General features: G+C 35.0%; 3 protein-coding genes across 3 annotated transcripts; 2 read left to right on the forward strand and 1 right to left on the reverse strand.

Moving 5' to 3' along the window:
- The first annotated feature begins 8220 nt into the window (after positions 1-8220).
- On the forward strand, positions 8221-87570 carry LOC123546456 (macrophage mannose receptor 1-like). The gene is made up of 29 exons (XM_053550398.1): positions 8221-8370; positions 12312-12487; positions 12764-12906; positions 14959-15083; positions 15825-16003; positions 16341-16465; positions 18443-18573; positions 19191-19351; positions 33244-33368; positions 34423-34550; positions 35426-35598; positions 38062-38189; positions 38547-38683; positions 39961-39980; positions 63115-63351; positions 71946-71964; positions 72581-72756; positions 73808-73950; positions 74425-74549; positions 75864-76042; positions 76648-76772; positions 79346-79476; positions 80133-80293; positions 80920-81044; positions 82228-82355; positions 83244-83416; positions 85225-85352; positions 85726-85862; positions 87116-87570. The coding sequence occupies exons 1-29, from the start codon at positions 8328-8330 to the stop codon at positions 87196-87198; spliced, it is 3864 nt and encodes a 1287-aa protein (XP_053406373.1). The 5' UTR covers positions 8221-8327; the 3' UTR covers positions 87199-87570.
- A 10918-nt stretch (positions 87571-98488) lies between these two features.
- On the reverse strand, positions 98489-112499 carry LOC123546454 (lymphocyte antigen 75-like). The gene is made up of 14 exons (XM_045332725.2): positions 112293-112499; positions 111484-111650; positions 110947-111077; positions 109627-109754; positions 109116-109306; positions 108012-108139; positions 107354-107481; positions 106716-106882; positions 106350-106468; positions 105871-105998; positions 104984-105150; positions 103982-104115; positions 101081-101214; positions 98489-98819 (listed from the first exon to the last, which is right to left on the reverse strand). Exons 1-14 carry the CDS (start codon positions 112405-112407, stop codon positions 98677-98679), a joined length of 1980 nt encoding a protein of 659 aa, XP_045188660.2. The 5' UTR covers positions 112408-112499; the 3' UTR covers positions 98489-98676.
- A 338-nt stretch (positions 112500-112837) lies between these two features.
- Positions 112838-131969, forward strand: LOC123546455 (macrophage mannose receptor 1-like). The gene is made up of 14 exons (XM_045332726.2): positions 112838-113002; positions 113434-113495; positions 115166-115353; positions 116204-116313; positions 116638-116765; positions 117491-117669; positions 118339-118475; positions 124089-124222; positions 124510-124661; positions 124858-124973; positions 125475-125605; positions 129782-130094; positions 130474-130598; positions 131526-131969. Exons 1-14 carry the CDS (start codon positions 112986-112988, stop codon positions 131606-131608), a joined length of 1875 nt encoding a protein of 624 aa, XP_045188661.2. The 5' UTR covers positions 112838-112985; the 3' UTR covers positions 131609-131969.
- Positions 131970-144179: the final 12210 nt, after the last annotated feature.

Raw genomic sequence — 144179 nt, forward strand, 5'->3', positions numbered from 1 at the left:
CAAAACTTTCAACTATTTAGGTATTGTTATGTCTAGTGGTGGATCATTCATGCCTGCGACAAACACATTGAAAGGTAAAGCACTGCGGGCAATGAGCTCATTGTTAAATGTAACCAAAGGGAAACAAGTCCCAATTGATATCATGTTCAATTTATTTGATGCATATGTTCTATCAATTCTTAATTATGGTTGTGAGATATGGGGTAGTATACAGGCGGACAATTTAGAAATCGTACAAAGAAAGTATTGTAAATGGTTACTTAATGTGAAAATGTCGACAAATACCTTATCATTGTACTCTGAAGTGGGCAGATTTCCACTATATATTTCAAGACAAGTAAGAATTATTAAATATTTCATAAAGTTATACCAAAATAAAAGCAGTAATTGTATACTAGATTACATTGTTAAAAGCCAGAGATTGGAGATAGATTCTAAACCAAATGCTGTAAATTGGTTGTCCAAAGTAAAATCACTTTTGCAAAGTGCGGGATTTAACGAGGTATGGATGTATCCAGAATCTATAAACTTAAATGTATTTATACCAGTGCTACATAATCGTTTAAGAGATATATATATATCACACATTGGAACTCTAGTGTAAGTCTTTGCTCTTCGTTACATTTGTAAAAACATATTAAGACAGAATTTAGCAGGTCTGGATACCTAAAAATTGTAGATAGTATGAAATTAAGAAACACATTGGCTAAACTCAGATTATCGTCACATAATTTATCTATAGAAACAGGAAGACACAATAATATTGATAGAAGTGAACGAAAATGTTGTATCTGTAACAAAAATGACATCGAAGATGAATACCACTTTATATTGATTTGCTCTTTGTATGATACAATAAGAAAACAGTATATATCTAATTATTTTGTAAGACACCCTAGCGTGTATAAATTCATAGAATTGCTTAATTCAGAAAGGAAGTCAGTGTTAATCAAATTAGCTGTGTATTGTAATAAAGCCTTCAAAATGAGATCGAATGCATTGAATGCCGGGTAATATTTCTTACCATCCTAGTTTTCATGTATTAGCTATCATGTATATAGTTATATAGATTTTGTTACATGTGTTGTATTGCACTCTCACAAATTTACTAGTATATGTTTATTATACTAGGTATTACCATTTTTTCGTATTCATGCATGTATATATTGTTGTATATGAAGATGAGCTGTATATGCTTAATTCAAATAAAATGTATGTTCTGTTCTGTTCTGTATATATAAACCAGTCAGCCCCTTAAAAACCAGATTTTTAAAGGTCCAACCCATATCCATCCTTCTGTTGTGGAATTTAATTTTTAGCTCGACTTTTCGAAGAAAAAGTAGAGCTATTGCACTCGCCCCGGCGTCGGCGGCGTCGGCGTCGGCGTCGCCGTTGGTTAAAGTTTTTGATAAAGTCAAATATCTCTGTTACTATCAAAGCTATTGATTTGAAACTTAAAACAGTTATTTACTATCAAAGTCTACACCAGGAGAAACAACCCACATAACTCTGATTTGAATTTTGACAGAATTATGCCCTTTTTAACTTAGAATTTTTGGTAAAAGTTTTTGATAAAGTCAAATATCTCTGTTACTATCAAAGCTATTGACTTGAAACTTAAAATACTTATTTACCATCAAAGTCTACACCAGAAAAAAACAATCCCCATAACCCTGATTTGAATTTTGACAGAATTATGCCCCTTTTTAACTTAGATTTCTTTTTAAGTTTGATAAAGTCAAATATCTCAGTTACTATTAAAGCTTTTGACTTGAAACTCAAAATAGTTATTTACCATCTAAGTCTACACCAGGAGAAACAATATCCATAACTCTGATTTGAATTTTGACAGAATTATGCCTCTTTTTATCTTAGAATTTCTTGTTAAAAGTCAAATATCTGTTACTGTTAAAGCTTTTGACTTGAAACTCAAAATAGTTATTTACTATCAAAGTCTACACCAGGAGAAACAATTCCCATAACTCTGATTTGAATTATGACAGAGTTATGTCCCTTTTTAACTTAAAATTATTTTTACTGACAAAGCTCTAATTCAGAGTCAAGCACTGAGAAAAGTCGAGCGCGCTGTCTTACGGTAGCTCTTGTTAAAAGTGAAATAATTCATGAGATGAACACTTTAATCACGTGAGATATTTTTTCTATTGATAAAACATCGACTTCACAAAATACTAGAATATTCAATTCTTTTAAACAGCTTACATACGACTGAATTGATGTAACTAAAATACTTGAGATAAAAAATCCCTAACAACTTAAACAGACAACTTATATTTTATTTTTTCAGAAATCACGTCTTTGAAAATCATATCAAACATGTACAGGGCAAAAGTACGTTTTGTGACATGCATTTAGCGGAAGTGTTACTGCATAAGGCGATGAATCTGGAAAGGCAGGTTGCAGTGTACCCGGATGCGAATTGTCCAGACTCTCGGAAAAATATTGTTTTAAATTGTGATTTCGCAACTGGTTTTGACCAATTCGGATACCCAGTTAAAAACGTAAACTTCGTGATGGCTTAATCACTGTCTACCCTATTTAATTAAGTTATGGATATATTATACATTGTGTGTTATCATGGTACCTGGTCACGTGGTTTCAACTATAGCGGTATCCCTGAAATAATGTCCAGTTAAATAATTACGTAATCCGTCTATTACCCAGCTTCCCGCCGCCACGCTGTCAATCAAAGAGGATGGCGGTGTCACGTTTCGTATATGATCCACGCTGACAATCAAACAGGATGTCGGTGTCACGTGATTTTGAAAATGAAAATAAATAGGAACTTATAAGCCCGTTAAAGACACTGGTTCTAGTATGCCTGGTATGTGGCCTATGGAGATTATAAGGTCTGCGTATTGGCGATATGGGCCAATACACAAGTCGGGACCATTGGTAGACTTGCTTCTGTTTATCATAATAAGCTACTGTATAGCTATTGTGCAGTAAATAAATTGCAGGTGATATTTCTCACCTTTATAGCAAATCAGTTCTCACCTTTATAACGAGTTTAGAAAGCTTGACTGAATTAGGGCTAAATAAACAAAGTGATAAGATACAAAAGTGTTTTTATCATATTTTTAATAAAGTAAGTTTTTTAACAATTACATCTCATTATTGCTGTTTTTATCGTCAAAAATATAAAAAAAATGCATTCAGGCACATAGCTTTTAAAAGTAATAAATTATTGTGTATTTTGAACAATGATATATCTTTATTGCTGGATTTTATTATACATAAAAGAAAGTTAACATTATATAGACACCACAAGAGGAATTAAGCATTTTTAATATATAACATCCTTCTGTCTATATACCTTCTTTATCTATTAAAAATGCAACTGAACGCTTCTTTAATTTCTAATAAAATCCAGCAATTATCTTTTTTTTTATCGTTTTTTTATTTTGTTACTTTTGATAAAAAGATCATAATCATTGAATAAACAATCTTGTAATTTCTCTTATTAAGTTTTGAATAATTATTTTATAGTGAGAATTGCTTTGCTATATGAGTTATAATTTAATGGGCCAAGACATTACTCAACATGACTGAGCACTCAAATTTAGTATCTTATCAATTAAAATAATTTTGTGTACATTCTAAAAAAAAAAAACCTAAAAAAAAACAACAACAACATTTCAATTAATAAAATGCAAAACACAGGAAATAACCAATTTACCTGTAGGCAATAAAATTTATGATTCTCTGACAATAATTAGGCTACATGTCAAGTCTACAGGGGTTTTATAGACCCTTATCAGAACTGGACAAGACAGGATCTTGTATATTGGGGATTAAGAAGTCTGGTATTTGTGGGGGGGGGGGGGGGGGGGGGGTCACTTATATAGGAGATTTTCTTTGCCTTTAAGGCATTCACTGTAAATACACGGAACAATTACAAAAGCTGAAGGAACGCTAAAATATAGTGTTTTTGCTAAAGTTTTGCATTTTGCTTGGATTGCTAGTAGATAGTGAGGGGACAGGGGAGAGATTTTGTGAATGTGCACAACACGGTGACATATTAAACTGTGGAAACCTGGAAAGAAGAACGCAGATTTTGGTTATACACGGATGTGACAATTCCGAGACCCTATATGGGAGAGGTGGTGATAGGAATAAAAGATTGGAGAGCAATACGCCTGGACAAAGTTACATTGTACCAAACAACAATGACGTGCGAACAAGTGTACCGGGCAGTTCCGACATTGAAAGCTATACTCAACGGAGATGAATGTCCAGATGCACCCGTATATGTTAAGGTAATTTTTTGTTTAGAATGTTTTTAATAATGTATAAATATCCGAGGTGGAGACATAGGAAACAAAGTATTTTAAACAGAGTGTATTAGATTCCTTCCTTGTGTCTCTGGCAAAATATCTTTAGCATACTGTATTTTTATTCTTGATTTTTTGTCACACGTAAATTAAAGTTCCATTAGCAATTAGGATGTTTCAATACAAGTAGGTCTTATTTCACCTAGAAAAATATCGTGAAAGTGGTCTTTATTTATACTGAAAACATTCTAAATTTTGCTTTTCAAATCACTAAGTTCATATAGAAATATAGCACTTTTCAATGATATTGCGAAAGCTAGAAATAGCATCTGGCAATACTTTTACGAGATCTAGCGAAAGAAAGGCATTATTGAAACAGTTTTTAGAGTAAACAGAAAATATCTTATACTATATTACGGCTAAATCTAATTTTCTGTATTTGTAAATTAAAAAAGCTACAGGGACTTTAACAGTAAGAGTTTTCATATGTTAAGTAAAGATACATGCATTAATTCGAACCATATAATATGATATATATATATATTTGCCTTCTATATATTCATCATTTAGACTACTATTAATTGCAATATCACGGAGTGAAACCTCCCAATTTCCATTGAATATAAAGTTCCCTGTCAAACTGCACTTTAAAATGAGACGCATTATTCTTTGGATACAGAGTTAAAGAGTCAAAACTTCTTAATTTCATAAAAAAAAATTCAAGACGGTCCTTGTCAAACATATTTTAGCTGCGTAAGTTACTGTCCTAGTATATTATGTCTGCATATATACATGCGCATACATAAACAGATTTATAAGTGTACCTAAAATAAGTAGCCTGAATGATAAGACGTGATCAGTAAGGTTTCCATCTACATTCCTGCCGATAACTAGATTTTGACATCCGCTTTTAGTTGTCGTCTGCTCGATACCGGAAGTCTGACTCCTTCTGTGTTGATAGCTGATGTACTTCGTCACCTAGAATTTGTCCATGTATGAAAGTGGATGGAACATTTATGTTGGTAAGGGCCGCAAGAAAAGCTTCATACCCTGCAGGTACTTGACTGCCGTTTTCTAGAATTCTAGAAGTTCTATAATGTTCGACCTGGGATCGATCACTTTACCTTTTACAATAACGTTTCCCGAAGAACTAACCCCGATTTCAATATTACCAAAGGTTAGAATGAATACGAACAATTTTTTGAGCATTTTTCTGATTTTATAAGAAAAACTGTACTCAATTACATGTAAAATTTTCCGATTGATATCTTCATCATCAGAGCACACAAAGTCATTATCGTTAGAAACACAGCTATAATTCGCCTTAGGGTCATAGTCTACAACGTCTTGTCTGTTATTCGTAAATTCGTTGTGGTCTGCCGACGTCATTTCCGTCGAACTCGTCGTCGTCGTCGTCTCCACCGTCTGAGGTGCCTGAACTGTCCGTGATTTCATATTCGAATTTTCCTTGTTTCGAATGAGCTGCTGGTATTGTGTATGGGGAATCACAACTAGTTTTTTGATACTTTCTTCCATTCTTTGTAAGGAGGGCAAATATTTAAAGAAAACAGCAAGCAGGTGTTTTAGACAGATGCTATGTTTAAGTAGGTGTCTTCTGTTTTCGCTGTTATGTACGCTTTTATCAGCAAGGTCCCTTAAAACGTTTCTGTGTCGCTCCCGTAGAGATAATTCCTGATCAGACAGATCAAATATTCCACTCAGAATATTTAGTAATATTTCAGAAAAAGTAGCTAATTGCTCCGAAGTTGCGGCTTCGATTATCCTTCTCCTTATTACACCGTTATCCGAACTGCTAAGGTATCTTAAGAGATGTAAATGTTTCTCCATGCTTATACTGACACGCGGCTATTGTCAATCATTTCATATACATTTGGTAACTCCCCGATTAATACCCTGGAGCGTAGTCTAAATTGTTTATTTTTTGACACCGGGCTATTGTCAATTATAAGCGGATTGCCGAGTTCGCCGTTGCCATTTTCAGCAACCATATCATATACTTTAACAAAATTCTTTTCACTGTTTTTATGACAAAATAACTGACTTCCGAGAACTGCTAATTGTTGTCTATTCCGCAGTGTAAACACTAATATGTAATGGAGATTTGTTTTTGAATAACGACAACTTGTAAATATATTGTGTGATGTAAATATACAAGATATACGCATATGATATGATAGCATAATTGTTAAGTCACATATAGACTTACTAGACGTGATCTCTTGGTATATGTCGTAAAATACATGTATTAACATCAGATGCCTTTCAGACGACGCCCAATTCTCAATCGTTTCGCGGACCAGAACACCTTGATAAAAGCTTATGTTTTACACTGTTCTGCCCATTTCTGTGAACAATTGTTGATAAATGTTATTATAATAGCAATATATGACTCTGCTTGGCGCCTTTGTAAAGACCCCGTCGGCTTGCTCAAGCAAGCTTTTTATGAACGTCGTCTTACCGCTTCCGCTCATACCTATGAGACTCATTGAGCATGGTGTAACAAATTTAATCAAAGATTCCTTATCGTACCATTCGGAAATGCTGCCTGACCTCGACGGAAAGTCCCCAGTAATACCCGCTGAAGCAGACGACTGAGTCGAAGAAGTATCATCCTCGTTTGTCGCTGGGTTTTCGTCTGCTTCGGCTTCGTTGTAGCTAGAGTGGGTACTGTTGGAATCAAACCCTTCGACAGAAGTACAAATTGAACTCATTTAAAGAGTATACATATACTTTTACATACAATATACAGTATAACAGTATAACTGATTCTGTCAGTTGCATGCTTGCATCGGAACATTATGCTTTGTAAACAAAGCTTGTTACATTTTTGCCATTGTGTATTAAATAGTTTCCTTTGTACCATCTTTGAAAGTAACAAATACTTTCGCTTTACAAATAGCGCGTGTTCAATCAGTTATCGTAATAATAATAATAGGCTTAAGCGTGATACATAATAATAATACACTTATAACACGTCTCCGCAATAACAGGAATGATAATAACAATAGGCTTATAACGCGTCTCACAATAGGCTTATTAGGGATGATAATAATAATAGGCTTATAACACGTCTCACAATAGGCTTATTAGCACCTAGCACCGACTCCTCTGCACTTGCACCAGCTCCTACTTACTCACCCCTTTAACCGGTTACTACTCATATTATTCGCTAAGACAGATTAATGTATCAGACTATTTTCGCGTGGGCGCTCAGTAAACAAAGGAAACAATTCGACTTTCCCACCTCCATCCCCTACACCACACTTTGAATACGTCGCTATTCCCATTTAATGTATTGTTTTAAGGTGATTATATCCGAATTGCAAGTTTGTACCCTCTTTATCTACTACTCCGTGATTTTCATACATCTTTTATACTTCTAGTCAAGTAATAATATACTTCGCACCATTTATCAGGAAATCGCATGTGTCTTATGTCGTTAATCTGGAACACTTTCATCTGATAATGTTTCATATACTTATACTTTCATACATTTTGTATTTCTAGTCACCTTTAATTCTGTTATGCAATTGCTAAAGAAACCGAAACTATATAGATTCTGATTTTTTTTTATCTTTTTACAACTAGTATTAGCTACTGTTTTTTGATAATTTTACACTTTTACATGCATTACATTTTGTATTTCTAGTCAACGTTATTTTGTTATGTTGTTATGCCATTTCTAAAGAAACCGCCACTCTTTGTTAGATTTTGACTATTTGATCTTTTGCCTATATTGTTTTGATAATTTTGTAATTCTGCAATTTATAAATCGTATCTTACTTTATCAACAAAGAAACAAGGTCATTTATATGACCTTATATGACCATTAATCACAACAGTATCTCATGTCTTGCTTTCTCCCATAGGGGTCATAAATAATCATTTTGTCACATGTTACCAGAGAGATACGATATTATCAATAAAATTTTGCAGATAAAGATTCAGCGGCTAGTACATAGTTTAGGTTTATCTAGTGTATAAATATGATTGTGACTTTTACATGAATCAAAAATGGCGAAATATTTAGATATATTTCTGACTACTTTTACCATCTGTAAGTACATTTTATCTTTTCAATCCCACCTTTTTATTTATACGTTTTAAAAAATCACGTCCTTTTCCATTAATGAAGGAGTGACAAAGCCAGCGCTAGTTGGATTTAAAAAGTGACTTATTTTAGTCATTAGGAGAATTAGAAAGTGTTTTGACAACGCGTTCTGTATTTCTTCCAAAATTCTATAAGAAAATAATTATTTACGTAGAAAGACTTTCTACACTCCTTAAGGTAGTAGAGGTGTAATAACAATGTTTACAAAATGGCATTTGCTTGGTATATTCTTAAAGATGACCATGTTTCGCACTGCTTTGCAATTTTTTAACAATATTTACCATGCCCTTTTTTCAAAATTTTGTATAACTTATGGTATCTCCTCTAGCTCAAGTAAAGACAAATTTCAAAGTGATGACCACTTTACAAAACGTTCGCAAAGAACTCATTTTACCATTAATTTTAATAAAAGAATCATCAAACTATTGGTAAACAATTATAAAACACAAATTAAAAATATGAATATCATTTTATCTAGGGTTCCTCAAGTACACGGACTTAATGATACAGAATTCTAACTTCAACATAGAAAAAATAAGGTCGAATCCTGTGTTTCTGTTTTGAATTTTGCTTACTTCATTCAAAAATGACCTTGGGACAGACGTAAAACCTACCTAAATTTCTTCCACAATATGTAATCTAAAGAGTGAAAGCAAAATAGAGAACTTTTACCACATGTAACTCAGTATTTTTAAAGATGTGTAACTCTACCCCTTCTGTTTAAGTAGTAAATTCAATTTGAACAGCAAGAAATCGCTTATCAAATTACTTTTTTTTCCATTTTTGTACAATAAATCAATCATAAGTCTTGAAAGAAGTAAAAACTTACCAGAAAAAATGGAAAATAAGAGAAAAAAAAAATTGGTCCCAGTAGGGCTTGAACCTACGCCCCCTGAGAATTGCAGTAAAAGTGGGTTTATGTTAGGAATTGAATACTCTTCAAAAAGGAGGTACTCTATTACACCTCTACTACCTTAATACACTACACTTCCGTCTCATTTTCACCCGTTATGTATTTGTCACTTTCAATCATTAGAAATGATTTTTCCCTTGTTTGCCTTCGGGTTGGTTCAAATCACTAAATGAAATATATTATTTCGATTCTAACACGTTACCAGCGACTTTAAAGTACATCCTTGGCAGCATTCATTAAATATTTGCCCGTGTTCAATCAATTCTTTTGCAGCGCGCCGCTATGCCGTTTGACGCCATGACGTAATGATTGTGACGTCAGAACAGTGAATTGTTGTATAATAATTCACTGTTTTCAGCCGTCTTTGTTAATTATAATAATAGGAAAATGAATCGGATCGTGTTAGAATGTTTGTTTATTTCTTAGTTATATCTCGTGGCAACGTGATAACATTTTTTGTTTTTCGTTTTTTTCTTAGTTATATATTGGGGCCACGACATAAATTAAAATAAGAAAAATCCGATGTCCCCTCCATGCCTCTGTAGAAACGCCAATATTTTTCCATATTAACGTTCAAAGTTCATATCATATCGGGTGTGTGAAGTCATTTGTGACGTCAGTTTTATGCATGTCGTCGCGTTTAAAAGTTCTTTACGTACGATATTTTCAATTTCACCCAGGCTTATTAACAAATTTGTATCATTTATACAATAATTTTAGATGTAGATGCGTATGTAATAAAAATTAGATGTGTACCGAGCAATATGCATGAGTTCTGCAGCGTAAATATTGCGTGACTTTAGGAGCGCAATATCATTCCGCGAAAGAACGAGTGTGGCACCGTTAAATGTCGCACCATCGTTAAATGTCGCAAAATCATCTGCCTTTTTTATATGTCGCATATTTCACGCTAAATGTCGCAAGAATTTGTCAACTGTGATATGTCGCAACACTAGCACTAAATGTCGCACTGCCTACTAAGACATTTATTAACATGAATCTTCTATTGTAAAGAAATGTCGTGTTAGCCTGAAGCCCGACGGAAGTCATGCTTATACATTCTTGTTTACTTTTTCGAGAGCAGCAGACTTAACATGTAAATGTTATACAATCTTTATACAAATTGCAGGTACACATTGAAACAAGAGAGCCGTGATAATCTTTGATCGCCCGTATGAGTTTAACAGCTTTTGAAGTTTCCACCAAATAAATACAGGTTGATATCGTGTGAGTTTGAGGTGGGAGGGGGTGTTAATGTGTGACAATGGGTATGAATGAGTGAGAGGGATAATTCCGCCCGGGGGATGATGGTATGATACTTTGAGACAATTTGAAGAAACTTAAAAGTAAAAATATATCAAGGTGCCCACTCGTGCCTGAAAAATGCACGGAGCGGCACATTGGATCTTCCTCTACCATTAAAGCTAGTTAGTTCCCTAATGACATTAACTGTAAAATTCCAATGAAATGAAACCAATGACCACTTAATAGGAAATCATTTGTTTACTACAGCAATTTTACGTCGCATATATCACAGATTTTCCTATTGCAAAAATATATCTTGTAGCAGCTTTTACTGAAATGAATCAGACTTGGCTGGGCTGGGCTAGTTTAGCCAATGACTGTGATAGAAGATCATTTTTATATTTAGCATTGTGTGGGGGTTTTTACGGTATCTATCTATTTATAAGTGATATATTTTAGTTGTATGACACCTACATAAATGTACAGTGCTATTGTTAAAACACGCTTAGTTTTTAAATGAATTATCTCGAGCGATCGAAATATGATGTCGTGCGCTCGAAATTATATGTCATGCTCTGGAGTTGTCGTGCTGCCGTCACAAAATGTCATTCTCTCGAGATAATGTGTCGAACACTCGAGATATGTTTTTCAATTTATAAGAGAGTTATGATGGTCCTAGATTGGTCACCTGAATTTCACAGTATCATTTGTCGGCTATGCTTCCGTACAAATCGTGTGAGCAGTCTAAGTTAAATGTGCACATGTCATGACACATTGTTCGTGACATTACAAAAATATAAGTCGCCAAATTGCAAAAGAACGAACTATATACATATTTTGTGAATGTTTGTGATTCCACTGTTCGATTTTTGGCCAGCATTATAATGACTTTTACTTCGTTAACTTGGAGTAATGAACCACACGTCATGCAGCAATTTGACGTCATAATTGATGTCATAAGTATGTCTTACCGGTACGCGCGTCAACCGTTATTTATTGCAAAATATACAGAGTCTGGACTTTTTCTTTGTTTAATTTGCAATCAAATCCAGCCATGTTAGAATTTTAGGTATTTAACGGTTATAAAGCATCAATCGTTTAAAATATATGCAATTTGTTTGAAGACAGAATGGGTAAACAACCCGACAAGATTTTGATAATTGTATCATATATCTGTCCTCAAAGTTTTAAATTCTTGGTTCGATGATCCTGGTTTGCTGATAGGATAAGGCCTGCTCACATGTGCGTTCAACTCACAGCCCTGTAACTCGATATCTGGCACACTTCTTGTTATGTCAGTCACACTTCTGGCTGCACAAAACATCTAGATTTTATACTTCCAGGATGTCAAGTATATACAAACTAACATCTGTAGTACAAAATAAAGCATGGTAAATTAACATAATTTCGCTATGGTTGAATAAAACTGGACCTTTAAGGCATGAATTGATAACAAATATTTGAAAGGAAATGACGTCAACGTCATCAGACCACGTTGACGTTCCCGCGCATTCCATTAATATTCAGTGACGCTGTTCAACAATAAATCTCGGTTGCACTTTAATAGTAGAGTGAAACATATGCAATAAGAAGGTTATAAAACAGGGCTAGTGTGCCTTAAGGCGATATTGGCATACTAGGAGAGATATTGGCCCGTGGGCTTTAACGTCAGTAACATATAGATCAGAATCACACTCTACGGCGAATAAAAGAGTTTTCTTGTATATAGTTGCAGCTAGGCCAGCGTACAGTGACAGCACGACTGGCTGTGACGATGGTTGGATACCCTACAATAATAACTGTTATATGATAAACACCTTAAAGAGTATTTCACGGTCCGCTGCTGCCCAGGAGTGTAACTACCAGGATTCCTCCTTAGTGCGTATAACATCACAAGATCAACTGGTAAGTTTATGTTATAATACCCTACGCTTACGAAATCATTTTATAAAGCTTCATTTTAAACTGCTCTATCTTACTGTAGTACGTCCATTTGCCGTTGTTATTAAGAAATAATATACAGCAGAACCATGCCTTAACAAATTGGAATAGTTTGATGAGGTTATTCGATTGCGGAAAGATAAAATTATACACGCGGCGTATTACCGATTCGTATTCAACGGTTTAGAAAGGTAACCTCATTACTTAAAGGTACCATTCTTTCCCAAAAACTTGTTTCAGACATGGCTCCTGCAGACGTTGAAGAAATACCCAAGCAGTGGTTACTGGACAGATCTCAATGATATACCTAAAGTTAAAGCAAACAGGTTTGGTACAGGAGTCTGGAAATGGGGGATGTCTGAATATGCCAACATGTCCCTTGTGTAAGAATATTTTTATTCGATAAACGTGTTTAAAATAGGGTATATGATTAATATCATACATTTATAACCTAGTCTAGTTTACCTTGCGCTTATGATCTAGTCCAGTTTATCTCGTTTATGTAGCCAAAAGTACACCTAGTAAGCTTCAGCGGGTTTGGACACGGTAGGGGATATTTGACACAATAGTTCAAATACCTCACTCGTGATTAAGTATTTGACGGTGAGTTAGATATATCCGTACCTACAGTAATATGTATGTTGACGGCATTCTAGATTTACCAAAAACATCATTTAGTTCATTTTCTTTATAATCATAGAAACATTTAGGCCATACCAAATTGATTTGTCGTTCGTCGGGACTACCGCATCAATGATTTCATTCCCGAGAAAAAGAAAAAAAAAATTCACCCGCCAGCACGTACATAAAAATCGCCGAAAAAAATATTTTTTTTCTGATTACGCGGTCCTGAATGATAACGGTAAACAGGTTTTATCGCTGTTTTAATGCGTCAAAGTGATATTGATCGGAATCCATGCGTTCGTAATACATGTAGCTGATGACACAAACTCAAAAAATCAGGAATTATGGTGTTGTTCATAATTTGTTTTAAATCTGAAGTGTCTGTTCTAGTGCCACACATGGCCTTCGATGTGCCGGTAGGTGATGAAGTAGGCACGTTCTACGATTGTTCAAATTATACAGTGAAAAGAACAAAGCCCGACTTGTAAGACGTGCACGGCCACGGGGATTCAAATTGAAAATATTTGGATTAAACATAGAAATATTGTTCAGATAAAGTTTTCAAACCATTTGTTATCAGTGTGTTTAGTTAAATATTTTAGATCTAGAGCCAAAGCCAGTGCTTTCTTGAAAAAAAAGTTTGTTCAAAGATCCTGACTGATCCATCACATTAATTGTCTCGGGCCCAAATCGTTTTGAACGTAACTTCTTTAGTACGGCAGTCAGATATTCTATCAAAATGCATATATTCGTTTTTAAAAAATGTTTAGCTTTTCAAATAAGTTGTGTCGATATAAAAAATAATTTCTGTCGTATTGTAACCCCAATTTTCCCTGTTTGTATATTAATTGGCTGTGAATTGATTGAAAGAAAGAATCTGAAAAAACAGACCTTCCCAACTCAAAATTTCTTGGTCAATCAAAGCACAACAAATAACACTTTTAAAGAGTGGCCATACTGGGATCATTTTTTGTCCATCTGTTATCATTTTTGACTGAAATGAACCTCTACCACAAAAACTTAAGCTAAGCTTATCTGTTAAGAAATTATTCCAATGGATTCGAGCAATGTCGAAGCATTTGTGTGCCCAACTCCGTTTGGTCTCATTGGTCAAGTGATTTATTACTTTCCCCTCACCTCTACCGTTTGGAGTTTCACTAGGGGCACAAAGTTGCTCATGTGTCGAAGCCATCTAACTGGGTTTCAGAAGATATTTTATTCCACTTGGGTGCCTGTTTTGTCTTAAATATTCCTCATCCTCTGCCGTTAAATGGGCACGCCTTCAGATTAATGTAGAACAATCAAAATTAAAAATCCCTCAGTAATTATAAATACAAAATAAAAACAAAGTGATTCAGCGAGTTTTAGCAAGAATTTATTTGCAAAACCATTCATGGAGTCTTTAAAAAGATACAGAAAAGCTATCTACTGTCTTATTCACACTTTAAATGTTTAAATTCTGTGTTATTCTTAAAGAAATGTTAACTTCATGTATAATCATAACTGCAAAAAAAAATACCCGCTCGCTCCATGTAAAAGCTACCCGCCTCTGAAAAAATCAAAATTGAGAAAAAAAAATAAATAAATAAAATTTCGCCCGCTCGCTCCCATTTTTTTTTTTTGGAAAATTTTCCAAAGAACTATTAATCAATTTGGTATGGCCTTACCTTTCACAGTTTTACAATAATGATTTAAGTTACTTTCTAATGACTTATCTCCTGTCTACAGACGCAGTTATATTTTTGTCATTTTACAGCCATACAGACAGGTACATGCTACCAAATCCACGCATATATGATTATACATTTTAGTCAATGGAACCAGTCCCCTGCAAATGATGGCCAGTCTAAATGCGGTGCTGTCAACATACAAGGCAAATTGGCAGATTTGAATTGTAAAGCTAAAGAAGGATACATTTGTCATTATCATTCTCCTGGTAAGTCATAAAAGTTTTTTTTACGTTAGCTTGGTTTCAACTACAGTTTTTAATGGTGTTGTTGTATAGTAGCGCAGCGAAAAACTGCTAACGTTAGTTCACATCTAAATAGGAGAAGGATTGAATCACTGTCCACACATATCATACTAAAACCCTTTAAAAGCACTGGTTTCAGAACTTGGTAGGTGTTTTCAAGTACTAATAGGTCTACTTCTCAAACGTTGAAAACTTCATGGATCAGTTCAAAGATTATTAAGTCTTCATGTAACTGGCTACACTTGGTTTAGAAGTGGTTACGGACGACTTGAAGTAAATTGTTCTCACGAACATACATCGATTTACTTATATATTTTCAATTATTAAAGGCTCATAATGCCTATGTTTATAACGTGGCAGCCACATTGTTTTGTTACCAGCATAAAATATGTCTATTTCTTGTTAAATCCTTTTTTCGATAATTGTTTTCTCATAATTTGCCAAAGATTTGAATACTGATTAACATTATTAAATCCATTGTTTATAACCTCACTTTATTGCTCTAACTGGGTAAGTTCATAATTAATATTGAAAGTAGTGATTTTCTAACCATGGAAGTATGCATAATATCTATCTGGGTAGCTGCTTGCAATAATCTGTTTCTAACATAAAATTAAAAGCCTTATGGAATTTTAATCTCACAAATCTCACTTTTTTTTCTGAACATTGTAATTGTTACTTCTTCAAGCAACATGTTTTTGACAGATGGCGGCTGCGTTCTCGGATGGTTACAAGGTGGCGATGGATCTTCCTGTTACTATGTGGGCAATACATCTGACCCGTCAGCTCTGAAGACATGGGACCAAGCAAAGGCTTTATGCGAGGGCATGGGTAATGGTGCACAGAACCCTAAAATGTTTGATATTGATGATCAAAATGATGTGGTTGGTGCATTTGATTAACATTCAATGAAAACGTTAATGTCTTCAAAATTTGGTTAAACATTTAATAAAATAGTTTCTCCATCGACGTTATTTGTGGTTTATTAGAAGTTGTTATTACACATTTAGAGTGATTTTTGACAACTTTCACAGTATAATTCGTAAAAACGTGCAGTGCTAACTTATTACATTACTCCATGTTAGCCTTGATTTACTTATAAGCTGACAGATGACTGAAAATAAAAGTCAGAGTAATTTTATTTCATCGATGGCTGATCATCCCATGTATGTTAAAAATACCGTCTTCAAAATAAAGATATTGCTCTTTTTTAATGCTCAGAATTTTCTTATTGGAGAAATACCCTACCTGTCGCAAACGACAAAAGTTCACTGGATTGGTCTTAGTCAAAATGCTGCTGGTTCCTGGGCATGGTACACTGGTAAAAGCGTGGATAAAACCCTTGCGTAAGTTATTTCCATCGGAGGTAATAGACTGACTGGACCAGTCCTCGCCCAGAAAAGGCATTAAAATTGCAATATTTTTATTGTAATACTATATATAAACTTCTTTGCCTCGTTAGTTCTACCCAGGCATTGCCCCATTAAGATGACCCAATTTATAGTAAACACTTACATCCGGGACTTTGAAAATCGGGCATAACACCACTATACTGTTTTCATCGTTTTTCCAGGTGGACAGGACCCATGCTCGCCTAGTGGTATATTTTTAAAAGAAAACCATTTATGTATTAAATGACATGATAAACATTTAGTCTAATCTATCAGTATTCTCAAAAACATATCCACAAAAAGCATGATAGTTATACAACAGAAGTTATCAAAACGTATTTACTGTAAAAACTAATGATGCAGCATTCTTGCCTAGAATTTATAGGTAGGATGCAGACGAATCACAAAATTGCATCAACAACATATTTTTAATTACATTTAAATAAACTAGATGTGAAAGATGACGGTAAAATTGTCTGTAATTGTTTTTGCCCTGGAAGCAGCATTTCGAAAACAATTTTGACAGCCCGGAGTCGACGAATATTTGCTGATATAAAATCATTATTTGGTCTGATAGTTTGAAAATAAACAGCATAAAAAGTTCATACTATGTGTAACCTTTAGTTTTGCAACAGCTTTTAACCAGTGTTTTTGAAAATATTTATTTTAAGTCCTGTTTCTTTTTGGCCACTTTCACTTTTGGTTTCACTTTCACTTTTATTTTCGTCTGCTATCGACCTTGACCGGAACCGGAAACTCATCAAAAGTGAGGACAGAAAGTGGGACACAATGGGTACAAAAAAAAAAACACATGTGATAAAAGTTTGCATCTTTATTACACAATCTGGCATCAAAATAAAAAGTGGGCGAGCATGTGCCTGGGCGAGCATAGGTCCAGTGACTCTACCAGCCAACACTGTGTTAGCTTTGCTCCTGTTCAACATTTTGTTTGATATTCTACCTGGTTGTCTCTTTTAACAGTATCTTTTTATAACATTTTCGAGTTATTCATAAGATTCCTTTTTCATTTGATCCGTCCATCAAGTATGTGCCTCATATTTCAAATATGTTTCAAAATTAAATATCTGTACAGTTTCGAGTAGCATTGAATATTTATAAACAAAATCTATTGCATGCTGATACAATCTGTACAGACTGTTACTGAAAGTGAATATTACTGAATTTGCCAAAAACTCTAGTCGCAGGGTTATATTTCAACGTTTAAGAAGACTTACTAATAGAAAAAATAAATATATGGGTTAAAATTATGAATAAAAAAATCTGCATGAAGATCATTTGGAAACATAGAATGTAAGCAAGCAAAATGATAGCAGACTCGGTGTGAGTTTGCTATTGCGCAAAAACATTTAAATTTAATAGTTTTATAGTAAAATCAAAACATATGTTGAATCAAAATTCAACCGTAGCTTACTTTATCAGCCGTTTAAAGTTTCGAACAGCAACCGGTTAAAGTTTCGAACAGCTTCGTCCTGATCCTCCATCAAAGCGAGAAAGAATCATCATATGCTGTAAGTCGTGTCATTGTGAAAAGATCTTCTAAACAAACGAATATAACTTTTTGTTATATACCTAAACAAATCAGTAAAACATACGGCATGTATTTCCCAACGAAATACAAGATGGCTGAAAAAAATCAACACTGTATCTTTTGTATTGCATCTTTCCGGATTACTTTCGTTTAATATGCATGACCTGACAAATTTCTGTAAATAGCGCACAGATGAACTACACTCAATGTTGAAGGTTTCGTTTGAAAACAAAACGAAATGCAAGAACGTGGAGGTATATAATAATTGGGCCATTATAACAGAAACTAGATCTGGGATTTTGTATTCAGCTTCACTACACAATATGATGACATAAATAGACGCCATGATATAAGAGCATACATTGATATGATTTAATTTGCAGACAATGGCAGAAGGAGCCGGATAACGTGGCTGGAATAGAAAACTGTGGTGTGTTGAGGATGACTGGAAAATTCAGCGACAGAGACTGTTCATCTAATGCAAACTTCATCTGCTATAAACCGCAGTATTATTGTATGTAGAACAATTTTATGAATAGTTATCCGAAAGAGAATTATTGTTTCTTTTAAGAAAATATGTTCATAAGTTCGTAACTTATTAGTACAATAAATATATCAACATATAAAAGTTTACTCCCAACAAACTAATTTTTAACTAAGCCAAATAAGTTCCACGTAATCCTTCCAAGACACATTATACGGCTGATCATTGTTTAAAAACTTTATTGCTAACGCACTGCTACCGCGCAATAAGTTTTGGATTTTACAAATGGATCGTAGAAAACAGCCCGAGAACAATATATAAATACTGATAATGTGAAAATTATATGTATTACAATGGTTATTATATGACTTCCATAGTGTGTGCTAATTACTGGTTTAATGCTCGACATTAAATTTTGCTGAGCTAAATTCAAAACTTGAAGAAAGAAATATGAAAAATTGGTTTCTGATGTCAAGTATTTCACTTAATGTATTTAAAAATGTGATTTTCTTTCTGAACTCGGGCAGTAGTTCTATTGCCCTACAAGTCATTCAGAGTTAATGGTGTGCTTCAAGCTAACACAGATGTCCTTTGATATAGTTATTTCTTTTTTCCCCGATGACTTTTTATGAATGCTTCTCATGTAGATTCACCAACTGATAATATTGGCTGTGGTCCCTGGATTAGGGCAGGGAAATTCTGTTACGGATTTATGGCTGGAAAACACAGAGACACCTGGCAAGGTGGAAGAAATTATTGTCAGTCGATGGGAGGGGACCTTATGAAAATTGATTCATTTGACAAAAAGGTATATTTCATATTTTATGCCAAGCTTTATATATAACTTATATACTTTTTTCATGATTAACACGTTAAACAAATTTGTTTTACATACAGCCATTCAAACATACAACGTAGCCACTCTGTGGCGTGAAAGGTATCTTTTGCTAGTGCAGAGCTATCAGAAAGTGGGGCAGAGCGAATTGAATTCCTCCAGAACACGTAGAGAAATTTAAGAAACAGGCATACCCAGCCAACTCAGCTTAGCTCTTTTCAATAGATATTCGGGTTCTGTATAGCTCCAATACTCGTGAAGCCTCTGTTCTTTGGGAGAAGCCAGTGCTGGTCTGAGTTGAGTGGGAAACCTCAAAATGATCCAGTGCTTAGATCGGTAATTGAACCCCGGACCTCTGAATTGACCGCTTAGTGTGTTACCACTATACCACCGAGTCCCCCGGGGCTGTAGAGCAGATCATTGGAATCACAAGCATAATACATTTTCTGACATTGTTCCCGATCAACAAATCTTCTTTTGATAATTCATCACATATTAGTTTGATAAAGAAAGCACAGCGACAATCATGTGTATGTACGCCTGTTCAAGACACCGTCTTCTCCTTCATATGTTTTAATGTCAAAGGAAATTAGTTTTGAATCCATTGGCGTATACTAGGCGAATTTGCATATATATTTCTTTTTTTTATTTTGTAAGACTAATAGGTTGCACAAATTTGCTGATTGTTCTGTATGCACTTTAAATATGGTCGTAATTGCACTCTTATCCATAAGCATACAAATGTTCTTTTTTGATTTTGCATAATCCTGTCGAAAAAAAAACATACATGTAATTACGAATATTACACTTATAAGAATACTGTAATGTGTAACTATTTGATGTTTTAAAACTTGAAAGATGTCCTTTGATTGTTAGACTTATAGATTTTCTGCTAAAAATATCAGGGGGACGAACGTGTTTGGGTCCGTTGAAATTTTAAGCGAGAGCAAAAGTTTAGTTAAGACAAGCTCAACTCAGGCTAAAACATTTTATTTCTATATGGCCACCGGCCCTGGTACAGGGACAAAATGGCGGATATAGGCGAAAGTGAATGTAGGTAAAGTTTTACCTATTTTATCACTAGTCTGCTAATCTAAAGAATAAAGTCGTCCGTACATCGTGTGACGACTACAAAAAAAGTTATTGAATGTTGTGTTTGTAAACAACAAGTGGACACGCCATCTGAAATCATGAAATATTACGGTTAAATGACACATAGGGATTATGATTTAGTGAAGAAATGGTGCAAATAAGCTATATGACATAATGAATTACATAAATTTGACACTCACGTGTGCATTATATCCAGTCTTATTTCAGTCACGCAAATGTGATATTTCTATTTAAGTACGATATAACGAATTTAAGTACTTGCTTATGTATATTTCTTATTTTTATACTTCATTTTCTGTAAAATTCAGAATTGTTGTGTTTTGATTTATGAAATAGTCATGCAAGGGTCTGATATAGATGAAAAAGTCAACATTAAAGACGCATAAAGGGCAAAAACAAGCATTTGAACTAACAGACTTAGCTAAGCTATTACTTAAGTTTTTTCGTGAAATTGGAGCCTGATGTAGAATTTACAAAAAAATATATATCTAGCTCCCGTAAGAAAAAGCTTAGATTAATATATATAAATATGATATAAAGACATTGTGTCTGAACTCATTCGTCCTCCACCTCTGACCCATGCGGATATGTTAACAGTAACGTGTAGAGAAAATGAAATACAGAATCCAGGAACACTGGTTAGGTTATCAGCCCGTCAACTGTTGCATATATTTATATAATTATATACTAATATGCAATCATATATCTTCTGTATATTTTATGTCCACACATTCTGGGGGATGGTAATTTTTGGTGGTGTGCATTTTGCAATCTTTATTTATATGATTACTCGCTTACCTTGAAATTGATAATGCAAATGTTAAATATAGGAGAGATCGCCGTGACGTCACATATTGACATCTTTTTATCTGGTGGTGGGCAAAACAAATGTTTTTACATTGTTTGTGTATGGAATCGGAATTTTTAATTTTAATGACCTTTTCACTCATTTATGGATTTTCAAAATTAATAAAGTTTTGAAATACTTACAATTTTCATATCTTCGTATTCAGATATCTTTTTAAAATGAAAACCCGTTTTAAATGGCATATTATTTTAATAGCGGCTTAGTGATGTTCAAAACTTTTAGAAAAACACTGCAAGTTAAGCGTTCATAATTAATCCATTATATTTCGAAATAATAATTAAAGGTCCAATACTAAGGAAAGTGAACATTTTAATTTCTTTTAAAAAGCACAGAAACTATTTCATTTTATTGGAAAATGAAAGTTGGTATGTAGAAATTCGAAATAAATCGCAGTATATGTACAATTATTTTTCTATGAAGTATGAAGAAAGTTAAAAAGAACTGGGGGGTCATTCTGTCGATTCATTGAAATTTCAACATAATACACATACATTTCTTTGAGTTCCAAAGACCTTCTGTAAATTTTGACCTGCCAATCTTCATTATTTAGTGTCTTGCAGAAGTCTATGCACTGGCTATGAAAAAAATTGCCAACTCACTTTCCCTTAGTAATGGACCTTTAAAAGCTATCAATAGATTGTTTGTTTTATAACCTTTCCATGGATAAAAAAAAATGATATAATTTGTGCTTTAAGAAAATCAAGACGGTTAGAAAAACATTACTGTTTGCAAGAAATATGGACGTTCGGCATCTGCTCACCCGATCACTGTCTTATCAGTCCTAAAAACAGAAAATACAACGGATTTGTATACAAACACGATCTCTCCTATTGTTGGTAAATTCAATGTTATCAATTCGTATGTAATTTTAAGGCCTTAATCGTATTGTCATTTGTATTTGGGTTCATTTTTATCCTCAAAGAACAGTTGGTTTTGGAAATATTGTTATCTACCTTTAACCCTTAGCCTACTAAATTTCTAAATTGGACTGGTCCATCATTCAGTTTGGACAATACCATTTATTATTCCAAGGGGTGTTCACTGAAAATTTACTGACTGAATAGCGAACAGTGCAGACTGTGATCAGCCTGCACTAGTCGCAAAGGCAGAATCGCTTGCTGCCAGCAGGCTAGAGGTTCAAGGTATACTAGATTCCAATTACATATCTGAAAATATGGAAAATCACTACATAATGTTTATGTAGTTTATATGTATTAACGTTGTTATGAATTAGGTTTAAAATAGTAGACACTAAAATATATATAGAAAAACAACCTAAGGATAAGTGTGCACAAAAACAGTGACAGATTTTTAACAATATACCATTTCTGCATTACATTTAATTATAGAGAGATGTATTACATGAGTGTCTTTTCATATTGAATTGTTTTAACGAGTTGAATAGAATAATAAAATGCGTAACCCTTCCGAGCAAGTTTAATAAATTCAATGATATTCTTTTATCAAATGTTAGTTTATTCCTGCCGAAAAAAAAACTTCTTTTTTTAGCTATTAAAAACAAGTCAGTTTGACCATTGTTTCCTATACTTTAAACGACGCCGACTGAAAGGTTTATTACGTTAGTGTATTATCATTTTTATGCTCCCCCATCGAAGAAAGAGGGGTATATTTTTTGCAGATGTTGGTCGGTCTGTCGGTCGGGATGTTGGTCGGTATGTAGACTAATCTGTTCCCGGATGATAACTCAGGAACACTTAAGCTTAGGACCATGAAAGCTGATAGGAAGGTTGATCATGACCAACAGATGACTCTTATTGATTTTGAGGGCAGTAAGTCAATGGTCAAGGTTGCAGTGACCCGGAACATTTAAACCGTTTCTGGACGATTACGTGAGAACGCTTGGGCCTAGGATCACATAATTTAATAGAGAGGTTGATCTATACCAGCAGATAACCCCTATTGATTTTACGGTCAGTAGGTCACATTGACCCAGAACAGTAGAACTTTGTTTGCCGAATAACTAGAGAATGCTTTGGTTTAAGATCATATCTAATAAGGAAGTCACTTATGACTGGTAAATGACACATAATTATTGATTTTAGGTCACTACGTCAAATACATTGTATCCAGTGCACAGTGACCAAATAATTTCTTTTCCTTGTACAGTTACTGAACGCATCAAGGGAGCGGTGGAATTTCGTGTTCTACGAAGTCTTGTTATGTAATGGCTTTATTACACTCCCGCCACGTCAAACATATGATAAAGTTCTATTATGACTAGCAACGCTTAAATAATCGCAACAATATTATATTGACGTCACGTCTATGTGATAGCACTCGTGCGGTTATACGTAGTTCGAAATACTTTCAATTCGGCTACGCCCAATTATTACACCCGGCTAATACCCACCCATCGTGTAAAAATAGTGTTCAAACAAGGTTGTGCACATTTGTTGAGGATTTTCAACATGTAAAGTTAATATCTTAATAGAAAAAAGCATACAAATTAAATTACAAATAAATTAAAAGGCAAAACTAAAACAGAATGGAATACATGTAACAAAGGAACATAATTAAACTGACTGTGATATCATTCAACTTCCAATTTTTGTTTTGAAATCCCCTGAGTCTCAACAAATATATATTCTCAATAAGAAAAATAAAGCCGGTAGTGCAAAATGTATGTACACAATTATTCTAAAACCAACCATTTTGAGCGTGCATTAAGTTAAACGAACGATTTTGCATTCGTACACCACATGTTTTGGCGATGCGGCTGCTTAATGCACCCATGACTTATAAAATAAGGTCATACGCTTCCAGTTAGGTATTTCATGATGTAAAATATAAAAAAAAGCAAAGATTACCTGACCAAAATAGATCCAGACTGATGGATTGATTTATAAACATTTCGTTGGCAAGAAAGCGAAAGTTGTCAGTTTACGCTGAATAACTTTTAACATACGACATACCGGTAGTTCTTCCTTGTAGAAACGGCATTACACATCTGAAACATTTGTCCACTCGATGTACAGTTTAAATAACCGCAATAATGTTGAAAAAACATATTTACAAAAAATACTGACCATTGTCATAAGCTGATAAGCACTGTGTAGGTATCATAACCCTGTTTCGCATTGTTACAAAATTATGTCCCTTTTCCGATTTTTGTATTCATTCAATTGACAAGGCTGTTGAATAGTCGAGCGTTACTGTCCTCCGACAGCTCTTGTTTTGTGTGGTATGCTTTACGATGGCTATATTATATGTGTATTGTTATAAACAATGAGGCGTCCTTTTAGATTCATTACTTGATATTAATGAGTGAATCAAAACTAGGTTTCTCAAACAATCACTTTGTTTCTTTAAATGCACAAGGGTTAAAATCCCATTATTTCTCTGAAATAGCATTATTTATCTTAAAAAGAAGATCCCGAAACATTGTCAGATTGTAGAGATTCCTAAATGGTACAGAAACAGCATACGTTGACACTTTATCCTTCGAAAAATAATCGCCGCAAAACGCCGTTTAGTATTTTGTATGGATGACAAAATACTGCCAGTGTTTACATATTTAATCGGCGGGTCTTTCCGATGACAGTTCGTAATAACTCGGAAGAAAGCATAATTGAATGACGTCGTTCGCACAAAAGGTCAAGATGAAAGCCCTGCACAAACCAAAAAAAAAAACGAATAACAACTTACTCCGTGCGTTTCAACACAAATTGCATGTCCAAGGAATACGAGAATAAATCCGAGCTTGATAGTGCGCACAGAATTTTGCCAACAGAGCCTGGACACAGACAATATCATCAGTGGTTATAATAAAAATACTCACTCTGAAAGTCAACTGCCGCTAAGGGGCTGGTTAAAAAAAAAACTCCGTTTTTGACAGGGCCGCGGATTCGCTCCCTGCTGAGGACATTTTTTTTTTTTTTTTTTTTTTTTTCAATCATTTTCTTATTCTTGAGATTATGTCGTTAAAAGAATATGAAAATAATTCAAAACTAAAAAACAAAGATTGTCTACTGCTGGGATCGAACACATAGCCCTGACAAAAAGTTTTCTGAACCAGCGCCTTGGCTCTCTCGGCCATCTTCTCCTTTTTTATCTTTATCCTCCCATATGAAAGAACCGTGAATTCACGTATTTATAAGCTATCAATAAAAAGATACACTAATTTCAATTAATTCAACACCAGAACCACGAATAAGCACAGCCATCCAATTTATACATGTATATAATTACTTGTTTCTATTCTCAGATAAAAAAAAACTAAAGGCTGTTTCTCACCGGAAGCTCGGATGTCAGAATACTTTCTTTAAAGTTTATTTAAAGCTGCATATTTCTATAGCGATTACTATGAAGGGCACAAACCAATCTCTTGCAATGGAATTCAAGATTTACAAGTTTTTCCAATTTCACACCAGATGTGTGCAATCAATAATAACTTGTAATCCAGATTGCACCGTTGTTGATTAAGTTGCAATGAGTCAAATTCAAATTCAATATCGCTGACAATAGGCTGACGAATGGATTGTAAATAACCACAGTGAAGTATAAAATGTTCCAAAGTTTCCGACTCTTTATTATACATGATGCAGACTAGATTAATCTGGTTAAACAAATGGTCTATTGCCTTGTAATATGTATGTTCCGGATGCCATCTTCAATATCACAGGAAATCTTGTGATATCGTGAGATGAACTTAAAGAAATTCTAAACAAAGGATAAGGTTTTCCAGGTTGAAATAAATCACAGTTTAAGAACTTCATACTTTTACTGTAACTTGCAAGAGAGATTATTTGGACTCTCCAGTAGTCATTCACAACCTTGTTAACAGTCTTTTTCCATGACAACTTTTGAATTGGATGATCAAGTAATTCATCTATATTTAGCAAGTCATATAGCCAGAAATGTTTCTTAACCTCAATGAACCAGCTATTACTTTCCATGGATTTAACACAAAGTTGTCTTCTAGCAATGGCTTTTTCAACTAACTGGTCATTATGTAAACAAATGTTACTAAACAGAACCTGGTCCAATGCTTTCTTAGCACCGAGAACAAGGCAAGCAGTGAAAATTGCAATCTAGGTTTGATTGAGTATGTTCATGAGCATTAATGGAAAATGCAACACTGCCTACGCCGCCTAGCACCGGCTTAAGCAGTATTCAATCTTCAAATCCAAATGAGTTGAAATAATGATCCCGAAGGAGCAGAAAATATAACAACACTGAGATGAAGTCGGGGTGACGTTTTACGGCCGTCAGAAGCCTCTTTTGATACAATTCCAACCGTTCCAAGTCTGTTTTCTTTAGAAGTATTACCTCCTCAAGACCATAGGTTAATACTGGATAACATATAACTGTATCAAATGTAACATTGAGTAAAGGTCCATACCATTATGACCGTGTAATCCAGACAGCATAAAACTGAACATTGTCCTACTAGCCTTTGAAAGTTTTTTTTTTTATCAACATAGTCAATACTGGTTGCACTAACTGTTTACTGACCTCTTGTTCCCCAGATGCGTAGAAGACGCTACATTCTTAATCTCATTGTCATAAACAGTTTTCCTGTTAAAAGACTGTTCTTCTGAGATTTACGGGGTGCACCCTTAAGGCTTCAGTTTTTTTTGGTTGAAGAGTATACATTTCCATGTATGGAAATTCTTCAGCTATGCTGGTTAAAACTTGTGTATGAGCAGTTTAACCAGGATTTAAAGTGATGTCATCAGCGCATGCACTGGCGTTACATCTCACAGTTCAATTGTTTGATTCAAATTCTGTTGTTGCTAAAGTTTTGAGCAAGGGGTTTAGACAAACCTTTTATAAGTCTGCACGTAAGACTCCTCCTTGTCTCACACCTTGTATAACACAGACGACATCTGTTAATTTAATATTTCATTTGACCAAACTAGAAGTTCCTTCATGAAGACTCTTCTAAAGTGTTCTATGTTTGTCTTGTATACCGATTTGATACATTCGACCTAGAAGATGATCATGGGATACAACATCAAATGCTTACTAGGCGTCCAGAAAGATAAAATCAGTAGCAATATTGTCGTCTTTGGAGTTCATGGCAATTTCCTCAACAATAATGGTTGCATGCAATGGAGTTTCTTTGTTAATCCGAGCTGGTAAAGACTCTAAAAAATCTCAGTCAATGGGGCTATACGCTGCATTATTATAGATTCTATAATTTTCACGACTACAGGTAGTAAATTTATTTCTCTACAGTTAGTCACATCATTCCAAGATCCTTTATTCTTGAAGACAGGAGATAAAACATCAATTTTCGGGATAGATGGAATGTTAGCCTTATCAAAACTATAGTTTAACTTAATAATCTGTAGCAGTATCACATGAAGATCATCGCCACCAAACTTAATACTTTCAATTGATAGATCATAAAAGTCTGTGGCCTTACCAACATTGATGGAAGTAATTGCATTTTTCAATACATTCATACTAACAGGATTGACTTTATTCCGCACCATTTACATGTAGCAAATCCATATCATCAGAGAATATATAGCCTGGCTCCCTGGCTGCATGGTTATTTTTTATATAAATACTGGAAACATTCTATAAGAAAATTTTAAGTCTCTAAAAAGCACAATTTTATCTGATGGCTGAACCATACTATGTTTGGAGCCAGGGGCAATAAAAATGACAATGTAGAAACAACCTTCTGGAGTTACTTCTCTCTTAATGAAGAACACTGATATATGTAAATAAGAACAAACATAGGGACGTGAGCCAGTCTAGAGGATTTACATTTCTGTTTATTTACCACTTTGTTAAATAACTTTGGATTTTTGAACCGAGTATTTAGAATTTCTTGCCCTCTCAGTTCTACATTTAGATCTAAATAATTTTTCATGTGATTTCATTGTACAATACCGTGGATCATTTGGTTCCCGTGGACTGCCTTCCGCGTTCCATGCAACAGTTTTAGTGCTTCAGATATATCCTGATTCCAGACTCTCAATTTCGGGTTAGAATTCAGTTTCATTGGTTTAGCTTTGAAATTCTTCATTGCTTTTGTAATGCCTTCCAAGACAGTTAGGACAAGCTTAGAAAAACTTTCAGGATTCTTACTATCCATGAATTTAAGACCATGTAGGTTTTGTGTAATCGTGGCTGCATATTGTGCTTTATTTACCTTATCCCATCTAATTCTTGGGGTATAGTATTTCACTTCTTTTTTACTTTAAGTTTTCGTAAATGAATATTTAACAAATATTGCTATTGGGTAATGGTCAGAACAGTTACTAACTATTTCTTTCAACACTATTTTTGTACCAAAAGAGTCATTTGCTAAAGGCTTAAAATAGTCTATGCATTCATCACCTCTTGGACATAACTAAGTTTTTCCACTAACATCGAATTCCAGTAACAGAGGTTCAATCAATTCAAGCATATAATTTTAGCGCTTATCTTTACAATAAATAATTGATAAATATACATTCAAGTCTCCACCAATCAATATACTGTGACTGTTCCTATATTTCAGACAAATACCACGCAGTAATTCTAAATTATCCTCAAAACTTAACTTAGAGTGGGAGGTTCCTCTTGCAGACATATAGACAGAGATCACCAAATTATGCGTGCCGGACTTAAATTCAATGCAAATAATCCTCTCTTTTCCATCAGAAAGCACAGTTACTGCCATTGCGGCAGCTGACTTTTAGAGTTTGTATTTTTATTATAACCACTGATGATAATAAGATCTGGAAAATAGATGTCAAACCCTTATGCGGCATGTTGCTAACATTGGTGCAAGAATGGTAAATAGCCATTGAACAGTAATTATATCATAAATCTTAGTTTTTCGTAAAAACACAACAAATTTGCAATAAATTTACTGAAGACATTTTCTTCTGTTTATAAGTGTTAACTACGTCATCAATAAGGGGTACGCACTTTTTATTTGCATAAATTAACGTTCGCGTCACGGAGGCAATCGGTACTTGACGGAAATCGGCTCTGTGAAAATACAGAATAAACAAGTTTGTATAAAACTACCAGAATATTTAGGTAGTAGGTAGTCAACCTATTGTTGCGCAGCTGAATAGGACTTCTAAAACCATCATGTACACACGACTGAACATTAATTTTATGCACTAAAAATTATTTTTGATTTTGGGAAATAATAGAACTTTAAACGATAGAAAAAATGTTTAGGCTGCTGGAATGGTTAATGCAACAAAAGGCACAAATAGTCTTTTTACAAGAAACACTTTTTCCTCCAAATATTACATAAGATATACTTTTACAAACCTCTGAATGGGACGTATTAATTAACACATTAATCATAAACTCATTGATGAATTCTATGATGCAGATGGTAGATACGTAATTTTAAATAGTGAACTGAATAATTACAGTCGTAAATATTTACATTCTTCAACAACTTAAGTGAACTAATTTCAGAGAGTTGTCAAGGACTTAAACTAATAGGTTGAGATTTTAATGATACTTTAACAACAAATGATAGCGTATGTAGATCTCAAAAAGAAAATACATTTGTGTAACATTACAAATGTAAGAATATTCGAGTCGAAAGTCTAACAAAATTGACTGAAGTTCATAGTTTAATAAATATATGGAGGCAAACAAATGGAATAATAGAACAATTTACTTGGCGTAGAAAAATAGCATTTAGAAGAGTAGAATAGACTTTGTTTATTTGATGAAAATATTGTACCACTTATGCTTTCAACTGATATTAGACCAGCCCAAATACAATACACTAATCATCTGGCAATCTCTTTGAAATTAAGAGTACCTAGCAAACGGGGGCCAGGTGTCTGGAAATTTAACAACTCCTTATTAGATGATGAAAATGATATCTTGTACATTTCAAAAGTAACCAATTCCGTATTAGCTTCAGTTATCAAAAATGCGCAAATAAAATGGGAAATTTGCAAGTTAGAAACTCGTGAATCTTCTATAAATTTTTCAAAAGAAAAGCATCACGGGAAAGACATAACCAGTTATTCAAACTAGAAAAGAAACTTAAAAAGTCGGTTTAAATACCAAATCCCGACATCAATAAAAAACAACAGGATACAAGAACTTGAAAAAGAAATTGAAAGAATATATCATCTCAAAACAACTGGAGCATAGGTTCGCTCTAGGGTATCCTTTCTGGAGAAAGGAGAAAGAAACTCTTAAATATATTTTTCAGTTTTCAGTTTTGAAAAGTCGCGAGATTGTAGAAAAGTAATAAACTCTCTTATTGTCAAAAATAAAATAATAACAGACAAAACTAAAATTTTAAATCAAGAAGTTGTATTTTATTGAAACAAGCAATATAAATTCACAGTCATACCTTGATGCTATTGACTTAGAAAATAAGTTAACAAACGAGCTTTCAAACAAGTGTGAAGGTTTATTAACACATGAAGAATGTACTCTACTATTAACGAAATGAAACTAAACAAAAGTCCGGGATAAGATGGTTTATCCGTTGAATTTTATGTTTGGTAAATTAGTAGTCAATGCCCTAAACGAAGGTTTTGAAAATGATGAAATGTGTAGAGCTCAAAAGAAAAGTGTTTTTACTTCATTTACAGAAAGGCAATACCGAAAATATTGATAATACCGATCTCGCTATTAAACATTAAATACAAAATAGCAGCTAGCTAAAAGACTTCAATATATCCTTTCAACAATAATTAGTCTTGACCAGCAAGGATACATAAAAAATCTATATATTGGTTATAACATTCGTCAGACTCAAGATGTTATTCATTACGCAGACCTTATTGAAATTAACGGTGCTATTCCATTTTAAGATTGTAAGATAGCTCTCGACACATTAAAATGGGCCTTCATGACTAATGTCTTAAACAAATTAGGCTTTCAAGGATCCTTCATCAATTGGGTAAAGACATCATTATATCCCAGTTTATTAATTAATAGTTGTTAATAATAGTTAATTAATTAATACTGAGTGGAAATCTGACTTCTTTAAAATCCCGCGAGGTATACGACAAGGATGTCCGTTATCAGCCTTACTCTTCATTGTTGTTGCCGAAATTATGGCAATTAAAATCCGTAAATGTGAAGATATAAATGGAATTGCAATTAATGATAAAGAAATTAGGCACTTAAAAATTACTCAACTAGCAGATGATACTACATTTTCCTTAAAAGATAAGTCAGAAATTCATTTTGCAATTCAAATTATCAATGCGTTCGGTGTATATTCTGGTCTTAAACTGAATAAATCAAAAACTGAAGGTTTATGGATTAGAAAACTGAAGAACAATGAAAGTACAAAAGAATTTGACATCAAATTTACGGATAAACATGTAAAAGCACTAGGTGTAATCTTTGGAAATAACAAACTGGAATGTGATAAAATTAACTGGGAAAATAAAATATTGCAATGTCACTCATACTTTAATAATTAGAGTAAAAGAAATCTGACAATCTATGGCACAATTCTTGTAATCAAGTCTCTAGCTTTACCAAAATTTACATATCTAATTCATAACTTAGAAACTCCAAAAGATTAATGCACTCTTCTTAAATTTCTTTGGAATGGTAAAAATGATAACATCAGGAGAAACATTACTATTGGGCATAAATGTGACGGGGGGCTCAACATGAGAGATATAAATAAATATATTCTCAAAAACAATGAAAAAAAAATGGGGTACACAATCGTTTATCACACGAAAACGCGAATTGGGAAGTTATACCACAGTTTTTCTTAAATCAATATGGGGTGAGTTTTCTGATCTTTTTCATAAATTTAGATTCCAGTAAGGCACTACCACGTACTAAATACACTATGCCTAACTTTTATAAAACACTTATAGATGTATGGATTGAATTCAATAGAAGCAAAATCAATACAACTGAATTTAATTTAGAATGTTTTCAAGAAATACGTTAACAAATACTCTGGGGCAAACGTTTCATAAAATATAGCGGCAAATGTCTTATATTTAAGTCATGGGTAGACTCCGAGATCATTTTCGTTAATGATATTATCCCAAATACTGGAGAAATTGATGTTACTAAAATATTAACTCTTCTCAGATCTAAGCATAACTGGATAGCTGAAACTCAAATCATTATGAAGGCAACGCCCAATTCATACTCAACAGTAAAGACAGAATTAGCTTTATTTATTGAACCTAATAAACCTTTCAAAGATACGACAAATAAAGTCATATATGATATAGTTCTAAAAAGAAACTTTGAACGCCCATATATCCATAAATACTGGGAACACCAGTTTGGTAAACAAATCATGTGGAGTGCCTTCTATTATGTTTTAAATAAAGTCAATTTAGACAACGAAATCAAACAATTTTAAAAATACAAACTTATACATCGTATTGTTGCTACAAATCTGAATTTATTTACTTGGAATATATTTGATAATTCGTTTTGTAAACAATGTATTGAGCATTTTTTTCTGAGACTGCAATTATCTGATATATTTCTGGACAATCATTTATAACGTCTTCACTAAAAGTGGTTTTCCGAAAGTATCGTCATTGGTTAAAAAATAGAGAAAGTAGCATTTCATATTGTATATATAAAACCTATTTTATTAGCGATAGAAGAACGAAATATTTAAACATTAGTAATGTCGAATACAGTGATATTTTTGTTCTAATAGACTACATGAATTTAGAAAAAAAGAAATATAAGACTACCTATTTTGAAAACCTTTTTGAAATACATGTAATGTAGCAAATGTTAAATCATATTTTGTCACACATTCTATTCATGTATATTTTCTTTTACACTGCTTTTTATATTGTATATGTTAATTTGAAAAATAAACGGGTCATCCTACAGTTGTAGGACGATTCCAAAAAGAAAAAGAAAGAAAACACAGCGATATTTTTTATTGAAACACTTATGTCTATACTGGTATGTATTTCAGACATGGTTAGAACAGCAAATGGTGGATCCACAAAATGAAAGATTTTTCTGGGTAGGGTTAAATGACCGTCAGAATGAAGGAACCTACGTTTGGGCCGATGGTACCTCAGTAAACCAAACATATATGTAAGTCAAATTTCTAACTGGTGAATATTGATGACTTCAAATCACTTGGTCCTCAACTCCAGTTTCGTATTCAAATATTATAATAAGAAAACTCCGTGCACATTTCCATTAAAACACAGAAATTTGACGTAACGTCGACATATTATTTGGTGCCAAAGAGTGCTACTGAATTTGACTGATCTGCTATAAATTCACACACATTGTATCGATTATCAGCCGCGTAGAATTACTCATTAGAGGTTTACTCATCCGTAAGTTATTCCACAGGTCGTGTAACTTCCGTTACTTCGACCTACTATATTTGGCGTCATACCTGCCATGAGATAGTGCATCCCTTTTCCATCTACTTGCTTACATTGCAGACATATTAGAATCGAGAACCATGTTTCAACATACAGCCAACCTGTCAATAAAGACCATCCTTGGGAGAGCCAAAATGAGGTCTTTATTGGGAGGTGGTCTTTATAAAAATACATTGTAAATGTTAAAATGAGAAACAACACATGTTTTCTTTAGAGCCTTTTGGTTTCTTTTCAGAGGTGGTCTTTAACACAGGTTTGACTGTATTTCAACCGTTGAACAGGAACCGGGTACACGCGGTGTGTACATGTATAAATTATTCCGCGGACGTTTAACCTCATCGTCATGTTTGGAGATGTTAAGACACGGTTCTGCTATATTAACATAAATCTATCATTTCATGGCTAACGCTGTTTTTTCTGGTGTGTGTGTCGGCCGCCCTGCCAGTAGGTTGTTGGTTCGAACCCTACTGCGGTCGAGTGTGACAACAGTGTCGTTTCTTCAGGTAGCGGACTAGAAACTGATAAATAAGCTTACAGTCATGCTAAGGAAAGCAAAGTCATATAAAGAATATACTTTCAATGTCATTCTGTGTCAAACTTCATTCAGTACGATAGTCCATTTTACATTGACAACACAAGTTCAGGTACATGTATTATTGTCTGTATAAACTTCTCTGAGAGAGAGAACTTCTATCATATCTGTTTCGTCCTTACGTTTTATATTTAGTTTTCATGTATAAATTAACTGTTAGAAAATGGAACCAAGAGCCTAATGACAACAAAGGGAATGAGGACTACGCAGTGATTTACTCAAATGGACAATATAACGATATAACAGGATACTATCATATGGCCGCAATATGCGAACTTGATAATCAAGGTGGGAAACGAAACTGCTCTATATAATACTTATTATATTATAATAAAAAATGTGGTTCTGCTTCTTTGAACATTGTATAAAGCACATTTTTGTACAGCTGATAATAATCTTTTTCAAAGTTATTTATAATGTTTCAATCTCTGAAATACATTCATTTAATATTATTTAATTAGATGAGGCTTAGAGACATCCACATTCATAGACTTTCATAAACGAGTTTTCTTATTTGTTAACGTATTTTTACGATTAACATATAATTTTTTGATTAGGTATTAGAGGCGTCTATCCCTACATATAGTGATCTAATTTATCGCAATTATGAATCGCCGCACCAGTCTATTTTCAGCTAGTATCTACTGTTAAATACCTAAGCGCTATTACATCAAAATATGACGTACAAATAGCACATTATTTTTAGTAGCCATATTATCATGTCAAAGTGTGGTGTTAATTTGTTGAAACAGTTCTTGTTATGTTAAAAGCCTATCTTTTTAAGTATCAATTAATCATTCATGTTATCAAAAAAAGTGCAGTGTAAATTATGCTAAAAGCTATGCTATCATGCCACAGTGTGACGATAGCTTCCCAAAAGAGTGTCAAGCCATATTATCCTGTCAAAATGAAGTGTTAAATTGTGAAAAAGTATCTTATTAAGTTAAAAGTCATGTAATCTTGTTAAAGTATTGACATTAAGGCAGCTGAGATGTTCCGTATCAATAAAATATGCAATGTATCATAGAAATAATATTATTATGAGGTCTGTTTATTTGATTTCGAGATTGCACGTGTGACATCATAATAATTCATAATTATCGTATTACCTATATGACTATTATTGTGAACTAAAAACATTCTTTCATAACATATTCTCTTAGCTTCGTGCTTTGCTGGCTGGAAGTCAAACGGTGGAAACTGTTACCTGTTCACACCATACAGAAACACATCATTACTCTTCGACCATAAAGAAGCTGCAGCCTACTGTGCAACATTTGCCACGAATGCAACAAATGTTGGCACGCTGTTGTCAGTGGACAATCAAGCAGAAAAGGTATATTCCTGACTTTTCTAGGGTATTCACATATACATTAAAAAAGCACGAGAAGTCTTTAGCAATCTTAAAACACAACTTGGCAGTTAAAGATTCATATAAGCGTATTTCCTTGAAGTCTTCGTGATTATTGTGATCTTATATGCATATGTTCTACCAACTGAAGGACGCATGACATTATGGAAATGTTTTTGTTTGACTTTTAAAATTACTAACAGAGCTCTACGTACTTTTTATCGCCTTCTTATTCAGGTCGCTGTTAGTTGACAGATAATAATGTATGATACATTGTATTTTAAAGTGAAGGACGCGCACACTGAAATTGATCAAAATGCATTTTCTTGGTTATTCCGTAAGACGAGGCTTCTTCTATCAAAGTCTAAGAATGTTTAACATAAACTCATATGATGATAAATGTCGTTTTCCTCTTTATTTGATAGGCTTAATCGACACCAGCACTAACTGGAAATTGAATTTCGCCCCTGGCAATTTGATCATGTATGGCCCTTGATAGGGGCAATAAAACTGTATACCACAAAAAGATAGATAATTCTGTATTTTTATATAGACCAATTTCATGAGATCAACGCCTTACTGAGCAGCTAAATAATTATTTAGTGGAGACAGAACGCATCTGCTACTGATAAGCACCTAGTGGTAAATTCATTAAACAAGTGGTTACTTTGCATGTGTTTAGAATAATTTGTATAAAATATAATAGTTTACAGCTGTTCAAAGTGCTATCAAAAATAGTGTATCTTATTAATATATATATTTCTTTGAGCTGTTGTACACATCGGTGTTTTAAAACTCAAAATAAACAGAAAGGGATAGCTTCGCACACATTTCCTAATTGCTCATGATATAAAATTGAATAAAAAATTCTATTACGTGAACTAAATTTTCTTCAGTACAAGGCACTGGCCTCCAGATCATTGGACAACATAAAAGAGAGATTTTTTAGGTATCTCGAAATTGATGCTATATTTCTTAAGAATGCTTTCAAACTTAATTACTGAAAGACTAAATGTTACTGAAACACGTGCGAATTATTGTTTTTACTACTTTTTACTATGAACATCAAAAAAGCGTTTGTAACGCTTTACTCCAGGTAAACTGCCTCGATTATAAATATGTATGTTTAATTAACGCACTATTGGTAACGACAGCGGAATAAATTTTTTTATTGCCGCGGCGGTTCGGGTTCGATTCACGACGCGGTCATCTTTTTTTCCTTCATTTGGCATTTATAAAATAGTTTAGAAACAAAAACTCATATTCTTATGTTCATAATTATGACTAAACTTTAATTTGAAAGAAAGATATGTTTAGCCAAAATCTGGAGGCCAGTGCCTTTAAACAAATAATACATCTTTACAATAGAATAATGCTAAAGAAAAAATTCTACTTCTAATTGCAGGGTAATTATTTCTTTTCATGTTTGTAGTAATTCAGATATTTTATTATTACTGAAATACAAAAAGAAATGTATTTAAATGCCGTTACTTACAATTCTCGCTTTGATTTATCAAGTTTATAATTCTTCAAATGAGGTTATTGATTACACCTCAATTTTATGATAGCTTTTTAAAAATAAAAAAGAAAGGGCACATTCATATTTCTTCCTTTCAATCATCTTTATATCAGTTTTATGAAAATGTCCTCAGGACATCAACATTATATTTATCAAATAGGTAATGAACGCATCTGTAATATCGGCCTCTCCGGCGAGTACTGTAACCATGACAACCTAAATTTTTATCGCAAAAACATGTATGGTTAGCGTAAAATCTCCAAAATGCTGTCGTATGATTTTAATATAAAATACATTCTTACGAAGCTGAATAAATTACCAATCTAAAGCCGTTGGAAGTAATTTTTATCTTGTTTAGCGGATAAATTGTTATTAATTGAAATTAAAAAGCGCACGTTTTCCTATATGTTTATTATGACATAGGATGATCCTGTTTAACCAAAAAAAGGACGAAATTATAATTATTTTATTTTTTAAAAGAATAGATAAAGGTTTAAAGTTTATTATCCCGCTGGAAGTAAAACGATATCATTTTTAGATTTTAATATATGACAATTTATGTTGTTTTTATCTCTCTTTATTTCTTATGGTAAAAATTATCGCTTACCAAATTATCGATGATGCGGAAGGTTGGACATGACATTTCTTGAGCAATGGTCATGAACCCTATATGGTCGCTTTAAGTGCTAGTCTTTCTCAATGAATCAGTCTAAAATGCAATATATTACGTTGTAAATGCAACATACACGTTTTACTTAAGGAATCTTCCAATAAATTCATTTGTTCTTAAATGGACAGTATTGCTCAAACGATGCAGGCACTATGGCCACTGAAGTAGTAAACGGTCCGTTGAAAGTGTTTGCTAAATTAATTGGTTCTTTGTTACATGGGTTCCTATGAACATGCAGTGAAATCTTGGCTTTTTTCAGGCATTCATCCTTTCGCATGTGAAGTCCATGTCAGACAACGTTAGAGGCTGGCACACGTCTTTGAATGACGTACAGACTGAGGGATTCTGGGCATTTAGTTCCGGTCCGTTGTTTGACCCGACTCTTGTGTAAGTTGTGCTCTGACTTTTTAGCTACTTCAACAAAATTGATACATGTACAGTGCCCTCGTTTCTTTCTAATTGTTTTTTAAATATGAATATGAAAGAGATTGGCCAGTCCAGTACTGTCGCGAGTTTTCTATACTTTATACAAGTTCAGTTAGTTAACGCGTATAAAGAAGCATGGCTGATGTAACAAATTCAGCAATACAGCTTGGTTTACTGATAAAAGTCAAAATTCATTTCAAATAATATACTTTGTAAATGCAGTCACATACAATTTGTATTAGTCATTTTCAAATAAAAACCAACTGTACAATCTCGCAACAATTCATTTATTTACAACGAAACAATATTATCTTTCAGTGACTGGGCCGGCGAACCAAGTACAAAGAAGGGAGACAACTGCGGAATGCTTAATTATGCTGCAACTATGCACCAACGTAACTGTAGTATCAAACTCTCGTACATATGTGAGAGATACGCTACCGGCTATAGTACAGGTAGTATTTGGGATTGATTATTCCCATATAAAATAACAAGCACGGAAAAGTCAACTGTTCTGTATTTGATTTTAATGCACACTATCCCTTTAAATTCATGGTATCCGCGAGACCTAGTTAACTTTCACAGAAAGTATATATAGCTTCTCTTGTCCCAATCAGTTAAAAAGACTAAAGTGTCACTGCTGATTTGTGAGACATGCTTTCAGAGATTTGATTGTAGATGCAAATGTTGAACCAGTACGAATGTGTAGTACAGTTCGGGTGTACATATAAAGCAGCATCGAAACTAAGCTTATTTGGGTTAGTGGACTTGTTGTGGCATCTGCTAATCACTTTGCCGTAATTGTTCTGGTGTATATATATTTCTCTTTATACCGAATACCATTGTAATATATCATTGAAATAATGTTTATATCAATTATTAACGAATACCTTTTTAACAGACAATTATAGTGTTTGGTTCATATTATATATTAATGAAATATGGTATCATTGGGTGTACATGTATGTTCTGTATGGGGATAGGTGTTTCTATTCGGTTTATCAGGGTACAACAAATACGTACAAAGTAGCTTACTTACTGAGTATTTAATTTTTCAAATCCTCGTGATGCCATTGTGTTTGATTTTTAGATAGCAGTTATAAGAAGAACTCAAAATGCTCTGAGCTTTATGGCTGCGGTCATACAACAAATCGTTTGGATTGGAATCATCATTATCGGATATGAAATGATTTAATTGAAAAACTAACTTATGTTTACTTCAGAACTAGGTCTTTCGAATGTTACTGCTGTCGGTACTAGTTAATAGACATTGGAATCATTTAGGGATAGCACTGTAGGCATTAAATTAAAGCTGATCTTTAACAACATTTGTTACGTACAGACAGATTTTAACACTGTCTATCTGTTTCATTTATAATAAAATATATGTGATAGAATGCAACGAAATAAGAAATAGCAAACTCAGTTTTATTGAATCTTTTCATGAGAGGCAATGGTGTATGCTAGACAATTCGCCTCACCCCCACCTTTCCCCACTACCCCCCACCACACACACGCACCCTTTGTTATAAAGTAAAGAATACAGAAAATATAATTACAACGACTCTTAAGACTTAAAAGTGTTTAACGGGCCGTAGGATATGTTTTTGAATTTATCGGATATGTAGCAACATGGCTATAAAGTACACTGTATCAAGTTCTTACCCTTATATTGTTGTAGAGCTTCTTATATATTAACTAAAACTACACATTTATCTTTTTTCTATTTCAGGTGTCAGTCTCGGAGGAAGTGTAGTTACAACTTTGATTCTTCTACTGACATCTAGGATCTTTTAACAATTTAGAATCATATGACCTTGTTGAAACATAAAATGAACGTTTTCTACTATTCTGTTCAGTAAGGAATATATGTCTAAAGTCTGTTCCATTCCAAAGGTTTACCCCAACTTTGGTGTCATATGACAAAACTACGACACTTACCGGCAAAGTAAACATGGTTTGATAAACTAAAAAAAAGTCACCCTCGAGAAATTTAACGATTTTTTCTGCTTTGCCAAATATCCAAATAAATGACAAATTTATATTTTCAACGGCAGTCTCCCATTGTAATTTCTTGTCGCCATTGGAGTTTGCTCTCTAAATTTAAGTATAACGGGAAAATTCACGTGAATTTAATCGGGAGCGACTCAAAACTCATTTCGTTTACAATTCCCTACATGTAAATGCATTGAGTGAACTGAAATTTTGTGTTTAAAAATATGTTATTTAGATTTAACAAAAATGTAAATTGACTCACTTTTAACCTATCAAAAGTGTAAACACTCCAAAAATCTTCCAAGTCCTCTGTAGCTCTATCCAGTCCTCAGTGAATCAATTGTAAACAAACAAGCTCTTTTACACATCGATGAAATTCAGGCATCAATCGCACCATGCCCTTGAAACGATGACTTGTTCAATTTAACATCATTTCCAAACGCATGGTTCAAAGATAACCTGTATTTTAGCATCCTTACTGAAGTATTAACAGTCCGCCACATATTCAATTTCTTTCACAATTTTCAGTTTTCAAAACACAATATTCGCCATATCGAGTCCCGGTTGTGTAATGCTTCTTTTTCTCCGAAAGAAACTTATGACGTATAAGATAAATGACGTAGTATTGCTGGCAATATGCAGATTTATTCGAGGCGCACTAGGGAAGAATTACACAGGTGTAGATACACAATCAGCCGATAGAAGATAGACATGTTGACGTACATTACGCTAGAATTAAACTTTACTTTTTGAAATATATGTTTAAAAAATGCTTAATTGCTTATCATTTCATCAACCTATCTGTTTTTTTTTAATTATAATTTTGCTGTTTAGGCCTATATGAAAGCATTTTTTTTAAAACCTGTGACTTACTTTTGATCCGAAGGCTGCTAATTTAGATTTCTTTAAAAGCGAAATCGGATCGCGAACACATTCTCTTTGTTTATTAAATTATTATTATCATCATTATTATTATAATTATTATGTCAGATTTATATTTGACTCAGAGAGAAGTCATAGAGCGTAGAATATTGTTATTTATAACCGCCGATTTCAGTTATGAAATATATCCCCGAACTATCATTTTATCAACTTTTATTGTCCACCGGAGCAACGATGTCCAGAAACAGATCTAAACATTCAAATACTATTTTCAAATCATTCATGAATGATTAACGGTAATGTGAGCTGAAACTTTTTTCCGTTAAAGTTTTACTTTAGTCTTACATTATTCTTGAAACTGCCAGTCAGGGTTTTTAACAAAGGTTTGATATTTTCACTTTGTTCATGTTCATTATTTTTATATATCGTACATTTCTGTCGTCGCAAGTGTTACGTCACTTCAGTTTTCTGCTGGATTAAACGAGCACAGATTAATTATTGTCTCTGGCACAAAGTCTTGTTGATAAAGTCCACGGAGACCGATTAATAATTCTTTTTTTTTTCGGCCTGTGCTCACACGTGTATCATAATTGGCACGTGACGAGGCGCGCGATCGAAGAAAATATAATAGAATGTCCAAAATGATAAGCAGAAAGTGTAACATAGGCGTAGAAGCAGCAGGACCTGAAGGACAACCACAAATATAGTGTACAGCATGTATTTTGTTTGCGCCCCCCCCCCCCCCCCCCCCGCCACCACTCCCCGTCGTTCCCCGCACTTATAATTTAAAAAACAAGAGGTTTTTCCATAGAAGTAACAGAAAAGTCCATTTGAGAGAGCATTTACATAAGAATTTGATGCAACGCAAATAGTCCAAAGATTTTAAAATCATACTGATCTAATGTAATGAACTTTGAGAGAGAGAGAGAGCTTTAACATAACTATGCATACCAAACCTGAACCTGAAAAAAAATAGAATGCTTTATAGCTGACGAAGGTTTTCATATATACGCCGAAACCTAAACCGAAATAAAAGCATGCACGTCGGGGGCCTAAATCGGGCTGAAGATGATTAAAAAGGACAGTTTTGCTCATGCAAAATGTATGTCAAATAATCATACAGGCTTTTTGCCGTGCAGTTCCCGGGAATTAATATCTCTATGTATATGTACTTGTTATGTGTTTTATGTTATCCGTTCCTAATTTTGGCGGGAAAACTGCACATGTTTATATTGCGCTCCTCCGGTTCATTAGCATAAAATTTCATGTTGCCGTCATGGTTTTTTATCAACAGAAACGATTCTGATTTTATTATAGAACGTAATCTTGAATTATTCTGTAAGTTTACCAAATGAAAATGTGCGATTCTGAGCGTGAATGAATTTCGTTTCTGTACGACGGTGACTATATGTTTATGAAAATTTTCTTGTGGAAATATTAATATTTTGATTATGCGTTAAACTTCAAAAAGGACGTCAAGTTGAATCACAAAAAGACTTTTCACTTATCCTGGCGGACAAAAAATTATTTGCCAGCAGAACAATGTTTGATATATCCCTGTACATCTCGTAGTCTTACAAGCTCATATACTCTCCGTTTTCGAGGACAAACATGTGCAAGATACGGATCGAAATGGATATGATTAACCAATGTTGCTATTAAATGTTATTTTAATAATAACAATACAAAACGTTAAATTGTTACCTTTGAAAAAGAGGTTATGGTCCGTTCTACATTTTTTATCCACAGTGGTGACTAAAGGATTTTACATGCAACATAATTATGGAGTCTTAAAGAAAAAAATATTTTTAAGTTATTATTTTTCTGTATGTTTTCCGAATACTCACTGGCCAGAGCTTAAAATTTGGTGTTTCAGTGGAACATTTACATAAACTGATATTTCTTTGTTAGATCTGGGTCCTAAATATAACTTAAAAATACAGAAATATTAACAAGATTATTTAGGAAAACCCAATATTTGTAATTCTAAACGGTCACGATGGTTTTTGTATGTATGAATTTATTTTAACGCAAATATTTCGAGTTGTAGACATCTAACCCTTTTTTGTTTAAAATAGTTTTTTTCCTTGCCCTGTCCGTTCAAATTCAGTAATGCTACGTGTTGAAAGGGAATATCCTGACGGACTCCGAAGTTTAGTTTTCACTTTTATTAATTAAATCCATAAAGATACTTCCGAGAGGTAATATCTATTTAGGTGACATCCACTGAAGTCAAGTTATATATAATTTTCTTTCAACGACAGAAAACATGATATAAGGAAAATGCCCATGTGTTACTAAAATATCGAGACGTTCGCACGCACATTTGTTTTTCTTTTTAGAATGTCCTTGTTCTTTTGTATTTATTTCTTTCTATTTTCTTATTTATTTATTTATTTATTTTCATGTTGAGGTGGCCTGACCTGAATTTCCCCAAGAATTAACATATTATGATAACAAAAACAGTCTTTTCAAATATTAACTCGGGCGTTTTAATTTTGAGTTGACCCCTAGTTTATTGCGCTACGGGCGCCGCCATATTGGAAAGTCGGCGTAACGTCATATAGCATTACGGTCTATGGGGAAAAAAGAAAAATCCAAGATTATATCTTTAAAATACACTTTATTGAAAAAATGAAAAAAGGTCTAGAGATATTGATGTATGGTATATAAATATGGTTTTTTGGACGATTTTACCGATACTGAAAATTCAGAAACGAGGTAAACGCAATAGGGGGAACAGACTTTAGTTTACTTGAAATGTGGCAGCATCGAGTAAAGTTGTATCCAGTATTCCGCTAGCAGATAACATCAACTCTTATAGATAATCATTGCCTTGTTCACAAATTATATAATTATAAACTCAAATCTGACTCGCTGTAAACAAACATAAAACTATCATTGTATATCTCATTTTCGTCATGGTGTACTAGTCCTTAAAATGTATATTCTGTTCTGGTGTGTTCTTAAAATGTAAGATATGCACTGTATATAAACTCTTAACGTCGCTTTAGCATTCATTATATTGGTTTCAAAGACATACATAAAACGTGTTGTATAGATCTCTGTTTTGTCCGAATCCTGCCCCAGGTCGGAATATAATTTCTTGATTCTTATTTTCCCGTAATTGTTTATTATTAGGTATCGTCATACAAGTACAGGTATTTGACATGAGACAGTATAAGTTATTTTATTATTCAACAGTGCAATATCGGACACAATGTTAGATAAATTGTGTATATCATATGAAACAGATTGATCCAATACCAGACTCAGCTGAGCCAGTATTAGAAAATCAGGGCCAGTATGAAAATTTACGCTTACTGTATTATATGCCCTCTGCCAGTTGTACTGGTATTCGACCTCTGGCCAATACCACCAGATTGAGACAAATAACAATGCGAATATTAACAACAATTTGAAAGTGTTTCTATAAAATAACAACGTCGAATACTATTTGCCGTGTATTAAAATCTAAGTTGTCTTAATCGATAACAGCACTTCTCATAAAACAAACACTACAAGAATGTATATATGGATGTGTACATAAGGCATATTTACACAAAACAGAGGATAAAACAACCATAATGTTCCAAAGAAGCAGGCAGTTGCAAATAAAATCTGTCCCCGTCAGATAAATCCCTGAAACAGGAAAGATGTGTAAATAAACCACAGTAATGCTCATATTCATGAAACAGCATGTATGATGTTATCTGCATTTTGCTTCTTATTCGGCTACAAATTTAACAATTTATACGTATAAAAATCATTAGATATTCTATATTTATATTACAAATATTTCGTGAAATCAGAAAAGTTCATTAATCACAACAATAACATCACCCGAAGGTATCATGCGACGTCAGCATCACCTGATTGTAAAAGCGATGTTATCATACTATCTGAGTGAATAGGCGATGTAGTGAGTGTTAAAGTGATGATAACGCATTGTCTGAGTGAATAGGTGATGTTAAGATCTCATCTGAATGTGTAGGCGATGTTAACATCATCTGAGTGTATAGGCGACGCTAACATCTCATCTGAGATAGGCGAAGTTAACATCATCTGTGTACAGGCGATGTTTACATCATCTGAATGTATAGGCGATGTTAACATCTCATCTGAGTGCATAGACGATGTTAACATGATCTTAGTGTATATATCGTCTGAGTGAATAGGCGATGCTAACATCATTCATCTGAGTGTATATACCATCTGAGTGTATAGCCGATGTTAACATCATCTGAGTGTATAGGCGATGTTTACATCATCTGAGTGTATAGGCGATGTTTACATCATCTGAGTGTATAGGCGATGTTAACATCTCATCTGAGTGAATAGGCGATGTTAACATGATCTGAGTATATATATCGTCTGAGTGAATAGGCGATGCTAACATCATTCATCTGAGTGTATATAACATCTGAAGGTATAGCCGATGTTAACATCATCTGAGTGTATAGGCGATGTTTAAATCATCTGAGTGTATAAGCGATGGTAACATCTCATCTGAGTGTACAGGCGATGTTTATATCATCTGAGTGCATAGGAGATGTTTATATCATCTGAGTGTATAGGCGATGTTTACATCATCTGAGTGTATATACCGTCTGAGTGAAAAGGCGATGCTAACATCATTCATCTGAGTGTATATAACATCTGAGTGTATAGCCGATGTTAACATCATCTGAGTGTATAGGCGATGTTTACATCATCTGAGTGTATAGGCGATGTTTACATCATCTGAGTGTATAGGCGATGTTACCATCATCTGTGTATTGGCGATGTTTACATCATCTGAATGTATAGGCGATGTTAACATCTCATCTGAGTGTATAGCCGATCTTAACATTGTCTGAGTGTATATAACATCTTAGTGTATAGCAGATGTTAACATCATCTGAGTGTATAGGCGATGTTTACATCATCTGAGTGTTTAGGCGATGTTTACATCATCTGAGTGTATAGGCTATGTTAACATCTCATCTGAGTGAATAGGCGTTGTTAACATGATCTGAGTGTATAAATCATCTGAATGAATTGGCGATGCTAACTTCATTTATCTGAGTGTATAGACTATGTTTTCATTATCTGAATATTAAGACGATGTCAATATATCATCCGAGTGTATAAGCGATGTTAACATATCATGTGAATGTATAAATGATGTTAACATAACATCTGAATGTATAGACGGTGTTTACATAATTAGCAGATTTCCTTGAATAATATTTCCAACTATATACTTTCCGAAAATTATATTGTACAAAAATCACTTGGGGAGGAATTTCAGGAAGGGAGGTTAACTACGGAAGCCCTGGAGGGACATTTTAGTTACTTCTTATGACCTATTTGTTATTACTTATTTGTTATTACTTATTTCTTGTTACTTATTTCTTATGACTTATTTGTTTATACTGTAAACGCGGGAATACCAACAAAATGGAGGAGTCCAGCTTTAGCGAAGATAAATCGGTACTTTTAACTTACAATATTCATTTTGACACCGTCAAAGTTTAAAGGGGGTATATTGGAGTCACCTTGTCCGCCCGTTCGTCTGTCTATCCGTCTGTCTGCCTGTCCACAATGCTTGTGAACACTACTCCCCCTATATTAACAGAAGGATTTTGATGAAACTTCACAGGCTTGTTGTACATCACCTGAAGATAATCCAGGTCTGTGGTTCCCAAGAGGAGATAATTCAACTTTAAAATTTTGCCATCATATTAAATAGGCCTAACCTTGTGAACACTACTTCTCCATATCTGACAGAAGGATTTTTTAAAAACTTTATAGACTTGTAGTAGGTCACATGACGTTGTGCAGGTAACAAGATAATTCAGGTCCGAGGTTCCCTAGTGGCACGATTAGGATCGTCGTACTTTGAACACCTACCACCAGCAAAATAGAATCTTTCGTACCATATTTCAGGGTTCAAGAGCTTTTTAAAACAAATCTAGATATGACTTTGTAATATGCAATCCTGCTGTCTTGCTTAAAGACGCTAAACTTCTCTGAGGACTTTTCCATATACAAATTTACAAATTGCATGTTCCATAGCAACTGAAGTAGTAGCACTTTCAGATCTTTTGTTTTTGTTTTTTTTTCATATTTAGCTATACGCATAATGCTGTCAATTGACAATAGCTTTCGGACTGTTAACAGTCGCTAAGCAGTAAAAAACACGTTTTTAAATAAGTGGTAGGACAGACTGTTAGCTTAAAATGTACCTTTGATCTTTTTTGTTGAAAATTTACATTTTCGTTGAAGTACAAAATGAACAACGAGTCCATAAAACATATGACCTGTGTATCTCAGAATACTTACACACTTATACAGGCATTCTATTGTCGTGAAGTCTTTCAGTACTAGATTCACAATTAACATTGCAGTGTAGATATGCAGCATACAGCTTACAGATGTAATTACACGTGTTTCATTTGCTATTTAGTAAACGTCTTTTCTTCTTCAAGGCCAAAGGTTATATTTTACCTACAGCGCTTAAAGGGTATGAAGTAGCAAACATTCAGTCAAGGAGCGATCTATCAAACAGTCAGAATCCTTCCCCATACACACGGTTAAGGTCCTGCCTGTAATATTGTGTATACATAATTTATCAGCTGTCAACTAATTCTTATGTTATATTGGAAATCAGTTTCAAGGACTATAGGATTGCGCTTTCCCGTCCGTCCAACCGTCTGCCCGTTCGTCCGTGATTCCGTCTGTCCGAGCAAACAAGAGAACATTTGTTGGGTACTGAGGACAATAGGTAACAGTGAATTCTATTTATTCCATACTGCTAATTGGGTACTTTTTGTTGTTCGTTGGGTTCTTTATAACAAAAGAAATACCCAGTAAAGGTCCGTTCGTAAAAATTTCCACCATTTCGTGTCCGGTTCATAACTTTGTCATTCATCAAGGGATTTTATAATTATTTGGCACAAATGTTCCCCATGCTGAGTCGACGTGTCATGTGTAAAATCCGGACCCCTAGCTTAGAGATGAAGGTCGTACTTTTAGGTCAAATGTCAACAGGGATTTTTCCTGTCCGGTCTGTAACTCAACAATCCTTAAAGGGATTTTAATATTACTTTGCACAAATGTACCTCATAATAAGACGACGTGTCGACACATACAGTCAACCTTGACCTTTTCATGTCTAGTCTGTGATATTGACAGAATCATATCAGATCATTATGCTTTACTGCATTAGAAAAAATTAGTTGCCTTCCAGTAAGAGACTATGTATTGCATCGCAATGCATGGCAGTACTTCATTCACTTGTTTTGTCATTGATCTTTTAGTAATGAATTGTCGTAAGGGATATAATTTTTGTGAATTTCGCAGTTACGCAATATTCGACTTTTTCCCAACGAACAAGCAATATTTCTATTAATTTTGTCTTCGAAATTTGAAGGCAACATATTGTAATTACAGTGAAATTTTTTTTTACCGAAACCATGAAATTTCTTACCAAGGAAATTAAATAATTTTACAGTATATTGCTTTTGCATTACAATTAATTTACACAATTCATAGTCCCCGCAAAATAATATTTTACCTTTACTTTTATAGGTGCGGTGTTTCAGAGCACAAGGAACTACGACGCCTCGTTTTATCTGGGGTTGGACTTTTCTTACTGGGAACGTTGTTACACTTTGAGTGTGCTTTTCTTGCCATGCATGAAAACCAAGGAAGAAGAAATTGTGATAATTTTGCCGGATGAACAGGAAATGGTAACCATGGTTCTTAGACCGGAACCGGAAAGACCGATTCGAATTGAACTGTGAACGGATTTTATCCTTGAAATAGAGACAAGGACACTATAATCAAAGCTTATACTGTTACACAAAAAGAAGAGAGATTACTCTGGTAGCAAAGATCTCTCTGTTAACATTTGTTTTCGCTATGACAAAGGGAGATAAACCCTTTGCTAGTCCATATAACATTACTGATGTTATCTGAAAATGTTATTAACATTATTTGTCTGTCAGTCAATTTGTGTATCTTTCGGTGCTTTATACTGAGAATTGTTTCTGTTTTTGAGTGTACTGATGTTGTATGACTAAACACTGATTTACACATACATACTTTAATCTTGTTAAAAGTTATATAATTTCGCTCATGTATATATTGCTCTTATATTGTTGTTATCGTATTTTTTAACAATTTAACCTGTGTCATTGACATCTTTTCAGTTCATATTAGATGTTTTCTTTAGAGAAATCTATAAAAGGTAAAGGTCTTGTTTATTATAGTGTCACCCCTATTGAAAGGGCCAGTTAATTTGGCTTATGAGACACCTTTATTGTGCGTACCAATTACCTACCAACTCCTATATTTATCTATTGAGGTAAATGTCTGTTTGAAACGAGCTGTACCAATTTTGTGATCAACGTAGACATTTTTATATGTTGGCGAAGAAAGAATAAATGAAATACAATAGGGTAATTTTTATGATAATAGTAGCTTGATCTGGGATGCTGTATTCGGCTCGAGTGGATTTTTGCCAGATCGGATCTGACCTTGCAATAGTCCACGAGAGCCGAATTGTGAAAATCCCAGATCTAGCTACTGTTATAATGACCCTTTTATTATATACCTCCACATTTTTTTTTGACGTTTGGTTATTGAACGAAATCTTTAATGTTTATCGATGCTAAAATAGAACTTAGTGCTGTTTTTATGGGCGCTGTTTATAGGACTGTGTCAGGTCATGCACTGTAATGAAAGTAGTCCGGTAACATACAATACAAAAGGTACAATACGGATTTTTTTTTGCCTGTTCATATTTACTTGTGAAATACAAGCTGAACTTTTCAAATATTTATACAGGATTATAATAAATTATAATTCTACACGTATAAATATATGCAGAAACAGATAAATTGCTGCAGAAATATTGTTTAAGGAAGGTTGTGTACCCGTAATAACATTCGGCAATTTCCGTGCTATCACGTATTGCAGAATGTTATTTCGGCATTCTTCGGCCTTCAACGTAACTCGAACGAGCACATGACTTCCTGTATGGATCGCAGAATGCCGAAACCTTATAATTAAAGGGAAGGAAGCATGAGTGAACGGTTATATAACATTGTCATTAAGGTGTCACTAATATCTACAAAAAGCACTTTGCTTTGTATTGTTTATGTGTTGACTCAGCTGGAAGGTTTATACGCGGTATGGCACATATTGTTTTTTTTATGCAGAGTATTAAATATATTTTATATGCGTTACTGTTTAAGTTCACAGGTGCAGTTTATTACAAACGTACGCATTGAGTAGTTATTACGTCGTCATTTACATGTTCATTATATTATTCACACAATACATGCATAAATCATCGTAATATACTGAATTTACTGTATTGTTCATTATGCAACTGTTAAGATATTTTGCCTGATCTCTACTCGAAACGAGGTTGCTTAAACATATTCGTCATTTTCCTCAGCTATTCATGGAATGCAGATTGTACACTGTTCAGTGGAGTAAGGATTTTCAGTTATAGGCTTCCTTTCGGCTAAACTCGTTTCTACTGACTTTTATTATCTGCACGGTCCGTAAAATGTCAAGACGGCTCGCCTCAGCGAGCGGGTATTACGTTATGAATTTAGTGAGAAAACAACATGAACACACGTACCTAGAACTCCGAACGTTCCGAAAATTAGGACCAACCTGGATTCCAGTTTCATCGTATCAATTAAACAAAAAAAAAAAGGAGACCAAATATTACGTTTTGCAACGTAACCAATAGAAATCGGGCCCACAAAACATAAATACCCCATAAGTATAGTAACGCAAATATGTCTTTGAAACGAAAAGAGACGTCATAAGATCAAAGCACTGAAGGTACTGATAGGGAGCCACATGCAACATAAAACTTTCTAATTTAGGACACAACTGATTTACTTTTCTAGATAAACATGACATAAGTAACATCACTAATGCCTGATCATGAGCCAATACGCGGTGCAGAACTGAGTAACTCGGGCTCTTTTCGTTTCGTTTCGAGTCTTTCGTGTTTTTAGACTAACTCGTTACACTGAAGTTTTCCGGGAAAAATTAGGCCCGACACGATCCAGAGAACTCAAGACAAATTGTTGAAACAACCAATATTAGTCAGATATTCATATTAATGCTTTGTCTTTCCTTATAAAGCATACACATACATATTCAGGTACCGATTTCTTCACAACGGTTTAGTGCATATGCTGTGTACATGTCCACCTCTTACCTAATAAAAAGAACGAACCGAGCTGCTTTCTAGCTTTTTTAAAAGCTAACATTGTCTCAACTTATTTCTGCCTAGCTTGTGCTCTACCAAATCACATACGAAATGTGCTGATTCCATCCGCCTTTTAAGATTACACATATACAAGGGCACAGAGTTGGAGAGTTCAGTGTTTTTCTAGTCTAAACAAAAAATGTCATATTTATTTAATTTTACTGCATTTGTCAGGTGTTTACGTTACATTCCGTCTCTTGTATCTTCCAATACAATTTAAGTTCCAATAGATACCTACCCTACCCTCTTATTTCTTTTACATATTTTTATTTTTGCCAAATAAATATGTATTATAATTCCGTTGTTATTTTTATTGTTTATTTCTTCAGTATACTTTTTCATTTTTACTATTATGAGGCCATTTGATTCATTCTTAAGTCCGATTCTTAAACTTGAAAACCTGGAGTTGTTTTACATATTACTTGGGCGTGATGCCGCCTCTCAGCGAGGATGGAAGCCGCAATGTATGAGTTATTGAAGTGTGTTTTATAATTATTAACCGTCTAATTAATACACCTCGCAAAATACAATCTTATGCATTAGATATGATTTACAGTGAATTGAGGTAGGCATAACTAACAGAGTAAGCCTCGGTTGACAAGTAAAACCAAACCTCATTTTCAGAGCAAATTCATATTCATAAAACATTTTATTTCGTATGTGTCAATTTTTTTTAAAATATCATAAATAGTATATGGATACCATTGCCTTACTCATTATTCATTCTTATTTTTATGAAAACTTTAGATAGTTTAGACAAAAGAATATTTTGGCCAGTCCGCGTCCTTAAACACTCTGAGGGAGGGGGGGGGAGGGGATGAGTGGGGGCTTCTGAATAATGTTTTGGCACGGAGTATATTGCAGGTGCGTCCTTTGGTTTACAAAAGCTGAGGCCCTAGTTCGTAAAGAGTTATTTGGCATGTTTCGGAGGAATTCCCCCAAAATGCTTCTATCCTCTGGTTGTATCAATTTAACCTAAAATACGGCTGCAAAAAATTCAGGAAACTGTTTTCTGTCCCCATGTCTGCTCGTAAAATTCGTGGAGCACATTGAACGTGATTTAAACAGTCCATATAGTACTTTGCAACAACAGATGGGCCATTATTACTGGGTGCAACTTCAAGCCACATGATTCTACGACTGTAAACCCCTGTTTATCAAGACTTTTGTATGCCATTAGTGTTTCGTAAATCGTCAAAAATGACTGCCAGCTAAAAGCTTAATTATCTCGGTTTAATCAAGAATCAGCTTTCATCAGTACGTCTGTACTGTTTAGACAAATTATGAAATGGTATGCCAAACTTAACTAATTTCTTTGTCAAAGAGGGCCATCACTGTCCTTGTAGTATTGCCTACATATGTAGACTATGCTTGTAAAACGTGGTAAAAAAATTTAAAGCCATATGACAAACAAGTTTGGCAAAATTTGGAATGGTGTGAAAACTTTAACTGATTTCCAATTCCAAAACTGGCCATAATGCAGCCAAATTAGTTGACAGAGCTATATAATATTGCCTACGTATGGAGATCATGACGATAAAAGAGTGTTTTGACAAAACGTTGACCTGTACGAAAATTGAGCAAATTTCCAGGTCCAAAAAGGGTCATAATCCAGCCAAAATACTTTACAGAGTTGTGTACTCTTGTCTACAGATGGAAATCATGATGATAAACAAGTGTTCAAAGTTTCAAAGCCACATGTCAAATAGTTTTGACAAAACCTGGGCTTGTACGAAAATTGTACCAATTTCCAAGTCCAAAAAGGCCATTATTAAAACAAAATAGTTGACAGAGCTATGTACTCTTGCCTACAAATAAAGACTGTTATAATAAACAAGTGATATAAGTTTCAAAGCCATATGTCAAACAGTTTACACATAATATGAACTGGTACGAAAAACTTTACCAAGATTTGTAAGTTAAAAGGGGCCATTATTCAGCCAAAATCCTTGGTGGAGTTGATGGAGTTATGTACTCATGCCTCAAACTGGACATGGTGATGGTACACAAGTGTTGGAAGTTTCAAAGCTTTATCTCAGAACGTTTTGTCAAAATGTGGACTGGTACGAGAAACTTAACCAAGGTGTGATTCCGACGCCGTGATGAGTAGGATAACTCTACTTATTCTTCAAATAGTCGAAAAAAATAATTTATTAGTAAATGGAATCATCAAATATGATATCAGCTGTAATGCAAGCTTAGCATTATGATACGTCAGTTTGTTTTTTGTTCCTGCTTCATAGAATTTTATGTGAATAATACTGGGCTTCTAAAAGAGGAATTTAGAATTACTGCAATTTTACTTAACATATTCATGTCAGCTAATACATTATGCTTTCAAGTGTTTATACTTTACAACTTCCAGTTTGACCAATTTCGAGTCACAACATGATTTGGCAATAAAACATAACATACCCTAAATTTTAATACTACACTATTTAAGCTTAAACAAGTGAATGAAGTATTGCCATGCAATACAAAGTCCCCTACTGGACGGCAACTAATTTTCTCCACTGCAGTATAACATAATGATCTAATATCTGTCAATGATGTATAAACAATATTGTACTATATATACAATATGTTATAACACAACACTTGGATTAAAATTTGCATATACAAAAATCTGTAGTAAGTATTGTTGATTGTTTCATGACATCAATAATTATAAATAATTGTTTAATTTCAATCTTGATAACATTTTACTTTGAAGTTGGTGGGAAAATATGAGAAAAAAATGTAAGAAATCATCATATAAAGGGAAGTAATTCTGACGAAAATACACCATTATTTTATTTGGGTCCATATTACACATGAGCTTATATAAAAATATTTTACAGACTGGACAGGAACAGATCGATGTTGACTTGACCTTCAGGTGTGACCTTGACCTTTACACTAGGGGTGTGGGTATTGCACATGACACATTGTCTAATTATGGTGAACATTTGAGTCAAGTAATATTAAAATCTCTTAATTGATGACATAGCTATTGACCAGAAAGTAAAAAATCATACTGACATTTGACCTCTGACAGCGACCTTGGCCTTTGAGGTAGGGATATAGAGTTGCGTAAGACAAGAAGTTGTCCCATTATGGAAAATATATGTGCTAAGTTATATTAAAATCCCTGGATGACAGAGTTATTGATCATACAGGGGGAAAAAACAATACTGACCTTTGACCTACAAGTGTGACACTGACCTTTGAGTTAGGGATCTGGGTTTACAAATGACACATCGCCTTATCATGGGGTACATTTGTGCCAAGTAATATTAAAATACATTTACTGATTGTTGAGTTACAGACCGGACAGGAAAAAAGCTCTTTGGCCTTTGACTTCTAAGTATTACCTAAACCTTTCAGCTACGGGTACGGGTTTTGCACATGACAATTTGCCTCATCCGGGGGAATATTTGTGCCATCTGATATTTAAATAAATTATGTTTTGCATGACAAAGTTATAGAGCGGACAGGAAAAAATCCCTATCGACATTTGATCTCCAACTGTGATCTTGACCTTTAAGTTAGGGTTTTGGTTGTTGCGCACGGCATGTCGTATTATCATGGGGAATATTTATGCCAAATAATCCCTTGATGAATGACAGAGTATGGACCTGACACGAAAAAGATCCTGTTCATGCAATGTTAACATTTGACTGCAAAGTGTGACCTTGACCTTTGAGCTAGGCATCTAAAGTTGTGCAAGACCACATTGTCTTATCATGGGTACATTTGTGCCAAGTAATATTAAAATCCCTTTATGGATGGCAGCACTATGAACCGGACAGGAAAATAAGCTGTTGACCTTTGACCTCCAATTGTGACCTTGACCTTTGAGCTAGGGCTCCGGGTTTTGCATATGACACGTTGTCTCATCATGGGAAACATTTGTGCCAAGTAATATTAAATCCCCTTGATGAATGACAGAGTTAATGGATCGGACACGAAATTGCGGACGGACGGACGGACGAAAAAGCGCAATCCTATAGTCACTGAAACACTGAATTTTCAACCAGTAGGGAACTTATAAAGTGGTGGTGAAACAGTATAAAATCTTCTAAATATAACTACACACTTCATTTTACTGTAAAGATATACAAGAGACTAGAAAAAATGTGTAAATAAAAAAGATTTCTTAAAGTTGCAGGTAGTATACACAGATGTTTACTTTAAACTTTTGGGCACTGAAAGATAAAAACAGTTGGTTGCAACGCAAAAATGACAACAAGAGAACTAAGAGGCACTTAGTTGCTCATCTGGACACGCATTATTTTATTTTTGAGCAGTACTTCCGGTAGTTACTAAAGTATACTACAGTCTACTGTAGAATACACTGTACTTTAGAATATTTCACGTCCTGAAGAATACCAAGAACCATCTCCTGGTGTTAGAAAGATGCTACAGACTCAGTTTGCACACAGTGCATACATTGGTTCCCAAGAAGAAGCTATTTAAATGTTTATCTATTTTTAGCAACACTGTTCCATGTGTGCAGTGGAACGAAATCATTTCCTGCTTTTTGAAAGAAGTCAATGTAAGGATGCCACAGACAAATTTTGGTGGATATCTGAGAAGAAGCCATCTAAATGAAATGTTGATGACGGACGATGCGTAATGTACGACGGACGATGGACGCCGGACAACCCACCGGTACTAATTGCTAAAAAGCAGCATTTAACTGTATGATTCCCTGAAATATTCCTAAATCCACTTATTTAGCTAAAATAGAAACAAAACCAATGAACAATTATGTATGAAAGAATGAAAATTCTCTCTGAGTTATCCAAACAGGAGCAACACTTTCTTCTATGTGTCTGTATATAAACTTGAATATGATTAAACACTAAATTAGTTCTTGTACATACGTAGCCATTAACACATTGACTAATGTAACAGAAAAACATTTTGACAGGCTCTATATAGTGTTACCAATTTAAAGTGTCACAGGTCCATACAAGTTCATAGCCAGTATATACTTTAAGAATGACGATAACATCATGCACTATCTGTAGCAAAAAGAAACATCCCAAGATCATAATTTCACTCAACATTATTTAACACAATGCATACTAAGTTCAAAAATGAGTGCTACTACCGATAAGTGGCATTGTTTTCTTGGGGTTATACGCCTGTTTCAACAGTAACTTTAATTTGGGTCATCAAACAATGAAAACAATCAACTATTTCAGGCGCCTGTGATCTATCGCTAGCACTGTAACTTAACCACTTATCCAAGTTGGTGTTGATTTTCCCCATAATATTCAACATCAGCAATGTTTGCAAGTAAATCTAAACCACCCGGTTTTGCCTTCAATTTCATTCTGTTTAATATGTACTGCACTTGTTCCTCTGAGGGGTTTCAGACAGGTACTTCCACCATCACTTCTAAAAAAGCACACACAAGGCTCCACACATGTTTGTTGTTGAATTTGAGCCGTTTCTTTGCAGCAACACCTCGGGTGCCTGGTAAGCAGGAGTGCCAGGCTGTGAGGACCCACCAGCCATAGTTTCATGACAGTATTCATGCACCTGAGCTTGCTCAAACCCATGTCACTAAACTTTACCGCATGGAAATTTTGTGAAACAAGTATGTTTTCCGGCTTTATATCCCTGTGAATGACTATTGGATCTTGTGAGTGCAAATATGCTATGGCTTGTGATACCTTTAATAAACAGTCAACTTCACGGACATAGTCATGGCATTTTCTTCATTACCGAAGAGACAGTCCTTCAGTAAGTTCAGACACAACGTATAGCTGGTAACTTGCTAAGGCATACGCCATCAGCAGTACAATAACTTAATATATACACAAAGTTAACGGGCAAAGAATGGTTTTGAAATTTTCATTCTCTTCATGACAATCTCCTTTATAGCAACTTAAGTCCCATTCCAACGCATACAGTACCAACTGCCCAATTTTCTATGTCTTTACTCATGCTAAAATCGTTTAAATGCACCCTACGTACACATGGGAAAGCCTGAATTTGTGACTGAGTGGTGGGTGCCTAAAGTTGGACTCTTCCGCAATTTTGTTGGTTTTCCCGCGTTTTAAGTACGTAACAAATAAGAAATAAGTTATAAGAAATAAGTAATAAGTAATAACAAATAAGTAATAACAAATAAGAAATAACTAAAATGTCCTTCCAGGGCTTCCGTAGTTAATTGATATCACAAGGTCTATTTTTGCACAACATTTTCTAACTGTTGTAAAGACGCAAGACACAATATTTTGTCCTTCTTTCAAAATATAAAACTATGTTTTTGTGCCAATAAAATTAAATATATGTCATAACCTTGTTATTCTCTTTAAATAATTATTATTTTGTCATTATCATTTTTATACATGTAGCGTAATCTTTAGCAGTAACGCCTGTCCGGCAAATAATCCTCCAAATCAAATTCATCATTGATTGAATCAAATATAATCATTTCTAGTGCCATCACGGCTATCACAGTCGGCTACAAAACCATTTTTTTTCAGCGTTAGCTGAATAACATGGATTTTTGACCTAGATTCTGTAGTAATCGGGACACGGAACAGGTGCGCGCTGAGAAGATAAACCATTTATTAAATCTTAAATGACATTGATTATCAAAAAGCACATATTAAATGGAACATATTTAGTACTTTTGTTACCCTAAACTAAAATGATATATTCTAATTTAAATTTTTTAGTAATTTATCACCGCTAGAGAAATCGAAAGTAAACTTCTTCCCCCGTTGCTACCTCGCTTATGGATGAATGAGTGGTGGCTGGTTGTAACTGTAGAATCAGTGTACCCGGTGTAGGACTGTACGCGGTTTCGCACACACGGCAAATCCATGCTCTTCGTGAAAATAAAGCAGAAAATTTAACAATTCTTTGTTATTATTTTTACGAAACTGAGTTATTCCCTACATAATTTGACACCAGGAGTCTTTTCCCACTGGAGCCTTGCTCTGGCAGGTGCAGACAAAAACAATAACAACACCAATGGAGGCCAGCAGGTCAGCTGAAATTCTTTCGGCATTAGCTGAATAACATGGGTTTTGACCTAGATTTTATAGTAATCGGGACACGGAACGGGTGCGTGCTGAGAAGATAAACCATTTATTAAGTCTTAAATAACATTGATTATCAGAAGGCACATATTAAATGGAACATATTTAGTAGTTTTGTTACCCTAAACTTAAATGGAAACCGAAAGTAAACTTCTTCCCCCGTTGCGTACCTCGCTTATGAATGAATGAGTGGTGGCTGGTTGTAAGTGTACCCGGTGTCGGACTGTACGCGGTTTCGCACACACAGCAAATTCATGTTCTTCGTGAAAATGAAGCAGAAAATTTAACAGTGCTTTGTTATTATTTCACGAAACTAAGTTATTCCCTACATAATTTGACACCAGGGGTCTTTCCCCACTGGAGCCTCGTTCTGGCAAGTGCAGACAAAAGCAACAACAACACCAATGGAGGCCAGTAGGTCAGCTGAATTGTTTTTAAATTCATGAAAATAATGACTATGCAAACAAAAACAATGTGCAAATTAAATTTAAAAATCACTATTCCATCATATATTATGTAAGTATTTACCAATAACTTTACCCAAATAAAAAAGATTTCAACATTTACTGAAGGTATCCCAATCTGCAAATGTCTGAAGTTTTGCTTTAAGGTTTTTTTTGTAACAGAACTTAATCAAGTAATTAGAGTTATGGGGGTCACTAGTGATTTAAAAGCTAGCATTTTATTTTCATGTCAACTGCTTTAGCCTTTTCCAGTCCAACTAATTGTACGCTGGTCGACATATTGTGCTAGTGGGCTACTTATGGGGGATTCTGACCCAACACGAAATTATTTCAGAATCAGCCCAGGACTTCAAATCCTTTTGACCTTCTATCACTAAAAGGATACCTCTTGATCATCTAAATTTGCTGCTTAATTGGAATATTTGCAAATGAATAATGTGTTCGTATATTCATATCCAAATATTTTCTGTCTGTACATTCTGTTTAATTCTGAATTTTTCATGCGTCAAACATTATTACCTCTACGCAGTTTGTCTTTTTAAAGACATTTCTCGTTTCTATAAAAATGAAAGTATTTAAGTTTATGTTAAAGTTTTCATATACAAATACTATTATTAAAGTCTCTTAATCTTCTTTTATTCAGTCAGTCCATTAACATTCAGGACAGAGCACTCAGTTCAACCTCCGCATACATCTAGTTCTCCTAGTCCGTGTCGTTAGAGATCCAAGCTCTCGGCCCATTGTTCCGCACCTCCTTTGTCTTCGGTACAATAATCACGGATGACAAACCAAGCACATATAAACATAACTGATTTTTAAAGAAAATATCGATTTGAAATTCGAATTCATCTTCTGCTAGTACAGACATAGAGCGATCAGATCAAAGGGACAGAGCGAAAGAAACCCCAGGGAAAAGCGAGAGTAAATTTCTTTTTAGATACAGACACATGCGGCTTACTTTGCATAACTCCTTTTGTAATGACAGTCTAATTCTTTAACATGCCCGGTATAGTGAATTACCAGTACTGGCTTCTTAAGTTGGGCGGTAGACACTCAAAATCATCTCAGAAATTTCCAGTGCCTGAACTGGATCTCGATCCCTAGACCTCTACATTTACAGGCAAGCATCTTCCAGCTAGACAACCGGCCCATTTTACTGACAATTTCAAAGTCTGAAATTCCTGAAATACAATTTTTCTGAGAGACTGAATCGCGGTTCGATATATGTCTTGAAGTGGACACATGAAGATTAAGTTTGCAATTCAAACTGCAAAATATTGTGCACTTTGCAGTTATTTTACAAAGCAGAAATGAGACGTTTTATGTCTGAAATGCACTAAAATACATTGTTTCATGAGCAATCAAATCGTTGTTCGATATATATATTTAACTATAATAAAAATCCAGTTTGCAATCCGAATCACAAATTGCGAAATATGTTGCAGCTTGCAATTTAAATCACAAATACAAACCAGTCTTAAAAGTAAAATCTTCAACTTTAAATGAAAAAAAAAGATCTATAATATGAATTGCCGGAAACTGATATTCTTTTGTTTTTACTTAGTGTAACATTTATATGGTGTGTTGCAATTGCTATTCGCATTGCAGACTGCAAAAGGTATATAAGCTTCATTATAGTCGTCACTGGTAGCCTATACGCAGTTAGTAGTTTTTAGTGGGTGGATAGTGCTACATACAAGAGATGCTCGAATTTCAGAAACTTCTCGAGTTCCTTAACGTGTCAGATGTAAAGCAATTTCCCAAAGCTAGTATTTCAGTTGGAGGGGTGGTAGCTCGAACTCACTATTACGGAATTTGCAGTAAGACAGCGTTACCGCTGGAGCACTTCGCTCTGAGAAACATTGCAAGCTGTATTTTTTATAAAAAAACAAGAATTATCTTTTAAAAAGATATTCCGCCTTGATGGGAATTTGATATGTTGAAAATGTTTGATAGCTCGCGCGTTGTTAACATAACTTCTTGACAAGAGGCCTCCGTGACTGAGTGGAATCACTTGCCCCTCACCGACGCCCCTTGCCGGCGGGGGTGTGTGGGGGGAGGGTAGAAAATGCCGGCTGCATCTCCATGCACAGGGCTACGACTCCCCCGAACATGGAGCCGCCCGTTTGCCGTGGGTGGCGGCCCGTAAGCCGGAGAGGAGGGTCCTGGATGTTGAGGTGCCCCATAGCACTCCGGGGAGGTGATGCATGCTTGTTTACATGTGTGCATCCCCTTTTCGGGGTGTGCGTGCCAACACAAACTTTTGGCCTCTAATTCGGTCTAAACGTTTTTGGCGGTCGTATTGGCCTGATACGATCAATCGGCTGGTCATGCAAGCCCTGGGAAATTGCACTTTAATTACTCTTACATCTTCTAATCCGTCATATCAAATTGCACCTGTTTTTGTCTTTCCTTTTGACAATGCACAATTATGTTCTTTTGGCAAATTAACGTAACACAAAATCAAATGTACTTTCCTTCTCTCGTCACATTTTACTGCTTTCAGCAACTTTCATAGTACGTTCACACAAAAGTATTGAACACGTCATGACAATATGTATTACAATTTCTATTTCCTAGAGGCGGTGGCTTAGGGTCAATTGGTTGGGTAAAGTAGCAATACCTTGAATCCCCTTATTGCATTTTTGCAATACAGCTGGTGATATAAACAAGATTGCAAAATACCTGGCCGAGTATATCACTACAGTATCCCTAACATGTTTGAGCTGGATATCCGCTCTGCTTACATGTTCCCTTGTTGGACTCCGCGGCGGTAGGGGGCTGCGAGTGACGAATCTTATCAAATTCAACATGGAAAATCAAATTAAAAACAAACGACTGCATACCGAAACAGACTCAGATGGCACGGAAGGTGAGAATCCCTCTCACCGACCATATACATCCAACATGGCATTTCCAAGATTTCTGTTAATTCAATCAACTGATGAAACTTTTAAAATGACAAGTCTTTCTCCATTCGTAATTTAAAAAACACTTCAAAGTGTAGCTGGTGTTCCGAAGTCCGTTAAAAAGTTACGCACAGGGGATCTGCTCGTTGAAGTAGAAAAAGCAGCACATGCTCAAAATTTACTTAAATTAACAGCATTCTTCAACCGGCCATGTAAGTGCATTGCACACCGCACTCTGAATTCCTTAAAGGGGGTCATCCGCTGTCCTGATCTTGCTGGAGTTTCGGAGTCGGAATTTGTGCACGGCCTTACTGATCAACATGTCACAGCTGTTAGACGAATCAAAATTAAACGATTAGGAAAGAAATTAACACAAACACTATTATTCTTACTTTCGGCATACCTTCCTTCCTTCAGTCATAAAAGTTGGATACCTCATGACAAAAGTTACGACCTATATTCCTAATCCACTTCAATGCTACTGCTGCTTTAAGTTCGGACACAACGAGAGAAACTGCAAAAGTGATCACATTTGCCCAAAGTGCTGCCGAGATGGCCATTCCCATGACGAAGACAAGTGCAATTATACAGTGCGTTGTGTTATATATGTGATATTAACATCTATATATTTTTTACATGTACATTTTGTATATTTTATAGAATTTTGGGTGGTCTCAAACTTCAAAGAGTTAAGGAAGGCCAAAGTGATTGACATTTGTCATTAGAACCTTGTTACCAAATCTCTCCATTCAGTTTATAATTAGTTCTTCAAAGTCTCTTATTTTCCATGTTGATTGACATGTATCATTAACACCTTACTGTAAAATCTTTTGATTCAATATGTTTGTTTCTTTGATATGTCATTAAATGCTGCCTTTGTAATTGCTTAAACAATTATATTTCTAAACCTCTGTATTTCTGTATCAGTTTGCTAGAATCTTTAGACCTGACAACATCTTAAATTTTATTCTGGATATATTATTTTGATAAACATCTAAAACCAGAGCCTTTTTGCTATTCCCCAACAACAAAACAACGTATCTATTACAGTTGTGTGAATTGCGGCGAGCCACATTCAGCCAGGTCTCGCGATTGCAAGACGTGGAAACTCGAAGGAAGTTCTTCATTTCAAGTTCACACAAGGCATTGGATTTCCAGAAGCCAGGCAAATTGCCAATGCTAGATTTACATTTCCATCACTCGCACAAACTTATTCATCAATCACTAAATCTGTCGCTAACAAAATAACACAGTGTATTGATGCTTTTAATCTAACAGATTCAGTGAACGTTTCTCAAAATCCAGCCCCAACTTCGGAACCCATATGAGTCAAACGGGTATGACCTATTCGACAGCGAGAAAGAACAATTTCCTCCTTGCGAACAGATATGTTCCCTTGGTGCCAGTGGACAATCAAATGTACAGAAAAATTCTCAAGGTAAAGCTCCAGCTGCAATACAAAACACCCCTAATTACAAGCCACAACAACAACGAACAAGCAATGTATCTAACAATTCACCAAGTACTTCATCATTGCCAAAGGTAAATAAAACACCTAGACAAAGAATTGAACTAAATACCGGTGGAGTGGGGAAGGGATCTAATGATACCATTAACCACTACAACCGGTTTGAACATCTAGCAGTAGATGTAGATATGGAGGACGAGGAGGATGGACGTTCGTCTAAGCCTCCTGCCATACCTCCTAAACCTTTAACGGAGAAAAAGATTACTAGGATGTCTTCTCCTGAGAAGACTGAATAGTGTGAATACCATGTTTCGTGATAGAACATATTTATGCCGAATAAAATAATCCAGTGGAACTGTCGTGGACATAAAGCTAATTATAATGAAATTCTCCTTCTTCTAACAAAATATAATCCCTCTTTGATGGGTTTAAGTGAAACCTTTTTGAAAGAAAGTGACAACATATCCTTTAAAAATTATTCAACGTATAACTTTATCAATAAAAGTTCAGAAAAGGCTTCTGGTGGCACATCAATTTTGATAAATAATGCACGTCCGCATAGAGAAATTGTTTTGAATACTACCATTCAGTCAGTTCCATTGCATGTAATTATGGATCGACCTATAACATTTTGTTCAATATATATACCTCCTAAATTTAAACTTAATATTGAAGACCTTGACAACCTGATCAATCAACTACCGCAACCGTTTATTCTGATGGGAGATTTCAATGGTCACCACGAATTCTGAGGTTGTTCTGATAGCAATGCTAGAGGTAAAATTATTGAAACCTTTATTGAAAGAAATGCTCTCTGCTTACTGAATGATAAATCCAAAATATACCTACATCCTGCTACAGGACAGTACTCTTCTCTTGATTTGTCAATTTGTCAACCAAGCCTTTTTCTTGACTTCGAATGGAGGGTGCTAGATGACTTACATGGGAGTGATCATTTCCTGATTATCTTATCAATTATTGTTCAGCAAACGCCAGCTGATTCCTCTTATTTTAAATTTAATAAAGCTGACTGGCAACAATATCAGTCTTTATGCAAAAATGATTTGTCTTTGGAGAATTTCGTCAACTTTTTTGACCCTATTGATCGGTTTTCTGTTATTTTATCAGACATATTGCAGACAAGTCCATTCCAAAAACTTCAAAAAAATGGTAAATCAAAAAATAAACCATGAAATAATGATGATTGTAAGACCGCTATTCGAAAACGTAGAGCGGCCGTTAAAAAAAATTAATATTCGACCGAAAAAGACAATTTGAAACTGCAATCAGTTAAGGTTCTTAGAGCAAAAGCTCGCAGAACTATAAAAAAAGCAAAGAAACACTCATGGCATTCATACGTTTCTAAACTTAATTCTAGGTCATCGGTTACGAAAGTGTGGGAAATGATTCGTAGAATAAGTGGAAAAGGATCTGACCAGACTACTGCATCTACCAAAGAAGACATTGCTAATTCTCTTGGTGAAGCTTTTTCAAAAAACTCTTCTTCACATAATTATGACCAAAGGTTTCAGAACATAAAGTTAACTAAAGAAAGCAAACCTCTGAATTTGGATTCAAATAATGAGGAAGATTATAATAAACCTTTTCCGATCACAGAGTTAATTGACTCTCTAGACAAATGTCATGATACTGCAGCTGGCCCAGATCAAATACATTATCAACTTTTAAAACACTTACCACAAGAATCATTAGACCTTCTCCTTGAAATCTACAATATTACATGGAAAACTGATATTTTTCCAAACTCTGGAGAGAAGCTATTGTTATTCCCATACAAAACCCGGAAAAGATAGCACGAACCCAAGTAATTATAGGCCGATAGCTCTTACTAGTTGTTTATGTAAAACTCTGGAACGTATGATTAATTCTAGACTAGTTTGGGACCTCGAATCGCAAGGTTTAATTACAAACGTTCAACTTTATTATCACAGCAGCGTTGTTTGTGCCGTGTGGCGGCCATAAAATGTCTCCCCGTACATTCAATCAGGGCTGTTATATTTCGATCTTCTCAGGTCGTTCAGCACGACTTTTATGTCGTGTTATTGGTACTGTTTACTTTCTCAACACGGCCATTTCGGCCTGGGTGGTTCCAATACTCCCGCTTTCGTAGCCTTCGGTATTGTTTAATCACCCTTTGGATATGATGACTGCTGTTTAATTTTGTCTTTTGACAGTAAGACTTTGTCATTTGTGTTCATGTTTGTGTATGGTGTGCAAGAGTTGTTCGTGTGTGTCTTTGGGGAGGCTGCGTTTTGTGAACGTGGCTTTCCCTGTTGGATATTCTTCCTTGTATTTTATAGGGCTTTAATAAGATCTAAGCTAGATTACGGTTGTATTGTTTATGGTTCCGCAGGAAAATCTTATTTACAATGTTAGATACCATCTATAATCAAGGTCTTCGTATTGCTCTTGATGCATTCCGAACATCGCCAGTTGAAAGTTTATATGCTGAAGCAAACGAACCATCTATTTACACACGCCGAGAAAATCTTCCATTGCAATATGCTTTAAGAGTGGCTGCCAACAAATCCAATCCTGCTCATAAAATTATTTTTAAACCAAAGTACTTTGATTCATATGAGGAAAAACCAAAACAAACCAAACCGTTTGGATTTCGCATAAAATCTTCTATGAATGAAACAGACTTTGAATTCAATAGTATTAAAGAAAATTCAATTCCAGATACACCACCATGGACCCTTCATACCCCTAAAGTTTTTTTCGATTTGAAAACTGCCTTTAGAAAGTCTGAAACAAACCCTGAAATATTCAAGTCCAAATATCATGAAATCAAATCAACTTACAAGAACTATTTTGCAATTTACACAGACGGTTAAAAAGATGAATCAAAGGTTGGCTGTGCTGCTGTCAGCTTCCTTCATCAATCAAAATTACGTTTGCCAAATAATGCAACAATATTTTTAGCCGAGGCCAAAGCTGTTGATTCAGCACTACATTTTATATAAAAAAATAGTGAAGAAAAATTTATTATCTTTTCCGACTCGCTTTCTGTTTTACAGTCAATTCATAACCGAAATATGGAAAATCCATTCATTTAAGGTATTCTTCTCAGGTTTCATGAACTATCTTTTAAAATGTTTATTACATTTTGTTGGATTCCTAGTTATGTTGGTATTCATGGAAACGAGGATGCTGATATTGCAGCAAAGAAATCCCTTTTATTATCACAATCTCATTTGAAATTACCACATACCGATTTTAGGCCTAATATAAAGAAATACATTTTTAAATATCTAAATGGCAATCGTCATGGAACAGTGCTTCATTCAATAAACTCCATGGTATCAAACCTACTCTAGGGGAATGGCACCAAGGGAACATATCTGTTCGCAAGGAGGAAATTGTTCTTTCTCGCTGTCGAATAGGTCATACCCGTTTGACTCATTCTTATCTTTCGAATAAAGAAGATCAACCCGAATGTGTACCATGTCAAACACTGCTAACTATTAAGGTTAAGGAGTATATCACCAAAACACAGAAATATTTTATGAACGAACAACACCGTTACCAATATTTTACCTGACCATTACATGTTCTGCCGTACTGTCCCGTACTGAAAATATTCTGAAAAAGTTGTCCCCCTTTGAAAATGAATGCCATTTGTAAAGAAATAAAAATAAACAATCGCTGAAAACTGTGTTCCACCTAGTTATGTGAAATTTCAACACTCGCACGCTATTACAAATGCATCAAAACAAACATGTGTAACAGTTCCTTGAAAACGGTGAGTTTTTAAAAGCGCTTGACTGTCTGGAAGTGGGGCCTGTTTAAACAGTTCTTTTTTCGGAATTCAATGCTTATATCAGTATACTGACACTTGTTTTGTAGAGTAATATAAGTAATATACACGCTATCATTACAAAAACAACAAAACAAGTGTCAGTATACTAAAATAAACATTGAATTCCGAAAAAAAAGACTTCCTAAATGGGACCCACTTCCAGGCAGTCAAATGCCTTCAAAAACTCACCATTTTCAAAGAACTGTTACACATGTTAGTTTTGATTCATTTGCAATCGCATGCGAGTGTTGAAATTTTACATAATTAAGTGGAACACAGTTTTCAGCAGTTGTTTATTTTTATTTCGTTACAAATGGCATTCATTTTCAAAGGGGGACAACTTTTTCAGAATATTTTCAGTACGGCAGAACATGTAATGGTTAAGTAAAATATTGGTAACAATGTTATTCGTTTATAAAATATTTCTGTGTTTTGATGATATACTCCTAAACCTTAAACATATTTTAATCGACTGTGAATATTTTGCTACACAGCTCAGTACATATTATGACGTTCAATCTTTGAAAGAGTTTTCAGTCGGAAATATTTTATCGTTTTTTAAGCAGATAGGAATATATCAAAAAATCTAACATTTCATATTTTTATTCACATCTTGCAATATTATTATATTTGCAGCTGATATTTTAACACACACGTATATACATTTTTACATAACTGTTTTTAAATATGCTTTATATTTTTACATGGATGTTTTTGGATGTGTTTTACATTACTCATAGTGTTCTTTACATTTTTACATGGATGTTTTTGGGTATGCTTTACATTTTTACATCAATGTTTCTGCTTTACAGTTGGCGTTTGCAATATGACTTCTTCTCGGCGATATATGACCATTTTGTGTCGGTTCGCCGTAAAACCCAACTCACTCACTCACTCACTGCCCCTCACCAATGCGGGTTCGAGCTTCACTCGGGGCATTGAATTCTTCATGCGTGTAAGCCATCCAGCTGGAAGGTTGGTGGTTCTACCTAAGTGCCCGCCCATAATGAAATGATGTTCGGATGTTCCTCCACCAGCAAAGCTGGAAAGTCGTCACATGAGCTATAATTGTGTCGGTGCGACGTTAAACCCAACAAAAAAAAAAAAAAAAAAAAAAAAAACTCACAAATTTCTTGTCAAAAAATGACGCTTTACAATTTAATTCGATACTTCAGACACTTTAAGGTAACAGATAGACGGCATTTAGTGATTCAAAGTCATATCAACTATTTGCAATTATTCATTTATTAATACTAGTTTAATCAAGCGGTGGGTACATTATCGAGGTTTACGGAGACAGCCGAGTTCACCATGACCGTCCACTACACTATACATGAATAGCTACACACATTTGGAGTACTAAACAGGTAACATACCTCCTGATAAACGTCATTAGAGACATTATAATTTTGTAATACTTTGTTGAAATGTAACGAAACTTTTTGTGAAACAGTACATTAATTCTCGCCATACATTTCTGTCCAGTGCCGCTATTATTATTGGTTGAAAAATTATAAATAATATGCAGCTTTTATTTGTGGTTTGATTAAATCAAAAGTTGGCTTAGACAGCTAGGACGAAAACAAATGCTGTTAACAGTTCGAATTTGCAAAATACAGACCAACTTGACGCATATATATTTAACTTGATAAAGGTATACTAAACTAGATGCTTCATATATAAATGCTTGGTCACATGTTATCAGGGAGTACGATATTATCAACAAAATTTTGAAGATAAAGATTTAGAGGATTGTACATAGATTAATAATAGATAATTTTGACTTTTATATATATTGAAAATGGCGGAATATTTAGATATAATTCTGACTATATTTACCATCTGTAAGTACACTTTATCTTTTCAAACCCACCTTTTTTATTTATACGTTTTATATATCCATTTTCATCAGCACAATTATTTTAGAAGTTGGTCCTCGAAAAATCCTCGAAAAAATCACGTCCAGTTCGATTAATGTAGGAGTGATAAAGCCAGCGATATTTGGCTTTATAAAGTGACTTATTTTAGTCATTAGGAGAATGGGGAATGCGGAATTAAGAAAGTGTTTTAAGAGCGTATTCTGAATTTCTTCCAATATTCTATCAGAAAATATTTACGTAAAAAGATTTTCTACACTCCTTAATACACTACACTTCCCTTTCACTTCCACCCGTGTATGTATTTGTCACTTTCAAATTCTAACAATCTTCATTAGAAATGATTCTTCCCTTGTTTGCCTTCGTGTTGGGTCAAGATTGGTGGAGGGAAAAGGGGCGTTTATCTATGTATGCTTATATATTACACGGGAAGGCTATTCATAACATAATACCTTTTTCTCTAAAAAATTCTGGTTGAAATATGATAGAGTTATGTAGTTGACATTTTCTCATAATACTAACCCTGGCACACATACACATTTTTAACGTGTATCAATTTTTGAATTCTTCATAACCATACTCCTTAGGTATCCCTGACATATCATGAAAAATGGTAATCCCAGCCACATTTATTGGGGACCCTTAATTTCAAACTTGGAAAAAGATAAAAAACAAAAAAAAAGAGTGTAAGAGGCCGGTGTTTAAAGGCACTCGCTACAGTTTTCCGGACGGGTCGACATTTACCCCAACACCGTTAGGGTAAGTATCACCATGGTTACAAAATATAAACATTTAAAGTACATTTAGTTCAAATTGCTTCAATCCGACATATACTGGAGTCTGTAATTTATACCAGAGTTCCAACTCTGCATTGAGTCACAGCTGTTTCCAATCCCGTACCGTACCCATACCGTACATCCGTATTCGTAAACTATAGGTTTTGTTCGGAGAAAGGCGGAAACTTTATCGTTCTATGACATCAAAATGCTTCAGAAACATCTTAAAATCCGCTTATTAAGAAATCTGCCGTTTGATAATTTGATATATCTCTAAGTCATTTGCTCAAACACTGAAAGCGTATTCGTAACAACCGGCGTTGTATAAATGCCCGCCACACCCCACCTCCTTGTAATTTGATTTAAGTGAAATCTAAAAGGGTGACCTATCAATTTTCTTTTTGTTTTAGATTAGATAGACATTACCAAAGACAAGTGCAGAGTTTGATTAAATTCTGTTATGTGAAACTCGATAAAATAGCAGAAGTACCAAATCAAAATTGCCAAAAATGCAAAAATAACCCTTGGGTCTGCTGAACAAGTATTCCTTTCTTTACAAAATCATTTTCATTTGATTTCCCTGAGCATGTTTCAGATAGATAAATTGTTTTCCGTTATAAAATTGCTTAGATATCAAATTTGTTCTGATTATTGTACTTTACTGAAATATATTTTAGGATTATAGAAATTTTGAAAAATGTTAAAAATAGTACCATATCTAGGGGCAAATTAAATTGAAACAAAGCTGGTGACCCAGTATTTTTATTTCATTTTTCAATACATCATAACATGATCTTTTAATACAAAACATTTCATCAAAATATATTGTTGAGAAAAAAATTACGAAACTGTAGCGAGCGTCCTTAATCTGAATAGATTGGATGCGATAGTACATTTATCCAATTTTCTTGCAAATATTTGATTTGCGGATGAGGGCGTTCACATATTGTTGGGACATGCGGGACAAGCTATTAGCAGGACAGTGTTTTAGAATCAGTTTTGGCTGGGCACAAATCGCTTAAACATACCTTCTTGCATAAAATTGATGTTCTTGTCACTTTTCGGAGAAAAAACCTGTGTTAACAGATAGATTCTCGCGTTCACGTGCTGTTAAAACACTTGTTTTTATATATTCGTGGTCCATGGCAAAGCGTAAATGCGTTACGGCTCCAAAAAGGGTAATTCAAAAGGAAATTACGTCTACGTGAAAAAAAACAAACAACGCAGACGTTCCCGCGCGTTTCATGGAAATTTAATAACTTTGAAGGATAATTTATTCGTTTTTATGATAGAATAACGTTTACGCATGTTCATATTGTGTTGTAACATCTTCAGAATCCCTCGGGAAACGTTGGCACCCTCGCCCTACCAGGCTCGCGCACCAACCAATCCCTCGGGATTCTGCAGATGTTATCACACGACAATTCTAAAATTGTCATTCAGTTAAAGGTATTTATCACCTCTTTATAAAATATACATGTTTTCTACGACTCATATATACTACGAAGTCAATAGCGACGAATGATACTGTTATTATATTTGTAATGTCTTAAAAACTGGTTGGGTGCGGATATAAAGTAAATCACATTTTATCATTAAACACCCTCTTATTTTATTCCCAAACATATATGCACATTTTCGTCATGTTTAGTTACATGAAGTTTAATTACGTATAACTAGGGCAGAATCATTTCAAGGTTTTTCCTGTCTCGGTCTGTAACAAACATTATCCGTTTAAAAATGTTAAGATTTCTGTCTCAATCGTTGAAGCATGTAACAGGTGTCGGACACTCCCGAAGAATCATGTTGTCCCGTAAGAATGAACTTGAACCCAGGTATTTGACAAATCGTTCCTACTGATCATAAACTACAAACGAAAGTTTAAATCATTGACCCTTTAGCCCTTACCCTGTTATATTTCTATAACGAACTTGTCCATCTTTCAGTTTGGACAGTACCATTATCTGTTAAAAGGGGTGCATACCAAAATGATACAGAATGAATGACGAACTGTGCAGGTCATGATCAGACTGCACAGATGCACAAGATATGAATTTTACTTGTTAACTATGGTTTTTTGACTTATTACAAAAATTCAATTTTTGAAACATTTTACCGACTGACGTGTATATATTCATACATGTGCTATTATCATGTATAGATTAAGAGATATCATTATTTAACATTAATAGTTTCTTGCACTGATTTCAGGTAAGTTGGCGACTTGTGTTTTTGTATTATTGCACATGTTACTAAATATAGTTACAGCTTTTAACTGATTTTTAGCGTATATGAGCACCGTAAGCCAATATTAGTGCTCATGTGAGCTGTTGTGACTGATATCGATATATGGCACACTTCCGGTTATATCAGTCACACTTCTGGCTGCGCAAAACATCCAGCTTTTATACTTCCAAGATGTCAAGTATATACAAACTAACATTTACATTACAAAATAAAGCATGGTAAATTAACATAATTTCGCTAGCTTCCTTTTCTGTCGTGATTGAATAAGGCTGGACCTTTAAGGCATGAATTGATAACAAATATTTGAAAGGAAATGACGTCAATATCATCAGACAACGTTGACGTTCCCGCGCATTACATGAACATTCAGTGACGCTGTGCAACATTAAATCTCGGTTTCACTTTAACAGTACAGTAAAACTTATGCAATAAGAAGGTTATAAAACAGGGCTGGTGTGCCTTGAGGCGATATTGGCATATTAGGAGAGGTATTGGCCCAAGGGCTTTAACTTCAGTAACATATAGATAGGAATCATGCTCTACGGAGAATATCTTTGTAAAAGAGTTTTCTTGTTTATAGTTGCAGCTAGGCCAGCGTACAGTGACAGCACGACTGGTTGTGACGATGGCTGGATACCCTACAATAATAACTGTTATATGATAAACACATTAAAGAGTGTTTCACGGTCCGCTGCTGCCCAGGAGTGTAACTACCAGGATTCCTCCTTAGTGCGTATAACATCACAAGATCAACTGGTAAGTTTATGTTATATAACCCAACGTCTATGAAATCATTTGTATAAAGCTTCATTTCAACCTGCTCTATCTTATTTTAGTACGTTGTTATTAAGAAATAATATATAGCAGAACCACGCCTTAACAAATCGGAATAGCATGATGAGGTTATACGCTTGCGGAATGAAAGAATTATACATACAGCGTATTACCGATTCGTATTGTTAAAACATGGTTCTTCGATATATCATTTCGATTCTAATATGTCTTTTATGTAAAGAAGTAGATAAAATATGAAACACTGTTTCACGGTGCATGTATGGCGCCAAGTAAAGTAGTAACGTGAGGTCAACGCATGGTCGTGTTTGATAAGTGTTAAACATGAATAAGTTAGAAGTGCGTAGATATCTAGTGAGTTATTTGGCGCGACTAATAATTCATACATTGTGTGTATATAATGCAACACCATTCTGTTACATCATTTCGATTCTGAAACGTATTTTATATAATATAGTAGATCAAACGTAATAACAGTCTCAAATAATACGTCGTCACGACGTGACGCCAGGTTTCTATGTTTTAATGGAAATGTGCATTGATTTTTCATATAAAGTAGTCTATCTCCAAAGTATAGCCCACGTATTAACTTTTCACTGAGCCACTTATAACAAGCGACGATAGTGCTATGTTCTGATTTAAAACCTTTTGTAATACAAAATGATAAAGACTTCTGAGTGTTCAGTGAAATATACAATATAGTAAAGCCAATACCTGTACATTTCCGTGGTTTTGTTTTTTTAACTGTCAATGACTTTAGAATCTTCTTGTGATTTTGTTCTAGGTTTAGAACTTACACAACGTTAGTATACTCTACAAATATATGTTTAAGCGTAAATAATGATATTAATTCTCCGTAGTTGGCCAGTAAAATGTTTCGAAGCATAACTTAACACATTATGTTTTGTAACTGTGCGCTATTTTTTTAGGACACTTCTTATATACATTTTAAGGAAAGGTTTACACTTGAAACCTCATTACTTAAAGGTACCATTCTTTCCCAAACTTGTTCCAGACATGGCTCCTACAGACGTTGAAGAAATACCCAAGCAGTGGTTATTGGACAGATCTCAATGATATACCTAAAGTTACAGCAAACAGGTTTGGTACAGGAGTCTGGAAATGGGGAATGTCTGAATATGCCAACATGTCCCTTATGTAAGAATGTTTTAATCGAATTAACGTGTTTAAAATAGGTTATATAATTATTATCATTCATTTATAGCTTAGTCTAGGTTATCTCGCTTATGTTCTAGTCCAGTTTATCTCGTTTATGTAGCTAAATATACAACTAGTAAGCTTCAGCGGGTTTTGACACGGTAGAGGATATTTGACGCAATAGTTCAAATACGTCACTCGTGATTAGGTATTTGACAGTGAGTTAGATATATCCATACGTACAGTAATATGTGTGTTGACGATATTCTAGATTTACAAAAAAAAAAAAATCATTTAGTCCATTTTCTTTATAATCATAGAAACATTTACCTTTCATAGTTTTACAATAATGATTTCAGTTACTTTCTTAGGACTTACCTCCTGTCTTCAGACGCAGTTACATATTTGTCATTTTACAGCCATACGGACAGGTACATGCTACCAAATCCACGCATATACGATTTTACATTTTAGCCAATGGAACCAGTCCCCTGCAAATGATGGTCAGTCTCAATGCGGTGCTGTCAACATACAAGGCAAATTGGCAGATTTGAATTGTAAAGCCAAAGAAGGATATATTTGTCATTATCATTCTCCTGGTATGTCATAAAAGTTTTATTACGTTTGCTTGGTTTTAACTGCAGTTTGTGGTGGAGCGCAGCGTGGAACTGCTTACGTTAGTTCAGATCTAAATAGTAGAAGGGTTGAATCACTGTCTACACATATCATACTAAAGCCCTTTAATAAGACTGGTTTCAGAACTTGGTAGGTGTTTTCAAGTATCATGTTCACTACAAACAATCATGAGCGATATACGTAGATGTGCTATGCCACTCGAATGCCTGTGAAGCGAAATTTATTCTCAGTACGAAAAAATGTATATTGCATATTGAAGAAGCCGTCTCGGTAAGTTCCGTTTCTAATAACGTTCAAATATTCATTATTGTTATTTTGTCTACCATAGTTTTATCATTAGTCCGTGCAATGAAACTTTGCACACATGAGTTTTCTGACAGCTGGGTAGAATTTAATTTCAATACAAAAACTTTCTACATACAAAGATATCGTTGTTGGAAAATTTCGTGTTTCTAAGGCGATAGATACTGCGTTTTTATTGTGTTTTAAAGTGCAAACAATGAAATCCATGTAAAATGTATCCGATGTAAACACATTCCTCGTTGGCCGAGAGGTAACGGGCTCCGTTTTCTATATTTTCATCATAAGTTCTATTCCTAGACCCGTATATTTTATTTCTATTTTTTTAAAATGTATCTATTTTCTCATTTTTCAATAAGAGGTACAATAGAGACATCTGAAGTTAGTTAAAGTTCCAAATTTTTCACTATCTGAAACTTGCCATTATGAGCATTTAATTATGTTTAAATACCCTTTGCGTTAAATATGACATAATGCTTTTAAAGTCCTATTGTGATCTTTTAAAAATCAACGGGGTTGTTCTATAAATTTTATGACAATATTAAACTTCACTTTAAATAGCATTGACCGGGAATTATTTCGGTATTGATCTACTGGAAGATACTTCCGATGTTATATGAAAATAAGAAGAAGAGAATGAAAATCAGGAACCGGCAAAAAACAAATGTACACAAAATATGCAACCGTTGAAAGTATCACTACATTATAATCACATAGCTATCCGCTCATCTATGCCAACAGGCAACTATCAATTTACCATCGTATATGTTTTCAATGAGAAAGCTATCGACTGTATATTTAGATGCCGTTAACACCGTGCTACTTACGTTGAACACTTCATGGGTCAGTGGTTAAGGAGTAGTCACGGACGACTTGAAGTAAATTGTCGTCACCAAGATGCATCGATTTTCCTGTCTCACAAAGACTTTTTCTGAACATTGTAATTGTTACTTCTTCAAACAACATGTTTTTGACAGCCGGCGGCTGCGTTATCGGATGGTTACAAGGTGGCGATGGATCTTCCTGTTACTACGTGGGCAATACATCTGACCCGTCAGCTCTGAAGACATGGGACCAAGCAAAGGCTTACTGCGAGGGCATGGGCAATGGTGCACAGAACCCTAAAATGTTTGATATTGATGATCAAAATGATGTGGTTGGTGCATTTGATTAATATTCAATGAAAACGTTAATGTTTTCAAAACTCGGTTAAACATTTAATAAAATAGTTTCTCGATCGACGTTATTTGTGGTTTATCAAAGGCTGTTATTACAAATTTAGAGTAATTTTTGACAAATTTCACAGTATAATTCGTAAAATCCTGCAGTTAGTCAAAGGATAAGGTCATTGATTTACTTACAAGCTGACAGATGACAGAAAATAAAGGTCAGAGTAATTTTATTTCCTTGAATGCTGACCATCACATATATATGTTAAAAGGGCCTCCGTGGCCGAGTGGTTAAGGTCGCTGACTTCAAATCTCTTGCCCGTCTTCGATGTGGGTTCAAGCCTCACTCGGGGCGTTGAATTTTTTATGTGAGGAAGCCATCCAGCTGGCTTACGGAAGGTCGGTGGTTCTACCCGGGTGCACGTGCCCGCTCGTGATGAAATAATGCACGGAGGGGCACCTGGGGTCTTCCTCCACCATTAAAAGCTGGAAAGTCGCCATATGACTTATCATGTGTCGGTGCGACGTTAAATTCAAAAAAAAAAAATATAATCTTAAAAATAATTATATTGATCTTTTTTGTAATGCTCAGAATTTTCTTATCGGAGAAATACCCTACCTGTCGCAGACGACAAAAGTTCACTGGGTTGGTCTTCATCAATCTGCTGCTGGTTCCTGGGCATGGTACACTGGTAAAAGCGTGGATACAACCCTTGCGTAAGTTGTTTTCATCGTACGTAATACCAGCCAACACTGTGTTAGCTTTGCACTTGTTCAAAAGTTTGTTTGCGATTCTACCTGGTTGTCTGTTTTATAGGGGTGTAACGATACATCGAACTATCGATGCATTGCGATACTAAGTGTCCCGATAGCATGCATCGATAGAAAAGTCACGATCCAATAACAATCGCCGATAGTTCCTTCAACAATCGATAGTTTCGATAGTTTTGAAATTTTTGTAAATACAGAAATAATTTATATTTATAAACCAAGAAACAGAGCCAGCTTTCATTTGCGCCTCGGAAAATGTTTACGACTCCATTACAATAATTACCCTCACGGAATTAAACTACCATAAAGGACTGAGAAGTCTGTGAGATAATTAATAAATTTAGTTTCTTAGAAGCTTTGATTAAATATATTTAAATAACCTGTTAATTTTAGATGAGAAAATGTACTATGGACATGGAGAAAGAAGGCTATATACTTGTATTATACAGCAAACTGTTCGGTAGGGCCCTTCATTTAGTGCTGGTACACCTTAATCCGATCTGTTAATTTTCGTCTTTTTTGATGATTTGGGTTATTAAACAGGTTGACATTCGGAACAAAATGGCCGATTCGTTTGAGTATACCTTGCATAGGTTTACTGTTTTACTTATTTTTCCAAAGCCAAGGAAGGCAAGAAATATTTAATGTTAGAATTATTTCTGTCCGTTTTAGTTATACAAACATCTCAATGTGTGTTAACAGCAATTAATATGAAAAAGGCAAAGCCTCTGAGCGAGCGTAGCTTAAACGGCAAAGAAACTATTCACTGATTAAAACAATTCCGAGAACCTATTCACTTGAAAAGAAACAAAAATTTAGTGTCATTATACCTGTAACAGCGAATATCATACGTTGCAAAATTTATGGAAAGCCGGTGTCACGGTGACGTCATTACCTGTTTGTGGCGTTCTTATTGCTTTATGCTTTTTTATGATATTCTATCCCATTTTCTGGCCAAAGCTTGATCTTTTAAAAGAAAATCATATTTTTTTCTACCAATTGGAAATCTTTCTTGCATTATTTTTGAGTGATGGATAATACTCAGCAATCAAATGAAGTTCTGTATTCACTGCCAACAAAGCATTTCCTGTGAGCACCTGTCGTCTAGGGACACGCACTTTGTAAAATAAAAGCAAAATTGAAATTATTTCCATAACATAACTTTTTTAAAAATAAAGACACCTAATGAACATAGAGATTGTAACTTAAATATAAAATTAAAAATAACCAAACAATTTTCCCGACTTTGACGGAAGTAGAACAAAATGGCGGCACCCAAAATGGCGGCGCCCAGACGAGAGGAAAATTTTTCAGCTACATCACTTTGCCCCATTCGGCACACCTTTGTTATATTCGCCTACACATTGCCGTAAGGCGAGCTACGCGCTCGCAATTGCGCTTCGCGCAATTGCTCGCGAGCTACGCTCGCTATAAACAGTGCCGTCTCTTACACTGTGTAACAATGCCAGTTGGTAGCTTTACTGTATAAAATATGATGGCCGATAACTATTGCAATAGTATCGCAATAGTAACCTACAATAGAATAGTATCGCAATAGTTTTTAAGCAATATCAATAGTATTGCAATAGTCAAAATTGGCCTCAATAGTCACCCCTACTGTTTTAACAGTATCTTTTTATACCATTTTCTAGTTATTCATAAGATTCCTTTTTAATTTGACTCGTCCATCAAGTATGTGCACCATATTTCAAATATAACTTGAATATCTATACAATTTCGAGTAGCATTGAATATTTATAAACAAAATCTATTGCATGCTGATACAATCTGTACAGACTATTACTGAATTTGAATATTACTGAATTTGCCGTTTCGGAATACAAAATAAAGCTCTAGTCGTAGGGTTATATTTCGACGATTAAGAAGACTTAGAAAAAAATAAATTTATGAGTTAAAATTATGAATAATAAAATCTGCATGGAGATCACTTGGAAACATAGAATGCAAGCACGCAAGATGATAGCAGACTCGGTTTGAGTTTGCTAATTAAAGAAACACACTTAAAAGTTTTATAGCAAAATCAAAACATATTTTGAATCAAAATTCAATCGTAGGTTACTTTATCAGCCGTTTAAAGTTTCGAACAGCAACCGGTTAAAGTTTCGAACAGCTGCGTTCTGATCCTCCTTCAACGCTAAAAAGAATCAGCATATGCTGTAAGTCGTGTCATTCTGAAAAACCTTCTAATTAAACAAATATAATTTTTTATTATTTTTATTATATACATATAAAATCTGTAAAAGATACGGCATGTATTTCACAAGGAAATATGAGTTGGTAGAAAAACAAATTCGCATTGTACGTTTTGTACTGCATGTTGCCGGACTACTTTCATTTAATATGCATGTCCTGAAAAAGTTTTTAACTACACTAATAAAAGGGTCATACTTATAACAGAAGCTAGATCTGGGATTCTGTTATCAGCTTCACTGCACAGCATGGTAACATGAATAGACACATTGATGTAAGAGCATAAACTGATATGTATTAATTTGCAGACAATGGCAGAAGGAGCCGGATAACGTGGCTGGAATAGAAAACTGTGGTGTGTTGAGGATGACTGGAAAATTCAGCGACAGAGACTGTTCATCTAATGCAAACTTCATCTGCTATAAACCGCAGTATTATTGTATGTAGAACAATTTTATAAATAGTTACACCGAAAGAGAAAGAAAATCCATAGTCCATAAGTTCGTAACTAAGTGGTGCAATAAATATATCTACATATAAAAGATTTCTCTCAGCAAACTGATTTTGAACTTAAGCAAAAAAGTTTCACGTAATCCTTCCAAGGTACGGCTGACCATTGTTTCAAAACTGTAGTGACCATTTGATGGTACTAATGTAGTGCTACCGCGCATTCATTTTGGGATTTGACAAATAGATCGTAGAAAACAGTCCGATAACAATACATAACAATAATGATAATATCAAAATTCTATGTATTATAAATGACTATTACATGGCTCCTTGAGTAAATCGCCGTTCCATAATTTGTGCTAATGACCAGTTTAATGTTCTAAATTAAATTCTGCTGAAGCTGAAGAAAGAAATATGAAAATGTGTTTTTGATGTCACTTATTTTCACTTTGATGTATTTAAGAAATGTGATTTTCTTTCGAACCTCGGGCAATAGTTCTATTGCTCTGCAAGCCATTCAGAAATGATATAATTTTGAACATTTACTGAGTTAATGGCGTGCTTCAGGCTAACTCTGATATCCTTTAATATAGTTATTTCATAACCCTTTTTTCGATGTCTTTTTTACGAATGTCTCTCATGTAGATTCTCCAACTGATAATATTGGTTGTGGTCCCTGGATAAGAGCAGGGAAATTCTGTTACGGACTTATGGCTGGAAAACACAGAGACACCTGGCAAGGCGGAAGAAATTATTGTCAATCGATGGGAGGGGATCTTATGAAAATTGATTCATTTGACAAAAAGGTATATTTTGTTTATTATGCCAAACCTATATATAACTTATATATTTTTCATGATAAATATGTTCAACAAGTGTGTTTTACATACAGACACTCAAACAAACAAGCATAGCCACTCGATGGAGTGAAAGGTATCTTTTATTAGAGCAGAGCGATCTGACCAGAGGGACAGAGCGAAAGGAGTTCCTCCAGAATAGAGAGAGAAATTTAAGAACAGGCATGTCCAGCCAGCTTAGCCTAGCTCTTTCTAATAGACATTCTGGTTCTTTAAAGTACCCGATGTAGAACTCCAGTACTCGTGAAGCCCTCATTCTTTGGGAGAAGCCAGTGCAGGTATGAGTTGAGTGGGAAACACTCAGGAGCATCTCAAAATTATCCAGTGCTTCGATCGGTATTTGAACCCCGGACCTTTGAATTGACCGCTTAGTGTGTTACCACTTACCACCGAGTCATCCGAGGCTGTAGAACTAATCATTTGCATCACAAGCGTTATACATTTTCTGAGATTGCTCCCATCTACAAATATTCTTTTGATATTTCATCACATATTAGTTTGGTTTTTTTTTACAAAGAATGCACGGCGATAACTTTTATTGAAACACTAATGTCTATATTGGCCTGTTATTTCAGACATGGTTAGAACAGCAAATGTTGGATCCAGAAAATGAAAGAATTTTCTGGGTAGGATTAAATGACCGTCAGAATGAAGGGACCTACGTTTGGGCCGATGGTACCCCAATAAACCAAACATATGTGTAAGTTACATTTCTAACTGGTAAATATTGTTGACTTCAAATCTCCAGTTTTGTTTTCAAATGAAGAAAAACTGTATCATATTCTTATAAGAAAAATCCGTGCAAATTTCCATTAAAAACACGGAAATTTGACGTAACGTCGACTTATTATTTGGCGCCAAAGAGTGCTTCCGCATTTGACTGATCTATTATTTTGAATAAGAGAAGTTTTAGAATCCAAATGATGTAAAAGAACGGTGTTGCAATTAAATTCACACACATTGTATCGATTATCAGCCGCGTAGAATTATCCACTAGAGGCTTCACTCGTAAGTTATTCCACAGGTCGTGTAACTTCCCATATATTAACACTTTTAATTTACGGTACGCGTTGACGTCACTTCGATCTACTATATTTGGCGTCATACATGCGCCTTGAGATAGTGCATCCCTATTACATCTACTTGCTTACATGACAGACATATTAGAGTCGAAATTATATATAGCAGAACCATGTTTTAACATATCTCAACAACACCAATCGGTTATAGTGCGTATTTTCTGACCTGGCGAAGATATTTTTAGTACAGGCTTTACCATTAAAATCAATAGGTAACTTGGTGCTTATCGGATTTATCCGACGTAATAAAACGAAATCTAATGATATAACCGATTACCCTAAACTCAATGATAGAATGGCCCATTTATGACCTTTCTATAAATATCTCCGCCAGGTCAGAAAATATGCACTATACACGCGGCGTGTATAAATTATTCCGCGGATGTTTAACATCATCGTCATGTTTCTAGATGTTAAAACACGGTTCTGCTATATTAACATTAATCTATTATTTTATGGCTAACGCTGTTTTTTCTGGTTTGTGTGTCGGCCGCTCAACCCTGAGGTCGTGGGTTCGAACCCTACTGAGGTCGCGTGTGACAACAGTGCCGTTTCTACAGGAAGCGGACTAGAAACTGATATAAATAAGCTTACAGTCATGCTAAAGAAATTAAAGTCATATAAAGAATATACTTTCAATGTCATCTGTATCATTCAGTACGATAGTCTATTTTACCATGACAACAAAAGTTCAGGAACATGTATTATTGCCTATGTAAATTTTTCGAGAGAGAGAACTTCTATCGTATCCCTTTCATCCTTAAGTTTTAAATTTAGTATTTTTTTGTTTTAATTATTTGATAGAAAATGGAACCAAGAGCCTAATGACTACAAAGGGAATGAGGACTGCGCATTGATATACACAACCGGACAATACAACGATATAACATGCAGCTTTCATGCCGCCGCAATATGTGAACTTGATAATCAAGGTGAGAAATGAAACTGCTCTATATAATGCTTATCATATTTAATACAAAATGTGGTTCTGCTTCTTTGAAAATTGTATAATACACATTTTTGTACAGTTGATAATAGTCTTTTCGGAGTTATTTGTAATTTTTTAATCTCTGAAATACATTCATTTAAATAATCTATTATAAAATATGAAGAGGCTAAGAGACAACCTCATTCATAAACTTAAGAGTCTTTGTTACTTATTAACGTATTTTTACGATGAACACAGATTTGTTTGATTAGGCATTAGAGGCGTTTACCCCTACATATAGAGATCAATTTATACTATCAAATTTCTCGCAATCATGGAACGCCGCACCAGTCTTATGTCGGATCATTTCATGTTGTCAGATATTTCAGCTAGTATCTAATGTTAAATACCTAAGCACTATTACATCAAAATATGATGTGCAAATAGTGTTTCATTATTTTAAGTAGCCACAGTATCATGTCAAAGTGTGGTGTTAACTTGTTAAAACATTTCTTATCATGTTGAAAACCTATCTAATTAAGTGTCAATTAATCATTCATGTCATCAAAAAGTGCGGTGATAATTATGCTAAAAGCTATGCGATCATCTCACAGTGTGACGTTAACTTCTTAATTCAGTGTCAAGTCAGTGTAGTGTTAAATTATGAAAAAGTATCTTATTGAGTTAAAAAGTCATGTTATCTTGTTAAAGTATTGACATTAAGGCAGTTGAAATCTTTGGTATCAATTAAATATATAATGTATCATAAAAATAATATCTAAATTTTATTTATGAGATTGCGCATGTGACATCATAGTAATTCATAATTATGGTATTACCCATATGACTATAATTGTAAACTAAAACATTCTTTCATAACATATTCTCTTAGCTTCGTGCTTTGCTGGCTGGAAGTCAAACGGTGGAAATTGTTATCTATTCACAAAATATAATAATTCATCTTTACTCTACAACCAGAACGAGGCTGCAACCTACTGTGCAACATTTGCCACGAATAAAACAAATGTTGGCACTCTGTTGTCAGTGGACAACCAAGCAGAAAAGGTATATCCCTGACTTTCCTAGGGTTTTCACATGCACATTAAAAAAGCAAAAAAAAAAGGCATGAAATTACGGTAATGTTCATCGTTTGACTGTTGAAATTACTAACAGAGCTCTACGTACATTTTATCCCCTGCCAAAGATGGAGGGATATAGATTTGGCGTTGTCCGTCCGGCTGTTCGTCAATGCGAGCGTGCGTGCGTTCGTCCGAAATTAAAAATGCTCAACATTCAAAGCGTAGTTTAGCGGAATAACCAAATTTTGTATAATTGTTATTCTAACACGACCAGCTAGTAACCTATATACTTGTAAAGCAAAATCTATCTCGGGTTATTCTGCAATAAACCGACCTCTAACTATGCTGCTCGCGCACCGTGTTTTGGCTATTGCTTAAAGCTGCGGCGAAACACGCAGTTGTAATTTACGTTTGATGAAAATACTCCTCTGATTCTCGTCTAACGTTATTTGAAGTAAGTCGTGTTAGAATCAAAATAATAAGTATCTAAATAAGGTTTATCGTAGAGTAACCCTCGTTTGTCGTTCTTTTGCGTAGAATATTCACGAAGGTCTTCGGCCTTCGTGATATATTCATACGCATAAGAACTCTAAACTCGGGTAATTCTACGATAAACTTAATTTTGATACTTATTATTTCTTAATGACCTTTGCTCACATATAATATTATCACACTTGACCAAGTAAAAGTAGATTTGCCTTGATATGTTAAAGAGTAAGGGTTTTTACTGTATCTACATCACTTATTGCTGGATCTTAATGAAAATTCACACAAAATAGATCACTATAGGACAGTGGTGCACGCGCAACTTTCTCCAGCTTTAGACACTAGACAATAGGCATTAAATAGGTGAAAATATTTCATATTGTTTACGCATTTGAAACCATATTTTATCTTTTGGGGGCCTCCGTGGCGGAGTAGTTAATGTCGCTGACATCAAATCGCTGGCCCCTCAATGAGGGTTCGAGCCTCACCCGCCCGGGGTGTAGAATTCTTCATGTGAGGAAGCCATCCAGCTGGCTTACGGAAGGTCGGTGGGTCTACCCAGGTGCCCGCTTGTGATGAAACCTGAGGTCTTCCTCCAGTATCAAAGCTGGAAAGTCGCCATATGACCTATATTTGTGTCGGTGCGCCGTTTAACCCAACAAAATTGAATGAAACCATATTTAATGAGCAGTGTTCATAAAACATACACAGACAAAAAGAGAAATGTCTTCTCGAACAAGCTTGATAATTTGAAAGCCATTTCCGGTAACAACATAGTCTTAGCTATTGAACTGGTCAAAGTTGTCAAATCAAACACTGATAACCATTTACAAATGTTGTAGCAAACTTTCTTTGCGAAACTCACAGAGAATATGTTTAGCCTCACAACCTGTTACCAGTTTGATAGTGGGCAGTAATGTTATATCAACACTTGGGTTATGACCTTTGACTCTCTAGTAGTTAAATTTGCCGCATTTCACATTGTAAACACAGAGGCCACATTTCCGGAGCAATGGTCATGAACATTATATGGTCGCATGCAAGCATGGGAATGGGTTTTAAGTGCAAGCCTTTCTCAATGAATCAGTCTAAAATGCAATATATTACATTGTAAATGCAACAGACACGTTTTACTTAAGGACTCTTCCAATAAATTCATTTGTTCTTAAATGGACAGTATTGCTCAAACCATGCAGGCGATATGGCCACTGAAGTAGTAAACAGTCAACTGAAAGTGTTTGCTAAATTAATTGGTTCTTTGTTACATGGGTTCCTATGAACATGCAGTGAAATCTTGGCTTTTTTCAGGCATTCATCCTTTCGCAAGTGAAGTCCATGTCAGACAACGTTTATGGCTGGTACACGTCTTTGAATGACAAACAGACTGAAGGATTCTGGGCATTTAGTTCCGGTCCGTTGTTTGACCCGTCTCTTGTGTAAGTTGTGCTCAGACTTTTTGACTACTTCAACAAAATTGATACATGTACAATTTAACAGCCCTTGTTTCTTTCTTTTTTTTTTAACATGAATATGAAAGAGATTGGCCAGTCTAGTACTGTCGCGAGTTTTCTACACTTTATACAAGTTCAGTTAGTTAACGGGTATAAAAAAGCATGGCTGATGTAACAAATGCAGCATTACAGTTTGGTTTACTGATAAATGTCAAAATTCATTTCATTGACAAATGATATACTTTGTAAAATTAATGCAGTCACATATGTACAATTTGTATAAGTCATTTTCAAATAAAGACCAGCTGTACCATCACGCAACAATTTATTTTTACAACGAAGAAATGTCTTCTTTCAGTGACTGGGCCGGCGAACCAAGTACAAACAAGGGAGACAACTGCGGAATGACTAATTATGCTGCAACTCTACACGAACGTAACTGTAGTATAAAAATCCCGTACATATGTGAGAGATACGCTACCGGCTACAGTACAGGTAGTGTTTGCGTATAAAATATCAAACATGGGAAAGTCAACTGTTCTGAATATGGTTATCTCTTAATTAATACACACTATCTCTTTAAATTCATGGTATCCGCGATATCCAATTAAATTTCAGAAAAAGAATATATAGCTTCTCTTGTCCCAATCAGTTAAAAAGACTAAAGTGTCACTGCTGATTTGCGAGACATGCTTTCAGAGATTTGATTATAAATGCAAATGTTGAACCAGTACGAATGTGTAGTACAATTTGTGTGTACATATAAAGCAGCATCGAAACTAAACTTATTTGGGTTAGTGGACTTGTTCTGGCAGATGCAAACTCATTTGTACTGCTAGGCGCTTTCCCGTAATTGTTCCGGTGTGCATATAAGTCTCTTTATACAGAATACTATTGTAATATATCATTTAAATAATGTTTATATCAACTATTAATGAATAACTTTTTACAGACAATTATAGTGTTTGGTTCATATTATATATTAATGAAATATGGTATCATTAAGTGTACATGTATGTTCTGTATGGGGATAGGTGTTTCTATTCGATTTATCCGTGACAGGGTACAACAAATACGTACAGAGTAGCTTACTTATTGAGTATTTAATTTTTCAAATCCTCGTGATGTCATTGTGTTTGATTTTTAGATAGCAGTTATAAAAGAAACTCAAAATGCTCCGACTTTTATGGCTGCGGTCATACAACAAATCTTTTGGATTGGAATCATCATCACCGGATAAGAAATGATCTAATTGAAAAACTGACTTATGTTTACTTCAGAACTAGGTCTTTCGAATGTTACTGCTGTCGGTACTAGTTAATAGATATTGGAATCATTTAGGGATAACACTGTGTGCATTGTATTAAAGCTAATCTTTAACAACATTTGTTACGCACAGATTTTAACACTGTCTATCTGTTTCATTTATAATAAAATATATGAGATAGAATGCAACGAAATAAGAAATAGCAAACTAAGTTTTATTGAGTCTTTTCATGAGAGGCAATGGTGTATGCTAGACAATTCGCCTCCCCCCCCCCCTCCCCCACCCCACTTTGTTATAAAGTAAAGAATACAGAAAATATAATTACACCCAGTTTTACGGGTCGTAGGATATGTTTTTGAATTTATCGGATATGTAGCGACATAGTTATAAGCTACAGTATACCAAGCTCTTACCCTTATAGAGGTTGTTGTAGAGCTTTTGTATTAACTAAAACTACAAATTTATCTGTTTTCTATTTCAGGTGTCAGTCTCAGAGGAGGTGTAGTTACAACTTTTATTCTTCTACTGGCATCTAGGATCTTTAAACAATTTAGAATCATATGACCTTGTTGAAACATAAAATGAACGTTTTCTACTATTCTGTTCAGTAAGGAATATATGTCTAGTTTACTTGAAATGTGGCAGCATCGAGTAAAGTTGTATCCAGTATTCCGCTAGCAGATAACATCAAATCTTATAGATAATCATTTCCTTGTTCACAAATTATATAATTATAAACTCAAATCTGACTCGCTGTAAACAAACATAAAATTATCATTGTATATCTCATTTTCGTCATGGTGTACTAGTCCTTAAATTATATATTCTGTTCTGGTGTGTTCTTAAAAGGTAAGATATGCACTGTACACAAACTATTAACGTCGCTTTAGCATTCATTATATTGGTTTCAAAGACATACATAAAACGTGTTGTATAGATCTTTGTTTTGTCCGAAATCCTGCCCCAAGTCGGAATATAATTTCTTGGTAACTGTTTATTATTAGGTATCGTCATACAAGTACATGAAATAGTATAAGTTTTTTTATTATTCAACAGTGCAATATCGGACACAATGTTAGATAAATTGTGTATATCACATGAAACCGATTGATCCAATACCAGACTCAGCTGAGCCAGTATTAGAAAGTCAGTGCCAGTATGAAAATATCAAAGGCAATACATTAGTCAATATGGAATTCAAGCATTTTAATTGATTAACTTGACGGGGTAAATGTAGATTTAAAAAATACAATTATAATTACTAGGTAATTTTACGCTTGCTAAATTATTTGCCCTCTGCTAGTTGTACTGGCATTCGACCTCCGGCCAATACGACCAGACTGAGACAAATAACAATGCCAATATTAACAACATTTTGATAGTGCTTCTATAAAATAATAACGTGGAATATATGCAGTCATGGCGATGTGAATAAACATAATGAATTAAAAACTAAGTTGTCGTAATCCATAACAGCAGTTCCCATAAAACAAACACTACAAGAATGTATATATGGATGTGTACATAACGCATATTTACACAAAACGGAGGATAAAAAAACCATAATGTTCCAAAGAAACAGGCAGTTGCAAATAAAATCTGTCCCCGTCAGATAAATCTCTGAAACAGGAAAGATGTGTAAATAAACCACAGTAATGCTCATATTCATGTTACAGCGTGTATGATGTAATCTGCGTGGCTACAAATATAACAATTTATATGTATAAAAATCATTAGATATTCTTTATTTATATTACTCATTTTTCGTGAAATCAGTAATTTTCATTAATCACAATTGTAACATCACCCGAAGGTTTAATGCGACGTCAGCAACACCTGATTGTAAAAGCGATGTTATCATACCATCCGAGTGTAAAGGCAATGTAATGACTGTAAAAGTGATGTCAATGCGTCGTCTGAGTGTATAGGTGATGTTCATATCTCATCTGAGTGAATAGGTGATGCTAACATCTCATCTGAGTGTATAGGCGACGTTTACATCTCATCTGAGTGTATAGGTGATGTTAACATCTCATCTTAGTGTACAGGCGATGTTTACGTCATCTTAGAGTATAAGCGATGTTAACATCTCATCTGAGTATATAGGCGATGTTAACATGATTTGAGTGTATATATCGTCTGAGTGAATAGGCGATGTTAACATCATTCATCTGAGTGATATAACATCTGGGTGTCTAGCCGATGTTAACATCATCTGAGTGTATAGGCGATGATTACATCATTTGAGTGTATAAGCGATGTTAACATATTATCTGAGTGTATAGGCGATGTTAGCGTCATCTGATTATATAGGCCGGATGTTTACATCATCTGAGTGTATAGACAATGGTAACATATTATCTGAGTGAATAAGTGACGTTGACATCTCATCTGAGTGTATAGTCGATGTTTATATCATCTGAGTATATAGAAAAACGATGTTATCATACCATCTGACTGTATAGGCAATGTAGTGTATGCAAAAGTGATGTTAACGCGTCGTCAGAGTGTATAGGTGATGTTAATATCTCATCTAAGTGAATAGGCGATGCTAACATCTCATCTGAGTGTAAAGGCGATGTTAAGATCTCATCTGAGTGTACAGGCGATGTTTACATCTCATCTGAGTGTACAGGCGATGTTAACATCTTATCTTAGTGTTTAGGCGATGTTTACATCATCTTATTGTACAGGCGATGTTAACATCTCATCTGAGTGTATAGGCGATGTTAACGTGATCTGGGTGTATATATCGTCTGAGTGAATAGGCGATGTTAACATCATTCATCTGTGTGTATATAACATCTGAGTGTATAGCCGATGTTAACATCATCTGAGTGTTTAGGCGATGTTTACATCATCTGAGTGTATAAGCCATGTTAACATATTATCTGATTTTATAGGCGATGTTAACATCATCTGATTGTATAGGCCGGATGTTTACATCATCTGAGTACATAGACGATGCTAAGTATATAAACGATGTTTACATCATCTGAGTGTAAAGACTATGTTTACATCATCTGAATGTTAAGACGATGTTAACAAATCTTCCGAGTGTATAAGCGATATTAACATATCGTCTGAATGTACAGACGATGTTTACATATCATCTGAGTGTATAGACGATGTTTACATCATCTGAATGTATAGGCTGTATAGGCGATGTTTACAGCATCTGAGTGTATAGACGACATTTACATCATCTGTGTGTTTAGACAATGTTTACATCATCTGAATGTATAGATGATGTTTACATATCATCTGAGTGTATAGACGATGTTAACATATCATCAGAGTATATAGACGATGTTTACATCATCTGATTGTGATGGCTGTATAGGCGATGTTTACATCATCTGAGTGTATAGACGATATTGACATCATCTGAGTGTTTAGACGATGTTTACATATCATTTGAGTGTATAGACGCTGTTTACATCATCTCTGGAAGTATAGGCTGTATAAGTGATTTTTACATCATCTGAGTGTATAGACGATATTTACATCATCTGAGTGTTTAGACGATGTTTACATCATCTGAATGTATAGACGATGTTTACATATCATCTGAGTGTATAGACGATGTTTACATCATCTGAATGTATAGGCTGTATAGGCGATGTTTACATCATCTGAGTGTATAGACGACATTTACATCATCTGAGTGTTTAGACAATGTTTACATCATCTGAATGTATAGATGATGTTTACATATCATCTGAGTGTATAGACGATGTTAACATATCATCTGAGTATATAGACGATGTTTACATCATATGAATGTAATGGCTGTATAGGCGATGTTTACATCATCTGAGTGTATAGACGATATTGACATCATCTGAGTGTTTAGACGATGTTTACATATCATCTGAGTGTATAGACGCTGTTTACATCATCTCTGGAAGTATAGGCTGTATAAGTGATTTTTACATCATCTGAGTGTATAGACGATATTTACATCATCTGTGTGTTTAGACGATGTTTACATAATCTGAATGTATAGACGATGTTTACATATCATCTGAATGTAAAGACGATGTTTACATCATCTGAATCTAAAGAGGATGTTTATATCATTTGAGTGTATAGACGATGTTTACATCATCTGAATGTATAGACGATGTTTACATCATCTGAGGGTATGAACGATATTTACATCATCTGAGTGTATAGACGATATTTACATCATCTGAATGTATAGACGATGTTTTCATATCATCTGAGTGTATAGACGATGTTTACATCATGTGAATGTATAGACGATGTTTACATATCATCTGAGTGTATAGGCGATGTTTACATCATCTAAATGTATAGACGATGTTTACATTATCTGAGTGTATAGATGATGTTTACATCATCTGAGTGTATAGGCGGTGTTAACATATCATCTGAGTGTATCGACGATGTTTACATCATCTGAGTGTATAGACGATGTTTACATCATCTGAGTGTACAGACGATGTTTACATCATCTGAGTGTATAGACGATGCTTACATCATCTGTGTAAACAGGCGATGTTAAAATCTCATCTGAGTGTATAGGCGATGTAAACATCACCCGAGGGTGTAAGCGATGTCAAAATCACGCGAGGCTATTAGCAATGTTAACATACCACCCTGAATGTACAAAACGATTTTAACCTCACTTGAGTCTCTCTTTTATAATGTTAACGATCATCAAGGATAGAAAATGTATTCTTTCGGTGAATAGACATGCTGTATGTTGTGAAACCATTCAGTTAAAACAATGAAAGATGTTCTTTTCAACGAATCAACCTTTACAGGATACGGATTTACGATACCTCGTTACACCCACTTCTGTCCAAGTCTTAACATTGTCATTCATACTTCAAGTTAATGCGATTTCAACATGTTTAGTATCTGCAACTATTTCAACGTATGTAAAAACGGATGTGCTGAATTTAAGAGTTATTACATCAGCGAAAATCCGGAGATATCGCAGCAGACCTCACATATCTAACAATGGAAGATTTTCTTTCTCTGTATTTCCTTTCACAATAATAAAAATAAATAAAAGAATAAAAGTAAAGATAATGGCCTAATATACAGATTTCCTTAACTGCATTTTATAGCTATTTTTGTTTCAATCGTCTTTTTCGTAGAAACATCTTAAAAATGTTGAAAAAAATCATTTTAGCTAAAAATTATTTTTCTTATATCATTAAGACGACGGACACCTTCAGCTTCTTCCGAAAGGAAGTAAAGAAAATGAAAGTAAACAGGCCAAACTTGAAAATGAAAGTCGCATTTGCATTGGTCTATAGTCAAGAGTCAAGCGCTCGGGTCATCCCCTCTAAATGTATGCGCGTAAACTTCATTTTTTTTTTTTTTTTTGCTAACGGAGAGTCATTTTTCAGCAGTTTCTAACGATTTGAAAATACATGAGCTTTAGCACGACATGTCAGTTTTTCATCTATGAAAAAAATTAGAACCTGGAATAAACACAATAGGATATCAAATATACTTTACAAGCGTTTAAAAGGTGTATTGTTCTTTTGACACCCCAGCAGTATATCATTCATACATAACTAGATTCTTTTTTTTTTTTCAGTTAGCTTTCCCGATTTATCCTAGAATGGCGTTAATGTATGTCATTGTTCGTTTGGTATTATTCTAAGGAGAATTCACGTTTTTTGTATATTAACGTCTGCAAAAGCTCGCAAAAATGTTTGTGATCGGCAACGGTCACAAACATAATTCAAGCGCTTCTGCAGACTCAATGCACAAAACAAATGTGTATTGTCGCTATTCTTGCATAAAAACAATTCGTTTTCATATGTGATGACTTTACGATTCCGGTACATTTTTAATTACCATTTCGTTGTTCTAGAAATTAGTAACATGTTTTAAATATCCATAACCAGAGCCCAGATGTCAACACTTCCAAAAGCATGTACCGAAGGATTTTTAAACGATTTTTTATTTCTCGTTATTACAAACATGATATAGAGATGGTACCTGAAAAATTCAAATTCATCTTTATAGGGTTTTTTCAGAGTGAAATGATAGCTAAGTGCACCAATTTGCTAAATATATTTATGGTTTTCCTCTTCTCTCTGTCAAAAATAGAAATATTTGATATCTAAAAAATGACTTTCTCAAAATATCTGAAGCAGAATGGACAACTCCTGTATTAACCGTTTTTCAAAGATTTTAGACTTCTCCAATTATAGTCTATATCAAAAGCTCCCACAGCTAAATAAATTCAATAGAGTATAAGGTAAGTTTACTCTACTTTCAACATTTTGAAAGAGCCTATACTGAACTTCCTTTTGTCTTTTAATAAAGTCAAATTCCAAGACTAGCCAAGAGTCTAAAACGCTTGAAAAAAATTCTGAGTGAAAGAGAATGACATGCTCTTTATTATAAGCTTACCAAAACCATACCACAAATGTACCTTAAAGAAGTTATTAAAGATTTTATATTGTAAACAAACACCTACACCATTTTACCATCAATATCTTCCACTCATGAATGCACTCAATTCAGGTGATAATTGTTGATATATTTGTAAATGAGAGGCCCCAACAAAACCCTTTTTTCAAATTGTGTAAACAGTATAAGTTTTAAATTAATGTTGATATCTGAAATTATCCGATTACTTTGTTTTCAACAATAAATAAAACACCGTTTAGTTTGTTTACTATGGTAGTCGACCTGTAACGAAAATCATCAAATAGAGTAATCTCCATATGCTTTTTCAGCATTTATTCATTTTTCAAGGAAAGCAAATGATCGTGCTAGTTCCCTCCAGAGAATGTTTAAATTGAGAATTGCTTAAAATACATTACATAGAGTCATTACCTGTCAGCTACCTTAACATGTAGTAATTACAACCACTACCTTAAAATATTGTAATTATATTTGACGACAATGAATTATTGTGTTACCAGTTTAACTTTTTTTGTTATTTCTCATTGTTGGATATATACATTTTACATTTTGATATATAAATGTTGTGTAAACCAATGTATCACCATTGAGAACAATAAATAAACAACTTTGGCTAAAAGATCAAAACTTAATAACGTTTCTTAATGTCGTTAATTTTTCTATGTAATCTTCATGCATTAATAAACTTCCTATCAGGGCCTCACTACAACTTACAAAATAACTGTCCGTGTAAGTCATGAGAAAAGCGTGCATATTGTATATTGAATACAAAGGGATTTAAACAAATGTAAGTCATATTTTGTCTGCCTGATAAGTTGTTTGAAAAAGGACCTATCTGATTTTTCTTTCACTTTGGTTGGCTTCAGTTTATTGATCAATTTAGAGTTGTCCCCCTTTGATTTATTTGGGTAGGTACCATCTCTAAATAGTGTAATTTGCAAGCTAGGCGCTCATTGAAAGAGCTGGTGAGATGGGGGGCGGGGGTGAAGAGAATGTGTACATTTATTTAAACAAAAGACACAGCATGGTTTCCACGATATTCAAATGAAGGTGAAATTAACAGACGCGCAATATCATGTCTATTTTAGAAATGAAATCCAAGCTTGTAAAAAAAGAAGAAAAAAAATTGGCGTGCTTTCCATGAGTTTGCACGGCAGGATTATCTCTTTAGTAAGACCTACATTTTTGTCACAGCTTTGTTCGTGGAAAGCATGCAAAATAGCCACCTTTACAGCTAAAGGCTTTAGTAAACACGATAAATTTGATTTCATGATTGAATTGTATAGTATGTACAGACACATATCTGAATAGTATATTTGATTCATGTATATCATTGATTATACAAGTATAGTGGACGCAACTTGACCCCGATGGTTGACCTTTGTATTATAATACATAATAAGGCACAACCTATTATTGGAAAGGAGTGTACGTAAAACACGATCTGCACGAGAAAAGGAAAATATAATTTTGTGTAAAAATAAATTAGTGTATTGGAAAGTTTTAACTGATCAAATGTAATTTTATAAACTTTGATACTGCACTGTATACAAACTTATTCAATATAAATATACATGGCTACCCTAAGCACCCTTGATTTCTACAATGAAATAATCGATATGAATATTCAGCCTAAGGTCAACCATCGCGGTCAAGTTGCGACTACTATAACTTATACACTATAAATAAGTAGACTGGGTGAATCAGAGCTAATTGTTTAAAAAATGAGTCCGAACCTCTATGATATATCAATGCTGATTGATAAGAAGAATCAGAAACTTTATTCATAATTAAATATATTCTTTCTTTCTTTCTTTGATTTCTATGGAAAACCTTGGATCAAGGCCAGTTAATAAAACATGTATGTACGTGTTTTAGTAACATGTATGTTTTTAAGGTTTGTTAAAATGCTCGGGTTTTTCTTTGCCATTGCCTGTCAAATACAGTATTGCTTAGTTTATTACTTTATTTTATCATGTTTTCGAGTAAACTTCTAGGCATGAAAGTTAAACAAAAGTACCGTTACATGGACAAGAACAATCAGACAAAATGGGAATACATGTATCTTCACACAAGTTTCGTTTTTCTCGAGGAAAACTAGTATACATGTTTTTGTGGGAAAGCTCGTTTATGAAATAATTATCGGATTTCAGTGTTTAGCGGGATTCAAAGTGTCAAAAGAAAAGAAAAGAAATTTATTTAAATGTTTTCATTTTCTGTTACAAGACAACACGCATTTTACAATATCATAAGCTAACATAATGTTTTTTTTTAGAGAAATGTTTTATATCTTTACGAGAATAATATTTCTATATGAATTTATAAAACAACATGATTTATACCAAAAACTGGCTACTTGTTGCTGTCTATGGAGTAACTTGCGAGCTTAATTTCTGTGTAATATTGTACTATTTAATTGACCTGTCAAAACATTTTCCCGGCTTTCATGTTAATCTTATATAGGCTCGATCAGAATATAATGAAAGCCAGGTCCATATTTTGACAGGTCAAATAAATTGGACAATACCGAAAGCAAAAATTTAGATCAATGCAAAATCCATGACAAAGAATATGAATGACACGACCTTAACTAATGTAAGGGAGGCAATCCAATTTGAAGGGAATTGCTTTAACAAGTCAATAATTAAGGGAGAGAATTCTTGCAAATTCTCGTTAAAAGCTGACCATGTATGCGATCCAAGATATTCATTGAACGGCCACTCGGTTTCTCAAAGTGACAACTGACAATGCATTATCTTTGCTAAATAATGAGTTATCAAGTTTCTTCTCTACGGCATGTAACACCATCACCAGACAGAAATCCAGTCTCCCGTTCTCTGTCAAAGACTAAACATTAATAAGCGGAAGTTCTAGTATTAGTTTGAGAGCCCACATACCCCTAGCTGCCTAACACATAACTTTGCTAGAAGGCATAACTCTAAATCATAACGCTGACCGTTATCATATAAATAAGCATAATATACCATACAAGTACGGAGAATAATCACCATTACACGGATGACAAACCAACTAAACTTTAGTGAATTACCAGTACTGGCTTCTTAAGTTGGATGGTAGACACTCAAAAGCATCTCAGAAATTTCCAGCGCCTGAACTGGATCTCGATCTCTAGACCTCTGCATTTACAGGCAAACATCTTCCAGCTGGACAAGCGGCTCATTTAATTGACAATTTTAAAGTCTGAACCTAAATCGCGGTTCAATATTTGTCTTGAAGTGGAAAAATAAAGATTAAGTTAGCAATTCAAATTGCAAAATGCAAAATATTTTGCACTTTGCAGTTCTTTTACAAAGCGGAAATGAGACTTTTATGTCTGAAATGCACTAATAGAATACTTTTTTTTATGAGCAATCGAAAAGTTGTTCGATATATATATTGAATTACAATAAAAATCAAGTTTGCAATTCGAATCACAAACTGCGAAATATGTTGCAGCACAAATACAAACCAGTCTTAAGGTAAAATCTTCAACTTTAAATGAAATAAAATGTCTATAATATGAATTGCTGGGAACTGATGTTTTTCCCTAAGCGTTACATTTATGTGATAAGTTGCAATTGATATTCGTATTGCGGACTGCAAACTGAAACCCATGATTGGTATGAAAGCTTCTTTATAGTCGAAACTGGTAGCCTACAAACAGACTGTTAGTAATATTTAGTGGGTGGACAGTGCTACATACAAGATATGTTCAAATTTTAGAAACTTCTCGAGTTCTTTAACGTGTCAGATGTAAAGCCTTTTCCCAAAGCTAGCAATTTTAGTCTCGACATAAACTTCTTAGAGACAAACATTTTAAGGTTTTATGATGATCAAGGAGAAAATGTGATGTTTTCAGTGTTAACAAGGTTGTTCTTTGGTTTGACCTATTTTTTTTACCCCAGAGTCACTTTATTCAAGCAATCATTCTGACTAAGTGCCAGAATAGTTAACAGTACAATTGTTGATAAACGGTGTCGGTTAATGTGCGATTATAATAGCTCATCTGGAGTACGTGTGCTCAAGTGAGTTTAAAACGTCAATTATGTCCGTGCAGTTTACCTTTATTCTAAGTCTCGTTCACATCTCTTCAAAAAATTTGTAGTTATGCTCAAGACAAGGAAAAGTTATTCAAAACTAGTTTGGTCGAGTGCAATCCCAAACATAACACCAGGTGCACAACTTCACATGTTTTATAACATTCCCACTCTGAGTCAAACACTTCTTGAGATACATGCGACACAAACTTGAATCACTTCTATGCATATTTTTGACAATCAATGGCCATACCCCTGGTCAGAACAAAATCGCAGGGTTTACGTGCTGAATAATATTCATGAAGTTTCATGACACTAGGTCAAATACTTTTCGTAAATGACATGGCAGGTGTTGTAAATAACAAACTTTTATTGTATACAGATGACTCTGCCATTTTAGTGTCTGGCAAATGTTAAATAGAAATTGAGAGTTAAACTTTGTTAACCCAGGATCTTGAACGAGTTTGTAACTGGTTAGTTGACAACAAATCGTCATTGCACATATTAATTCCTTTCTATGGTAGAGTTGGTCTAATTATCATTGCACTTATTCGACCGGAAAGTAATGTAAATAAGTGAAAGTAGTTATAAATTGAAACTTTCGCAAACTGAAATTGAAACTTTATCATTGTTATTCAGTTGTGTAAGGTAGACTAGGAGATGAGGTGAATATGGTAAAAAAGGAACAAATTTGTTTGATTTGGTATGGGTCATGATGTCACGCAAGGGACAAAAGGAATTTAGAATACCATCAAATATGTCCCCGTCATGTGTCAAATTTTTTAGTTGCCCCTATGTAGCTCTGGACACGCAGGAAGATTAGTTTATTGGTTTCGTATGCAAGATACTCGTCGATGTTTTGAGTAACCTGGAGCCTATTCTTCAGACTCTGAGAAATGCCATATTACTATACAGAGCAGGCATAGTCAAAGTGACATTGGATCAAGGACATGACTAACATTTTCTTAGTGTACAATGATAGAATCTTTCGCTTTCTGTACAGAAACCTAAGTCTTGCATTTGCTTTTTTAATGATTGATGTGTCCATGGTCTCTTAACTCAAACATTGATCCAGTATAGAACCCAAATATTTAACAGAGTTGGTGTGCTTAATCACCGTACCATTACATACTGTATGAAGATTAGCACTCTTTTTAAACCTGGACTTTGAGCCAAATAGAATTTATTCTGCTTTCCCTAGTAGCAATGACAATTTGTTGTCAACTAACCAGTTACTAACTCGTTCAAGATCCTGGGTTAACAAACGCTCAATTTCTATTTTACATTTGCCAGACACTAAAATGGCAGAGTCATCGTTTACTTCTATTTTCTGCTTTAAAGAGTCCAAACTTCGATTCGCGAATTATACCATAAGGAAAAACACAGAGCAACCATCAAGGTATTGGATTTTTATAAAAATTTTCATAACATGTATATTATCAATTACATCATGAGAGTCGTCATCTTACATAGAATGTCAGACGGTTATTGCCGGCAATAATAGTGTAAAATCACCAGAAACGCCAGTCCAATGTGCAACAAACGACAGTTCGGCGTGCAAGAAATACAATATATGCATTTATTATGCAAATGCTGGAAACAGAACATATGTAAGATGTAAAAGGTAATGAAGAATCAGAGCGTAGACGACGAAATACATTCCAAGAATGAACACCGATGACACAGAGTATTTGCTGAGAAACACTTTTGATCCGGCGCTTGAACCTGGAATAAAAAAGTAAAATAATATATGTATTAGTACATTAATTGTGTCAAAATGCTTTCCCTGATATGAGTATGATATTAGAAATATGGCTTTGGAAAATATTCTTGAAAGTCAGTCAGACTGGGTTATGATAATCTGTTAACTTTTGTAACTTCAGATGGGAATTTCTTGCATACCAGACGGGGATTTCCGGTATTTTTACCGGTGCTGGAAAAATCCATCTTACACCCCGGGGTGTAAGATGACTCTCGTGCTTTAAATGACGTATTACGAACTACATATATGTAGAAGATTTATGTAGTTATTTATATTTTATTTCGAAAAACGGAATAAAAATCCAGTACCTTGACAGTTCCTCTTTATTCCTGATAGTATATTTCTCGATTCAAAACACGTTATTTTATCAAAAATCCATAACGTTACTCTGCAACAGATCAAACAAAACCAGAACTAAACATTGTTATTTGTCTTTGAAACGTCATGACGTCTTTCCTGTTTACGGACGTTGCTTTCCCGCGCTTTGTTAAAATACGCTGCTATAAGAAATAGTTCTAAAAAGAAAGCCGTTCGACTGATTTTATTTTTATTATTATTTCTTGATATCGGTATGCAAGAAAAAGATTCTGTCACTGGTTATAGGTGCAGATGGGAATATCCGGCTCTCGGGTAACTGTTTAGGCGGTAACTCGGTAGGAACCTCGTTACCGCCTAAACAGTTACCCTCGAGGCCGGAAATTCCCATCTGCACCTACAACCAGTGAAAGAATCTTATAATCCTGTTCCAGGGTAACTGTTTCGGCGGAACCGGGGCTCTGTGGAGTTACCGCTGAAACAGTTACTCAAGGAAAGGATATTCTGAAAAGGATCTTTTAAAGACAGACAAAAATCTTAAAACTTGTAATCTACGCAACCAAAATACTTTAGGTTGCGATTTCCATTATCTCTTTAATTACTTTACAGTTGAAAGAAGAAAATATTTAAAGGAGTGGTATTTTGAAATCAAAATGCTGTCAAATTTTACCCATTTTATTGTGTGTGGATTTTTTTTTCAGGTGAAAATACTGGATATATTTCATTCTAATAGTTCGATAATTCACTGAAAATCATGTAACAATTAATATTTCATGCTACCACACTTTAATATAATAACATCATTGTCAATTTTTGCCATTTTTATTATTTTGTTGTTGCTTATGTTGTTGTTGACATATGCTCTTAAAGGGCGTTGACTTTTATCCATAAACTAAATTAAGGTAAAAAGATAAAGCTTAAACCATTCCCTCAAAACATTCACCCTTCACAGAATCGCACTTTTTTCCACCCGAGCTATCTATGACCCGAAAGCCGCAGAGTATTTGCCCTTGTTATACTAGGCAGACACTGACACACTGCACTACCAAGGGCGCTTCTGGAATTGTAGAAATGCCCAAACAGCATTCTTTTCAGTAAATGAAAGATAACAAACACAGGGACTTAGGCCGGGCGGCGAATATGCATGGAAGGTGCTTGACCTGCTGTACAATATTGCTCTTGTGTACAGATGTATTGTTATGACTATGCATTGTTATGAATAAGGCAGCTGCTCCGTAAATCAGTGTGTGAGCGACGTATAACGTATTTTTTCAGTAAATGATTTGGCGGGTGCACTGTGTTTGCACAACAGGGCCGTTGGATTGAAGACAACTGTGTAAAGCAGCCGTTTGCAACTTTTAGTTCTTTTTGCAATAACTGGTCGGTCTTGCCCTTTCCTAAGCCACTGTCTATTTTTTTATCCGCCTTTGAGGTTCGAAATAATGTACTTATGTCTCATCCTCTGTCAGAAGTACATTAAGCCTCGCTTCATCCGCATATTTATAGATCTTAGAAGTTAATTTGCAGCGTAGCACCCTTTGTACTTCTTGCTCTTTGGTCAAAAGATGGGAAACATACATAGCACACATCTTCAATAATTTCAAGTACTTAATTAGAATTTGATGAATATTTCTCGATAAAATGCCCACCGGTGCAGGCGATACTGCTGGAATGTGTACCAATTTTAGTATATCATCCAGAACTGAACACTAGTTGAGTTATCAGCCGAACCCGGAATCAAACCCGAATGACTGGTGTTGGACAAATCTATACTAACAACTTGTAAAGTCTTGGAGTTAAAACACTTTAGTAAACCTACTTGCAAATTACACCCCACACGTGAATGACATTAATTTACCTACTTCATTATTCTACAGTATGGAATGTTTGTGGAATACAAGGTACTTACTGACACCGTATGCGGGTCTCTCACAAATGTAAGGCCGCTTGTCTGAGCACACGGTGTTAATGTACACAGCACCAAATATAATAACAACACAATTTTCATTGCCATTCACAAATTTTGGCATTGTCGTCCAGGGACTGAAAAAAACCATTGTGAAACATATTTAGTTGTGTTTTTATTCCAGATAAAGATGAAACTTAAGAGGTTCTGTTTTACCCATCTATTCCGAAGCATTATTTGAGCTACACTTAAAAAGTGTGATGAAAGAATTGATATTATACATCATTTTAAATTAAAAGTAATAGAGATCATTTATTTCAAAGTATTTTGATATAAATAATCTAGAGAAGAAACAGAGCATTCAAATGATTCGTCTTTGATTTGTCGTTAGAGTATACAAAAAATTTGCAATCCCTTCATCCAGTCGGTTAACATCAACGCTCGCTTAAGACCAGCCGGCTTAAGATTCACAGCTCAGCTTAAGATTCCCACGCCAGACTTACATCCGCTCAGCTATAAAGTTCCACGTAAGCTAATATCCACGCTCATCTTAAAATCCACGCTCGCTTAACATCCCACGCTCAGGCTTAAGATCCACACTCCACTAAACATCCCACGCTCCGGCTTAAGATCCCACGCTCAGGCTTAACATCCCATGCTTAGGCTTAAGATCCTACACTCAGGCTTAAGATCCCACGCTCCAGCTAAACATCCCACGCTCTGGCTTAACATCCCACGCCCCGGCTTAAGAGAACGTTATCATTTATAATCAAGGTTCATTAATAGTGTGTTTTTTCGGGTTTATCGTTTTTTATTAAGTCATATAAACTATAGTGTCTACTTGTAGCACTGAGCCTAACTTGATAGTGCTGCATCATTTGAATATATTGCCAGCTTGCTTAGCTCAGTAGGGAGAGCGCAGATCTTCAGATCGCGGAATCGCCAGTTCGATCCCCGGGCGAGACGCATGTTCCAGTTGACGATTTGATAAAAGACATTGTGTCTGAAATCATTTGTCCTCCACCTTTGATTGATATGGGGAAGTTGGCAGTTTTTTCGCAGAACAGGTTTGTACTGATAAAGAATCCAGGAACACTGGTTTGGTTTTACCCGCCGTTTCATAACAGAAAAGCTAACCCCCCTCCCCGACCCCCGACAAACAAGAGGACCATGATGGTCCTGAATCGCTCACCTGTTCCCACATGACCCAGTTTTGAGTATGACGTCGTTTTTTCTATTATTTGACATAGTGACCTAGTTTTACAGCTCATGTAATCCAGTTTTGAACTTGACCTAGATATCATCAAAATGAAAATTCTGACCAATTTTCATGAAGATCCATTGAAAAATATGGCCTCTAGAGAGGTCACAAGGTTTTTCTATTATCTGACTTATTGACCTAGTTTTTGAAGGTACGTGACCCTGTTTTGAATTTGACCTAGATATCATCAAGATGAACATTCTCACTAATTTTCATGAAGATCTCATGAAAAATATGGCCTCTAGAGAGGTCACAAGGTTTTTCTATTTTTATATCTACTGGCCTAGTTTTTGATCGCACGTGACCCAGTTTCACAACAGATTTAGATATCATCAAGGTGAACATTCAGACCAATTTTCATGAAGATCCATTGAAAAATATGGCCTCTAGAGAGGTCAAAAGATTTTTCTAATTTTAGACCTACTGACCTAGTTTTTGACCGCAGTTGACCCAGTTTCAAACTTGACCTAGATATCATCAAGATGAACATTTAGACCTAATTTCATACAAGTCCCATGAAAAGTATGGCCTCTAGAGAGGTCACAAGGTTTTTTAATATTATTTGACCTACTGACCTAGTTTTTAATGGCACGTAACCCAGTTTCAAACTTGACCTAGATATCATCAAGGTGAACATTCTGACCAATTTTTATGAAGACCCATTTAAGGGTATGAACTAGAGAGGTCACAAGGTTTTTCTATGTTAAGACCTATTGACCTAGTTTTTGATTGCAGTTAACCCAGTTTCAAACTTGACCTATATATCATCAAGATAAACATTCAGACCATCTTTCATACAGATCCCATGAAAAATATGGCCTCTAGAGAGGTCACAAGGTTTTTTCATTATTTGGCCTATTGACCTACTTTTTGATAGCACGTGACCCACTTTCAAACTTGGCCTAGATATCATCAAGATGAACATTCTGACCAATTTTCATGCAGATCCCATAAAAAATACGGCCTCTACAGAGGTCACAAGGTTTTTCTATTATTTGACCTACTGACCTAGTTTTGGAATGGACGTAAGTCAGTTTCAAACTTGAAATAGATATCATCAAGATGAACATTCTGACTAATTTTTATGCAGATCCCATGAAAAATATGACCTCTAGAGAGGTCACAAGGATTTTCTATTATTTGACCTACCGACCTAGTTTTTGACCGCAGTTGACCCACTTTTAAATTTTAACTAGATATTATCAAGGTAAACATTTTACCCAACTTTCATGAAGATCCATTGAAAAGTATGGCCTCTAGAGCGGTCACAAGGTTTTATTATTTTTAGACCAACTGACCTAGTTTTTATCGGCACGTGACCCAGTTTCAAACTTGACCTAGATATCATCAAGGTAAACATTCTGACCAACTTTCATAAAGATCCCATGAAAAATGTGACCTCTAGAGTGGTCACAAGCAAAGTTTACGGACGGACGCACGCACGGGCGGACGACGGACGCACGCACGTACGGACGACGGACGCCGCGCGATCACAAAAGCTCACCTTGTCACTTTGTGACAGGTGAGCTAAAACAATGTTGATATATTACGCCCTTGACACATGACATGATACCCCATCCAGTCAAATCACAGTATCAGGTTAATGTGAAGACCACGTGTATGTTAACATAAAGTTTACGTACATGATTCCGCTTGGCGGAGGTGCATTCCAGCTTGTGTCGAACCCCCAGAATCCCTCATGTCCTTCGTCTGTCAACCCAGTATACCATTCTGTAATGTTTGATGTTTGTTTTTGAAGCTGGGCGAGTGTCCAGTTCTACGTGAAGATATAAAGTTAAAATTAATATATATTATGTGTGGCAATTGGTCTGCTGATGCGTCAAGTGTGGTGTGCTGTGTGTTGTGTGCTTGTCACCTTCCGCTTTCAGCCTCCACCGCTGGCTAACCTTCTGGTGAAAAAGGAGCCGAGTGCATAAGTCTTCCCTGCCAGTACATAGCCTCTCTGCAGACAAGCCCTTTTGCAGTGCCTCCGAGTTGGCGCCACAGAGCACCTTGCGGCCTCAGGCAGAACTGCAGGGGACTCGGAGGAGGTCTACCCCGAGACATGTGGCATGTCAGGCCCACCGGTGTGTGGACACGCCCTGATGCCTATGAACAGACCCCCAGCTATGGGACAAATAGCTCCTGTGTTCCCAGGATAGGGTTTTAACTCGGAACTAAGGGTGAAGTAACCCCGAAAGAAACCTAGAGAGTTGAAGACAGAGGTGCTGGGCCATTGGCACTCTCTTAACGAACCACAGCACCATGCAATATCGCTATGACTACGCGAACGAAAAGAAGAAGAATATATATTATTATTATTAGAAACAATAAAAGGTTTACGTGGACGATGTCCAACGCATTGATGCACTCCGCATTTACATAAATACCTAATCAAAATTCTTTGTTTCGTATGCAGTCGCACAGAAATCATACGGCTGGATAAAATTATATGACCAGCAGCGCTTAAGAGTACTATTTGCGATCTAAGGGAGACAACGTGTGTTATTGACATTTCCATAAATTAAAAAGTTATTTACCATTATGCAGTAATGTTGTCATTTACAGTAAACCAACAACAAAAGTCAATATAAAGTGTTTTACAACAACTGAAATAACCTAAGCGAATTGAAAAATAGCCCTACTAATTCTGAAAGGCCACCAAACGCCATAAGATATGACGTTCTCGGGAAACTGAGCTGGTTGCATTTTGAATGAGCCTCATCGAATGTTGCCATGGTTTTGCTGAAATAATAGCAGTTCGTCTGGTCACCAGCATTGCGACTAATCCATCCTGTTGGGCAAGGTGCGTCTGTAAACATAGTTTCTCATTGGCAATATAGGCATGGTATAAACAGCTTTTCTTCGTGAAACACTCTTTCTATTGCTGTTTTACGAAAGTTGTTTAAAAACATTTATCTAATAACTTCTGCCTTTCCTTTAATATAAAACAAACTTGTCTTTAAATGATAAATATTTCATCAAAAAACCTTTAATAGGAAAAAACTATGGTTTCAACTATATCAGTAACAATACACATTCAGACTGAGCTTGGTATTTTGTTTTTTGTGTACGTGTTTATGGAGTAAAAGTTAATTAAATTCGAAGAAAGTTCTATCAAAGACGATGTTTTTGCGTTTTCCGTGAATTATCGTTCTGAAAACAGGGACAAGTTACGTTTGTAAAAACATATTGTTTGTTTGTTTGTTTGTTTTGGGTTTAACGCCATTTTTCAACAGTATTTCAGTCATGTAACGGCGGGCAGTTAACCTAACCAGTGTTCCTGGATTCTGTACCAGTACAAACCTGTTCTCCGCAAGTAACTGCCAACTTCCCCATATGAATGATCAGAGGTCGAGGACTAATGATTTCAGACACAATGTCGTTTATCAAATAGTCACGGAGAACATAAGCCCTGCCCAAGGATCGAACTCGCGACCCCGCGATCCGTAGACCAAAGCTTTTACCTACTGAGCTAAGCGGGCGGACAAAAAAAAAACACACACAAAAAAAAGAAAAACATATTGTATACCTTCTGTATTAAGTTCACATATGAAGCCCGCTTTTATGAGACAACTGACGTCGTTAAAGGTTCCAGATTTAATAGCAACTGCGCATGCCTCGTTGCCTTTGTAATTGTTTGGCTCCATGTTCCATTTACTGTTGCGACAAACAAAAACAAACATTAAATTTTAGTGCTGATATATACTGGTCCTCTTTGCAAAGTGTCTTATACAGAAAGGAAAGCGGAGTGTATAATTTATTATGAGGTTTACTGGCTCGAGTCAGTCGGATTTTTATCTTTTACTTATAGATATTATAATAGTTTATGACTCATTTCCATTCGATAAATACTTTAAAAATACTTGCTGCATTATACACGTACATTTTATTGTCTTTTTCCTACTTTAAAATTCCATTAAGGACTCGGCGACCATAAGTAGAAACGTATTTGCATGTTGAAATTCGCATTTTGAAAACTAATTCCACCTACTAATCGCTTCTACTCACACTAAATTCAGGTCAGCCGAGGACCCATCAGCCCAGTGCCAAGTATTGCTCTGGAAATTGAGTCCAGTCCAAAACCACAAGCCGCTTTCAAATATGCTGTTTTGTGTTTCTATCCATGTCTGATCAAAACAGTAAAAGATATATATTTCATTGTCGAAAATACACAAAAAAATGCTACAAACCCTATAAGAAATCAGACGTTTACCTAATGCAATACGGATTTTGATTTCGTATTTATTTGTAACAGATAAACCTTAGATTTTACAGATTCTTCACAAGTATATAATAAAGGATGTCACTTACTATTGTGCAATAAAATTCTTTTAATCATGAATATATCCTGACAATGCAACGATAAACTGAAACCTTTTTGTCAAGTGAATCTATCTTTATTAGGCTTGAGCCGGCCTGCCCACAAGCACCCTGGGCGTCTGACCAGGTTTTCTTCTGGTAGGTCTCAATTAGGTAGCAGAATTGACCAGCTCTTGTCCAGGCACTGGGGCAACCTAATCCCAGTAAAACGTTTTTACTCACTGAAGATAAAAACTCACTTTGCTTTACATAAAGATGACATGTTGTAGCCGATCATTGGCGTATGATTTGAACAATCCATGCAAAACACTCAGTCCTGATTAGTTCAATTAGTTAATACAAGCACAATGGGAAATATCTGCATAATTAAACGAACTTGAAATACAATTCAGAAATTAAAACCAATTGATAGAGAGAAAGAGACAATCACTCTTGCAAACACCATGAAAGTACATGCTTTCACTGGAAGTGGGCGAAAAGAAAGGGGTTATCAGTTTCCGTCTCATTGTGACGTACTGGCATCACTAATTAATTGAACACATTTGTCCGAGTGTCAAGCGTTTCCAATTTTTATACCAAGTTAGAAAAGCTAACCAATACCAGAATGATAAATAAGTACAAACGAACCAATACAGTTTTCACATTTATGGGACTGATAAAATTACGCTACCAATATCTACAACAAAACTTACTATCATTTTCTTTCATGCATATATAGCTTTCTTTGTTGGTACAGTTAAGGTCTGCCAAAGAACCGTTGCTATTCGTAAAAACACATTTTTCCTGACCTCCCAAATTGTTTGGCTCCTCTGCCCAAAACCTTAAAAATGCAATTTCTGTTTAATATTTAAATATTCCACTATCTTAGCAATTCAAGCGAACGGTACATATTTCCTCTTGTGTTGTCTGAATATCTTTGTTTATTTGGTTCGGGTTTAACGCCGTTTTTCAAAGAATTTCCCCACATGAATCATAGGTGGAGGACGAATGACTTAAGACACCAGGTCTTTTATCAAATCTGAAGATCTGCGCCCTCCCTCTTATGTTATGCAGGCGGGCAACTCATTTATTTTAATAAAAAAAAATAGAAAAGGCTGTGCGTGTCGCTAAAATATACATTTAATCAATTTAAATTAACTTGATACACGCTTTTCAACTGAACGCAAAAGTGTAACTTCAATGTGTATGTGTTCATAGTAGTTCCGCTAAAGCCGGTGCTACGGTACGTGAGGAATGTTGTACATTTCATTACTTTTCAGGAACAGAAACAATCAAACCAAACTTGCTACTGCTTTGTTTCTTTCTTTCTAAGCTTCCAGTGGTTCTAATTATAGATTTTAATATTCTTACACTAGACTTTTATCAACAGCATTTCCATCTATCCATTTGTATTGACCTTCTGTCTGTTTGTCGGTCAGTCCAATCCACCATGACTGCGAAGTCAACGAGATTAAAGGTAACTGGTGTCTGATATATTGCTGAAAATGGAATATTTCATGATTAAATACAATATCAAAATTATCAAATAATGTTATAAACTGATTAATATAAGTAACAAGACTCAGAAATACATTTTACTACCAAATAATTAACTAGACTAAACATCATAACTTAAAATCACTTTTTCTGTTTTATATCTTCCCTTAATCAGTATACATGTATAAAAAGAATCGCCATCTCATATCAACACAGACATATTTAATATCCATCCCTATATTTGCTATTAAACGATTAACACATCAAAATTCAACTCTTCCGATTCGAACAGCTATTTTCAAGGAATAAATTCCGTGTACCTGTTACAACTATTCTTGCAAAGTTTTTCTAATTTGTAATACAAATAAAGTAGGAAGATACATGTATATCAAATAGTTATACGATTTGCCTGTTTTATCAACATGTGGGTACCGGTCTTGCTACATTTCCCTATATTTTTGTGAATTTTGTCATTACTCTTGCTACCCAGTCTTACAACGAGATAAACCCGCCCGCTTAGCTCAAAAGGGAGAGCGCAGATCTACGGGTCTCTGGGTCGTGAGTTCGATCCCCGGGCGCGGCGGATGTTCTCCGTGACGATTTGATAAAAAACATTGTGTCTGAAATCATTCGTCCTCCACCTCTGATTCATATTGGAAAGTTGGAAGGTATTTGCGGAAAACAGGTTTGTACTGGTACAGAATTCACGAACACTGATTAGGTTAACTGCCCGCCGTTACATAACTGAAATACTGTTGAAAACGGCGTTAAACCCAAAACAAACAAAAACACAATGAGATAAGTAATTTCTTTACATCGACGGAGCAAACATGCGCATCGAACCCTCTATTAATATTGACCGACAGTAAGTTTAAAACAATAACATGTACTCTTCGAACAGCTGCATATGTGAGTTCCTTCAAAGCGGTTGTTTTGTTCTTGACAAAATACATATGTGATAGAAACATTTTCTGTTACCAGTTCGTTTTGAGATTCTATATATAGGAGATGAGATAGTTGTGACGCCGCAGTTGTGCCCTTTAGAAGGGTGGAACATTTCTGTTTAGCATCATTCCAAGTGAGCATGTTAAATGGATCTTCTAAGCCGGACGGGAAATGATAACATCCAGTACTATAGTTGAACCATCCATCGAGGCATGATCCACCAGCTGAGAAGAGAAGTATAACCAATTTACTAGAAGATATACGCAAATCAACAAACGTTACTGCAATAAGAAAAATAATGTGTATATAAGTGTCAATAATAATTTATATACATACACCAGTTTATGTTTTTCACGTATCTATTTAAACCATGCAGGTCAACATCAACTTTGTTAATTCTACAAATTTCTGAATAACTGTTTTTATAATATTTTCCTCAATTTCCTCAATATTAAGACTTATTTATATATGCTCATTAAAGCCATTCTCTTTTACTATTTGAATGAGTCTCGTCTGTTGCAAAATGCGACTCCCGCATACTCACCATTGTTTAGGTATTCACAAATGTATCCCTTTTTATCCCCGCAACGCTCGTCACTTACACTACCCTGGATGTTTAAAGCTCCACAATTCTGAAGATGCTGTGTATCGTCTGGTTCGTGTATCCAATGTCTAGAGAAAGGAAACATGTAAAAGCTATTTTTATTTATTTTAAATTCATATCTCATTCTAAAGTTTATTATAATCAAACTTTACGCGAGGGTATTAATTACTTCTCAAACAATAAAAAAAAAACAACATACAAAACCAAACACTTTGAACCGTAATATGCCCAAATCAATACCTCTCAGAGTCTAGGAGTTTAATGGCATTTTAAATCTTTGAATACGCAAGTCTTCTGAGCTTATTAACGCAAAACTCATTGTAACGCCAACTGATCAACAATATCAAAGGTGGCCTATCCCAGTAGGGATATTCAAAGTAACAAACGCGTTAAAGTTTTTTTCTGTTGATTTTAAGAATGATAACTCTTTTTAGATCTTAAAGTTGGTTCAGGTAATTCCTAGGCTCAAAACTTTTGAGTTGATTGTTTACACTTTAATGTGTTTACTGAGTGCATATAACATGTAAGATTGTTAATTACAGGATTTATTTTTAACAGTTGATTTTCCTATCCTGGTTGCTCAACCAAGATTGAGTATATCAACTTAATAAATATACCTTGCCTAACGAATTAAACGAATAGAAGAACTCTTGTATTGTATTTATCAAATACAGGCATTATCAAATTTAACTTTTAGCCTAAGTTCATTGGAAACGCATGCTTGTAAAATTATAATGAGTTCCCTTTGCCTATCTTTGTGCACAGCCAAGATATCTTTGTGCGCAGTCAAGACAGATTGGAAATAAATACTTAAGTTACGCATTGATTCAGATTGTTTAAATATCACAATAACTATTAAATGCAAATGTAAAACTAGAAATTCTATTGAAATAAAAAAGGTCGCCTTTTATATATTTGTATGTTTAAGGATACGTAAGCAAGTTACCAAACATTTTATACAATGATAAAAGCCATGTGATGCATTTCTATTATCCAACTCTACGTAATGGTCTTTATGTTTATTTGATCAATGTTTAAGATAATGTATGGAAAAAAAAGAAGAAAAATGTCATAAATATTGCTTACATGTGACTAATCACCTTACATTCCTAGCGCCCGAAAACAGCCGTAGTCTTAATTTAGTCTAAACGTCAAGTGCATTTACCGTGCTCATACAGCCAAGCTGAGGAGAGAATCCATGACACGGTTGCATTCTATGTCCCGGAATTATATCGATTTTCAATTGTATAATATACTTACATGATACTAATGTCAGCACTGACGGCGTACGAGCCTCGATCATACACCCATACATTCGGATCAGCTAGATCATTTAGATCTGTCCACCATCTTGTGTCCTGGCTATTCTTAGTAATACTCTGGACATCACTCTGAAATATTTTTGAATACAAATTATGTCGGTCATTTCTTTTGAAGTTCAATCATTTGTTTGCGTAGCAACAATTGTTGTTTAAACAGATAAAATTTGTGAATAAATTTCCTCATTACATTGGAAATCTTTGTGCAAAGTATTCTATATTGACAAAATATTTTATAGGAGAAAAGGGAAAAAATGTTATATTTTTTGGACTGGTGTTTATTTCTATAGAGGTCTATTATGTTGGTTATGTTTTAACAGTCGTCATGGACCAGCGTTTCAGTGTTTTGTTCCTACCAGCAATAACAGGCTCAAGAATCACTGGAAACTGTATTGTGTCATTCTAACACGGTAACCTTTACTAAACACACACCTGCAGTTACAATAAACTGAAACATATCACAGTTTCAGACACATACCATCATAGATTGATCGTACAACCTAACTAAAGTGGAGTCCATTTTCTTGCATTCTTTGTCTGCATTGTACCAGGACATTCTGACATTGCTCACTCTATAGCAGTACTTGTCTCCAACAATTTGCCAGTCTGGACCGCATCCAGGATCACCAGCGTAACTGCTTACAACTGAAACACAATGACGGTAAAAGTATTAACGCTTCTGTAAATATTATATTACATGTACTGTAATGCCTGGTAGGTCTTAATAAACTACTAAGTTGTAATAGGTTGATTTTCGCTGGAAGATGTTTGAAAACAGAAATGTTACAGTAAAAGTTCGTGTTACTTACATGGTGCAACTGTACCATGTCATGAAAATGTTTTAACAAGGTGTTTATAGTGTACATGTCCCTGAAAGTTTATGGTAGTTTGAGTGTACTCGCTGACTGGAAACATAAAATGTAAACTACTTTAACCGCAGAAGGAGGATGGTTCATGGAGTATTTAAAAATTCGACCCTTTCATAATTAATTAATAAAAAATAGTCCAAACCTATTTTCGATTTGTTTTGGTTTCCATATATTTCTGCTTCGTACTGAAATTGACTCAGTCGTGTTTATTTGCTTTTATGTTTTGACATAATATAATTTTATGTTATTCTAAGTGTGCTTCTTTGGGACTTAAAGAGTTTTTGGTAAGTTATTTACTTTCTGTTTCATACTGTAGCTATGAAAAACTGGTTAATGAGATACACATTAGACTGAAACCAATAAATATTTCAAGATTGATGTTCAAACACAGTGTACTAGTATAATAATGTGTACTTACAACATAGAATTACAGTAATAAGAGTCCCTCGTGAAAGATGCGACATTGTTCCAGTCATACCTCTGAAGACTAGTAAATAACAAATATTTGTCACACTGCTGATGCAACTGAACATATACTAATGAGATATATTTTCACCCTTAAATAAATTTGTGCAGATATATTCATATTGTAAAAATATATCGGCTGTTATCTTCAGTTACTTGGATGGGGATACGTTGAATATATCAAGTGTATTCAATTGTTCCTATCTACCATTGTGATAAGATAACAAATAATCTACTCATTAACTTTGTTCTACACATTCTACATTTCGCGACACACGTTCATTACAAATGTAGTCCAAAACATACATCATTTCCTTATTAAAACGCTCTAGGTTATTAAATATAAAAGACAAAGTATGTTTATATAGGCTTTAATATCTGCGGCTGCTGTGAATGATATTAAGTATGATCAGTTTAATTTTGTACCATACTGTCCCTTCCCTTTACATCAATGATATGACTGATGTTGATAACAAAACTATGTCAGCAAGAGTGCGCAGATAAATTTCATATGTGTGGTTAAGGGGAGCATAATACATTGCATTTAACGTACTTCATATGTAAAAAGGATTACAGCAACTATACTTGACGAAATTTTGACAAACGGTGTCTTTAACAGACTGTTGCTGCTTGTTGAATCTCAAGAATGGAATATTTCCGGCAGTAAGTACATTCTGTAACGTGCAAAGCCTGTCCGGATTGAAGGTTATCAATGGTTTAATAAGGAGGATAGTTTGCTGATATCAGCGCGAAATGTTAGATCTAATGTTAACGAATTCACTATGAGCACATTCTATGCTGATTTTTTTGAAAGATTAATAAAAACAATTGTAGCCTAGTTGCATGCCAGTGTCCAAAACTACTTGCACCAGACTAGAATAAAATACCACTCTACATGTTTTTCTTCTTCTTTCTCGTCTGGTGCCAGTGCCGGGAACGTATTTCTATGGTTGCGAAGCTACACTTAATATTACCATAAAAGTATTGTTGTCACTAACAATTGCTATTATAATATTAAACAAAAAAAAAAACGAATTTAGATCCAATATGCAAGATTTACGTTTTTCTGTAATAAAAAACAAACTTTTTTTCAGGTCATTGTCGAACTTGAATATTGTACCACTTGCAGTTGGTGTTGTGGTGCTCGTTACCGCATGTACGTATGCTTCTAACACGCTTTTATTTTTTGTCAGTTAAATAAAAAAAGGAATGCAAACGTTGTTAATTCTGCGATAAACAACTGTTGACACGTGGACATTTCAGATAATTTTATGACGACAAATCGGCACAGGACACCTGATTCATTTCTATTGTGGTGAATAAAGCAAATTTAGCTCTAAAATACATTCTACCATTATATTTCAATGAGCAAACTTTGAACGAAAATAAACAATAAATACCTTCATGTTGTCAGTTTATCACATATATACACAGGTACTTTGATATTCATTTAGATATCTAGATCTGCTCCGGCTATCACACTCATGGTTCATTTCCTTTATAAAGTGGATCTGGCCTCCGAGGCTTAGCGCCGCCGACAAAGTTCTAGCAAGGTGTCCACTCATGCCTGAAATATTGCTCGGAGGCAGCTGGAAATGTTGCATATTACTTATTGTGTCGGCGTGACTCTCAACCAAGCGAAAAATTCGATTCCTACGCATCTGAAACATGAACCGTTGTAACTTCGACGATAGGCAAACCTCGCAAAGTCCTTGATTATTTGTTAATATACTGTATGAAATACATAACATAACTGAGAGCGATCATGTCCATCAATCTGTTTTAATATATTCATTGTAGAATCTACATCAGTTGTATAAACATCTGACCTGTTAGAAATGTAGATTACGGTTACAGACTTATAGTAGGCGATTTATTATATCATTACTGTAACAACTGCAACTGTAAGAAAGCTTGTCTGAGAAAAGCAGCCTTTCTCAGGTCAGCACTTTTCACTGTGTAAACCTATGATGAAGTCCAAGGACAACAGACTGTAAGAGACCCTGTCTACTTTATTGCCGGACTGCTTTCGCAATGGTAGCAAATGGCGCGAAAAAAAGATCGCATTATTGCGGATTCAAATAATCCTCAGGTTTTATTTTGCTCTGTAGAGGTATTTCCTTATTTTCTTTGCATTTTTTTTTTGCTGAAATCACATGACAGATATATGCTTGTTATATAGGTAGCATTTTCATAACGAAATAGTAACAGGACAGAATGTCACGGAAACTTGGATCATACACTGCCGCCACAATTTGGGGTCTCATGTTTAGCTGATTTGACAGTTTGTGTGTTTTACTGAAAATAATTTTCTTGCATCAAACATGACCCACACTTTTCTTTTGATTTTTATTCAGCACTGATAATATTCTTCAAGAAAATGTAAGTTACAGACATTTAAAATGGGTCCTGATGTGTGTTGCAACAATTGGAAATATGTCAATTTTATATAGTATAAAGAAGAACAGCTATTTAGTGTGTTGTAACCTATAGCATTGCAAAAGTTAAACAAAAACAAATGAATGAAAATAAAACATATTAAATGTCATGATAAATAGAATAACAGGTTACTGTCCTTTGAGACAGAGATTTCTAAGAAATTGCTAAATATAGCCCGGAAGGGCATATCTAGCCCTCGGACCGGACCATATCTAGCCTTGTCTGAGAAACCTTTTCTCAAAAGACAGAAAATTCACTATTTACATGTTGACGATATATTTTTTTATTCTTTGCTCAATAATTCTGTTTCGGTAGAGAAGTATCTACATTTGATAAACATGAATATGTTTTGTAAGAGTTTGAATGGGTTATATTTTGTACTTTTAGCTGTTCCCCTAGCTGTACAGTCACAAGGTATATATGTTATGAACATCACCTGTCCAGCCGGCTGGCAGTTAGCATTAAACAACTGTTATCTGTTTAATGTCAAGGACCAGCTGAGTTGGAGTGAAGCAAGAACAGAATGTGCATTACTGAACTCAGATTTGATGATCATAGGCTCTCAGCAGGAAAAGGTGATTGTACCAGTTCATGTTTCCACCACATGAGATCATGTATTCAGACGTTTGTTACATAACTACTTAGATTGTTTATTTGGAATTTAAAAGTAGGAGGCAATCAGATAAATTAATTAAAATTAAATTCTTTTTTACGCCGAAATACTATTACACATGACGGTCCTTACTCAGATGTAACAAAAAGCTAAATCTGGGCAAAACAATATCAATTATGAAATGAGGCAATCTGTGAAGTAAACATGCTTCTGATTGGTTAGTTTGATGATTATACTTATACTAACCAGTTAAACATTAAACTAAACATGAAATTGCTTATCAAACGTGTCCAAAGCATCTTCTTGTAGATTTCATTAACTATTAAAACAATTGTGTTAAATGCAGTATGGCGGCTGTTAAGGGGCTCTCCCTATCTATTTGGACTCGGCGTCATTATATTTTTTTTGTTGGAGTGGGGGGGGTGGGGGGTGGGGGGGGGGGGATCACCGCAGTAGAATTTGCTTTTCCTATGACGCACGGGGGCGTGACGAGTGTTTTCTTTTGTATTACCTGTCGTGAGTAAACCAAGTCTACTACGCTTTCAACGGATCTTTTTATAGATTTGATTTAGTTTCAACACAATATTCAAAACAGACATGCTTAATGGAATTCTAATAAAGGACTGTCATAAGTATGCGGCTGTATTGTACATATGGATCATATAATCTGTTCATTATACGGTAATGAACACTTTCAGATTGAAGTAAATGTTCTGACACACTAAACTGTAAACCGCAGACGAAGATGTTTATTTATAATTTGAATTCTTAGGATTATAACTGAGTAAGAAAATAGTTTTATATGTGTACAGGAGTGGATCAATGTTCAGACGGAAGAATATAAGACGGACGGATGGTGGATTGGTCTTGCTTACACAAGTAGCTGGAAATGGGTACAATATGGAGGCGACACCACGCTCATGTTTGTATAATACATTATCTATACAATGTTGAAATTCTACATATTTTGTCAAAATTTGAAGTGACAATCTCTAAAAGTATTTCTATTTTGTTCTTATAAAACAACAGATAATTTGTATCGATATTGCTTTGATGAAATTCTCTGGCGAATACTTTCACATGTTGTCAAATTTTATTATACGACAAACTTACGTTGAAACATTGTATTCTATTTTGTTGGATCTTACTAATATTTAGTACATACATCAAATGAATGCATTCAGTAACATTAATATAACACCATCATTCCTCGATAAACAATAACTTTTTTATACAATTTGTTCAGCAAGTGGAGAAACGAGCCAGATAACTATGACGAACAAGATTGTTGTGCTATAAATCCATATGGACTATTCAGTGACGAGTACTGCAAAAGCAAGCTTGGGTTTATTTGCTCGTATTCAATTCAACGAGGTAAGGCTTAGATTCGAGATTCCGTGTTGTCATATCTCAAGCTTTGTTCTGAAGTTGCTTCACTTTTAGCCTGGGAAGCCGTTGATAATATTTGTGCTTTGTCAGAAGAAATCATGCCTAATATCTATGATTAAAGATCCCACTTAATTCGGACTAATTAGTGTTATTTGGTATTCATCGAATTTCTGATATTATATGTCAATTTGCAGGTAGAAAAAAAGTTAGATATTGTCAGACTGGATTCCCAGGTTACTTCACCTTCTCAGTTTAGTTAAAAATGGAAAGGAAACTTATGTTTACGACACGTTCTACATATGTTACACAACCAATGGAATCTTTATTCAAATATGAGCCGTGCCATGAGAAAACCAACATAGTGGGTTTGCGACCAGCATAGATCCAGACCAGCCTGCGCATCCGCGCAGTCTGGTCAGGATCCATGCTGTTCGCTTTCAAAGCCTATTGCAGTTAGAGAAACTGTTAGCGAACAGCAAGGATCCTGACCAGACTGCGCGGATGCGCAGGCTGGTCTGGATCCATGCTGGTCGCAAACCCACTATGTTGGTTTTCCCATGGCACGGCTCATATAGTCATAAATGTATCGGAATGTTATAAGCGTCGCGGTAAGATGTATTTTTGATAATCATTACGGACATATGTTATAGCGACATATTTTCAAGCAGAAAAAAAGTTTTGAAATAATGTATTTCATTATTTGACTACAGGACAGTTTTGTCCGTCTCCTGGTGATAACTCACGATGGCTGATGACCGACACCACATGCTTCTATATATCGTCTCTACTCAACACCTCCCAACATCTGACATGGAGTGACGCCAACACGTACTGCACCAACCTCTCTCCGAAATCAAAGCTGATGACCGTCACTTCCATAGATGATATGGTAAGCTGGTAACTTAACCTTTAACCTGCTGGTGGCAAGTGAATCTGCCTATGCGACCAGTGCCATGGTCTGCACTGTTCGCTATTCAGTCAGTAAATTTTCAGTGAGCACCCCTTTGAATAATAACTGGTACTGCCCAAATTGAATGCTTGACCAGTCCATTTTAGAAATATAGCAGGGTAAATGTTAACTAAATTATGATTAATGTAAAAGTACAGATTAATGATTCAGCGGAAAATACTATGTAATAATAAAACCCATGTATTATATGTTTTTCAGTGAATTATCGAAATATTTGAGTGAAATATTTCTGGTATTTTCACAGTGAAAAATGTCAATTGCTTTACTGGTAAGAGGCTATAAAATGAGAAAAACTGAGTTAAAACATGAAATAAAAATGAAAATTTGATATTGTTTTATATATGATCAAAAATATCGTTCACTCATGAACACCATATGTTACATTTTCACTCATGGCTATGCCAATCGTGAAAATGTAGTATCTGTTGTTCAGTCAAAAAAGATATTTCACTTTTACACTGAAACCAAAATATCGTCCATACATATCTTCATGTATTATATTTGCCAATTTGTTGTGCTCTTAATTTGCTACAAAATCTTTTCTTTTTTTCCTTTTTTTGCCATAAACAATTTCTCTTTCTATTTCAGAGAAGTCTTAAGTCCCTATTGAGTACTTATGATGCTCCCGGCGTGCTGTTGCCATGGTGGACAGGGCTTAATGACCAGGCCAAAGAGGGAACTTATGTATGGGGATTGAATGGACCCATAGCAAATGGAACAATTTTGTAAGTTCCCACGAAATTTTTATATATTTAGTCACATCTACCTTAAATAAACTGGTCAAACCAGTCGTGTAAATGTTTAGGACACACATGCTTTTTCGCTATATCCCATATAGCAAAACTATCAAAGGGCCATATAATCACAGAAAAAAATGCCTTCCTTTACGGTCAACTGCACATCAAGCTTGTTCATCTGTGAAGTTTGAAGTAAATCAGACAAATGGTGTGGGAGGTGTGGGACACACAAGATTTCGGGGTGGACGGAAGGACGTACGAACGAACAGATGTACGGGCATACGGACAGCAGCAACGCTATCCAAATTCAATAAAATGGACCAACCCCATGTCGATCATGTATTTTAGCCACAAAAGACCTTCGTACTGCTTGCCAGTAGCCTTTCCAGTTACAAATAATTACGTTGACGTCTGGTCAGTAAAAAAAATGGGTCAAATTGCCTAAGTGTTCGCACAGGGTGGTCGAAAAGTTCGATTTTCGGCAAAAAAACGATATTTACGTGATGTCGCTCACTCCAATTGTAAATTTCAAGCCTGTCTAATGCGAAACTCAGGCTTCTGTCTATATAGACAGCGAGCTACATCTTGTTAGACATGATTCGAGATACACTGTTCGGAATTTCGTCAATGTTGCTTTAATATGGCTGCTAAAAATATGCTGTGAATGCGTGTCGCCAGAATTTGATTTTTATCAAAATTTTTTGACACATCAATACGTACCTTGCTTCCAGAACATGTAGAAGTTCAGTCGTGCTTGAAAACGTGCCCAATACAAAGGTAAGGGTCATGCCTAGCAGGAAGATATAGGTTTGTTACCAGCAACTCCCGCTATTCTTCTTTACATGCTTCATTATTAGTGTCATCGCAAAAGTGATTTTTCTAGCGATATTTACGTGACTACACTTTCTTCAGCAAGTAAGCACTGCATTCGAACACTACTACAATACTCCGACACAGTGATGTTGGTACATTAAAATGTAAGTGCCCATTGTAAATAATTCGACAACAAGCTTTTCTCCTTCCCAAGTATGTAATGAAATGATATTTACGTTACCATTATTTACGTTACTGTTATTTGGTCAACGCCAGTACATTACGTACAAGCCTGCAGGAGTCTTTCCCCTTTGTTAATACTCCGCCATTTATTATATTGCCTACTTCCGTCTGCCATTTTTAAGTCTAAAGGCGCGTGTATATTCAAAAAATACAACACAATCGCATAGGAGTATCTTGAAAAAGTCATCAGGTATTTGGCATTAGCCGTTTGATGATTTGTTGTTTGAATTTAGATAAAACGTTGCCAATTGGATGCCTGATTACGTCCGTACTAGAATATCTTTGCATTAGCTAATATGTAAGGTGCACGCTATTCGGATATTTACGTTACCGCTGGTAACGTAAATATCGCAATAAAATTTCACCTGTCTGTTCGAATGTGTCCGATTTAAATAATACTAAATGATGTCTATTTCTTGATAAATCACCACAGAAAATATTTTCAATGTTTTTAAGTTTCATTTGGGCAACACATTAAACAGTGGAAGCAAGTTTTGTGTATATTGATATGCTGACTAGAACTTGTTGGTTTTATTGCAGACGTAACGTTAAAAGTATTCGTTCTTATGTTTAAAAGTAACCTATAATACATTATATTGAGAAAAATGACAAAATACATTAAAATAACAGTAAATTGTACTATCCGGAGAGCTGCAGAGGTCGGTAACGTAAATATCCGTATGGTAACGTAAATATCTTTGTTCTTTTCAGCATGGGAAAGAGCAGGGCAGAAATTCAAAAAGCATACAGAGAGAGAAAGAAACAAGCAGAGGGTGATACCTACAAAAGAAATGAGAGCAAAAGAGTATTGAAGTACTACGTGCCCAGCAGTTCTCTGAATAAAGACAAGCTTAGGAAACGAAATGCTGTAGCTGCAGAAAGAAACAGAAAACATCGACAGAAGCTGAAAATTGCTCGCGATGCAGAAGAAAATACATTGGAGTCTACGAGCGGATATGATAGTATGGTTGGAGAACAGAGTACACCAATGATTGTGAAACTCCCATTCCGCGACAGAAAGGAAGCTCAACGCGCAATACGGAAAAAACGTGCACAGCAGAAAGTACAGCAACGACTTGCAGAACTTGAAAAAGAGAGAAAAGAGCTTAAGAAGAAGTGTAAATCAAAGCAGAAAGTTATTGAAAGACTCTCAAAAAAGATGAAAAGCTCACCTCAGGCTGAAGAAGGTCCAATGACACCGAGTAGTCAAACAAAGCTTAGACTGTCCGAATTACAGCTTACTCCAAAAAGGGCTGAGAAAGTACGAAAACCGTTACTGCTTGGCCACGCGATTGCAGCAGAATTGTCAAATCAATCCAAAGATAATAAAGATCCAAAGAAGAAACACGGTTTACTGACAGAAATTGCTACGAAAATAGCACTTAAGTACAAGTGCATGAATTATCTTAGTAAAGCTACAGGAATAAACCGGAAGGTAATTGAACGTGTGGCAAAGCAAAAGAGAAAAGGCAGGCGTGACACAGGTGTTCAGAAAATGCGAGCAAATGTTCAGTCCTTCTATGAACGTGAAGATAATTGTAGAACTCAGCCGGGTAAGAAAGATGCTAAATTGTCTTCTGACGGTGAAAAGAAACAGATTAAAGTTCTAACAGACTATATAGAAAACCTGCATAGAAAGTTTGCATCAGAAAACCCCGGATGTAAGATATCTGTAACTTCATTTGGAAGAATGCGACCCAGTCATGTCCTGACTGCACGGTTTCTTGGAGGGCAGGCATGTTTGTGCATCCGTCATCAAAATATGGCACTGAAGATACAAACAATTCGCAATGTTGGTGTTAAGATCAGCGCGAACCCAGAGGAGTCACTTGCGATTGATATCGCCTCTCTAGTAAGGTCGGAGTCAATGCCTGATGAGATAAAGTTCAAAGTGTGGAAACGTGTTGCGGATGATAAAGGCGTCAAAAGAATGAGGGTCATCGAAACAACACTGCCAAAATCAGAATTTGAAAAGCTTATTGTGTCTGAAATGACGGAGTTCCGGTCCCATGTTGCGCGTCTGCGAGAGCAATATAAGCAAATCTTGTGTTTGAAAGAGAACCTACCTGAACATGACGTCATAATGCAAATGGATTTTGCCGAGAACTACATGTGCCGATCCGTAGATGAAATACAGAGTGCATATTGGCATCAAACAGCTGTGACATTGCATCCAGTAGTGGCGTATTATCGGGGCGATTCTGGCATTCTGCAGCACAGAAGTTACGTCGTCGTTTCTGATGAACTGGCACATTCTACTGGAACTGTTTGGTCCATACTTGATATCATCTTACCTGAGCTTAAGTCCCTAGATCCCGAGCTTGAACGTGTGCACATTTGGACGGACAGTCCCACCAGCCAATATCGCAATAAGCACATGTTTCACGTTGTTGCCACGTCGGAGGTGCAGAATGGTGTTAGCATGATTTGGAATTACTTCGAGGCCGGGCATGGCAAGGGGCCTTGCGACGGCCTCGGAGGTACTACCAAGCGCATGGCGGACGCTGCGGTTCGAAGTGGATCTACATCAATTCAAGATGCATAAGAATTTTATGCATGGGCCATATCATCAAGCATGAAAAGCGTAAAGTTTCTGTGGCTCGACAAAGAAACTACAAAGATAAAACATGCACATGTAGCCGCCCTGGAAGTTCAGGCCATCAAAGGCACTATGAAAATCCATGCCGTGCGTGCCAAGACCAGCGAAGTCCTTCTTACTAGAGATACATCTTGCTATTGTGACAAATGTTTAACGGGTCAGGAATGTGACTCCTGGACAAAGCATTTTCTGAAAGCAAACACCGAATTGCAACAACCTTCTGATGTACGGAATGCTGACAACAGCAGTACCGATCAGACAAGAAGTAATAACGCCGCAGAAAGTAATTCCGTTGATAAATGTTCACCTGCTGCTGATGTTCAAACGAATGATTTTATAGCATGTATGTACGAGGGCCAATGGTACATCGGTCAAGTTAGTGAAGTCCATGCAGACGATATCCATGTGAACTTTATGTCTTCATCCAGGAATCTGTTTAAATGGCCGTCTCCAGCTGACAAAATATGGGTGCTCAAATCGAATGTTATTTGCAAAATAAATGAGCCAGTTCCTTCTGCAAAATCAAAGAGATTTTTTAAACTTGCTGAAGAGGATCGCAACATGATTGAAGCACTTTCCTCAAGGTTTACTTAAACATGTTTATGACGTTAAGCAAAGTGCATCAAAACGTCAGCAGTTGCGGTCGGTTAACATTTGTTTGGTAATATTTACGTGATGTTAAAATATGACATACAGTTAAAACTGCAGAAATGTTACGGAATAACGACTGCAGGAAGTTTGGAACTTCCTTTATTTGGAGAATTTACTGTCCAGTTAAAATTCACAAGGAGTGGAAAACGTATATAGAAAAAAATCGTTTTCGATATTTACGTTACTAGATGTTTTCGTGTGATGACAGTTAGTCATTTTTCTTATGCACTGACCTTTATAGCTTGGTAATAAAAGAGTTAAGCGTGCCGGTTGTAGTTTTAAAGATTTGGGTTTATTAGGCAAAGAATAGTTTGGTTAATTTTCCGTCAAACCTAGCTTTGTCTGGTTTATCACCCTTTCTAGGCATTCATTGTATATCTTGGTTCGTCATATAGGCATTGTGCACGTTAACACATGCTTAACTTATTATATGTACTAAGGTGGACTTATAAACTTAAGCAGGTTAAAAATCGATGATGATTTACAGGCGAAATGCATGTCTACTTATCTGCGATATTTACGTTACTGATTGTTTGCTCTTATCTAACAATTGTGCACTTCTTTTCTCCAATATTGCTTAACGTCATCTGTACTAGATTGGAAAGAGAGTACCACGGCTACATTTTTTCACAGAAACTAGTTAATTGACTGTACGAGTTTTCTTTGAACTTAAAAGTTTGCATTCGGTGTTTAGAGTTTTGTTTTAAGTTTTATGCATTTTAAAAATTACACTAGTTCTAAAAGCTCTTTTACGCTAAAGATGTTATATTAGCATAATAAAAATGTTAATGATTTGTTTTGTTCATCTATATATTTGATAAAAAAATATCCATACATATATAGATTGTTCTAAATTAACCAGATATAACCGTTTTATATAACCCTGTCAATTTATATTTCTAACAAATATACCATTTATCCCGCGCGAAAGTAACTACTTTTAATCACCGGAATGAATGATTTATCCTAAGAGTAGAAAGGTCCGGGTTTCAGGAACATGTGCAGAAATGATACCACAAATGGATCATGCAAGGCCTATTACGAAAATCGTAACTTCATTTTTTAACATTTTTATGTCTTGGAATTTCGGGTTTGGTCTATTTTATTGAATTTGGGTGTGCAGCACCCCCACGCAAATGTGTGGTATATTTACTATATTATGTAGTGATAGGAATGGTATCTAAAATGTTCTGTTCTTCAAGAAAAGATGATGCCCTATAAATTTATTTAGAACACCAATAAACTAAAAACGATACTGAATCAATAAAAGACACGTAACTATCTGTTTGTAACAGACAATGGGATGTAGCTCCGAGCAGCGACAGGAGCCAGAGAAGAAACTGCGGCGTAATGTATCAGGGTGGATCCATTGATGACGTCACATGTGACAAACGAAGTCACTACGTATGTGAAATGACTGCGTTTCAAGGTATAAACTATTATGTTTTATAATACTAAAGTTTTAAGTTGTATCATACATGTATAATTGAATGATACAGTATTGATTGTCTTCAGATATTATTGTTTTTCTGTATATAGTCCTTAAAACTCGGCGTTAGGCCTACTTTGATTTTTAATGATAAAATAACTTGCAAAGACTTGCTGTTTTATGTCCATACTCTTACCACATTGAAAACAAATTTAAGGGATAATACATACATTTGCTCACTGAAATTGAAGGAGTTGTCAACAATAGTTCTGTATTATATTTACCAGGTCATCTTAACCTTGGTTGTGGGTCCTGGCTACGGGGCGGGAAGTCTTGCTATTTGTTAGGTAAAGGTAAAGGTTACACATGGAACCAGGCAAAAGATCAGTGTGCACGTGCAAATGCTCATCTAGTAAAAGTGGATGGACTTGATGAAAAGGTGCGTAAATCGGTTAGAATATAGAATGGTAAGAAAACAAATTCCATAAACGACAGATTGGGTTATGTTGCCTTTTTTTCCTGTCTGTTTTTGTAATACGATTATTTAATGCACCAATTTTTTTTTATGAAAGACAGTGCAAAATTATTTTGAAATAAAATTTAAATTTCATTCAATGACGCATATCTGCCTTCAGGGCTGGCTTGAGGACTTAGATTTAGGCCCAACAGGATATTGGACAGGCCTTACTAGAGCTCACAACACATATGGATGGGCATGGCAAGACCATTCTGCCGCTACACCAGCCTATATGTAGGTATTTCATGGTATGACTGCTGCATGAAAATTTTCTGCACAGAATATCAAAACAGAATTTCAAGTAATCGTTTCAAATTCAAGTCTGTTATATTTTGTATAACTTAAGAAATATTTTAACTCGCAAATCAAATTATTGTAAACCTAAGTCTTGCATTTGTTCTATGAATGCACCGGAACCACATAATGCCTATTCGCGTTCGTTAAGAAGTTATAATTTGAAAACCCTGTAACATTTTCATTAAGTGGAGCTTGGAACTAATTTTCTGTAACGAGGATTAACTTCCAGTAAGTAGAGCACGGAACTATTTTCAATAAATGGAGCATGGAACCAATTTTCTTAAACGAAGGGTTAACACTCAGTAAATAGGGCGCGGAACTAAGTTTAGACGCATACATTGTAGTTTCAGTATGTGGAGCACGAAACGATTTTACTGTAAAGAAAAGCCAGTTTTCAGTACGTGGAACTAGGAACTAAGTTTCAGCATCAATTTTCAGTAAGTGGAGCACGGAACCAAATAACAGTGGCGGTAAAGAGGATTGTGTAGAGATACACAAAGACGGTCTCTACAATGACAGGCAGTGTGACGCTAAAGCCGGCTATATTTGTGAATATAAACTGGTATACGGTAAGCTTATAAGGAATGTCTCTGATGAAAATTTCAGACGGTATATTTATTAACTTGGTACTTGTGCATTGTTGTAAAAACACCATTATAATCTTTTCGACTATGTTGTAAAAACACCATTATAATCTTGTCGCCTAGCTAATCTTGAATATATTAGCACCTGGACATCGCGAAATCTATCCAATTTTTAGTGCGACATGGTCCGAGTTAAAAAAAAACTGTGTCTGCAACTGCGCCCTCTAAGCCAATGAGATAGTGCTGCTTGGTCTGCCGTGTACTACGGTCCCCTTTGCGGACACACTGCAGTTTCTCAAAATGTTTATAAGCGTCTTAGTTATCATAAGTTACTGTGTACCGTAAGGGTCATATCGCCGTCGCCTCAGATACACGCATGCATTACGGTTATGACACTGCACTACGATAGCACAATGGCGAACGAACGAAGGCAATATATTGATGGAGAGAATGCAATATGACGAAAACGCAATACTGCGATGCTAATGAAGTAATGTCAGGACAGCATGGTGATGTTGATACGAAAGCACCATTTTGATGGCGCGAAAGCACGATGGTGATGGAATGAAAGCACGATAGTGGTGGAGCGAAAGCGCGATGGTGATGGAGCAACAGGACGATGGTGTGGGAAATAACAATGGCGATGGAGCGGAAGCACGATAGTGATGGAGCGAAAGCATAATGGTGTTAGAGGAACAGCAAGATGACTCAGACGCAAGGACGATGATCATAGTAGAGCAAAGGCACGATGATGACGGAACAGCCGCACGATGGTGATGAAGCGAAAGCACTATGGTGACGGAGTGAAAGCACGATAGTGATTGAGCGAAAGCGCGATGGTGATAGAGAAACAGCACGATGGTGATGGAGAGAAATCACGATGGTGACGGATCGAAAGCACGATAGTGATGGAGCGAAAGCACGATGGTGATAGAGAAACAACAAGATGACTCATATGCAAGCACAATGATGGTGGAGCGAAAGTACGATGGTGATTAAAGCGAAAGTACGATTGTGATGGAGAAAAAGCACGATGGTGATGAAGCGAAAGCACGATTGTGATGGAGCGAAAGCACGATAGTGAGGCCTAAAAATATGTTTTTTTTCCGGTATCCCGACCTACCCTAAATTTTTAGCTAGACCCTAAATGGTTTATGGTCTTGGAGAATCGTTTTTCAATTTTTTTAACAAAACTTTACACAACTGCACTTTTTATGCTTTAAACATGGTCAGTGATGTTAGAAATCAACTTACTGATGCTCTAAAGGCATAACCCGCTTATTTGTATTCACGTTTTTGATGTGATGGAGAAAAATCACGATGGTGACGGAGCGAAAGCTTGATTGTGGTGGAGCAACAGCACGATGGTATTGAAGCAAAAGCACAATTTTGATGAACGAAAGCACGATAGTGATGGAGCGAAAGTGCGATGGTGATGAAGCGAAAGTGCGATGGTGATGTAACAAAAGCACGATAGTGATGGAGCGAAAGTGCGATGGTGATGGAGCGAAAGTGCGATGGTGATGAAGCGAAAGCACAATGGTGATGGAACAAAAGCACGATAGTGATGGAGCGAAAGTGCGATGGTGATGAAGCGAAAGTGCGATGGTGATGGAGCAATAGCACGATAGTGATGAAGCGAAAGCACGATGTTGATGGAGTGAAAGCACAATGGTGATAGAGCGAAAGCGCGATGGTGATTGAACGGAAACACGATCGTGATGCAGCAGCAGCAGACTAAGACTCGAAGTGATATCATATGAGACCTCGTGATAGTGTAACTCCGTCAATAGCGAGGACAGGGTCGGAGAACACCCCCTGTTGGCCTTACAAAGCAATATGCATGATAATAGTACATGTATGTATATAAACGAACCGTATTACATATTCACTACAAGTATATACATATTCGGCGATATTAGTTAGATTCTTCATACAAATGCACGGTATAAACATGCTACTTTGAACAATAAGAAAAACATATGTATTCAAATAATGCGCCATTTTAATATGAGCCAATAACTCACTCGGTAGCCGTTTCACTTGTTGTGTACAATTACAAGGTAAACACGCGAATTTAACTTCATGGACTATACTTAATTGTCAAAACATACTTAACTTGTTCAAAAAAGAAACAAAAATGGTGTAAAGCTATAGCAGGTGACCTCCATGTATGTGAACAATATTTTAATCATATTTATGCAATGCAAGGGAGATAATGCTTTGTGATTTAATGGATTTGAAGTGTGGGTATTGCTTCCCCTTACATGTCAGCTAGAAGAAAGTGCACTTTGCAATGAAATTACCAGTTCCGGTTTTTATTTCCCCATTTTCGTTTCTAATATTAGACCATATTTTTTCGTTTTTCTTTTCTTTCCATTGTCCTAAATTAAAAAGGTAAGCAATACTCACATTATCTTGAAGATATTATGCTTTAGAACGTACTTTTGCAAAAATTGCTTACATTCATAAAAACAATCTATTTCTCCACTGTTTATTTATATCTATTCTTAGATACGTCTTCATTTTGAAACGGTTTCAAATATTGAAGTCTATTTTCAAACCATTTGATGATGTTTCCTTCCTGTTAAGCTGTGAACAAGAGTCCATAGTAACCAGTCTGAAGTTGTTTCGATTCATTCAGACAAAATGTAACGGGTCAGTTATACTGGCTTACGAGACACCTACATACATTGAACAGCATTACTTTACGAAGTCTGTTTTAAATTTTAATGCCAGAAACCAGGCAGGCAGACAATCGATAACCATTATTTAAGTAGCTTATACAGACATTGGCCGTGCGAGGTCCGCCATCTTGGTAAAAGACTCAACAAAGACAAAGGAACAATGACAAAACAGCGGTACACTACATACCACTCAGTGTATCATCGCAAGACGTTATAATTCATGTTAAAGTACGACAGCTCTTGTTACTGTCTCTCCATTCACATCGTGCCAATTTACTGCCGTGACATCGTCGTATTGTCGTATTGTCAATCCATCGCCATCGTGCTGTGGTGTTATTACCGTTGTGTCATCGTACTGTTGTAGTGTCACGTGTACCTTATAAAACAGCTATAACACGATGAGACTATAAGGATCTTACATGCCTGCCTGTGTAAGACGGGGTTCCCTACCCGAAGGACAGTGTGGAATGGAAAACCGAGCGTTAGCGACGTTTTTTATCCAAGCTGTCCCGAGGGTTGGGAAAACAGCTGTCGTACACAGGCAGACATGTTAGATTAGAGACAAATAGATTTGGGTATTTTCTGACATTATTTATACAGTTTGTGACGACACAATAGTGCCAGTACATGTGACGTCACCTTAGTGCACGCTATTTTAGACAAGGTTTTTCCCTAGGGAAAGACAGGAATATCTATCCCCGGCGCATGCTCGGACAAATGTATACTTTCTCCGCTAGGTAGGCAAGAATAAATGGATACTATACTGATAAGACCTTCCCAACATTAGTCAAATCGTCACAGAAAACATTGCTTCACCCAAAGATGGAGCTTGAGACTCTAAATTGGAAGTCGTTTGTTTTATGTAACGATCAAACCATTGATACATGTGTTCATAATTTAATTTTGATTGCATCTTATTAGTAAGTTGTTAAAAATAATTGAAATAACGTGTATCTCTTCCCATTTTCCGCATGATAAATAATTATATATGTTCATAATTATATGGTATTAGAAATAACAAGATAGCGCAACATCAATACTACACATGCTCTTTACTTCCTGACGAGGTGCTGTTTACGATTTACCTTCGTAAATGAAACAATTTGTAAAATGTCCTTGGCACAAAGTTATGCACGGTTTTAAACAAAACTTGCGAGAAATATCACTATTCCGAATATCGACATCTGAAACGCTTACAAAAGTTTGAGAAATTCCGCGTCAATGTAAGTTGCAAAGCTCTATACGGCCTACACCCAGGAGGCCAGTCGTCGGGTGCACTATACCTAGCAACATACAGCTTATTTCAACTACTGTAACTGTTTTCATTTAACAGCATAAAAGAAGAGCTTTTCACATGTACATTTAACATGACAGGTATCTTCAAAATTGCCGTCTCAGTGCCATTATAGATGACGTCATACCTCTATGACTCCTGTACCAATACTGTTCCATAACAGTTATTTGTTTATTCTAGGCAAAACATGTTTACCAGGATGGAGTCCGTGTCCTCAGACGCAGTCTTGTTACTACTTTAGTCCGCCAAATAATAGTTTTGCGGTCACATGGTACGAAGCAAAGCAGACGTGCATGGACCTTTTGGCGGGAAACAGTATAAGTGCATATAGGCTTGCAGTAAATGACAAAAACGAACAAACATGTGTGAACTCGTTGTTGCAGTCACAACCAGATGGCGCTCCAGGATACTGGACAGACCTGAGTGACCTACAGGTGAAAGGAATCTGGCGGTATACAGAGGCCTTCAATAACGAGCCAAATTACGATGTAATGTAAGTTTCGCCTGCTAGACACACAGGCAAAACATACAGATAGCATAAAATTGAACACTTTTTTTTTGTATTTCAATTACATTCTGTGGTTGGTGTCTTTGAGCTAGTGTATTACACTGATAAAAGGAACGTGTAGGACTGTGCAATTGCATGATTTGAAAAAGTATGCACTTTTACGTCTGAAGAGTATTAAGTACCATTGTAATACTTTCATTTTATCAGATAATACCACACATTCGTAGCAGTAACAGACACGTTGAAACTGGGTATGAACTTTTTCATCTTATTATTGTGTACGAAAACATGAATGGTTTGGTTAAAATACTTTAATCTTGAGGACACATGATGCATCACTCACTTGCTCTTGTACATATTTCAGAACATGGGCAAAAGAACCGAACAACGTGAATAATACCGAGAATTGCGCAGTGATTTACAATCATGGAAACTATAATGATATGAATTGTGAAGCTAAGGCATTTTACATTTGTGAAAGAAGTGCAGGTAGGTAAAGACGTTCTATATTTAACTTAACATTTCTAAATAAACTCACAAACGCATGCATATAAAATCTATCTAGATTTGAAATTATGACAGAAAGTGTTCTTTTTAGTAAATATTTAATATAACATAATTACGGTGCATATATGTACAATATATATTTACATTCTGTACCTGTGGTTTTCGTATTTTATATATTCTCGATCTGCATATTATCGTGAAATAGTATTGTACATAATTTGTAAAGAACTTAAAACTTGTATGATGAATACTTTTTTCAAAGGTCTTTTGTACCTGGCATTATAAATTTAAAGTATATTTTATATATTTATTGTAAATATCAGCTGTTTTGGGTCATCTTTTGCATTGCCATTTCTATTCGTAGCCAGACTCTTATGGATCCTTCAAAATATTTTAATAAAAGTTCCCATGGGCAACAGTCAGACTTTTATATGAAACTACAATTTTGGCTAAAAAGGATTCAAGATCAGAAAATTCCTTCTGCCACTTATAGAAAAATAGATTTACAAATTTCACTTGCTAGCATCTTATATATATATACATGTAAACGTACAAAGTAAGGTAACGAAGACTTAGATCCTACAGGATAAGTTTATTTTCGTTTGAAATACAAAATTTGAATGTACTTTCCTATTAACTTCTTCTTAAATGATAGCTTTGGTTAAATTTGCGTGTGTGATATTTTCATTTTTCACTTTATGTTTAGTGGACATTCATATAATAATAATAATAATAATAATAATAGTATCGTCTTCAATTAAATGTCATGATCGAACCTGTATTGTCAACAAGCTTCTGTTACAACAGCATTCCACGAAAAAAAATATGGTAAAGTGTCATTGTCTAAATTGCATGAGTACTGTATGCCATTTATGTTTTATTAATTCAATATTTTAAATTTTCTTTCAGACAACGTTTCCGGCTCGTCCACCCTTTATTCTTTGAGTTTGACGAATCTGGTGTCGCTTTTGTTAACATACCATTTTTTGTGACATGTATATATTTATTCGTGCAATTTTACAACCGAACGAAAGATGCAGTGATATTCGTACATCGTGACATTTTGACTTATATAACTTTTTTTTTGCCGATCATATAACTACAAGAAAATTTGTTTGTTTGATATTCATGTGAAATTAATATATGGCCATATAAAGATATTTCATATATCATATTTTCATATTTTATATTTTGTATATCGAGACATGAAATCAGGATATACACAGTTGAAAGGCGATGGGGCCCTATATTAGCCGTAGCTCTTGACGCATGTGTTCGTACAATTCTCTATCGGCGTCTTCTTGTAATGTACCTTTGTTTTCATTATATATTAAACAAAAAAATAATTGCTTACACATATTGGTGTTTTTTTTCCCAGTGTAAATGAAAGTGGCAAATATCACTGATTTTATTAGTCAAACTTGTGTAAGACAGTTATATGATTTGATAAACAAAGTCAAAATCATTGAATAATAAATACATTATGCTTCAATCAAATATGAATAATTTGTTTGTATGAAAAAAGTTGTTTCTTTTTATTTCGGGGATGTTGCTACTGTTAATATAAATACGCACACATATTTATTTGACAAAGATTTCGAACGGGATGTGCTGCCAAGATACGACAATTCCTGATGGATTTTATTATTTCGTTGTACATTTATTTTAAGATCTTCAAGCAAATATTCAGGCAAAGGTCATGGCTCTTCATTGTAGTAACACTACAACATCTTTGTCACGTCAATATCAGTGAATGTAATTCTCATAGCGTTGTTAAATTAAGGCTTTTTCGTACTTATCATTTTGAATGTCTGTGTGCAGTTATACACATCTCTTTATTTTAAAATCATCTCCTTACCAGTATTATCAAAATAGAATGTAAGGTACACATGTACATAAAATTGGCAATTCATGGAATTGCAAGCATTCATATCTTTTATTTACGGTTTCAGACTAAGCAAATACATGTAGCCATTGTTATATCTAAATTCCATTTTGTTACTTTATAATTGCTTATTTTTCCTGGAGAACCGAAATCTATTTTTACAACATGAAATTGTAAATGGAATATTTTCGACGTTTTTCTCTTGCGTCAAAAAAGAATCCCCGATGTTAAAAAATAAAATCCTTGACGTGTTGCCACTTGTCCCATATTTCCTTCAATTTTCGAATGTTATTGGTCTTCTTCAAAGAATACGTTTGTTTGCATATCTTTTTCGCCCTTTTCGTCTCCTTCTTCGTATAGCGTCTCTGTCATCTCTCCAGGAAAGAGGTTTTAATACAAGCTTTTAGCTTACTCCTCAATCCTATCACAGTAATATATGTTTGAATGAAATGCATATTTGGAAATAAATATTGTTTAAACCAGTCGTCTATGTCTAGGTTTCTTACGGCCCGGTTATACCCGAAAATACATGTCTGCGCATGTGCCGAGGTTAACTGTACTAGTTCGCTGTTTCGTGGTATTTCCCATCGAAATCCTTGAAAGTACACCGATTTTAACGATTTCCACAGCTTCAATATTGAAAACATTTTTACCACGTAAAAGTAGAACAGTGTTTTCTGTAATGAAATTTAATTGTTTTGTGAAGTCGCTTTAAAGGGAGTGAAATGAACATTTCAAGGAAGTAGCTACGATAATTAAAATGTTAAATGTCACGTTTCCATTTAATACTCATTGTCCGCTGCATCAGTGTTGTAGATTTGTGTTTTTAACGCCTTTTTTTTCGAACAAACAAAACAAATAAGGACACAGACCTGGGCCAATGACATCTGCAAGTAACACCTTATTTTTATTGACCAACAGATTCTGATATTACCTAACAGATGAAGATGAAACGCTACCAAAACTCCTAGCTCTACGGTAAATTCCCTACCTGCTGGTCAAAGGTCAGTTTGGTCTGTTTCATGTCCTATTCATTAAATCTGCTATTCATCCAAAAATTTCTATAATAATGTTCCCGATAACAAAAAAATATGACCTGCTACATAAAACACACACGAGAAGCTGCCGTAAATTTTGACCCAACATTTGTTGTCTGTACCATGCAAAACCTAGCCCCTTTGCTCAAAGGTCGAGGACACAATTAAAGGTAAAAGGATTTAAGTCATAGACAACTTACAGCTTTATAACTTTGGTATTAGCATACCTGAGCATAGTGTAATCAATGTGAGCTATTGTGATACCCCTGTGTCCGCCGTCATTTACAGTTTTAATGTTAACAATCTAGAAGACACAGCCATAATTTTTGTTCAGTCTTAATGAAACTTGATAAGAACATATCTTGAAGTAAAATCTCCAAAGATTTGATTTTTTTTTTTGGTTAAAACTTGATTACTAGGTCAAATAACAGAAAAAACCAAACGGGCCACTGTTTCTTGAAACCTGGTCCAGTTATTTGACAAATCATTGAAAACGAGGTTAATGTTCTACCTTATTTATATATAAAATGGTCAGAATATTTGTTGTTATGAAAGTTAGATCAAAGTGGATACTAAGTTATCTGGGGATAAGAACCAGGACAGGTGAGCAATACTATGGGTAAGAACTAGGACAGGTGAGCAATACAGGGTGTAAGAACTAGGAAAGATGAGCAATTCTGGGGGTAAGAACTAGGACAGGTGAGCAAAACAGGGTGTAAGAACTAGGACAGGTGAGCAATCCAGGAGGTAAGAACTAGGACAAGTGAGCAATACAGGGTGTAAGAACTAGGACAGGTGAGCAATACAGGGGGTAAGAACTAGGTCAGGTGAGCAATACAGGGTGTAAGAACTAGGACAGGTGAGCAATCCAGGTGGTAAGAACTAGGACAAGTGAGCAATACAGGGTGTAAGAACTAGGACAGGTGAGCAATACAGGATGTAAGAACTAGGACAAGTGAGCAATACAGGGTGTAAGAACTAGGACAGGTGAGCAATCCAGGTGGTAAGAACTAGGACAAGTGAGCAATACAGGGTGTAAGAACTAGGACAGGTGAGCAATCCAGGTGGTAAGAACTAGGACAAGTGAGCAATACAGAGGCCTTTATACCTATCTTGGTTTGCTTTTGTTGATGAGTCCTTTTAGATGATTCAATTTTAGTTATTCCCTTTCTATTTTGCAGTATCATAAACATTGTGCTGCTTAACATAAACGCTTTCTTTTATCCCACACACGTTTTTGTGCTATGCCTTTATGTTGCATGTTCATTTATTCTGCCGTTTGAATGAAGCGGTATGGGGAGACAACCGTATTTTCAAAAGTTATTTCTAGTTTTAATAACATCTGCATGAAATCAGACATTTTAGAAGTCTGATATTGAAGCAGAGCGCCCTCTAGTGACATTAATTGTGAGCACATCAACACTTGAAAGGTTACTGTGTTTCAAAGACATGTATTTTTCTGTTCAATCAGAAAACACAAGACTTCAGCCTTACCAAATCATATGTCGTACAATGGAAAACAGCAGGACAACCTTAGGTCGGACAGACTGCAAGGAGAGACAGGTCTCGGCATCCAGACTTGTCTGTTAAAGTAGATTTAAAGATTTCTATCCAGCAGATTCAAGTTGTAGCCAAATTTTTTAACACTTTTTAAAGTGTGAATTTATTTTCAAGGCTTCGGCGAAAAAAAGGAAGAAACAAAACAAAACCAAAACAAATAAATAAAAATATTATAGAAGAACGTTTTTTCCTATTAATTAACTAAAAACTGAATAAGGAGTTACTCTGTCTCCAAATATTATTCAGCAAATGACTACCACTTTTCGGGCCGCCCAGAAACAAGTAAATATTGTAAATATTATCTACCTTTATGTCTAAATAACATTCCGAGGAACAATAGCAAGTAAGAATCTAGTACGTGATTTCTTCTTCCTGGAAACTTATCAAAATCGCTTTCTATTATGAACAATTCTGACAACTAATTTGCTGGTGTAACATGCGGCTTTCATGTTGTTTTGTAAATTATAAGCATAACCCAAATATTCTTTCTGAGAACATAGAACATATGTTTCAAAATTATAAATATGCACTCAATGATTGCTTCTAAAAATGCGTTTCAGAAATTATAATGTACCTAGATGAAGGTGTCCATTATACGGTGCCGGGTATACAAACGTTGTCGATAAATTCGATGTCAGTCACATATTGTATATACAGCGTAGCCTGTAAAATCTGCAATATTGGCTAACCTGCTTATGTCACTACGATCTTGCTTTCCATACAACAGGTACGGTCCAGTTTCATTACCAGAATCCAAAGTTATGTATTTAAACAAATACCTGCTGTATATTTTCGTAAACAAAAATGAATGCTTTATATCCAGTTCCTTGCGAAGATATCATCACACTCGATCCTGACAAGTTTATAAAAAGAGATGCCGTACTCCCATATTCAATATTTTAAGAAAAAAATACACTGAACTAAAATACTACAGGTCACACTAAAAGACATTTTATGTCCGTAATAATACAATGGTGGCTGATTTTTTTTCTTTTTTTTTCCATTCCGTTATATTGTTCTGTCGCTGCCACATAACGACACACGTCGATATTTTTCAATTATTTTAATATCAGATTTGAATGTCTCAAAAAAACGTGGCCTCGCCGACGTCGCCCCACCGAAGGTCACTCTGTCGAACGTCACTCCGCCGAACGTCGTCAGGTTAAAATCCGTCCCTTACAAAAGTCGCCCCCCTGAACGTAGCCCCGACAAATGGCACCCCGCTGACGTCGTCTTGACAAACATCGCCTCGCTGAACATTGCCCCGACAAACGTTACATTCTAAAATGGCTCGATTTGATTGCCAGTTTAAGAAAGGAGAAAGTCAAGCTCTGTATATTCTGCGATAATCAACTGTTGACGACGGATCGGTACGAGAGCATTATGACGTCATTATTATTACGTCAAATTGTCGCATGACATCCGGTTCATTACTACTCGAATAAATGAAGCCCAGCATGATTTTACCAAAATATTTCAATGACCGTGAAAGAATGAAAACAATCAAAGCCTTCTTGTTTGTGGTCTAACTTGCCACGGTTCATTGTCAAATGCATAGATATTAAACCATTCGGGCTAACGCCCTCGTGGTTCAATTCGACAAAGCACGCGAAAACTTTATTTGTTAAACAACGAACCTCGCCCTTTAAAACTTCTCCCCGTTTAGGTGAGAGACTACTAATTGATTTTATATTATAACATTATGGCGTGTACGACTTTCCATAAATATAAAATATGTATAACTAATCACTTTTTTTTCAAGAGCAATCTTAGTTCCAACAAAATAACAAATGAAAAATATATTAACAATGATACTTTTATTTGAGTAATTTTCGCGTGAATGGCATGACCCCCCTGTTTAAATCTTTGGCATGGCGAGAGAAAATCGTTGTATGAAACTTTTTTCCGTACAATCAAATGTACCAAATATTGTCAAATTGTATAATGAAATACTCTAAATTCAGAAATAATTCTGTAGGGTAGATTATCCATAATATGGAGACAGACGACATGGGATCAGAACCGTTTTTAAAAGAATCTGAAACAGACAATAAAAATAGCATGAAAGCCCATATGATATTTACAGAGATGAAAACAGTTGAGTCTGTTACCGAGCGTAACATGGTACCTGTACATGTACAAGAACCTACTGAAATTACTAATAAACTCGCCTCGATGACTGTGATCCAAGACTACGAAAAACGGAAATACCTGCAATTTATTTCAGAAAGTAACAGTAATTTTAAGTACAGTTTAATGCAAAAACAATTCGAAGATTAAATAGAGGATAATTGTTGGTTTCGGTGTAATATCACGTTATAATTTCACCGAGTGGGCACCAAAAGTGATAGTTTCACGAGTGGCGCAGCCACGAGTGAAAATAACAACTTTTGGTGTTCACGAGTGAAATTACCGTGATATTACATCGATACCAACAATTTTTCTGTTTATTTTATGTCTAAAACTCTACTTTTGTTGTGTTTATTTCAATAAAATGTCGAAATTTGCGGGAAATTTTATCAGGAAGCATCGCAAAGATGACGTCATTTTAACGACGTCATCGTCATATTGTTTCCGGCTTTCAGTACGCTCGGTAAACTTTTTGACGTTAATCCGGGTATCAGATTTGATAATTTTCACTGAGTGGCCAGTGAGTTTATCAGGATATAATTCACCGTTATATTTCGATAAACCACCGAAAAACATAAAATAAAGAATTTTAATTTTGTAACAAACGGGATCCAGATATGAAATCAGATAAAAAGGCAAGACCTGTAGTTATTCTGTTTTCAAACATGTCGACGCAAGTTTTTCCAATTATCACCCATCGATGAAATATGAAGTTTTGTTCTTTGTGTACAAATTTAAGTTTACTATAAAACAGCCTACAGTCCATAAAATAAACAAACGTGTTTGTAAACATGGACGGATCCAAACGGAAGGGGAAGAAGCATTTTATAGAAATAATTCGATGGCAAAATGCAATACATATCGTAATCCTGACCAACCTATAAACCGGGTCAGTCCATTATATAAGTACAACAACACGGTTGACCCATTTAAACGAGCTGTACACATCTGCATTCATCTCGAACATATCTATATCCACTATACAACTCTTTGCTAAACAAACACTCTTGAATATATTTCAATCAATAAGTGACATTCTGCTTTACCTTTTGCTTCCTGATAGTTTGTCATAATAATATATAATATTATTTCATACATGAAAACGGACAGAACATCTTGGTATTAAAATGAAATTCTGTGCTTTTATCTCCTTTTCATTTAATTATTATTATGTGTTGCCATCATATAAGTATGTAATAATGGTTTGCTTGTTTTATAATATTAGTTCTCATTTCATATCTACATACAACCAATATTAAGAAACTCGTTGAGGTGGTATCTACAACCGTACATTAACTGTCAAAATCCCAGACTCATAATTCTTCCGACGGTCGGTGAATGAGAGAACATTTTGCCATAGTTATAAAATAATGTATCATGTGACACTGTGAAACCAATCAAACATTGGCTCTAAAAATGGACCGTACTTGTGATACAATTATGTATATACATGACTGTGTAATCGCTTTTCAAACTTAAGTGACTCATAATGTATATCTTGTCTGTATTCAATACTTACTTATTCAAACAATAGACACTTTTAATGCACAATTCATGTGTACTCAAATACTTAAATGAAGTCCTGCTAAATGAACAAAATGCAATATTTACTTACCCTTGTCTTGAAACTGTCCGAAACTTCCGAATTTAATTTGTTGATTATTTCTTGAATTCTAGTGAAGATGTATGTATGTATGAAAGCTTATTTATAGTCGCCACCGGTAAACCATATAGGCGACTCCTCCAGAAGACTGTTAGTAATGTTAGTAGGAGGAAAGAGCAAGATCGTAAGACGTAATTCGAGAAGCTTCCCTGGTTCTTTAGCGTGCCAAATGTAAAGCACTCATATATATTAATGCGACTCTTATCCCAATGTTAGTATTTTTTAGTTGGAGGAGCGGGGGCTCGAACACATGCCATCTACTAAAAGGGGTTGCCTTTTATTACGAAGTGCATCTTCTAGATGACAGTACTGGTTTCCTTATTTGGCCGTTTCAGATATTTTTGCAAAATTACTTTTGTTTCGGCTCAATTATCTCAAAATAATAGAATATGTAATCACCGGTCGTGTCAAATCTTAATGACACTTAAGATACTTGAGAAATCTGATAAAGCCCTGAGTGATGATTTCAATACTCAAAATTTATTTCCATATTTTGCTATCTTAACAGAAGTCATTTTTACGTTGTCAGCACTTACCTTGAAAATTAAATTATTTTAGAGTTCCAAAAATTATAGACGTTTGTTGTTTTAATCTGACAAAAATAGCAACTTCTATCTTTTTTCTATTTGTTTTATATATATATATATATATATATATATATATATATATATATATATATCTCTCTATATATATATATATATATAGAGAGAGAGAGAGAGAGAGAGAGAGAGAGAGAGAGAGAGAGAGAGAGAGGATACTTTTTGGTTTGTTCTTTATTTTTTCGATATTCAACTGTATTCCGACCACAGACTTGATACTCGTTTGTATTGTTTAAAATTATTTTTTAGTTTCATGTACGAATATTAAAACAGCTGTAGGATTTACATGTATCTTTTATGACTCATTCTAGCATAAAACTGCTGTTAGTGTCACTTTTAGTGGGTGTTTTAACGGGAAAGAAAGCGTGTGTTAACAGAGAGATTTTGGCGCTCGCGTGCTGTTATAACACCTTTTTATATATGCGCGTTCCGTGGCAAATCATTCAAAAGGAAATGACGTCAACGTGAAAAACAACGTAGACTTTACCGCGCATTTCATGGAAATTTAATGACGTTGAGGGACAAATGTATCTATTTACCTTTTTTTACTCGATTTATGCGTTAGCGCATGTTCTTTTCGTGTTATAACATCTTCAGAATCCCTCGGGATACTGCAGATGTTATAACACGAAAAAACATGCGTTATCCCTACAATACATACTATGCTTATACTGATCAATACATTCTTGCATAAAAACTACTTTTTTCACTGGATCCGCCCATGTATAAACGGGAGAAAATCGTGTGCAAACAAGGCAATTCACGTGCTGTTAATACATGATTTTTATTTTTGAAATGCTTTGCCAGGGACGTATGTATGTATTTCTGCGCAGACTGATATTTGGCATCTGCATCTTGTTTCTTCCATAATAACCTCTTCTTGTAGCATTATAGATACAATGTAATCCATAGTATGTTTAGCTGTATCAGTTTCCAACCCCAAACGTACTGCCCCCATCAATGTACGCTCTAGCTTCTCTTAGAGTTTACTCCCTTTACAAAGCGTCTGTTCAGTTATTGAAAATAACTGTGAATAAATAAGTATCGCGTGTAACTTGTGCTATTGCCCGTTTTTAGGCATTATATTAATGATTTTTGTTAGTATCAGTCGGTTTGTTTTTACCTGATTGTTCGCAGAATTCATATAATAAACCTCGAAAGCTAGTCACTAGCTTAATTCGTACTCATCCGTACTCTGTTTGTTCGTACTCAAAATAATTGTGTTCCTGTTTATCAAATTTTTTAGTTATATGCAAAATTATGTGTAATGTAACGTTTGTAATAACTAAAAATAAAAATAAGATGCTCAAAAACCTTCAAATCACGCTTTTAGTAGTGTTGTTGTTATGTGTGCCCCGGTTATGGATATTTAAAACATGTTTACCGTTTCCAAGAACAACAAGAATGGTAAATAAAAAATGTACCGGAATCGTCAAGTCATCACATATGAAAACAATGCATTTAGTCGTCGTGTAATGTTTTTTATGCAAGAATAGCGACAATACACGTTTGTTTTGTGTATTAACGCCTGCAGAAGCCCTTGGGATATGTTTGTGACCTCGGCCTTCGGTCTCGGTCACAAACAATCCCGCGGGCTTCTGCAGACGTTAATACACAAAAAAACGTGTATTATCCCTACATTAAAAACCCATTGAAATACAACCGCTAGACACTTACGTAAAATTGATAGAAAAAAAATAAAATAAAGAAATAACTAAAATAACTACCTAATGCAACCTCTTCCGCAATGTCTCAAGAAATGCACTGTATCCTCGAAATATCAAATTACTGGATTTAAATGATGTATTTAAATCTAATAAAGTTTGTCTTAATGTCATTTTTATCAGTTACATTTTTTACACAAAAATGATATACAACACTTCAGAATAATTATTTTGTTTGTTCAATCGAAAGCAATGTCTTGTAGGGAAATGCAATATTGACAAAACGGCAGCAAAAATGGAAAAAAAAAAAACCATTAATAAAACTCCAATTGATTAAGGTAGTTTATTTGTGCAATTTTCAGGTGTTTGTCTTCTTGTAATATTAACGTGATGGACGCTCTACTGCTGATGCTATTTTTTTGTTGCATACTATTATTCAAAAAGTTTTGTCTAAACGTTCTAAGCTTTGGTGTGTTTTCATCGATTATCAACGGGCTTTTGATACCGTTAATCATGATGCATTATGGGTAAAATTACTCCAAACTGGAATTAGCTGTAAAATGGTCAGTATGATTAAATGTATTTATAATGTTGTTCAGTCTTGTGTGAAATTGACAAATACTGTAGAGTTGTCCAAATTTTTCGATGTTACTATCGGTTTGAAACAGGGGGAGCCATTATCTCCCCTTTTATTCATACTTTTTATAAATGATATTACTGATAACTTACATATTAATTTGTTAACAGACAGGGATTTTGATATGTTAACAATGTTTATGATATTATTTGCTGATGATATTGTACTGTTTACCACTGATCCTAAAAGCCTGCAGGCACAAATTGATAGCGTTTATCAGTATTCACAAAAGTGGGGCTTGAAAATCAATGTTGATAAAACGAAAGTATGTGTTTTTGAAAAGCGTAAACAAAATGTCTATCCTGATTTTGTCATAAATGGTGAAAAAATTGAGATCGTAGATAATTTCATATACTTAGGTGTAAAATTCACATACACTGGTAATATGTCAGGCGCTGTAAAAGCTCTACATGATCAAGCCCTAAGAGCCTATCATAACCTTTTGTCATTGTTTGATAAAGTTAATTTTGATATTAAAACTAAACTCTCATTGTTTGACAAAATGGTGGTACCAATATTGATGTACGGTTCAGAAGTATGGGGGATTTATAATAGTACCAGTTTTAAATGTGTGGATAAACTTCATGTCAGATTTTGTAAATATATACTTGGTGTTAAACATCAAACTCCAAACAGTGCTGTTCTTGGTGAATTGGGTAGATTTCCGTTATCAGTAATTTGCAGGGAAAGATCAATAAAATACTGGCTGAAACTTATGAAAAATAGGGACTCGCCTTCTTTTAAGATGTATAATGACCTATGCCAGCATGTACAAACAAATTGTTGGGCAACTAGAATTCATTCTGTGATTGATCATTTAGGTTTTAGTAACATAAGACTTAATTTTGATAGAACTGTAAATTACTTCCCAACTATACAGCGCAGAATCCGTGACCAGCATATCCAAGAATGGAGAGAAACCATACATAACATGCCAAAACTAAACTACTATTGTAAATATAAAAATGATTTTGTTTTTGAAGATTATCTCTGTAATATTACAAATGATGACTTGAGAAAATATTTCTCTAGATTAAGATTGTCATCTCATAACCTTTGTATAGAAAGTGGCAGATATAATGGTACAGTAAGAGAAAATAGACTATGTATATTGTGCAATCAAAAGGCAGTTGAATCGGAATATCATTTTATGTTATATTGTGACAAATTCAGAACAGTTCGTAGAAAATACTTTAGAAGCATATCTTGGCCTTGTATACAGAAATTTAACTCGCTTATGTCTACAAAAAGTAAAGGTTTGCAGATAAAAATATCTAAATATATTAAAGACTGCATGTTAATAAGAAAAAATGCCCTGAAAAACTTAGCTGTTTCTTAAATGTATATTGTAATAATGTGTATACAGCCATGTATTAAGTATCCATTATGATTTGTGTATGTATATGTGTCTTTGCCATAGTATGTTTTTGTTTGTAAATGGCCAAAGGCAAATTGTTTGCTGATTATGCCAATAAACTTGAAACTTTGAAACTTTGAATTAACGTCAAAATTGAATCCTTTAGATAACAACGTATGCGGATATAATACATTTAATCAATTTGTTGCTAATTAATAATGTCGAAGCTCATTTCTCATGTCTACAACTTCATTTACATAACAATATAAATCCATAAATGAACGGTAATGCACAAAGAAAAGCAAATAGTACGGAAGCATGTGCATTTTAGCGACAATCATTGGTATTAATATGATGTAATTTGGCGATAGTGAAGATATCTACAACGAATAAAATTATATGACTTGTATATTCTTAAATAAACAATAAGATAACTTGTTAAGCTATACATTTTGTACAAAACAGTACAATTAAACTCGATGGCATTCAAATACAAACAATGTTGAGAAATGTACAATATGATATGTAGAATACAACTGGCCAGAACATGTGATATTTAATACTGTGTGCATGTATTTAGACATGCTTTTGTTACTTCAAATACAGACGTGGATAGGAGCATGCAAATGTTACATATAGAAAAGTTCTTGATACGATAAGCATTATATCTACGATTCATTAATAGCTTTATTCCATTATCAGCTGGTAAAGGCATAAGTCGTTTCCCCGCGATTTTAATGTTGTGCACTCATTTTTCTAATTTTAGAAAACGTTTAATCAAATTCTCAGTTTTAAATCGAATACTTCACTAATATGGCAGATTAGCTGTACAAGAGAAATCATATAGATACGAAGAAAATCTGAAATTATTATCAAAACATAACTCTAGTCCGTGGAGCAATATCAAATCCGACTATTCTACCGACAGCGTTATCATTGTATTTTAATGGCCTAAACGTTCTTACAAATGCCAAATATCTTTGTTTTAACTCCAACATGATTGTAGCATTTTCATTGAATGAAAGGTGGTC

The sequence above is a fragment of the Mercenaria mercenaria genome, chromosome 9, assembly GCF_021730395.1.
Source record: "Mercenaria mercenaria strain notata chromosome 9, MADL_Memer_1, whole genome shotgun sequence".
Lineage (NCBI taxonomy): Eukaryota > Metazoa > Mollusca > Bivalvia > Venerida > Veneridae > Mercenaria > Mercenaria mercenaria.

What these genes read in the sequence shown, in the direction of transcription:
- LOC123546456 (XM_053550398.1), top strand. Translation starts at nt 8,328, where the DNA reads ATGGCGAAATATTTAGATATATTTCTGACTACTTTTACCATCT. An exon ending in AGCGTGGATAAAACCCTTGC is followed by an intron (nt 16,466 to 18,442) that starts GTAAGTTATTTC and finishes TTTAATTTGCAG; the next exon opens with ACAATGGCAGAAGGAGCCGG. An exon ending in TGGACAACCAAGCAGAAAAG is followed by an intron (nt 83,417 to 85,224) that starts GTATATCCCTGA and finishes GGCTTTTTTCAG; the next exon opens with GCATTCATCCTTTCGCAAGT.
- LOC123546454 (XM_045332725.2), bottom strand. Translation starts at nt 112,407, where the DNA reads ATGTTCAGTTGCATCAGCAGTGTGACAAATATTTGTTATTTACTAGTC. An exon ending in TTGTGAATACCTAAACAATG is followed by an intron (nt 109,307 to 109,626) that starts GTGAGTATGCGG and finishes TTCTCTTCTCAG; the next exon opens with CTGGTGGATCATGCCTCGAT. An exon ending in CCTCCGCCAAGCGGAATCAT is followed by an intron (nt 101,215 to 103,981) that starts GTACGTAAACTT and finishes GGTTTTTTTCAG; the next exon opens with TCCCTGGACGACAATGCCAA.
- LOC123546455 (XM_045332726.2), top strand. An exon ending in TGGATGGACTTGATGAAAAG is followed by an intron (nt 124,662 to 124,857) that starts GTGCGTAAATCG and finishes ATCTGCCTTCAG; the next exon opens with GGCTGGCTTGAGGACTTAGA. An exon ending in GAGCCAAATTACGATGTAAT is followed by an intron (nt 130,095 to 130,473) that starts GTAAGTTTCGCC and finishes TACATATTTCAG; the next exon opens with AACATGGGCAAAAGAACCGA.